This window comes from Nelumbo lutea, chromosome 7 (genome assembly GCF_056320005.1).
Source record: "Nelumbo lutea isolate HS-2025 chromosome 7, American lotus-T2T, whole genome shotgun sequence".
In the NCBI taxonomy this organism is placed as follows: Eukaryota; Viridiplantae; Streptophyta; class Magnoliopsida; order Proteales; family Nelumbonaceae; genus Nelumbo; species Nelumbo lutea.
Genome location: NC_142690.1, coordinates 16,562,905 through 16,707,083, shown reverse-complemented (window position 1 = coordinate 16,707,083; position 144,179 = coordinate 16,562,905). Strand labels below are relative to the sequence as shown.

Here is a 144,179-nt window from a genome sequence, read left to right as displayed (position 1 = left end):
AAGTCGCTCTGATGCTTAAGTTAGTATGCTTGAAAGCTTGAGAGCTTGAGAGCTTGAATGCTAGAGATTAGAGTAATCACGCGTAACTTTGCCTTGAGGTTCCCATCTTTATATACTGGAGTGGTCGTGGGTCTCACAAAAGAGCTCTGGATTTTTGGGGTGTGGAGATAGGGTTCGTTCCGCTTCCAGAGCAGTATGTAGATAAGGCTTATCGTTTCACTTCCGACTCTAGCAAAGCTGGGATGAGTTCTCATCGTGATTTTGAGAGATTTGGGATCTGTTGAAGAGACCTCTGGAGTCGGTTATGTGGCGATTCGGGTTGTTAGGCCCAAGCTGATACTTCGATTCTTTAGTTCTGAACTTGATTGGATGTCGAGGTGTCTCGACGCCAAGGTGAGTTTTGGGCTGAGGTGGCTGAATACCCAAGCTCAAATGTTGCAAACTAGGCTTGCCGAACTGAGTTGTCATCCCTTAATTAGGTCGTGTCCACGTGTCTCATTTTTGCTAGGTTGGGCCAAATCACCCTTCATTAGTATTAGAGCAGGTCCATTTAACCTAGGTTTGATCCTTGTCATTCAAATGGAGATTGAAGGACATTAAATCGACTACTATGTACTTCTTTGCAAGTATTTTTGAAGTTATATTGATCAGTACGAAGCTTCACCTTTTCTCTTTGAAAGTTGTAGGTCGAAATTGTTTTTTCTCTCTCTCTCATTTGGACGGTTGGATATGGCTAGAAATCTGGATTTTATGTCGCCCTAGCCTTCTCCTTTAGACTATCATATCTAGTTTTTCTTTCAGTCAAATCTTGTAGGGTTTTGATCCCTCTCTTCCTATTAATAGTGCAAAAAGTTGCCTTTTTTTTTACTATTACTTATTGTTTCTCAATTGCTCTGAGATTTATTTAGTATAAGACTTTTTGTTTGGTGAAAAAGCTACTTCAATTGTCAATTTTGACTTTATCTGATTCTAGTTGGGTGAATTTCATTAGTTTCCTTCCCTTTAGCCTTGATTTAAGTGTTGTGATATTTTTTTGGACTGTGGTTGTAATCTAGAATGGCCGAGAAGGCTAATATTATTCCTATAAACTTTGACGAAACTTACTATAGCATGTGGAAGTTCCACTTTGATTACTTCATTGAGAGAAAAAGGCCTAGAGGGACATTTGAATGAATAGGTCACTATGCTGGATGAGACATATGCGAAAGCCTATTCATAGTGGAAGTTTGATAATGGGAAAATTGTTTCTTGGATACTTAGTTCAATAGTGTCTCACATTGCAGTACCCATGAGGAGAATGCATACTGCCTATGAGATGTATGCATATTTGGAGAAGGTATTTTATCAATCTAATATGTCAAGGCAATATCAGATTGAGGCTGAAATTTTTGCATATTGTCGGGGAGATAGGAAGATTTAAGAATCTTATACTAGTTATATTGATTTGTGGGCTGAATACGAACTTGTCCACATAGAACCCATAGACTTGGCAGAAAATGTCAAGTATCTTCAAAAACATTTTGAGAAGAGGAAGGTGAACCATTTCTTATGAGATTGAGATATGAATATGAAATAATTAGGTCTAACATATTGAGTAGAGGAACTCTTTCAAATTTTGATTCAATGAAGGTGAACTGTTAAGCGAAAAGACTAGACTTCTTACTTCTGCAAGTATTGATGGGAAATCAATGAACTCTGGAGTTGACACTACTTTTGTTGTTCAAAGGAGCAAGAAATCTATTGTAAAATACTTATTGAAGACTCAATGTTATGAATGTAAGGGATTTGGACACATTGCCTCTCACTACAAAAAGAGGAAGGTGTGTACCTATTGTAAACAACATGGACACATAATTCCAAATTGTCAAGTTAGCCCAGATAAGGGTACTTAGAAAAAGAATCAACAATGTGCATATCAAATATCCGAGGGACAAACCATTGAATCTCTTCTACCAAGGGTGATTCTACTGCTAAAAGTGAACTATCTACTTCCATGGATGAGGAAAAAAGTTGATAATAGGTATCTTTTGATATTTCCTCTACCTTTTTTGCTATTTGCCTATCTGGTGAGTTTTCCGGTTATTGTTCTTCTTAGTTCCATGGATCATTGATTGAAGAGCAACTAATCATATGATCGGTGTTTACCCCGAACCCCAAAATAATACTTCTGAGACTAACCCTAAACATATCATTGCGGTCAATGGTGAAAAATTGAATATCTTTTTATAATGACCTATTTATCGGCTAGACATGAAGGATTCCTTTCTTCATCATGAAGTAAAGGAGATAGTGTACAAGAAACCTCCACCTGGATACAACTGTGATCATTCCCTTGTTTGCCGGTTGAAGAAGTCCCTATATGGACTCAAACAGTCTCCTTAGGTATGGCTTGAGAAATTTTCAGGATGTTGTTATTAGTTTAAGATATAAATAGAGTTCTTCAGACCACTCTCTCTTTGTCTACCAAAGGCCTCAAGGAATCACAATTCTTTTGTTATATGTCAATCATAAGTTATTGACTTGAAATGATGAGGATGGAATTCAGGAACTCAAATATCTTTTTCATAATTCCTTTCATATGAAAGACCTGGGTTCCCTTACTTATTTCTTGGGATTGGAGGTGCGACATTGTGATCAAGGTTAGTTTGTTTGTCAACAGAAATATGCTTCTGATCTTGTTAAACTTGCTAGTATTACGAACTCCAAACAAGTTGATGCTCTTCTAGCATTCAATGTTAAGTTGTCTAAGACGAAAGATAACTTGCTTCCTAATGCTACTTAATTTCGACAACTTGTTGGTTCTCTCATTTATCTCACCATGACCCGTCCAGACATCTCTCATGCGGTTCATGTTGTAAGCCAATTTGTCTAAGCTCCTCATCAACCCCACATGACTATTGTACATTTGATTATTCGTTATATTTGTGATACTTTATCTCAAGGACATTTATTTTCTTCCTCTTCACCTATTTGGTTGAGGGCCTATGCTGACATATATTGGGCAGGTTGCCCTAACTCCAAGCGATCAACTTCGGGGTGGTGTGTTTTTATGGAAGACTCCCACATTTCTTGGAAATGCAAGAAATAACAGACAATTTCAAAGCCATCTATAGAGGCTGAATATATGGCTATGTATTATGTCTGCATGAGATAGTTTGGCTCAGCCTCTCTTTACTGATCTTGGTGTTCATCTTTCCACTCATATTCCTCTCTAGATTGATAACACTAGTTCCATTAAGATTGTGTCCAATTCAGTGTTCCATGAGAGGACTAAACATATTGAAGTGGACTGTCATTTCATTAGAGACTACGTAGCTTCAGACTTGCAAATCGTGGATCTATTTACAAAGCCCATGACAAAATCTAGACATGTGTTTCTGATGGGCAAGTTGATGCTTATGTTCCATCATCATTTTGAGGGGGAGTGTGAAGAAACTTGATGTATTGTATTGCTATAGTCCCTACTATACTTGGTCTTGTTCTTTTTATATTCTTTGTTTTTTTCTTTTCAGCCCCTTCAAGGGCTCTTTTGTATTTTCTTTTTTTATCTTTTAGTCCTTCAAGGACTGCTCTATAATTACTAATATTATTTAATATATATGGCTCTTTGGGGATGGGGGTCAGGTAAGTGTTGACACACCCCTAAACCTCTCCCTCTTCTCTTTGAACAGGTTTGTGACAATAGTGACCAATGAAATTCTAATCAATGTTCAAAATATCGATATAGTCTGATACGTTTTGGTAGGGGTGTATCGGGTTGTACCAGCCCTCGCTACTCTTATTTTTTTTCTTTGTGAACTAGGTTCGGAGGGGTTGGTCTAAGTCCCTTCTATCCCTTGAACTAGATTTAACCCTAAAACACCCCTTATAGGGGCATTTCGGAAGGCTTGCAATATGATACATATTGGCCGATATGATCTGACATATATCAAAATTTTGAACCTTGATTCTAATGTCTATGGATGTGGGCCCTCCAAAATTGAACATGCCTATAGCTTGGGCCATGAATGGATAGAAGAATGAACAATCCCAAAGAGTCTAATTACATATTCTGTATGTTACATCTATCTACAACAATCTATTATAAATGGAGAATATATGGTTCCTCTCCCCCCCCCCCCTTTTTCTCTCCTTTCATTCATCATCTTTTTTCGTCTTATCTCATCTCACTTGCCTTCTTCTTCTTGCACAAAATGGTAAAATATGAATTTTTTTTTCAATCTTAATGACTTTACATCTGCCTTTTCATTGGTGTTGGACATGTTTTGTCCTCTCTCTCTCTCTCTCTCGTTCGATCGAGTGGGTAAACAATGTTTGAAGAGGAAGCTTTTGCTTGAAAGTGGGAGTAACCATTTTTGAGACATTTTTTCTTGCAAAAAATAAGATGACACTTGTTTGTAAGGGTGTTCAAAGCCCAAAAGAAAAACTTAAAAAACAAATTGAATGGATAAAATCAAATAAAAGAATCCGATTAACCAAGACTGATGGTTAACTGAACCGACCAATATATATTCATATATTCTAAATTCTATATATTTATAATTTATAATATATTATTTTATAATATAATATGCTACATATATTTCTAGTATTTATACTATATAATCATGTATTCATCTTTAAAAAATCTAAGAAACAAATTAGTCAAAAATCGGACCAATCAATTGAATAATTGATTATTTTTTGTTCAATTTCAATTTTGAGTTTTTCAAAAACAGAACAATCGATTTGATTGGGAAAAAAAGGCCCACTGTTTGATACTAAATTGTAAACATCCACACTTGTATGAGGGAGAAGTTTCTCTTGTATTAAGGCTTCCCCACGCTAAGGTTGTGTTTGGTACCATTTCAGTTTCTTAAGGAAATGTTTTGGGTTGATCAAGAAATTGATGAGAAAGATAGTTTCACTTACATAAGAGAGTCACTTTCAAATGAAAAAAAAAAAAAACTGGAAAAGTACGGACAGGCCCAATGTAGATTTCTGAACTCCATTGTAGATCTATAAACATTAAAAATGTCAAATACTTCCACTCTATACATCAATGCCCACCTATGAATTGGCATCAATTCCGAGCTAGCACCTATCCCAACTGTATTTTGGGCCTAAAGATTCTGACCCTAGGCTGAACCTTCATTTTCCCATAAATATGCATATGGAAACTTATCATTGATGTTTCAAGTAACAACCACAAATTATGTATGTGTTTGGTAGAGCTTTGTTTATTAACTAAGCGTTTGTACTGATTTATCTTCAAAACTGAGAAAAGTAATAATGTTAATCTTTTATGACAATAAGGCTCCACTAGGTGCCATTAGACTCCACATCAGCAGAATAATGAATAAACAGTTAAGTATTGGGGAAGCTTTAAAATGAAGCTTCCCCCAACAATAGACATGTATATAAATCAATGCCAACTTTCATAAGTATTTATGTGTATGGATCATCATGATGAACTAAGAATTTACTTATTGATCACATGACAATATTTTGATAAACACCCATCATGAAATGCCCATGAAAAAAAACACACTAAAACATTTCTCATATTTTAACACTAATTTATATTGATACCAAATACCACACACCAAATTACCGACAAAAAGAAAGAAATGATGCATTTGGATAACTGTGTGAAAATGGAATCCAGTGACTACTGACAAAGAAGGAATTGATTTCAAAATTCTCAAAATATTACATTTGACCATGACTACTGACCCGTCAACCAATCTGGGTTCAGTTCACTCCCACCCAAAGTTGAAAGTGTCCACCAATTTGACCTGTAAAAACGAGTCAAACCAAAACTCACTCCACTTGGGCACTTACCAAATAGATTTGGTGATGCTCTGCTTCCCAAGAGCATATATGGTCGGTTCGGTTGAGATAAAGATGGATTTGATATCTTAAAGCATTTGTTTGGCAACTAGGTATACATTCATCGTTCATAGTCACAGCAAGGTTTGAAAACCCATCAAACGGAATCCGTGGCATTTTTAAATTTAAAAATAATTAATTAAAAATAACTCATAAAATCAAAATTCCGGTCGAAAGGTCTAATGGATCAACTGTTCTTATTAACAGTCAACCGTTTGTATTCAAAACCGTATGTGTCACCGGTTTCTGGGTTGAATGGTTTTACCGCCATGTCAACGACGGTTTTAAAACCATAAGTTTCGAATGTGCCGAAACCGTTAAAAAGGCCCATTTTCGTCTGAACTCAGATTGCGATCTAATTAGCGGGACCAATACCAATATTTAGGATGTCAATGGATCGAGTTAAATGGTAAATTTCGCTTGACCAGAGTTAGGTTAGAATTTAGGTATATTAGACTTTAGGGATGGGATAGGGTTTTGATTTATTGATTCAAGTTGGTTTTGAATTTTGACTGGCTTTTCTCGCTGAATCATGATATCCCACATATGTATAAAGCAGGGTTTTTAAAAACAAACCGGAAACAGAATCGGTCAGGGGACCGGTTTTTGGTTAAGCGGTTCAACCATTTGGGTTGAATGGTATAACCTGTGATGTCATAAATAAATTAAAAATAAAAATTATTTATTAATGATAAAAAATGGCATAAAATTAAATAAAAAACAGAAAATAACAGAAAATAAAACTATCTAAATAAAAAATAATATAGTACAAAATATATAGAAATTATAAAAATAAAATACAAAAAAAAATCTAAGATTATAGAAAAAACACAAAGAAAATTAAAAATATATATATACAGAAAAATGAAACAGAAAATTGCAAAAAATACATAAAAAAAAAACTCTAGAATGTTAAATCCTAAAATGCAAAAATCCTTAACCTAAAATCAAGATTCATAGAGATAGATTCCCCTGGCACCAAAATAAAAGGGGAGAAATAGGAGCATTCACTCTAGAGTGTTAGATTGCTATGCAACCAAGATTGATCTATAAAAGACTTCAATATACATTAATCTTACCTAATTGATCAAAAAAATTACATTAATTTGTACCTAAGCACCATTCCAAATGCTGCTCCCTAAGCATCAACCAAGCAAAAACTTCAATATACATTAGTCTTTCAAATGCTGCTCCCAAAGTCACCTGTCGCAAAGCCTGGAAGTGCTACAAATTGCAAAAAACGCTAGCCACCGCTGTAAACTCACCATTGCTGATCGTTGTTAATTGCGATCGGTCTGTGTGTCACCGTCGAACACCAAAGGTGCTGGCCACCGCAGGTGGTCGGTTGGGTGTGAGGGATGGCCGCCACTACAAACTTACCTACCGTAAAGCCTAGAAGTACTGCAAATTGCAAAAAACGTTGGTCACTGCTACAAACCCGTCGTCGCCGATTGCCGTTAATCGCCGTCGAACACTGGAGGTGCTGGCCACCATAAGTGGTCGATTGGGTGTGTGGGTTGAGAGGAGGGAAGAACGAAAATGGGGTTCTAACCCTACATTCGATTAATCGATTTGGGTTGGGGATATTAAAGTAATTTTATTTTTTGTTTTTTTATTTATTTAAAACAGTGAAAATAAAAAAGAGAACCTGCAAACTGCTGCTCGAGTTGAACGGTTTAGCAATTCGACCGCCCAGGTCAGCGATTTAGCAGTTTGATCGCTCGGGTCAACGATCTTTTGACTTTTTCAATATTTTTTAGAGATTTCCAGTTTTTAGTATAACCAGACCCGGGGGCCTGACCAGTTGCAAGTTTCTCTGATCTGTCCGTCCACCGATTTTGAAAACCATGATATAAAGTATTCTTACAATTTTTTCAAGTTTTAATTGTATATTTTAAAGTTTATGATTTATCTACATATTGATTTTGTTTCTTTTATTTTTTTCTAAATGAAAAAAAAAAAGTGATATGTTAGAATCTATAAGACAGTTTTTGGATTGTAGGTTTTCAAAAAATGTGTTAATTTGAAATGATATAGTTTGAATCGAATCAGACCCTATAAGGTTAGGTTGGGTTTGGAAAACATATGTTTTTAAGCGAGTCGGATCAAGTTGGGAGAGTGGAGGGTCAAATTAAGGTTGAGGCAAACATGTGTCAAACTCGATCCATTGACATCCCCACCAACATGGTGTTATGCAAGCACGTAAAAACCAATATTTTCAATACATTGCTGACCTTAGCCAATTGAATTCTTCAAACCATTACCCAACTTCGATTCTATATTTGGTTTTGTTAAAATATGGTAAATGTTGATTTGGTCATGAGTCGAGCTTTTTTCGACCAAGCTTCGAGTCGAACTCGAGCCTAATAAAGCTCAGTTCGAATAACTACATATAATAATAATAATAATAATAATAATAATAATAATAATAATAATAATAATAATAAAAACTATTGGGCTCGCGTGGGCAATACACCCCTATACTCTAGGTAATTGTACTGTTAATCTATTCATCCCGATCACTGGATCAAGGGTTGCATACTAAATATACATGCAAATTTCCATAGGCCATAATTTATACTCTGATAATTGATTGGAATGATATTTTTATTTTGGGTAATTTTTTAAAATTTATGCGTCCCTATTATTTTTGTAAAAAAAACCCTTTTTATCTCGAGTTATAAATTTTAATATTTTTTATAAATAAAAATTCAAAATTAAATTCTAATTATATATTATATACACACGGCGGCATGGCCACCGTCGGCAGCTCTCCACTAATTTTCCACAGTCCATTAGTTCAGCCCGGCCCATTAAGATCCATGATATGATGATAAATCGATAACATGAAACGCAAACATAATCTTATCGGAATAAAAGCATATTCGAGCACAAGATCTCAGCCCGTGGATGGATGGGTCCACAGTCCACAGACAATCAGATTCACCCTGATCGATTTCCGTTTGATTTTTTTAAAATAATTTAAAAACATATCGCGAGAATATTACGAGTTTCGAGTTATCACGAGTAATCTAGAAAAGGGAGGAGAAGGAGAAGAATAACAAGAAGCTTAGAAAAGATAAACAAAAATAAAAAATAAAAGGCGGACAAGGGAATTTGGAGGCGTGCCGAATTCCTGCAAACCATCTTCTAAGCATTTATGTGAAAGCGACGTGCGATGGAAACAATATTTCTTGATTTCTTTTTTTACAGGCCCAAGGCCCAAGGCCCAAGGCCCAAGAGAGATTTAATTAAGAAAGAAATCCTGGCAGGCTTCAGTTTCCGTGGCGCCGGACAAAATATTCTCAGACGTCACTTTGATGCAATGCGAATATGGACGCGATCGAAACCAAACGCCCCTACTTTTTCCCAAAAATTTACGGGTGCCACTCCCGAGCACCTTCACTGCCCAAATTACCCCTGTTTTGTTTTGTACGGGAGCGATATGTGTAAGGGCATTTATGTAATTGGGTTACAGGGACAAGTTTGTCATTTAAAATGCACTGTCTGTTGTTTTCTTATTAGTGGTAAAACTAGTAATGAAGGACGATGTCACGGTGACCGTTTTTGATGAAAAAGTAAAAGCAATTTTGTTCTGCGGTGCCGAATGATGTGTTTCTGATTTTGCTTTTTTCGATTTTGACAAGAGAAAGCCGATTCCGTTTTAGCTTTTTTAAGGGATCGCACAGCACATCGGCCCTTTTGGAAGCGGCGCCGCCTGAAACGGATAGTACAAAAGAAAATTACTTAATAAATTAATTAAAAAGTAGAAACAAATAGTTCTATTTTTATACTGTTTTATAAAGAGTAATGGATTGGAAAATAGAAACAGGGGGAAAAAGTGAGAAATTTAGGGCATGCGTGAGAAACATGGATTCCTGGACAAATGCCTCGTACTGGGGGGGGGGTGTTCCAGTTTCCTTTCCCGGTTTTAGGGTTTATGAGGTTTTGACATATAAATCAACCATGAGATTGGGGACAAAATTGATTTTTTCGTGATTTTTGAGGATTATTTATTGAGTATTAATCGATTAATTGGGTAAGGGCTATCCAAACGGGTTCCCTCGAAATCTACTAGGGCTATCCAAACAATCTGCTAGAGGAGGAGGTGAGGTAGGTGGCCGACGGCCATAGCCCTTTAGGGATAGTGGACCCTTGGATTGAGTGTTCCTTGGCCGTCCAAGTTTTCAACTTTCGAGGGTCACCGGAGGCTGCACTTGTGAATCACTTCCCACTAACACAGCATTTTGATATGGGATGTTTGGTGGTCAACTGGTCATTATGTGAAAAATTAATGCACTCTAGAGTTCCAAAATCGAGATGGAGAATTAGAGTTGCCACGTGTCTGATGCTTTAGTGAATTTATCTCACACTTTGGTTAAAATTGCACTGCATGAAAGGAGTTCACATCTCCGTGAGGCCGCCCCACAGCACATCCCCACGGTGTATTAGAAACTTCTAGTGCTGATAGGATCACTTCCAATGATGTCATTATTCGGAGATATTCCCAATATATGGCGGGGATGTGCTGTGGGGTCGTCCTGGTGATCTCGCAGGAAACTGTAAATATAAAAAAAGGAAAATCTAATTTAATTTTTTTGTTTTTGGTTTTACTGAATGGGGTCTTATTTTATTTTATTTGTATTATAACCAAACAAAATAAGATAAAATTTGAAACTAAAATAAATCAAAATTTGCACCTAGATCATTTTTACTATCATAAGTTATGGTGCTTGGTTGCAATGCAAATAAATTTGTAGTGATGCAAAATTATGATGGTGCAGATGATTTTAGTGTAAATTCTTACTTATTTTTGTGTTCCATTTTAACATATTTTATTTGATTATAATATAAATGAAGTAAATTAAGACATAAAGCAGAATAAAATAGAACCCAAAACAAAACAAAATGAAATGAGAATTTGTATTTTTTTCATTTGCACTTCCATGCATTTATATTAATGCAAATAAGATGGTGCTGCGAAAGATAGCTTACAAAAAAAATGAAAGTTTGAACTTAATTAATTAATTAAGATAGAAAATATGGGCCGTTTGGTTTGTGGAAAATGTAGCCATAAAAAACTGGAGTGCTTAAAAGATGTGAGAAGCCCATTTTGGATTGATTTCGAAAAGTTTCAAATGAAGATTTTTGGTCTTTCGCATTATATTCTTGTGCGAAAAGACACAGACGTGAAAAGACATGTGTCTCCCAAACTAGTTTTCCGACAGTAGATTTTCATACAAAAACTCCATACATCTTTTGCCTTCAAACTATCAAAACATCCAAAAAGACTTGTCAAACGAACCCTAATTTGTTATTAACTAAAACTTTTAGTTTTTCGGATATCGACTGGCGAGCATAATTATTCGTGACACGTTAACCCCTTCTTACGCTGTGCGGTTTGCAGGATTCTTCTGATTAAAAACCTGTCAACAAGTACCTGAATAATCAGTATTTTATAACAGAAACAAACGCATGCCAAAGGAAACTAAAATGACAAAAAACTCCCTATACCTCTCACTGAGATCCATATTTGAATCAAACCGTATTGGGCGTTGGATGGGTATCAATATCATCCTTTGCGGGGCCGATACGTGGGCCGTGGGGGCCCAAGAAGTATGACAGTGGACTCTGTCAGGAGAGGACAAAGTAAGGGTATTATATTAATAGGAGAAGCAGCCAAGAAACAAACAGAGACAGCGGAGGAAAAGCTCAGAATGCTGGAATGATTGCGGCATCGAAGGGAATCAGAAACACTCATGCGTATGTCCGATACGTGTCATGCGTTATACTAATCATTTCCCTAACAGGGGAAGCTGGAAAAGAGGAATTCGTTTTCAACCCAACATCATAACATAGTGGGATGTAAATATAATAATAATAATTTAATTAGTTAATAATCAATAAAATAAAAGTAGGGGAAAATACTAACTTCTAAGATTGCACTATGACCCATGGGCTTGGTCCAAAACAGGCCAGAGATGGACTTAATTTATAACCAAAATGACGACAGAGTTAAGGGTCCGTTTTGTTCACATTCGGAATCGGATTGGAATCGGAATAGGAATGGTCTATTCTTATATTCTGTTTTGTTTAGATACAAATCAGAATGAGAATTGAAATTAGTCGGAATGGAATTTCTTTTCCAAGAGAGGAGATGGAATGGTCATCTATACTACCTTAAAAAGCACTAATAGCCTCAAGAATATTTCTGTAATTTTATGAGAATAAAATTTATCCCTTCATATTTAATTTTATTGATAAAAAATGAGGATAAATAGGGTAATTGGTTATTGATATTAAATGAGTTGAAAAGAGATAATTTTAAAAAATATAGTTTAAATATTTAAAAATATTATTTTGTTTATAAAAACATTAAAATTTTAAAAATTAAGTAAATTAATTAATATTTTATTGAAAAAAATATTAAAGTGTGAAATAGACAATAGGGTTTCAGCTATGGGTGAATTCGAGCCAAGCTGAGCCAAATAGTATGAGGCTCGAGCTCGGTTCGAGCAAGAACCTAGAGCTCAAGTTCTATTTTGAGAAAAAAATATGTTTTATAAAAATAAAAAATTATATATAAAAATATTTTTTAGTTGATTTTAAAAAATTAATCATTATAATATTTTTATTATATACATATATTATATTCTATAATTTTATTATATATAGAGAGAGAGATAAAGAGAGAGAGAGAGAGAGAGAGCCAGCTCATGAGCCTCACGAGCCGAACTCTAGTAAGCTCAAGCTTGGTTCGTTTCATAATCGAGCAACTCATGAAAAGCTCGGCTCGTTGCCTCCCCTAGTTTCAACCTTTTCAGAGAGAGTGTGAAATAGGGGATCAAAAATAGAGTGTGGACAAGCAATAACCACGAGTTTTTGTCATGGATTTGAACATAGTGCTAAACACCGCCTAAATCCAACATTTAAGGTATTAACTTGAATTCATCTTCATTGAATCATATATTTAAGACATTTTTGTTTCTTCTCATCATCAAATTCTTTTAATTAAATACATGCATAATAAATTAATAATTCCAATAATATAAAAAAAAACTTTTAAAATATACCTAGAAAAAATAGTGTTTTCATCTAGGTGGTGGTAAGAAATTAAACCATTTGGGTCAATCCATGTTGCCACAATTAAATAATAAAATTCAAAAATAGATCAAATACAAAAAAAATATAGAAATTAAAAAAGTGAGCATTTGTTACATCATATATTCTACATATAAAACAATGATAAGTATGATAAATACGAAATGTTTTTATTAATGATGGAAAATGAATGTAAAATTTAAATCCTATATTTAAGATATATATTTTATCATTAAATTCTACTAATTGAATCCACAACATTAATTTTAATATTATAAAAATAAATAATTTGAAAAGTTATTTGAAAACAAAACCATTTTATCCCTCCTAGTGGTAAGTAAGCAATTCAACCATTTGGGGTCAAATGGGTCAATAAATAATGCCATAATTAAATAATAAAAAAATAAATTTAATAAAACATATAATACAAAAAATAAAAATAATTGGGCAGATCTCCAATACTTTATGTTCATTATACTAAACAAAAAAAATTATGAAATGTAATAAGTATTTTTATTAATGATGGAAAATGATTGTAAAATTTGAATCCTATATTTAAGATATACTTTTTATCCTTAAATTCTACTAATTAAATCCACAACATTAATTTTAATAGTACAAAAATAAATATTTTAAAAAGTAATTAGAAAACAAAACCATCTTCTCCCTCTTGGTGGTAAGTAAGAAATTCAACCATTTTGAGTCAAATGGGTTAATAAATAATGTCATAATTAAATAATAAAAAGTTAATTTAATAAAATATATAGTACAAAAAATAAAAATAATTAGGAATATCTCTAATATTTTATATTAATTATAGTAAAAATGGAATTCCAGATTTAAAATCTACCTAGAAATGAAATGATGTAATAGTCAAATATTAAAGTTTTTAAAAATATAAAATACAAACAATGACAAAAAAAAAATGGAGAAAATTTTGGGCACTTATCTAACGTTGTATATATATAAAAAATAAAATATTGGGTACATCGCATATATTATGCATTCATTATATTGAACAAAAAAAAGTATTATACATAATAAATAACTTTATAAATGATGGAAATGTAATACAGATTTTAATGTCAACCTAAAAATCAAACTATTTTTCTATTCTGGTGGTGGGTTAGTGGTTTGAGTCAAATGGATTAATCGATTATACGATAATTAAATAATAAATTTAAAAAAAATACAAGTAATCAAAGGAATATATAAAATTATATATTAATTATGTCAAACAAAATTAAGTGTGATAAGTAAAAATTACTTATACTATATAGATGAAATAAATAATTTAATTGATTTGAAAGCTAAGCTATTTTCTTATATAGATGGTGGGTCAATGATCCAACTTTTCAAAGAGACCCATGATGTCCTTATTGAATAATAAATACTTAAAAGGGATAGAACACAAAATATGAAAAAGTTTAGGATTTTGTTGAAAACATTTAGGAACATTTTTAATGTTCTAAATTGATTATATTAAATAAAAATTATTGTCAAAATAAAAATTCATGTTGTCACAATTTAATAATAAAATTCAAAAATAGATAAAATGCAAAAGAAATATAAAAATTAAAAAAAAAATTGGGAACATTTTTAACTTCATACATTCGACATATTAAACAATAATAAGTATGATAAATAAAAAATATTTTATTAATGATGGAAATGGAATGTAAAATTTAAAACCAATTGAAAATAAAACTATTTTCCTATTCTCTCTTATTAAATTTTATATTTAAGATATATTTTTTTCATCATTAAATTCACAATATTAATTTTAATAATATAAAAATAGATATTTTAAATGTAATTTGAAATCAAAATCATTTTCTTTCCTCCTAGTGGTGGGTAAGCAATTCAACCATTTGGAGTCAAATGGTTTATAATAAAAAAAATTAAAATAAGTAAAATATATAATACAAACTAAATAAAAAATAGGGGCATATCTCTAATATTGTATATCCATTAAACTAAACAAAAATAAGTATCAAATGTAAGAAGTATTCTTAAAAATGATGAAAATGAAATGCCAAATTTAAAATCTACCTATAAATGAAATGATGTTATAGTCAAATAATAATAGTAATTGTTATTGTAATTTAAAATTTTCACGTGCAAAGCATGTACACGTTTATTACAAGCATTTAAGTTTATTTTTAATCATATTGTTACTTTTATTAATTTTTAAATTTTATTTAACTATGATATGTCTAAAATTCAAGTAATTAATATAAAGAAAAAAATTATCATGTGCGTAATTCCAATTTTAGATCCTATTCCTAAAATATAATTTTTTGATAAGTCAGGTTTGTCGTAGTGTTATTGGTCTTGCAGGAACTATAGATACTGGCATACTGCAACCCTGCTTTCATAGTGTTATTGGTCTTGCAGCTCCATTCCCATGAAATCTTGAATTATAATTTTGTGATAATATGGGACATTGTAGTACAACTTTATTAATGGCTACATATTGTGATATTGGGAGATAAGGAAGAGAGATTAATAAAAAATCTAATAATGAAAAAGGTTTAATGCATGGATGGGAAAGTTAAGTGGTTAGTTAACAATTACGGGTCAGTTTGGTTTACACTTTAAATGGGAAAGGGAGTGGAATTGAAATTCTTTTTGTTTTTTTGGTATGTTCCCCTTGACCCCTTTTTCCCCAAAGCGCTGGTTGTAGGATTTGATTCTGTGTCAACACTGGAATAAACCAGCTAATACACTAACAAATCAGCCATTGGTTCTGGAATTGGAATTGGAATCGCCTATTTTGCCCACCCGTTTGGTTCATATGGGAATAGATACATGGTTCTTATTGTTGTTGTTGAAATAGATACATAGTTTGTACATGCAATTCACATAAAAAATCAATAAACCAAGAAAAAAATGGAAAAAAAGGCATATAATAAGATAAATGACATAAAATCCATTTCTACTACCATTGGTGATGATTCACGGTGACCATGGGTTTTGAACTACTGTTGACCCAGATGATTAGATTGTTCAGCTCGGGGATTCATGACTGGTCAGGGTTGCAATTCTGTTTTGACTCCACACTGCTATTTTCCCCAAAATCGCTGAATTTATCACTGATCCTTGACCTGGGCGATCAAACCATTGACTTGTTCGACTCTGACAATGATTTTGGGATATATTTATATAGTCGAAGTGGTTCTAATTTCGGGTCAGCTTTTATAATAATGGCGATGAAATAGGGTTAAAGACAAATATGATTTGGAGATAAACTTTCCCTCTCTTAAGTCAGCTGAAAAGGGATTCTCATTCTGAGAGGGATGGCCATTTCCTCACATGGGAGAATGCCTTTTTGCTGGAAAATCCCAGTCCAACATTTGGTGATGGCCTTTTTATTACTAACAAAATAAAAAAATGTCAATAAAGATTTGGATATATGGACATTATAACAAAACAAAGAGATCACAACATTCAATTCTCTTGCTTATTCGGTTACATTGTCTCATATTTAAACCCTACAGGGCCTTTATTTTTTTTTCTTTTTCTTTTTTATTTGTAAAGAGCCTAAAATCTCCAGAAAATTGGGCGGGGCAGACCATACTACTGGCTGGCCTAGAAAGACTGCATGCATTCTTAGCAATAATATGACAGTGGGAATGGCAATGAGGTGGGGCAGGGCCAGGTTTTGCCTGCCCTGGCCCCTATCCCTACCCCGAACGCAAATACCCTATTCTATTCATTCCCTGAATCCTAATAGAGCTAAAAATCCTAACCCTATCTCGTCATTCTTGAATTTGCCCTGCCTTACCCTGATCATTATTAAGAGTGAAACCTTTTCAGATTAGAATTGGGATTTTGTCAAAAATTCAATTGACCCAACCTGAAACCCAAACCCAAAACAGTATAAACTATTAACTTGGGCCAATCCGACTTGCACCCCTAATGATTATATTAATAACTTCACCCCAACAGTATTTCAACCACCATTTGAGGAAAAACACGGGGAAGGCATTAGAAGCTTTGACTCGTAACTATGCTATAGAGTCCAACTATGCTATATTAATGAATATATGCGACATATTTAATCAAGACTTCAATTAATAACATTAAGGGTCTGTTTGATTTGCAGTGGGAATTGTAATGGTCTATTCTCATAATCTGTTTGTTTTAGATAGGAATTAGAATAAAAAATTGAATAGGTTGGAATGAGATTTTATTCCCAAGGTGAATTGGAATCCCATCAAGGTGTATTCACCATCAAGACTTCAACAAATGTTAAAAGATTCCATGTCAAATATGACATGCCACCTTCTCACTTGTTCAGTTCCTGCTTTTACATCTTAATAAGCATTATCAATAGAGTAAGAGTCCAGATCTGCTCCTCACATAGCACTCCCCACATCGATTTCACTGGCACACCCAATCAATATCATGTACCAGGATCATTTTTCATACTCTTATGTTATTATTCGTAGGAGATGTTCCCAATGCACGATAGGATGTGTATATGAAATCAGTGTGAGATGCGATTTGTGAAAGGCAACAGAGCATATCCCAATTCATATAATATAGTTATCTTACTTTCATCTTGAGATAATTCCAACAGTCAACTAAGCTTGACCAAATAGCAGTATAGCTGTTAAACTTAACAATTAATCCTCCAAAAAGAAATGTCCGAATGAAGATATTTGATTGTTAAAAGAAAGTAAAATACTAAAATGTTGTTATCTTGTATATGATTAACTGACTTAACTCCAGATTCTCACAATACCATAGGCATTGAATTTCTTCCTTAAAGTAGATCCTTCAATTTGATACGTTAAATACCAATGCTTTGTTTTCAGAGCCAAGTTTAAGCAACTTTGTTTTTTTTATTATAATTATATAGCTAATTCCTCATGTCTTATTCAAAATATTTGGACCAAAACCCTAAAAAATGCATTTAAGAAGGGGTAGTGTTTGCAGAAATCAAAATTAGGCACACTGTTTAATAGTAATCTGGAAGTGTTTTTATCGAAAACTACATAGAACCCTGAATGAATCAGTAATAGTTAAATTGAAAACGTCACTAAATTAGCTGATATCTACACCCATGTTACATAGTAATTCATATCTTTGTTTATAGAAATAGAGATGTTGAAATCAAACTGCCCCACTATAGAGTTTTGAATTTCTTCCTGTCAAAACCTTATATTTTAATATAAAAAAAAAAGAGAAAGAAAAAACTGATTTCATTATGAGGCCTCATCTTAGGTGGCAACCTTGCAGTTTCATTTGCAGCAGTATAAAAAATAGGCTGACTGTCAATTCTGCATTACTTTTGCTTCATGTTTTTTATGCAAAATAATAAATGTGGATAAAAGCAAAGGTCCCACCGAGATTTGAACTCAGGTTACTGGATTCAGAGTCCAATGTCCTGACCACTAGACCATGGGACCTGTTTGTCTTTTTCTTCAGATTTAATTGTCTGTGATAAGTAAAATAGAAAGTAAAATAATACATGTCTTCAGCTTATATGACAGAGAATGGGGATAGGAGTAAGGGTTTCAATGGACTGGTTTTGGATTGGATGGATCAACAAGATATATTGGATTGGACCAATCTGGTCAAAATATTTATTAGATTGGATTGGACTTGGTCGTAACATATTTATATTGGATTGGGTTGGATTAAGCGAATATCTGGGCCACTGATACAAGATAAAAATATATGTGTAAATGGATCAAGTTTGAGTTGAAACCAATCTAAATTAAAATGATTTTAAACAGATTGGACCGTCCAGACATCGAATTGGACCAGTCCAAATTGGTTCAAAACATTTATTGGATTGGATTGAACTGATCCATTTATAATGGATTCACATTGGACTGGATGAGATTGTACCAAATCCAGTCCAATTGGCACCGCTAGACAGGAGGAGGATTATTTGTTACAGAATGTGGGGTAACTCACCGGGAATTGATGTAGGAGGGAGGTGCAAATTTTTAACCTGTTATTGGAAATCAAAATTTGCATTGCCAATAAATACAAATAAGATAAAAAGTATTATGGTTTTTTATTATTTTAAAATACAAATCATAATTACAAACAAACTGATATTTTTTTTGAAAAAACAAACCAACAGATATAAAACTAAAACAAGTGCAAAATTTATATTCAATTCATATTTATTTGCTCTGCATTCAAACAGAGTCTCACTAATTTACTTTGAATTCTTAAAAATAAGTGCTTATTTTGGGCCTGTACCACACCAATAAACACTTATTTGCGTTTGAGAAATAAACCCGAATTTTAAACTTATTTTTAAGTATTCGTGTTTTTTTTTGGTATATCTTGGCCCACCATATTATTTTTAAAATACTCATATTACGGCTGTTTAAAAATAAATGCTTTTTTACCATAAGTGTTTATTAAAATAAATAACATTTTTAAGCATTTATTAAATAATCAATTATTTTTCAAATAAACACTCTCAAAATAAACATAGTTGCTCAAAAAAACAAAACAAATGGAGAATTCTTGGTGGCCTCCCTGTAACGGGGATAAGTCGTTTAACCCTATTCTCCCCTTCATGTGAGAGAAGCTCCCTCACTGAATCATTACCCTTTGGCTTTATAGCCAATTAGCCATGGCTTTGAGCTCCATTATTACGAGCTTAGGGCCAATTTGTCTCCAATAATTAAGGCCTTAAGGACCGTTTGTTCTAAAATATGAACAGAAGTTGCAAGCTTACAACGACGCTGCATGGTTTTTTGGGATTCGTCCATGTATGAGTCCAAGAACCCATCCAGTGCTGTGCTAGCTGTGGACCCAAATCCTGAAGGACTACTACGTACTGCAACGCCAAGAGGATGTAAACACGAGTCAGCTCCCTCCATTAATCCACTAAACAATAGCAATAGAAAACAATTTTTGTATAATAATAATATCAGAAATTTGAGAATCTTGGAACTCTGTTTTCCTTTCTTCTTTTTCTCTGTGTTGGGTCTTTTCTTCTGAGAGAGTTGCTTTTTATTGTTCTTGAGATCTCTCCGTCCCGCAGTGAAGTGTGAAGGGTTTTTATTTTTTCTCCGTCTAGAAAAAGCATTTCAAAAGACCTCAACTTTTACTTCTTGTCTGCCATTATAGAGCCATAAATATAACACTTCCCCCACCCCCCACCCCTTGTTCCTAGCTCACCCACCTCTCTCTGGGTTTTTACTAAGCTAGCCGGAAAGTCAGTCTTCCGGCTGTTTTTCCGGCGCTTGGGTGTCCTTTTATTACTCCTGTCTTTTTGAGCATTTAAAGCTCATATCTCTGTCTCCCTATTTGAACTCTGAAAAGAATGGGTTGATATGTGATTTTCTCTACTGGTTTCTGGCTTTGAAACTCCTGTTCTCTCTTGGGTTCTCGTAAGATACTGTGTTTCTTTGCAGCAGTGTCTGAGAAAGCTCGTTATTTGGAACTTAGTTTGTTCTGTTATAGTGTCATTACTTTCTGGCTTTGCTGAAACCATTTACTGGTTCTTTAACTCGATTCCGGTCCTTGTCATAGCAGAGCAGAGATTACAATATTTTCACTCTCTCTCTTTCTCTCTCTAAATTTCCAAGTTTTTATCTGGGTTCTTCGTTTAGCTGATTTTCCCTCTGGATTTTCTTTTTATTGTTTTTTTTTGGTGGAATCCTCTCTCTCTCTCTCTAAATCCAGTTGATTTACTCCGAAAGAAAAGAAAAAGAAAATGATCACCGGAACCGATCTGTATCACGTTCTCACGGCCGTTGTGCCTCTATATGTTGCTATGATCCTTGCTTACGGTTCAGTGAAATGGTGGAAGATTTTCAGTCCCGATCAATGTTCGGGTATAAATCGCTTTGTTGCTCTATTCGCTGTTCCTCTGCTTTCCTTTCACTTCATCTCAACCAACAACCCGTACACCATGAACCTAAGATTCATTGCTGCTGATACACTTCAGAAGATCATGGTATTAACTGTCCTGGCAATCTGGTCCAGAGTCAGCTCGAGAGGTTCTCTCGAGTGGTCAATAACACTCTTCTCCCTTTCTACTCTGCCCAACACTCTTGTTATGGGTATTCCCCTTCTGAAGGGTATGTATGGAGATTTCTCAGGGAGTTTAATGGTTCAGATCGTTGTTCTCCAATGCATAATATGGTACACTTTGATGCTCTTCTTGTTCGAGTACAGAGGAGCTAGGCTTCTCATTGTAGAACAGTTCCCCGACACGGCTGGTTCGATCATTTCCTTCAGAGTGGACTCCGATATTATTTCCTTAGATGGAAAAGAACCTCTCCAGACTGAAGCCGAGGTCGGTGAGGATGGGAAGCTTCATGTTACAGTGAGGAAATCCACCAGTTCCCGTTCAGAGATTTTCTCTCGACGGTCACATGGGCCTAACTCCGGTGTTTCGTTGACTCCCAGACCGTCGAACTTGACGAATGCAGAGATTTACTCGCTGCAGTCATCCAGAAATCCAACACCGAGGGGCTCGAGCTTCAACCACACTGATTTTTATTCCATGGTGAATGGAAGGAATGCCAACAGCATAAGTCCCAGACAGTCGAATTTCGGGAACCTGGGTTTTGATGAGGAGAACGGGATGGGTGGATTCACGAATCCTCCCAGAGCAAATGGGATCTTTTCACAGGGGAATCCGGTGCAGGGTGCAGGGTATCCTGCCCCGCCAAGTGCGGGAATATTTTCGCCAGCTGCCGGACCTGGGGCGAAGAAGAAGGCAAATGGGACCGATGGGGGGAAAGATCTCCACATGTTTGTTTGGAGCTCCAGTGCTTCCCCTGTCTCTGAAGGGGGAATTCATGTCTTCAGAGGAGGAGATTTTGGGAATGAACATGGTATAGGTCATCCTGCAGAAAATCATACTAAAGGTTGGAGCATTTCCTCTTTTTTCTGTAATGGTATGTTTAATAATATCTAAAGTTCTTGGAGTTTTGTGCTGATGATGCAACCTTCTTTGTCTTGTTGGGTCTGGTTCTAGGAAATAGGCTTCCTTTTTTCTTGATTCTTCTCTGTATTTTTTTGTTGGTTTAGTGGGTTTTGGTGGATGCATTCTGTTTCTTTTTGATCATTTAGGGTAACAGATATCGCTGTGATTTTGGTGGGACTTGTTATTGATTGATGACAGTTTTGTTTGTTTATGTCTCTCATCAGATTACGAAGAGTTTGGCCGGGATGAGTTCAGCTTCGGGAACAGGCCGGGCTCCCAAGGGGCTGAGCGAGATGGACCGACCTTGTCAAAGCTGGGTTCAAGCTCCACGACCGAGCTCCACCCTAAGGCTGCGATGCAAGGCGACGCCAAGTCCTCATCCATGCCGCCTGCCAGTGTTATGACCCGGCTCATCCTGATCATGGTTTGGCGTAAACTCATTAGGAATCCCAACACTTACTCCAGCCTCATTGGCCTCACCTGGTCCCTGGTTTCTTTTAGGTATTTATCTTTCTGCCTTATTAAATGATCTCAGCTTTGTTGATTCTTTCTACCAGTCGGTCCCTTACGGTGGTCTTGCTTCTGTAGGTGGGGGATTGAGATGCCAGCCATTATAGATGGTTCGATTAAAATCCTTTCTAACGCCGGTCTTGGAATGGCCATGTTCAGTCTTGGTATGTTCTGATTTCTGAGGTTGTTTCAGATTTTGTTTCCTTCATTTTCTCTGTTAACCGAGGGATGATCGGTTTTAAAATCAAAACTATGGCAATCCAGGGTTGTTTATGGCATTACAGCCAAGAATCATTGCTTGTGGGAACTCAGTTGCTTCCTTCGCTATGGCTGTCCGGTTCCTCACGGGTCCTGCAGTCATGGCTGCAGCCTCCATTGCCGTTGGTCTGCGAGGAGTTCTCTTACATGTCGCCATCGTACAGGTAAAAGGGGTCAGAGCTCTGAAGATGCTTTCTCAATTGTGTCTGATAGTCTCTCCTTCAACCTGCTTTCCTAGCTTTCATTTTGCTCTCGAGTGTTGGTAGTAAGTAGTAAATGCTCATTTTTCTGTTTGTCTTTGAATTTTCAGGCAGCTCTTCCCCAGGGAATTGTACCCTTTGTGTTTGCCAAGGAATATAATGTGCATCCGGACATACTGAGCACTGGGTTTGTATTCAACAATGTATCTATGCATGCATGCATGAATGCATATATGTATGTTAAAGGGTCATCTTCTGGCCTATCTACTTATCTCTGTACATGCAATGTTATGTGGGATTGGGAATGCATTCATGCATGCATGCATGACATAGACAATGACATGTTATATTGTTAATATTTCTGATCTTTTTTGAATTGTGTCATCTTTCAGGGTTATCTTTGGAATGTTGATAGCTCTGCCCATAACCCTAGTCTACTACATCTTACTGGGCCTTTGAGAGAGGGGGGGGGGGTATGGGAGAGGGATGCTGTGACCTGTGACTGGGAGGAGTCTCTTCATACTGTAAAGATAACCCTTTGTTGGGTTTTTCGTTTTTTTGCTTGTCTAAGTGTCTAACAAAACAGCTGAGGAGGAGAGGGAGAGAGAAAAGAGGTGTAACGAAGAACCATTTGGCTGAAGAATGAAAAAAAAAAAAGCTGAGAGGGAGGGAACAAGGGCATGTCCGTTGGACTAGATTTTTGAATATTTTCTCTGTTCTTTTCTAATCTTTTTTCCTTGTTCTTTTGGAATTGGAAAAAGCTAAGCATGTCTGTAGTTGAGATGCCTTCTACTTTAAATGTGAAAATGGTTATCTGGAAGCTGTGACAGAGGCCTTCTTTTGACGATTACTGAGCACCTGTCGCTTGTCATTCACTGCCCAGGTCACAAATATGTGGTTCTTGGGGTTTTCTTTTTACTTTGCTTCCTCCCTGTATTTTAGTATGCAAAAGTTGCAAGCTCAACTGACCTACTCCACTGAAGTGTTTCCAGATTTGTAGGCAAAAGCTTATTTTTTTACTTATTTGAGCCACTTCTGATTCACCGGGTCATGTCATTTTGTGGTGGAATTGGTTCTCTATTTAAAAGCAACAGACATTGCTTCACACATTTCAACCGGGAAAGCTGAGTTGAACGGTTGAGCCGGTTGCTGGTGTTATGATCCGTTCATGAACATCCAAACCCTAGGACCAAGTCGATTGTTCTGGTTCGACCATCCGGGTCGACCCACTAAAGATATGTCTAATTACAAGGGATGTCAATATGGGACCCAAACAAACATTATTCGTTTGGGACTTTGTTGGACAGGACGTTTCCATAGAAATAACGAATCGGAAGTGCACTGAAACGGTCCTCTGTCTCCCATGGCTTGAGGCACTGAGCAGAATCAATCCTGTCACCTGGAGATGTTGGCCCAGAGAGGGGACCGAGTGTGGGGACCAAATCAAAGATTGAAAGGCCCATTGGTAGTGGGGTCTGACAAATTATGCGGCTTACTTTCAGGCCTAGATTGGATCCCAACCCAGGTTGAAAATCCATTAGAAAATATTGCATTATTGGGAGCATTAAGTTGGAAGAAATTTGGGTTCAGCTCTGGACCAGAGATACTCCTACGTGGAACCCACTAACCCATGGTTCCTATTTTCTTAAATATTCTCAAGTCATATGTAGGCATGAGAAGGGGACATCCTCTCTCTGGATGTGGGCCCAAGATTGGTTTAGTGTGTACCTCAGTTCTCTCTTAGTTCGATTCTACCCAATGAACCGGACCGACTGAAGAATTGATTAACTTGGGTCTGGTTCGATGGTTTGTGTCCTGTTTAATAATTGGGTTGGGACTGTTTGAGAAGAGTGTAAATGCAAATATGCATTTGTACTCTTCTCAAACTGAGCCCAACTGATTATATAGTTCATGATTTAAGGTACCTGTTTTTTTGGTAACCTTTTGTCATATTTTGTCTAACCGGGTAAATTTCATAACAGTAGATAAGATAATTTTGGTTGGAAAGACTTGTATTAAAAACATAAAACATTTTACTATTTACTGTCATTTTTATTAAGACTATATTATCAAAAATAAAATTTCAAAGTTGTTAATTGTTAATATCATAGATAATTATAGATGCCAAGTATAATTAGGTCTAATCAAGTCAGACTCATTTATACTTGTTAACATTTTTTGATAATTTTTACTATATTTTATGTTTAGAAGGGTAAATTTCAGACAGTATAGAAAACATAGTTTTAAAAAATGACCCGAAAATAGAGCTGTTTCGGCCATCGGATTCTAGGCCAATGGTTCAACTGTCTAGTTTGAATGGACGGCCCGTTCTAGTAATAAAAATTTTAAAAATAAAAATAATTAAAAATAAAAAACAACAAAAAACTGTTGAATGGGTCAACGGTTTGACCTCCCGGATGAATCGGTCGTTGACCAATTCAATGGTTTTTTGACTAGGAACCGGATTTAGGTAAAACAGAACAAGTTGTTTGAATGATTTCCCGGGCTGAACGGTCTGACTGTCCAGTCAACTGCGGTTTGAAAACCATGATACAAAATGATTTCGGTTAGAAACACTTGCTTTATCAATAATTGGTTCCGTTCTGCGTCCATTTTATGGATTCAGATTTAGGAACTACTTCGTCTTGTCCCAAACGAGACCAGAGACCCATTGATAGCTAAGGGTGGATTTGAGCCGAGCCAAGCCGAATAGTACTAGGCTTGAGCTCGGTTCGAGCCAGAACCTTGAGTTTGAGTTTGACTCAACTCGAGCTCGATTTTGAGAAAAATATTTTATAAAAAATAAAAAAATTATATATAAAAATATATTTTATTTGATATTTAAAAAATTAAGAATTATAGTGACAGCTCAACTCGTTGCCACCCCTATAATGACAGCTCTATCCTCTCTACTATTCCATGTACGATTTACTATGTACCGAAGTTAAGAATGCCAAAGTAAAAATTACAAGGCAAGTTCCTATTGCAAAGTTGATTATTTCCCCTTGAATGTAAGATTTTCAATTCCAAATGGGTTTTCATTCAGTTCCCTTTGAAGTCATTGGATCCTTTACCGATTTGGAGTTATCCCCTTCTAACAATTCCAATAATGACCAATCTAATAATAATATATAGTTTTTCTAACAAGGAATGAAAGCCAAACTAGCATTATTAGTTCTTTTATCTTTTTCGAGGTAGAGACTACTGAAACGTTTTATCACTTTAGTATTTCAATGTTGGTAAGTCTTGAATGTCATCGTTTTTATCCTTTGAACCAGTAAAATCTTGGCATTTTACCTTCAAAGCATTCATGAAAAGTAGTTGTACATGAAAAACTGAAAAATCTAGTTAACCGAATTGATAACCGATTCTTTTAGTTTGATTTTTGGTTTAATTTTTTTTTAAACCCATTGGTTTGGTTTCAAAAATATGCTCATAGCTAGGTCACCTTTTTTTTCTTTTCTTTTATATATATATATATATATATATATATATATATTTTTTTTTTTAATTTTAAGTTTTGAAGGCTCTAGGCCAGGAACCCTGAATGACATGACTATGCAGATGGTTGAGATGATGAAACAATCCTTTGAACCGAAAACAGTTGTTTAAAGTCATGAATGTGTAAATGAAATAGTCACTAAGTGACAATGAGTGCATATTAAGTGTTTTTGGGTGTTTAATCAGCTTCAACTGGTTCTACCTCTATGTTTTGCGTCTTTGAAAGCTCATTATTATAGTACATATATGAACTAGAAAAATGAATGAGTGAGCTTCCACTCATCCTAGTGACTGAAATGATGAAACACTTCTTTTCTATCATCATTCTTTGTGTGCATTCCATGTGCCAGTCTTGCTTTTGATTTCCCAAAGTTCTTTTCTTTAAACAAAGCAAGAATATTTAGGTTGTTATCCATGCTTCAAACTTATTCCCCTTTTTGTTTTATATTCTTTGTTAATGGTTGGAAAGTCTCAAATGAAGGGTAGTTTGTCCTCCATATGCAGTGTTTTGTTAGGAGCTAGACATAACATTAGTCAATAGACAACGTTACAGCTAAGACTTCTTTATGTAAGTCAGGGCAACCCTAGAAAGTGTGTTGGAAAAGCAATTATTAAATAACCCAAAAGTAAGGGTGTCAATGGATCGGTTTTGGATCGGACTCCGTTTAATCCAAAATCAAATTGAACGGATTAGACGGACCCACAAGATATATTGAATTGGATCAATCCGATACAAAATATTTATTAGATTGGATTGGACCTGGTCCATCCATAATAAATTGGATTGGGTTGGATTGAGCTAATATCTATTCCATTGATATAAGATAAGAATATAGGTGTCAATGGACAAGGTTTGGGGTTGAAACCAATCTAAATCAAAACGAAATTGAACAGATTGGACAGTCCAAAATATTCTTTGATTGAATTGGACCTGGTCCATTTATAAAGGACTCACTGGACTGGATTGGATTGGACAAAATACAGTCCAATTGACACCCCTGCCCAAAAGTAGCAAAACCCCTTAAAATCCAGAATTGATTTCCTTACAAAAATTGTTTGTTCACAATGACTAGATGACTAACTTATTTGAGGAAAACCTTTTTCTGGCTCAAATCTAAACACACTAAGTCTTTCTCTCATACACACAAACACACATACACCTACCTCACAAAATTAGTCTAGAGTTGCTTCTATGGAAAGTCATTTGCAATCTCATGGTATCAAACAAGTGATGTTATTTAACTCTTAGCATGGAAGAAAATTACCATCATCTGATAATATCACTGATGGTGCATGCTTTTATCTTGGTTTAATAGAGGAATTAGTACCACTTTCAATGGCATCAGAACTTTGTACGCAAATTTCACCAACTATAACAAACTTTAACTGCTTTATTCTTTTTCTCAATTGTTCAGGTTTTTAGTCTTTCCAGGTAAAATATATTGTTACTTAAATGTACCTAAATACTTGCTTTGTGAAACATAATTCATACAGAGAAAGCTTTTTTCCGTATGGTTGCATTTATTTATTTGAAAAATGGGTGGAAGATTTTCTAGACAAAATTATTTTAACTACTATTTCTGACACAGTCTATTTTATGTTGAAATAAAGTGAATCTATATGCAAATTATGAGTATTCTCACTTGTCAGTTTATTATGTTTGCATGGCATGAATAGCATCTATCAAAAAAAATGCAGAAAAAAAGTTTGGGCTTGGTATTCTGGATGGAGTCCGGATCTCCTGCCCACAAGAATTTTGCCCACGTCTATTCACATAATATCGCAGTCACACATGAAGAATATATCACCCCCTACACAGTATTATACACGGAGAGATGTTCCCAATGCCTGGGGGTAGTGTATTGTGGGTAGACGCGGGCAGAATTCTTGTGGGCAGGAGATCCGGAGTCTCCTGGATGGACCACATATGGGCCTAAAGAATTTATAATTCCTAAAAGTCCCTAACATGAAGATGGGATTTTGATGGTTGGATTGGTTTGTTGAAAAACAAGAAGGGCTATATTTTGAGTAAGTCCCAACTTGATGAAATATAAGTGCCTCCTTATAAAGGTTCTCTCATTGATTCAATCAAAGTCCATTATTTTCCTAGAGGAGGATTGGAATTTTCCAGTACCCTTGGTTTGATTTATATTTTAAGGCAAGACACTGTGTATCTGTACTAGCAATGCATGTGAATTGTGGCATGCATGGGTATATATATATATTGCCTGAGTCACTGAGACACCTAATTTATGCTTTTCATGTTGATGTGGTCTTCCTTCATGTTTTGTCAATTGTTCTTTAGTTTCCATCTTTCAATGTCTGTTTGCTGTGTTATCTTTGGAATTTAACAGAAAATGCTGTCAAAAGCTGAGATGTTCTTCAGTGAAGAGAAAGCAAGAAGTAAAAGTTGAGATGGAGAGGGAGAGATGGGGACATAACTGTTGGAGTACAGATTTTGGAACATTTGTCCCCCACTTTTCCCTCCTTTAAGTTGTTTTTGTTGTCTTGGTAAAAGTTAACTTGTTTTTAGTTGAACAGTCGAGATGCTGTTGTAGTGAAGATGTAAATGGATTAACTCAAAGCTAATAGTGACCCTTCTTCATTTAATTGTTACTGTTGAGCATCTGTGACTTATACTATACGTCTACACCAAGCTGAGGAGATTTTTGATTTTTGATTTTTTTTTTGTTACTAAGGCTCAGTTTGGAAAGAGTATAAATACAAATTTATAGAGTGCAAAACCTTGTATTTTGTATTATTTTATATGTATTTGTACTCTTCCCAAACTGAACCTAAGTGCTCCAATAAACTGATTTGGTTCACTGGATCCCCCACTTAAACTGAATCAAACTTCTTGTTAATGCGAGCTGTGAATGATTAATTAAGGTGGAGCTTGCCTATGTTGGGTGGAATTGCTAAGAGGTGATAAGGGGAAAAACTTAGGGTCCATTTGCTTTACGCTCAGAATTGGAACCCAAAATGATCTATTACTTTTGCTTATTTGATTTATATGGGAATCAGAATTGGATTTCATAAGATTTGCACAGTTTCAGGGAGGGCTGGCATTGGGCAAAAGAGTCCAAGTGACTTATTATTTTGGTCTGGCTGGAATGAGATTTTCCTTCTCAAAGGGGAGGTTGCAATGGCCCTTTCCTCAAATGGGAGAATGTCATTTCGTCCAAACAAACGATTAGAATTAAAATGGACCATTTCAATTCTGATTCCATACCCCTATTCCCGTAAATCAAACATACCATCAATATTTTTGACCCCAAAACCCAAGCTGTATTTGGGCAAGATTTACTCAAAAGTGCAAGAGGGAGAGGATGAGCTGTGTATGATAGTGGAGAAACCCTTTTCAAAAGTTCAAATGTTATTGTAAATGTGCCCTTCTTCATATGAAAAACATTTTACTATATGGTTGCCCTTGGATTCGTGAATCTCTGTGTGCTTTCCTTTGCAGCATGGAATTTGAAGAAATGCAGAAAAGAAGCCCATGAATTCTGCATTTTTCGGAATTTGAACATTGAGAGGAGTAGTCATTTCATTTCCATGGAATCGAGGCAGCAAACTGCCCCCTGACCCCAAAAGGCCCAGCCCATCCCAGCGCATCAAAGAAGGTGCACCTTGAGAAAGGATCCAATTCCAAACCATTACAATTACACCTGACAACCCACCCAAAAAGTGTTTGTCCAAAAGTAAAAATAGACCCAAACAGAATGATTTGCATAGGCAGCAGCTTCCTTGGGCATAAAACAAGGCCAAAAAAGGCGCGCTCTAACGGCCCCCCATATATCTTGAAAAGGGAAAGTACTTTCTGTCACCTTTGTCTAAGGTTACCTGCCATTTTGGGCTAAGACATCATGCCCTCATTGTGGGGCCCAAAGCAAGATTCTCAGGCCCATCCAATCATACACAGGGGGACCATCCATGGCTGTGGGTGAGAAAACATAGTGGGGTCTGACAAATGATGCAGCTCACAGTCAGCCCCAATTTTGGGCCTAGCTCAACTAGGATAGCTGGAGCTTGTAGGTCCATTTGTTCTTCTTTTCATTAGAAGGAGCTTTAGAAAGTTGCTTTTGGGCCCATGTTCGGTAACTTGTCAACCCCTAGGCTCTTCCCCTTGGACACAGTTTGTCTGTCCTTCAACACAAAAGGCACATTATGAACCTACACGAGAAGTTGGCCCATGGACCATGCCTAGGCACGAGAAGGAACTTAGGGTCCATTTGGTTTGTGGTTAGAATAGGAATTGGAATTGACTATCCTCTCCCCTCTTGTTTGGTTCATATGGGAATTAGAATCGGATTCTATAAGATATGCACAATTCCTAAGGATAGTTTGTACCGGATAAAGAGAAATAGGATTTGGGATACTTGTTTTTTATTTCTGGCCAGCTAGAATGAGATTCTCATTTCCAAGGGAGAAGACCGAAATTGCTATTCCCTCGAATGGGGAGTGCCACTCCACTAGGGATAGGAATCAAAATCTATTCTACCCAACCAAATGACTGAAACCAGAAATGGGCATTCCGATTTCAATTCTAGACCCCTATTCGTACGAACCAAATGAACCCTTAGTGGAGTGGGCCTGATATTGCTACAATTATATTTTTTCAAGTTAACATACTTCCTAGAGCAAACTTGATGGGTAAACAGAATGATTGCTCCTTTAATTATGTGAGATTCCCAGTTATCTTTTCCATTCAGCACTTTTGAATTCATTGGATTCTTTGCCCGGTTTCAAATATACCTCAGTGTAATAATTGAAAAAATTATCAGAAATGAAGTAATCCATTTCATGTAAAGAGTAATGGAGTAGAGAGTAATGAAGAATTTCATCATTTATAGTATTTGAACGTAGGAAAAGTATAGTCTTTTGATCAATATTCGTTCATGTAGATGATTGAAATGATGAAACAACCCTATTAAGTGGAATCATTTTGTGAAGACATGAATGAAGCATCTGAAAACACAGAACGCATGCAAATAATTGCTTTTTGGTGCTTGATCAATTTGAACTGATTCTACATTTTTCATCTTTGAAATCTCATTATTGCATTGCACATAATTTCAACTATCAAAGTGACTGAACTCTCATTCATATTTGTGATTGAAATGACGAAACAGACATTTTCAGTGATCTTTCTTTGCGTGCAACCCATGTGCCAGTCTTGCATTTAATTTCTTAGGTTCTGTTTGTTTGTAGTGAAAGTGCAATTTCTGATTTACCTTTTTATACTTTGGCTTTTATCTATTTCTGTTTCATTTTTTTTTTGCACTTCATTGGTAATGCAAACAAATAAGAGAGGCAAGAGCTGAAACAGAAATGAGCCAGAGTTTGCACTCAAATCATTTGTATTCCCATATTTTTGCATCAGTGCAAATGAAATTGCACTGAAAACAAACTAAGCCTTAGGTTCTTGAGAAGAAAAAAAGTATTTTTAACTCATGACAACCAAAAGGGAAGATCAAACAGAATAGCCATCAAAATTCCAAACTCTGACTGAATTTTCATTTAGTATTTCTTTCTTAAAAACGATTAAATGACCGTTGCATGATGATTAATCAACTTTGATCTGTTTGCTTTATGTTGGAGAAGTTTTGGCCTAATATTTTGCATTTTCATGATGAATGAAAAAAAAAAAGTGCATGACCCAAAAATTTATTCTTAGAAAGAGATAAAGCCCATATCCATCCCAATCACAAGAACACTAAAATGGACCTGAAATGAAGCCCATTTTGTCTGCTCGTCACACTAAGGAGGGCATTTGTTGGTAAAAACCATGTGTATAGTTTACTTTTTTGTTGGTTTACTATTACATAGGTTTGTTTTGTTTTTTTTTTTTTTTTTGTTTTTGTTTTTACCACTCTAGCATAACAGCCTTAGATTTCCTGTGGAAAGGGAAAATGTCCTATCTAAGAGGGAGAAGAGATAGGGACATGAAACTTGGGCAGGTTTTGGAATATTTTCTTTTTTCATTCTTCTTTTTCTTTGTCTACTTGTTATTTGGGAAATGGTTAAGGCTTGTCTGTGGTAGACATGTTATTACTTCGAATTTTGGACAAATTTGGAAGGATTATCTGAAAGTCATTGTGAACTTTTTCTTTTCTAATTGTGACTTTTGAACATCGTTCACTTGTTTGTTTAGAAAAGAGGGAGTGATTCGGGCACCTACCTTTTTGATAAGTGGCCACATTCCTACTTCTAATAAAAATGTGCAATGCCTTTAGAGGCAATTAAGCAATGTTTTTTAACAGTGATTGATTTGGATGGTCGGACCGTTCGGCCTAGGAACCATCCAGTCAACTGGTTCCGTTTTACCCCAAATTCAGAATCTGGTAAAAACCGTTGACCCGGGTGGTTGAACCGTTGACCCATCGATCCATTCAATGGTTTTGACTGTTTTTTATTTTTATTTTTAATATTTTTAATTTTATTGTCAGAACGGGCATTCAAACCGGATGATCGGACCATCAACCCAAAAACCGATGACCAAAACGGTTTCATTTGTAAGTCATTTTTTAAAACGTTGCAATTAAGTAAACCTCATGTATTAACTTTGTGATAATAAACAAACAGTTTTTTTTTTTTTTTTCTCTTCTGGTTTTTAATCGGGATGTATTGGGTTGATAAAAAGTGGGATGTGCCCTAATCACCCAAACACCAATCGCTTTTTCATCTTATGCTCTGTTCGATTTTCACTAAATGAGAGGGGTTGGTTAATGAGAAAATTGTTTTATATATATAAATGCAATTAAACCCACTTAAATAAATGTTTCTTAAAAAACACTTATTCGAAATAAATTACCAAAAACGAGGCTCAATTTTATTAGAACTTAGAACTGGATCCGAAATAAAATTGAAAAGCTGATTGGGTCACAGTTTAGAAGTTAGAACTGGATCGGAAATAAAATTGAAAAGCTGATTGGGTCACAGTTTTACCCATTTACTGGCGGTTCAATCGTCCACACTGAAACGAGCTTAACAAGAAGACTGATGATGAAAGCAGACAGAGACAGTCCACTGAAATGACTCCAAAAACAAAGACCCAATCTCAGTATTTTGTGCGGACTTACATCTCCAGGATAATTAAACAAAAAAGCACTGCAACGGCATGCGGAAAGCAGTATCTTGAAAAGCACTTTGTGTCCCAGTTCAACCGGACCATCACCTGACAATGTGGGCTGAAACATCTTGGTCAAGGTGGGGCCCAACAAAAGATTTGCAACCCATTTCACTCTAGACTAGAGTCCGGGACCATCAAGGGCTTTGGGGTAAAAATATTGTAACGGGGTCTGACAAAGTGAAGCAGCTAACAAGGTCCACATAAGGGACCGGCCGACTGTTGTGTGGCCCAATCAAGATAGTTTGAAAACCCATTTGAAAAGAGCTTTCAGCTCACTGAGGGAAGGTTAGAAAGTTATTTTGACACCATACATTAAGTAATCCTTGATATGAATTTTGAATATTGTGTTTTTATTAAATTGTTATAGGTCCAAGTTTTATACAATTAATTTTCAATTCGTTTTGTTCATGAGATAGGATATCAAAAGTCATTTTTAGTTCATTTTGTTAATAATAAATAATATTTTTATCATTGTTGGTTTAGTTTACTTAGGCTATTCAATATCTGCTTATAATCCGAATGTGATGGACAAGATCCGATTCAAATTCAAATATATAAATATCAAATTTGAATCTAATTATATCCGATTCAAGTCAATCCACTTGCAGGACCATGAAAAGGCACAAAAGGAGCACTTTCTATGGCCAAGTTGTTCTAATTGTACTTCTTTACCACAAGTGATGTATATTGTATCTCTCCTTCTTTGTCATGTCCTAAAAAATAATATTTAGAAAGGAGTTGCCATTTGAGAAACTTATATAGAAAAATCTTCAGATAAACAGGATTGTTATCCCTTCAATTATCTTTTTAGGCTCTGTTTGTTCATTTGCACTGGTGTAAATGCATGGAGTACAAATGGATTGAGCGTAAAATTCTAGTTTACCTTAGCTTTAGATTTGACTTTGACCCCTTTTGGTGCATTTTTCACATGGGTTGTTGGGTTTTTAGAAGTCTAGAAGTCTGCACTTTTATTTTTTCTATCATTTGGTTGGGAAAAGGCATATCCACCAAAAGACAGTCCCGAAAAAATGCAAAAAGCTCGTTTTGGGTTATTTTTAGAAAGATCCAAATGGAGTTTTTACACTTATGTCTCGTCTTCGTACGAAAAGGCGTACGAAAAGATGCACCTCCAATCAAACAGACTGAGCTGCCAAGATCTTTATATAAAAGCTCATTGTGTTTTTTAGCTGTCAGATCTTCTAGAAGATCTTTCAAGAAAGACTTTCTAGATAACACCTTTGTTTAGTTTGTTTGTTATGAGTAAAAAGGATTTAGATTGATGTGGTTTCGACTTTATATGAAAGAGAAAGGAGGTAAGAAGAAAGTCGTTTGTTTGGAAGGAGTAAAACAACATGGTTCTCACTTCATGAGATGAGAGAGAATAAAAGGAAAAGGAGGATGATGAAAATTTTATATCAGATGTAAAATTTGCACTGCTAATGACTGCAAATGAATTTGCATCAAACAGGAGTGCAAATCATGTATTAAAAACAATTGTCTTCGGTTCAGATTTGATCTGCAAATATTAGATTTCCAAATGACTTTTAAGAAGTATTTTTAAAGTCATTGGTTCCTTTCATTGGTGTAAAATCTCTCTCCTCTGATAACTGAAATAATAACCAATTTAATCAGAAAGCTTAAAAAGAAAAGTTGAAACCAAATTAGGTCGGTCAATCCATTTTCTTTTAACCTTGCCAAGAAAAGAAAAGACTATCATAGCCCTAACATCATTCATGAAAAGACAATTTCACTTTGCAAAAAAATATATACAACTTTTTGATCAAACACTTTTACAGGGACTCCACATATGATTGAAATGATGAAAAAAAAAATCCTTTTAAGTCAAAGCATCTCTGTAACATCATGAACCCTACGTGAAAAAGATTATAATTACTAATGAATGATGATAAACAATCCTTTTGGGCGTTTAATCATCTTCAACTGGTTTTACTTTTTAACTTTTTAAATTTCTAAGAGCAAAATAGCACATTCCCTCAACAAGTAAATGGATGAGCTCCAAGTTCATCCTAGTGATTGGAATGATGAAGAAACCGTATCTGCATCCTATGTGTCAGTCAGGCATTAATGCTACAATCCTTTAAAGCTCTTACTGCTGGCATTAATGCTACAATCCTTTAAAGCTCTTACTGCTGCTTTCAATATCTCAACTCAAGTTCTTTGGTAAAGTCTTATTTTAGGTAAATCCTCAAACCTCCCTTGGGTTTTCTGAAAAAGGCCTTAAACCTCCTCTAACTTTGATTTGTCTTAAACTTTCCCCGACATAAAAGAAATTATACATCTCTTTAGTTGCTTTTAAGTGGATAGAGACTTTAAATGTCTATTATGCCTTAAATCTCTCCTCAACTTTGACATCTCCTGCAAGGTGTCAATTGGCTGGTTGGTAAGGTCTCCTGCCGGTTGTGGCGGAGACTTAGGATCCAATCCCACTTGCACAGTTTTGGGGATGGTCTACCCCAAGTTGTGTAGCCCCTTGCAGCAAAAAAAAAAAAAAAGTTTTAATATTTCATTTTTTTATGGCATAAACAAATGCATTTTTGGGTAAAAAGAGAGTTAAAGATATTTTATTTTATTTATTGGTTAAAGATTTAAGGATATTTTTTATTAAACGTTTAAGGGTATTTCAGTCATCAAACATTTGATAACTTTATATAAAGAAAAAGTTGACATTATAATATGTTTAAATCCAGGGCATCAGCAGTTTAAGGGATTTACCCTAAAAATCAGGGGAGGTGTAAGGCCCGGTTAAAGTTGATTAGTTGAGGGGAGGTTTAAGGGATTTACCCTAATTTTTTTTCTAGGAATCTAGAGGATTTTCTGCTTGTATTTTATACTTTTGTTAGTGGTTGGAAAATCTCAGTGAGGGTTAGTTTGTCATCCATTATACAGTAAACTTGTTTACTTGATAGGGAAGCTCTTAAACAAAGATTGCAATCCCAAAAACTGATTAATTCACAAAAATTGTTTCTTAACAATGATCATCAGATTGATCAGTTGAGAATGCATGACTGAGTTTTAATCTTCTTTGGAGAAAATTATCAATTCTTCTAGTTTTTTAGAAAGAAATCACTATTTTTATTTCGATAAAACCCAATGACAATCAGGAGTATGAAGAGATTGGTTCTAGTCTTCTAGACATCTTTTTTTTTGGGTTGGTGTTAATGCTAGAGTTCCACATTTGGCCCACCATTAAAATCTAAAGTTTATTGGATGCCCATTCCATGATGCCAGTTTGGGAGGGCTTTCATTCAGCTGTTTTCGGTTTTCCACGGTGGGCTTCTCAATAAAGCCTATAGGTTATGTTTGGTGAAAAGCCCCTAAAGCCATAATATGTTATCATTCAGACTATAAGCAATATTTGGTGAAAATCCCGAAAGCCCAAATATGCTATCATTCAGCCAAATTATTGGCTTTTCTAGTGAAGCTTATTTCAGCAGTTTCTTTAAAACAGCTCAGTGAAAGCAGTTCTCTTCACTACTCCCAAATGAGAGTAAAAGGAGAAAAGTAGTTTTACTTTCTTTTATATGATTTTCAGGAAAGAAAATATTTATGATAACGGAATCCGTAAAGCATTCCCCACTAGTTCAAGCCTCAAGGATCTATTTGGGCATGGCCAAGCCCAAAAGATTTATATAACCAAACTCCTGGGCCTCGACCAAATACAAGACATACTAGTTAAGAGGATATCCTCATATCCATCTTCTCCATTGAAATTGATTTTGATTGAGCCCTCTTAAGGGCTTTGCCATAATTGGGTGGGTTGAATTTGGTTGAATTTCAACCCAATTCATCTGACCCGCTAAACCATAAATGATCAATTTAAATAAAATTAAATGGATTAGATTCAATTCAAATTAGTCTAGATCGAACCATCCTGTACAATCCATTAGTCTTATAATAACTTGAGTTTTGTAAGAATTACTTAAAAGTCAAATGGCTCTAAGTGATTAATTGCTCTTAAGTTCTCTATGTAAAAATAATGTTTACATAATGTGATTTGAACCTTGAGTACTTGCGTGAAAGGCAACCACTTTTACTACTAAGCCATGTTAGGCATGTAAAATTATTAAAGGCTTTTTGGTAAGTTATTTACCTATTTAAGTATTTTTTAAGAAACACTTACCTGGTTAAGTACATTTATCCACATTCTTTCATTTTTCAAGTAAATAAGATAATGACTGTTTTTAACCATAACTATCCATTATTAAAAGGGAAAAATTTTATACCATCCAAGTGTTGGCGAATCAGAGCTGAACTGACCATATTTGGGTTGCTTTACGGCAACTGCAGTTGAACTGTTCGGATCTGAACTCATTTGACTTTGTTTGGGTCAGTTTGGGTCATGCACAATTAGGCCATCTAGACCTGCATCAGCTCAAACCGGATCAAGTTGGATGAATACTAGTTGATTTGGATCAGGTTGTTTGGGTCATGTGATCTCAAATTGTGTCAGGTTGACCCAAATTGGGTTGGCCGGGTTATGTTTGGGTTGATTCGGACCAACTAGTTGGGTTCGAGTTAATTTTGGCTAGGTATGGGTGAACTGCACTGACCCAAACTGGATTCTTTGTTGTAGGGCTTACTGGGAAAGAGTGGAACTAAAGTTCCTGTGGCCATAAACAAGGAGCCCAGTCACGAAGACTCATTAAGTGTCGAAGATGATAATGATGGCGATTTTGCAGAACATCAGAGAGCAAAAAACAATCTACTTATGCCCCTTGTGATGTAATATTTTTTGATGAGAAGATGTTGAGTAAGAATTTAGTCATTCGATAATACAAAGTCTTTGGGAATCGGTCATTTGACTGGTTCTATTTTACCCCAAAACCATTTTTTGCTAAAAAATTGTTGATTTGGTTAGTAAACTCTTGATTCGAATGGTCAAATCGTTGATTCTAACAATGGTTTTGACCTTTTTTGTTTCTTTTTTTTTTTTTTTCCTATCAGAGCAGGCCATTCATTTGGATTGGACGATCGGACTGTTGAACCTAGGAACAGGACCCCAGAAGGGTCAAAACGGTTCCCTGTCTAGTCCAGTTTTAAAAACCTTAGTGTCTTCTTCATCTCATTGGTAAAATCTTGTTCAAATCTAAACCTCATGGGCACTAATGACGCTTTCCAGATGATAGAGGCAGGGTGGGTGATTTTATATACCAACTTGTTGAGACCTGTTTGGATCCCCTGCCCATAAAAACTTTGCCCACATCTACCCATAATACACTATTCCCATGAATCGGTAACATCTGTAGGAGGATGAGATATTCTCCATGTATATGGTTTTGGAGGAAAATAAAACCGGTCAGATGACCGGTTCCCGATTTTTCTGGTCTGACCGTCCGATTTGATCCAGTTTTGAAAACAGTGCCTTAAATTATCTTAATATATGATTTCCAATTCCAAAGGGCTTCTCATTAAGTTCGCTTTGAAGTCTTTGGAGATAACTAATGTAATAATATATAGTTTTTCCAATAAAGAATGAAAGCCAAGCTAGCATTCTTAGTTCATTTTTCTTTTGAGCTTTTGGAGGCAAAGAATACTGAAAGTTTCACCATTTGAGTCTCAGTTTTGAAGGAGTATAAATACAAATATATACAGTGTAAATACATACAAAATATAAGGTTTTGCACTCTACATATTTATATTTATATTTTTACTCCTTCCAATGTTAGAAATTCTTGTGAATGGCATCATTTTTTTCCTTTTAGACCAGTAAACTCATGACATCTGGCCTTCAAAACATTCACAAGAGACAACCTCACAGCGTAAATGCCAAAATAAAAGTTTAGCTTTTAGACCAAACATTTTTGTGTATGGCTCTCCAAATGGTATGAGATGATGAAACAATCCTTTAACCGAAAACAGTTCTATCCAGTCATGTTATATATATCTATTAAAGGGATAGGGGTGGTCTCCCCTTTCGCCAAATGGCAGCCCTTTATATATATTTGCCATCGGTTTCGGGTTAATATTTCGACCATCCGGTTTGAATGAATGGCCCATTCTGACAACAAACATTATAAGTAAAAACTTATAGAACCATTATAGCCACTGGTTTTCAGATTAATGGTTCAATCGTCTGGTTCGAACGGATGGCCCGTTCTGATAACAAAAATTACTGGGAAAAAATCGAGTGTGTGAGGTTCATTAACCAGTATTATACATGTCATATCATTTGAGTGCATGACTCATACGACCAAAAAACGGAACCATTATGGCCATCAATTTTTGGGTCTATGGTTCGAATGGACGGCCCCGTTCTGACAACAAAAATAATAAAAAAAAAAAAACAGCCAAAAACCATTGAACGAGTCAATGGGTTGATGGTTCGATTGCTCGAGTCAATGGGTCATTGACCGATTCAACGGTTTTTGGTCAGAGACTGGGATTGGGGTAAAACAGAACCGGTTGCCTAGATGGTTCCCAATTAAAAAAAAAATGGTAGTTCGATCTTCTAGTTCGAACAAACAACCCGTTTTGATAGCAAAAATTATAGGTAAAAAATTGAGTGTGTGAGGTCCATTAAGCAATATCATACGTGTTATGTCATTCGAGCGTGTGACTCATACAACTTAAAAAAAGAATCGTTCTGGCCACCAGTTTTTGGGTCGACGGTTCGACCATCTGGTTCGAACGGATGGCCCATTCTGACAACAAAAATTAAAAAAAATGGAAAAAAACCATTCAATGGATTAGCGGTTCGACTGCCTAGGTCAATGGGTCGTTGACCACTTCAATGGTTTTTGGCTAGGGATTGAGATTGGGATAAAATGGAACCAGTCATTTGGATGGCTCCCAATTAAATAATAAAAAATGGTAAAAAACCATTGAATGGGTCAATGGGTCAACAGTTTGACCGCCCGGGTTAATGGGTCGTTGATTGATTCAACGGTTTTTGACTAGGGACGGGGATTGGGGTAAAACAGAACTAGTTGCTTGGGTGGTTCCCAGGCCGAAATGTCCATCCATTCGGGTTAATAATGGTTCGAAAAGACGAAAACCATGGCTTTTTATGCTTTTGGATTTTCACAATTCAAAGGTTCTTCTAGTGCTGGCTTTATTCGAGCATGTGTGGTATGCTCATTTTTTTTTCAGTTTTTTTCTTTTGTATTTGGTCTTCCTCTTCAAGATCCTCCAAAAGATTCTAGGGTTTACCATCATTTTATTTCTTTCCTTTTGTTTTTTCTTTGGGTTTTCTTGTGCAATGTTTTTTTTTTTAATTTTCTTACAAGACGATATGCTTTGTCTCTTTCTTTGATTGCTTGTATGTTTATCTCCGTCTAAAAGCAGAACTTTGGATTCGATTATCTTATTTTTTTCCTTGGTTTTTCTAGTTTGGTGGATTTACCACCATTTTTCTTTTGTGTGTTTATGGTCACTTTGGATCTATTTTTCAAGGTTTTGGAATCCCTTGCAATGTCCACCCTTCCCATGACTATGACTACAAAGTTATTTCATTTAATTATTGACATCTAAAAAAATGACATGAAAACAGAACCATTCTAGCCACCGGTTTCTAGGTCGAATGTTCGATCATCCGGTTTGAACGGATGGCTTGTTCTGACGAAAAATAAAAAAAAAGAATTAAAAAAAAAGGCCAAAAACCGTTGAACGGGTTGACGGTTCGACCACCCAGGTCAACAGATCATTGACTGATTCAACGATTTTTGGCTAGGGACCGGGTTTGGGATAAAACGGAACCGGTTGCCTGAATGGTTCTCAAGCCGAAGAGTCCTACTGTTCGAATCAACTGGTAGTTCTCAATGTGAAACAAAAGACAACTGTGAAGTAGAACTTAGAACTATCATTGTATGATTGTATTCTTTTATATGAGATGCTTTGCTGAAACAATATTTAAAAAATGAGCACATAGTGATCTCTTTTAAGTCTTTATATAAGTTTCAAGACTTGAGTACTTGTAATTACAAGTTTATTATTAAGAAACCATTGCCTTTTTTAATCTAGCAAATAACAATATTACAATTCCATTCCAACCCTTGCGAAGCAGGGCCCCTCCCCTAGTGAATGTGTAAATGAAAAATCCACTAATTGGCAATAAATGCATATAAGCATTTTTTAGTGTTTAATCAACTTCAACTCGTTCTACACTTTTCCGTTTTTGAAGGCTCATTATGTAGTACATATATATGAAATTAAAACTAGCAATATGAATGAGTGAGCTTCCAGTCATCTTAATGACTGAAATGAGGAAACACTTTTTTTTTTTTATTATTTATGATTATACTCTGTGTGAGTCTTGCTTTTGATTTCCCAAATTCTTTAAATAAATTAGTAAGAATGCTTAGGGTGTTCCATGCTCCAGAGTCATGGGAACGATAGAGGGTTTGTACTTTCTCAAAATCCAACGACCATCTGAAAAATTGTAATAGAAATTCCTTCGTCCTGATCATCCACTCCCTCAGGAATTCCTGTTTTGATTCAAATATTATGCACCGGGTCGAAAGATCTGATCAGGAACTCTTTGATCTCAGGCACTTACCTACTAATGCTAAATGGAGGTAAACAGATCCAATTCAAACCTAATCAGGCAATATCTGAATTTGAATTTGATTAAATATTTGAACATTCGATCAATTAATTATTTTAGATAATTAATAAATATATAAAATAAATATTTTATTTATATAAAGCATATAAATATATAAGTTATTTATATAATTTAATTATTATATATATAAATTATATAAAATATTTAAATATTTTATATATTAGATATATGAATTAAATAATTGATTGAATTTGGATAATTATCAAATCGAATCACGTCATATTCAAATTCGAATCGAATTACCTAATCAGTATGAATAGGATATTCAAATATGACCGATTAGATATTCAAATTAGTTGAATTTGATTATGTTAAATCTCGAATTCAAAATTGGATTTTTGAATACCGTTGATACCCCTACTTTCAATGACAACATTTTTTTTTTATAATTTAAATACACTCTAAACAAATGGATTGAATTGGGATTTACTGCTCACAGAATGCACTACACACAGCTCCATCCCACTATATATCGGAAACATCTCCCCATAAATAATAACATAAAACACGGGAGACTAGAACGCATTGTGAAGTTGGTGTTAGGAGCAGATCCGGACTCTAATGGGTTTCAACACCGATGATGATAGTAGAAGATTAACAAAGGATCTATAAGGATCCCAAGGGGGATCCGTCGTAGCAACCGAGGCTCCCCCATCCCTCACATACCTCTAGACCTTGTATACAAAAATTAAGACAAATTAACTCCAAGAAAAGACAAAATTATAATTCTAGTGTTTAAGTTTGAAATAAACAGTTCATTTTATGTTGCAACATAGGGAGAATATATGTAAATTATGAGAATGATCACTTCTCACTTTCTTAGGCCCTGTTTGATTTGCAGGAATAGGGGTTTAGAATTGGAATGGGCTATTTTGATTCTGACTGTTTGGTTAGGTAATTGGAATACCATTCTCATTCCTGCTGGAATGGTATTCCCTCATTTGAGGGAATGGCCATTCTCTGCCTCTCCTTTGGGAATGAAATCCTATTCCTGCTTATTCTAATTCGTATTCCTATTCCTATTAATGTTTGAATCAAACAGATTATGGGAATGTGCCATTCTAATTCCGATTCCGATTCTGACTGTGAACCAAACGGACCCTCAGTTTATTATGTTTGTATGGCATGAGTAATTAATGCTAATGCAGCGAAATAAAGACTCCGGATCTCCTATCCATGATAATTCTGCCCACGTCTACCCAAAACACACTATCCCGTGAATTGGAAACATCTCTCCCTACATAATACTATCTAGGAGGATGAGATTTTCTCCATGTGTGACTGCAATGTTACGTGGGTAAATGTGGGCAGAGTTTGTATGGACAGAAGATCCGGACTCCGAAATAAAAATATGCCATAGCCCTAACCATGCCACATATGGAGGAATTTGAGACGGTTCTTTACGAGCTTTTCCTCAACTTTCTGTTTCTCACTTATTTCTATCAAAGCCCCAGGGAATTTGAGACGATTCTTTAAGAGCTTTTCCTCAACTTTCTATTTTTCTCTTATTTCTACCAAATTAAACACAGCCTAAAGATATCTAACATGAAGGGGAGATAAATGGGGTTTTGGCGGTTGGATTGGTTAGATAAGATTTATTCTAAGTAAGAATTCAATGAAATTGAAGTGCCTTCTCCTTTTTAGGGTTCCCTTAGGCCGTATTTGATTTGAAGGAAAAAGTAGAAAAACCTTTATAAATCTTGTATAGGTTTTTCTATGTTCTCCTTCCTTTCCCTATCTTTTCCTTCAAACCAAACATATCGTTATTGAATTGATTAATCAATGCCCATTTTTTCTGGAGAAGGGTTGGTATTATCTAGTTCCCTTGGTTTATCCATTAGATCTTTAAGGTGGTTCTCATTTGTAGCAACGCATGTGATGATGTGAACTGTGGCATGCATGGGTATATGTGTATTGCCTGATTCACTGAGACAGCTAGTTTATGCTTTTCTTGTTGATGTGGTCTTCCTTCATGTCGTGTCAATTGTTCTTTAATTTTGTTTTTTCAATGTCTGTTTGTTTGCAGTGTTATCTGGAATTTAACAGCAAATGCTGTGAAAAGCCAAGATGTTCTTCAGTGGAGAAAAAGTAAGAATTAAAAGCTGAGATGGAGAGGGAGAGATAGGGACATGACTGTTGGAGTACACATTTTGGACCCCCCCTTCCCCACCATTTCTGCTTCTTGAAGTTGTTCTTTTCTTTGTTGTTGTCCGGGTAAAAGCTAAAATTGTTTTTAGTTGAATAATTGAGATTCTGTTATAGTGAAGAAGCAAAAGCATTAACTGGAAGCTAATAGTAGTGACCTTTCTTCTTTTAATTGTTAATGTTGAGCATCTATCTCATGCTGCACCAAGCTGAAGAGATTCTTGGTACTAAATACCCCCCAACAAACTGATTTGGTTCACTAGATTCCCTACTTAATTGCTAAGACGAAAGGAATAAGGGGAGAAACTGAATGATTAACTAAGATGGTTGCTAAGAGGAGAGGAATAAGGGGAGAAGCTGAATGTTTTGTCCCTAAAGCCCAAGCTGCATTTGGGAAGCCTTATTTGATAGAGAAACCTTCTACCCCACCTTAGAGAAGGCTAAATTTTGCTGTATAACTATATGCAGAGGAAGCCATGTCAAGAGGGAGATTGAGCAGTGTATGAGAAGAGAAACCTTCTTCATGTTATTGAACATTTGCCGTTCTTCAGATACAACTTTATTGGTTTAAGTTTGAAAACCCATTTAAAAAGACTGATTCAGAAAACCCTTTAACTATTAAGGCTGCATTTGGCATTCCTTATTTTAAGGACTTATCTCCTTTTATAACTGCAAAAATGAGAGAAGTCCTTAAAATAAGGAATGCCAAATGCAGCCTAAGAGAATTTCAGAAAGTTACTTTGACACCACGTTAGTAATCTTTTTAGCCATTACTCTATCCTTGAGGGGAAAAAAGGAATATGTAGAGTGCAAATTGAGCCTTACATTTAGGCTCAGCATGAAAGGAGTACAAATGCAAACATGTAGAGTGCAAAGTCTTGTATTTTGTAAGTATTTGTACTGTACATATTTGTATTTCTACTCCTTCCAAACTGAGCCTTACATTCAATAGTTTATTAAGGCTCAGTTTGGAAATAGTACAAATACAACCATGAAGAGTGCCTAACCTTGTATTTTGTATTACGGTAAATTGCTGAAACATTCCCTGAATTTTCTGACTATTGCTGAAACCTCTCCTAAAGTTTAGTAATTTCAATCACCTCTCTGAACTTTCTGACACAATTGCAAGAAGATTGTTAAAATCCCCTAATAAGAGGCATAAAATGTCCAAAATACCCATGCAATTACTATTGAGGACGATTTCTACAGAAAAACAATACAAACTTTATGAACAATAAAAGAAGAGAGTTGAAAGTTGCAATTTGATCCTTGAGCATTTGATATGAAGGGAGGGCAAATGTGAAAAATAAATCAATTACGAAAAAGAAATTGGATGGGCTTGTGGGGCAGTGATATTTTGATCAAAAGAAGAGAAAATTTAGAAAAATAAATATTTTGATAAAAAATAACTGTATGGACACTTTAGACATTTTCATGCCTCTTAGTAGAGGATTCTTAGGGAGGGGATCTACTTGCAACTATATCAGAAAATTCAGGAGAGGTGATTGCAATTACTAAACTTCAGGAAAGATTTCAGCAACCGTAAAAAGCTTCAGTGGAGGTTTCAGCATTTTACCCTTTGTATTATTTTGTATTCATTTTCTTATATTCCTCATAGTTGGACCATGAGAACCAAGGTTCAAAACATCTCAATGCATTGGCACATTTTGACTGATAGGTATCAGTTTTTAAGGGTCACTGATAAGCTGGAAATTGATAAGCCTTTACCAAAGAAAAAGCCATTCACATGAGGTACTAATGTGGGTCCAATTGTTGCTCTAATTAATATTGTATTTCTTTACTATAACTGATATGTTGATATATTTATCCTTTTCCATGTCCTAATTAAAAAAGTTAAAAATATACAAGTATAGATAAAAAATTAAAGGAAATTGCATTTTGAGAAACTTCAATTATCTCTTTAGGCATTACACCAAAAACAATACCTTTAGGTTCTATTTGTACATTTGCACCGGTGTAAATTCATGCGAGAACAAATGAATTGAGTGTAAATTCTGGTTGATCTTTGCTTCATCTTTGACTTTGTTTAGGTCGTATGAGGAGTAAGATGATGTGATTTGCAATTTTTGTCAACTAGAAAAAAGAGAAAAGAAATAGAAAGAAGGTTGCTTGTTTGGGAGGAGTGAAGAAAAGAGAAAGTAAGTACAAAGAAGTTTGCTTGTTTGGGGGGAGTGAAATGAGAAGTAAACTAACATGATCTCTACTTCATATGAAGAGAATTAAAGTAAGATGAAGGTGGTGCAAAGTGGTGCAAAATTTTGCACCACTTAAAATTTGCATCACTTAAAAACAAATGGATGCAAATCTGAACCGGCTGCAGAATTTATCTTCGATTCAGATTTGCACTACAAACAAATAAAATTCCCTTTGACCAGCACTCTTCTAGTGACTCCAAATATGATTGAAGTTTGAAATAACGAAACAATCGTTTTAAGTCAAGAATTTATGTAAGGTCATGAAGCATCTCTAGGTGCAAGAGATAATAATTACTACTTACTAATGAATGAAGACAAGTCCTTTTCGGTGTTAAATCAACTTCCCACTGGTTCATGAATACAAATTGTTTAATTTTGTACTGCTAACTTTTGTATTTCAATCGAACGGCTTTTGATTGTAATGGATACAAATTACTCTCTTGATCACTTTGAGAGTGTAGATATTTGGTACCCATAGTGAATACACAGATATCTAGATCGTATCTGTGACCAAGGGCAAGGTGGTGTCTTATTGCCCCATGTCAATCGCCACTTCTTGTACTTAAGAGTGCAAGTAGATCGAATCTGATCTTATTTGGTCGAATTCGGATCACCCCAGTTTGGATATTTGGATCAGATCAAATCAGATAATAAGATTTGATCGGAAATCGGCAAGGTTCAAAGTATTAATACGTATCAATCCATATCAGCCGATACATATCGTGTCGATAGCTTCCCGATACACCCTTTCAGGGGTTGTATTGGGTTAGACACTGGTTCAAAGGGTAGCCGGGCCTTAAACCAACCCTTCTGAACCAGTTTCGAAAAAAATAAATAAAACCTAAATAGAAAAGTACCAACATAGGCCGATACGCCCGATACTTTGAAACTTGGAAATCGGATCGGATTTGGAACACACCTACCAGATCCAAGAAGATTCGATCCGATATATACACTATATATTTATTTATATAAATTTATATAATATATATATATATATATATATATATATATATATATATATATATATATATATATATATATATATATATATATATATGTGTGTGTGTGTGTGTGTGTGTGTGTGTTATTTATTTATTTATAAATATATTATTTATATTGTATTTTTATAAATTTGTTATATTATTTATTTTTGTATAAAAACATGTATATATATGATGAAAATAATTAAAAAAATACTTGCATTTTTTATTTTTCTTTATTTAAATTGGTATGTTTTATTTTTTTAATAATTTATTATTTTTTGAAGAAAACAAATCGGATCAGATTAGATCCGAATATCCAACTTCCCGATTGCGATTGGATTTGAATTCAGATCCATGTCTATTGGATCCAATCAGATCGAATATGCAATTAACATTGTTGCATCCCTACGTGAGAGAGAGAGAGAGAGAGAGAGAGAATTGATGCTCTGTCTATTATAAGGTGAAAGGGAAATGCTTGTATGTTGAATATGTATCAATGATGCTTAAAATGATGGGTATTTCTTGAAAACGTATTTTTCTTGCTGTGAGTTCTATAAACAAATTAATCAAAATCATATCATTTGAAAATAAACAAACTCATTCTTAATTCCTATTAATCAAACAGTCCTTACTACGGTTAATTGGGTTGGTTTTGGTTTTAGCTTGTTCTAAACCATTTTTGACCCGAGCTGGTTAATTTATTAATAACGTGTAGTTTTTTTTTTGTAATTTTTGTTATATTTTACATGTAAATGTGTAAATTTGATAAATAACATATAGGATAATTTTGATTTAAAACACTTGATTTATTAATATATAAATGATTTATTATTTTATTGTCATTTTTATCATGACTATCGGATCAGATTCAAATCCGATCACTGTTCATGTCGGATCCAATCCGATCGAATCTTATAGGACTCGATTTGAATTAGAATCCTACCGGTAAGTCGGATCTTCAGTTTTGATTCGATCTGACTAGTATTCGTTAAAAATTAATAAATTATTAAAAGAAAAATAAAATATACTGATTTAAATAAAGTAAAAACAAAAGATACAAGTATTTTTGTTAATTATTTTCATCATATATGTCATGTTTTTTATAAAAAAATAAATATATAACATATTTATAAAAATATTATACAAAAAATACATTTATAAATAAATAAATAACATATATATGTATTATATATATTTATATTTATAAATATATAATATATATAGGATCGGATAGAGGCAATCCGAATTTGATCCAATTTTTAATCAAATCCTATTATCCGATCCAAAGATCCAATAAGAGGTGACTTGAATTCGACCAAATAGGATCGAATCAGATCATGATCCATTTTCACCCCTAAGTTTTAGTCTACTTTTATTTAATTAATTATAGGTGTTAGTATAATTTGGTCAAACATGATTATCACTATTAGTAATAAAGGCTAGGGGTGGATTTGAGTCGAGCCAAAATGAATACTTGGCTATTCGAGCTTGGCTCGCAGGAATAGTATCTCGAGCTCGAGCTCGAGCTTGGCTCAGTTCATAGCTCGCAAGTTTGTGCTCAGCTCGGCTTGAACTTGACTATAAGCCAAGTTTTTTTCGAAAAGAAAAATTATATGGATAATATTATTTTTTAGACAAAAAGTTGAGAATTATAAAAATTATTTACTATTATATATATAAAATAAAAATATTATTATATATAATAAAATTATTATATATATATGTATGTATGCATATATAACAAAAATTACTTATTTAATACTAGGCTCACAAGTTTCATGAGCTAAGTTTCACTAGGGTCAAACTCCACTTGATTAGCAAATAAGCCTATATATCATACTCAAATTCAATTTGGAGCTCAATTTAAACAAGCCGAACCGAGTTCGAATAGCTCGTAGCCACCCCCAATCAGGACGGTCCTTTGTCTTTGTTTTTTACCAATTAATAAATTGGGATGAAATCTTAACCTAATCCAAACACTTGACAGTCCTACTCAGAGGGGTGTATTTGGCTATATGCAGTAAACTTTATGTTGCAATCAATGCATTATAGATTTTGCCTCAATTAATATGAACTAGAAAAGTTTTGGGTTGTAGTAAAACCTGACCCGGGTGGTGAACCATTCTACCCATCTGGGAGCCAATCGCTAAATTATTTGACCTAAACAATGGTTTCTAGGTCTTATTTTTTAATTATTTTTTATTGTTAAATATATAATAGTGTTATAAGTTGATCCATTTGGACCAGATGGTCTGACTATTGACATAGAAACCGGAGGCAAAACTGGTTTCATGTTCGAGTCAATTTTTAAAATATTGATTTTATTAAGGATTAATCTACATTGAGCGTACACAAACAGGGGAAAACACACTCAATGAAGGCAATGGGATTTCCTACCAACAAAATCCATTCCAACACCCTTCTAACACCCCATATTAGGACTTCATCATGTATATGTGCGGTGTCAGATCATGTTAGAAGGAATTGGTATTTGTTCCTCACAAAATGTACCTGACACCGACCTCACAGCACATCCCACAAGCATGTATTAGAAGCATCACTCAATGAATAATAATATACAAGTAATGGAGATGTTCATGATGTGCAGTGGGACATGTTATGAGATTGGTGTGAGGAGTATTGTGTGAAGAGTAGATCAGGGATCATTAAGAGGGTGTTATAAGTATTTTATTGGCTGGAGATCTGGGAGATCAGCTTCAATCAGTGCAAAACCCGTTCAAACAACCTTTATAGCCTTGCATTAAGAATATCTCCGTACTTATATGCTTTATTTCATGGGGAGATATTCCCAATACAAGGCTATAAAGGTTGTTATTGGAATGGGGCCTTACACTGACTGAATCCAGTTTCGAGATTCGAACTCCCATTCAAGTATAATTGTACAAAAACATCGGCTTGCATTTTGTTAAATAGAAAAAAAAAAGACTTTTGGACTGCAATACCCCTCCAAAATCTGATTTGCACTCCCCTCCTAGTCTACTAGTAGACCTCCCCCTAAACCGCATCCTGCCCAATAAAAAAGGGAGAATGATGGCTCAGCCTAGGGTCAGAATTTATAGGCTCAAAGTAACTTTGGGGTAGGTGCCAGTTCAAAATTGATGCCAATTCACGGGCGGGTATGGGTGCATAGAGTGTGGGTTTTTGACATTTTGAATGCTTATAACTCTATAGTGGAAATCAGAAATCTGCATTGGGCTTGTCCGTACTTCTCCGAATAAAAAATGAGTTGTTGTAATGTCTTGAATTTAGTGTAGTTGCTAAGGTTTTGGTGTTTTATTTGAGTGTGGATGGGTTCCCTACATGGGCGTGCTCTTTGGGGAGCCCATCCGAATTCCATTTAATGAGAGGTTGGAAGGGAGTGCTGTCTCCATGAAATGTCATAAGTGTTAAATTGAACATGAGTAAATGCTCATAGTAGGGGTGAGCATGGGTTGGTTCGGTTCTACGGCAGAACCTAGAACCTACCCCCAGGTTCTAGGCATTTGGAATTGGAACCTACCTTGTGAAGGTCAATTCTAGTGTTGGTTATAGCCTTGATGGTTCCAAGGTCTGTTCTAGGGTCTATTTATGGAACCTATTCTTTGTTTACTCTCCCCCTTGAAAAAAAAAACATGTTCTTTAAAAACTTGATTTTTAATAAATATGATATATATAGTTTAAAACTTAGGATCCGTTTGGTTTGTAGGAATAGGGGTCTGGAATCGGAATCGGAATAGCCCATTCCGATTCCAACTGTTTGGTTGGACGTAATCGGAATCCAAATCCCATTCCTGCTAGAATGGCATTCCCCCATTTGAGGGAATGGTAATTCCCTGCCCCTTCCTTGGGAATGAAATCACATTCTTACTGATTTTAATTTTCATTCCCATTCATGTCTGAACGAAACAGACTATGGGAATGGACCATTCCGATTCCAGAGGATTTCGATTCTAATTCCAATTCCGATTCTAACTAAGAACCAAATGGACCCTTATATTATCTTTACTCATTAAATTGAGTAAGTTAATATGTAGACTATCATTATATGGTTCAAAACTTATAATTTAAATTTAAATTTTGTAAATGTTACCTTTTACATTACTTATTATGCACATCATTAAAGTAGCTCAATGGTCAAGTGAGACCATGGCTTTTGTAACTATGAGTGCTTGGATTTAAATCTTCACAACTTCAAAAGTATTCTAGGGTTTATTTCAAGACAAATTTGGTTCCAAGGCAAATTCCACCAATGCTAGTTCATTGGGTCAGTTTAGGTAGGGTAAACCACTAGATCCTAGAACCAGCCTTGGTAGGGTTTAGTTCCAAGAATTTGGAACCAAACTCTATCTTGTAAAAGATCGATTCAGATCAAGGCCAATTCAAGGTAGATTCCATTCAGTTTCAGGTAGAACCTACACATTTTCTCACCCCTATCTCATAGTCAAATAACCTTTTATAAAATAAATGAAAGTGTAGTGAGAGATGTTTTATTATACTTCTTCCATTGTCTAGAGTTAAACTTTTTCCCTACACTTTAAATTGGCCCATCATTGGATGACAAGTGTTCAATTATATACATGCAAATTCTCACACATATGAGAGTTTAGATCTACTCCCAACAAATGCTCCCAAAATCTGTCCTAACAAGTCATTACAGTAGCATATTGGGAGGACAATGGAGATTATGTTATAATGTGCGTCTATAGACCTCCAGTGGCTTGTTAGAAAGTGTTGAGAGTGTTTTGTTGGTAGCAGATCCCAACCTTAAATAAGTATGCACATAATTAGGGGTGTAAACGGTATCCGATTATCTGATTCCGAACTCGATATCCGACATAATCGAATCAAATTCAAATGGTTTGATAAATTTAATGGTCGAATTTGAATTTGTATATCTTATCGATTAGTTTATCGAATTCAAATTTAAATTCATATTGATCTGATTCGATTAAAATTCAAATTCGATTATTATATAAATTTAATATATTAATAATAAATATAATAAATTATATATCAATTTAAACTTAAGTCTTCTCGATAATCCTCCCCCCTTTCTCTTTCTCTAGTCCTTTCCCCTCCCTCTCTTTTAATTTCATTATTCTTGCTTTTTCCTCCTCCTCTCTTCCTCTCTCCCTCCGTCTTCTCTATTTTCAAGCTACGAGCACTGAGAAACCACCAGTCATGATCAATATCCTCTACAGATTTTTTCCTCCTTCCCTCTTCCTCTCTCCCTTCGTCTTTTCTATTTGCAAGCTACGAGCATTGAGCAACCGCCATTCATGATCAATATCCTCTACAGATTTTTCAAGAATAACAAGTGATGTGTGCATGCTTTGAAGAACAGCAAATGATCCACCTTAGCGCCTTTGTTCACTCTGTTTTAGGTTTTTTTAGTTTACTTTGTTTTCTTCTTTTTCTTTTTGTTCAATGTCTTGCCATTAGCGTTTCTCTTGTTCAATGTTTCATTGCAGATGCCGCATATCACTCGTTAGTTTTATTTTTAAAATATGGTCTCTTCTTCCTCTTTTGTCAATGCATCTAACTTTGTTAGGGTTTACTAGGAGAGTGAAAATGCATCTAGCTTTGTTAGGATTTACAAGGAACATGAAAGTAATTGGTCGAATTTGAATCCAATTGAATATTTGATATTTTAATTGATTTCGAATTTGGTTATTGGTTTTATATATACTATGGATATTTAATCGAATTCGAATCATCTTGTTTGTAATCGAATTCGAATTCGAATATAACTAATTCAATTCGAATTCGCCCCATTTACAAGCTTACACATAATAGGTTACTTGTTACAGAACAAATGTAAGTGCAGTTACAAGTGTTTTAGTATATTGCAGAATTTTCAAGAGTCTAGACTTCCAATTTCTTTTCTACACTTTTAAACCAATTTGTAAGTAGATGACAAGTATTCCATTATAAATATGTAAATGCTTGTACATCTCCAAATAATCAAATTTTACACAAGTCATGGACACTTCAGGGTCTGCACTTTCAATCCTACAAATAAAGGACACTACAGTTGGATCTGCTACCCATAAAGACCATACAGCTGTCCAAAGGACACTACAGCTGCACATTTCCAATGTCTTGGTATGAATTATAAGGTGTGGGTAGCATATCAAAAAGTGTAACCTACAAGGTTGCCCCCAACACTTACGATAGGGATGGGAATGAGAAGCTTTTTGTAAATTTTAGATCTTCCTTGTATCACCAAACCTCCCAACCTGTAGCTCCCCAAAAGATTGGATTTTCAGAATTTAAAATTCCCTAAACACCAAAATGCAAAACCCACCCCAACCTGACTCTATCCTCCCTTCATTTGAGGGTGGGATGGTTCAGGTATAGAACCCACATTTAATTCTTTGTTTATTTCCTATTATATAAAATAAATAAATAAATAAATTAGTATGAACAAACATCTAAATTATTAATTAATTGATTAAAACATGTAGAAAACATATAGTCTATCAGTTATTATCAATATAAGATTCAAAAGATTATTAAATTTATCACATAATGCATAAGTTCATATGACTTTAATGAGAGGTAATTTGGTCCTCCAAATAACACCATGACATGTGGCATCCAGATGAAACCTCGCCATTGAATAAGCAGATCACTCCAGCAAGGCGGTTAGTAGCACCTCGCCTAAGGTCGACTTAAAGTACCTCGGTCTGGCCGACCTAAAGGACCTCCGTATAAGAAGCGACCTCCTTCGGGGATCGGCCGAGCTAAGCAGGGTACAAGTGGCGACCTACAAGGCATGCTTGTCGATCTATTACATAGACCCGTTATCAAGATTGGGTTCTTTGAAGTAATAACGTTCGACTGTTAAGCCGACCTACCCGCATCACATGCATCAGAGTTGATCGGATGGACCTTAGTCCCCTACACAGATTACATAACCAATGGAGATATTCTCTCCCAACTTAGCGGAAGCATATCCTCGAGAATCTTGGACCCGTTACAAAGGGTCTCTAATCCCTTACACATGTATAAAGGCATCATTCTCCTGAGAGAAGGTACACGCGATTCAGCTCTTGTATTCTCTAAGCTTTTAGTATTCCAATACTCTCTAAAACTCCCAAATCGCTGACTTAAGCATCGGAGTGCCCTCCCGAGTAAAACAACCTAGGCATTCTAATATTGCTATTTTGCAGGACAATTTAACTTGTCGCTACCTAGCTCGGCACCGATCTACCTCCAGCTTGGCCATACTTAGCCCGACTTCCGACAAGGAAATCTCTAGCTCGACATCTGAGTTATCCGCCAAGTAAGAGCTACCAGATTGTGCATCATCAATTGGCGATGTTTGTAGGAACCACTACTTAAAAGTCAGGTTCTCAATTCTCATTTTAAATTCACACTCAACTGTAATTAGCCCGGATGGGCTTCATCAGCCTTGTTCATGAGGTCGCATCTATAGATCGAGCCCTTCGCGGCTCCTACGGGAGTTGGTAGCCAATAGATTGTGCAGTCGCCCATGCGGGTTGAGCCTTCCAAGGCTCCCATGCGAGTTGGTGACCTACAGTTGGTAGAGCTGCCCCCGTAGGTTCAACTCCCTATGGCTTATCGTAGGAGTAGATGACCAGCGTCTTCGAGGGTTGACACAGTGTACCTGTGGCATCAACCCACCGTTTAACGCCAACAATAATGCACATATCAATGATGCTATCACAAGGGGGCAGAATCAGAATGATCATCCTTTGCTGACTTGGCAACCTACCTCCATCGACCTACTAGAGACTTGGCGACCTACCTCCGGAAATGTGGCGACCTAATAGAGACCCAACTGGCAACCTCATACACAACTCGACAAAGCGGCTAGTAGCACCTTGTCCAGGGTTGACTTGTAGTACCTCGTCGTTACCTGTCCAAGGGACTTCGATGTGAGGAGCGACCTCCTTGAGAACTTGTTGACCTAACTGAGGTCCAGGTGGCGACCTGCGAGACATGCTCGCTGACCTCTTCCTTAAACAAGTTAATGTTTCTGATTTCTCCAGGCACTCTGACACTATATCTCTGTTGGTCGCCCTAGTAGACTATATAGCTCGTCATTATTCAGCTCGGCACTTGAGTCACCTTCTAGCTCGACATTATTCAAATAGCCATCCAAGTCACCTTCCAGATAGGAATTGTCCAGCTCGACATTCGAGTCACCTGCTAGCAGGGAGTTGCCAAATCGCACATTATCAGACTTCAACAACAAAGCCAACATCCCCTAGTATATTGCTAATTAAATTAGAAGTACAAGGGGTATATTAATAAAATCAATATATGGGTTGAGATGGGTCGGGTTTAGAATGACATTGTATTCTACTTATACACATAAAATCACAAAACCCATTCTTACCCCAAAAACCAGTTTTTTCAAATAAAAAAAAAAAACCCCACCCTTCCGAGGCAAGTAAAGTAAGGTACCCACCATGTATGATGGAAATTGCCACTCTTACCTACCCACAAGATACTACAGCTGTGTAGACAACCAGAACATCTTACTCCTATCCCTCCGACAAAAGGCATCTTATTTTATAAAGAAAAAAACATCTCAAAAGTTGCTATTCTCACTCTCTAACAAAAGTTTCATTTCTTATACATATGTCTACCCACTCAAATGATAGTTACCTTTACTCTCAAAAAAGTTAGTTCTAATTAACTCTAGTAAAAAGGAAAAGAAAAACAAAATTCATTTCAAATATGTGAGATTCATAAAGTGAATTATTATTTAGAAATAAAACTTATTTAATCTCTTAAATTAGATAACAAATCAATACATTATAAATCAAATTAAATAGCAACCTAAACTTACAACCTAAACAAAATTTATTAGAATACATAAATAAAAAAAATCAGAATACTAGCCCCATTTTTCATATGTGGGGTCACTCTAGTATATGAATTAATATTGAGAAATCTTCCCAATGTATAGCTGTAGTGTATAGCGTTCTTTGGGCAGCATATCACTCATATCAGTGCCTTTTATCACAAATTAATGGCTCCACATTTTACCGACTAGGCAAATCCTCACCGTTTTGGTCCTTTCCAGGGCTATACTTGGCTGAGGAAATACGTCCAACCACATGCATTTTCAGCGTTTATTTTAGGGTTTGGAGTTTTACTTTCAGCATTAATATTTTAAGGTTTAGAGTTTTTCTGCATTTGGCATTCCTTTTTTTCTTAGTTTACCATCCATTTATAGGAAGCATTTTAACTGTAAAAAGGAAATAAGTTCTTAAAATAAGGAATGATAAATATATTCTAAATAGAAAATTTATGAGGATTTAGACTGCATTTGGAAACAGTCCTTTTTTTATTTTTTTGGCTAAAACTTTGGATTTTGAGATGGGGGAAATTTGGCAAATAGGATTTTGATTCCTATTGATCAAGAAACCCATGTTATTTGTTTTAAGATTTATGTAAGGATTAGAGAAAATTAAATTTTATGGTATCACTTTCCATCTCCGAGGTGGGTAAATAAAGTCCAGATGATCTGCTCCTTACCCAATGCACCTCACACCGACCTCACAGGCACATCTCACCATGTATTGGGAACATCTCCCATAATTATGTGCTATTATTCGTGGAAAATGTTTCCGATACACAGTGAGGTGTGCCTGTGAGGTCAGTATGAGGTGCATTGTATGAGGAACAGATCTCAATTCAGATGAATAACCTTCCTACCTTGAGAAAAATTGTCAATGAATTTTAATAATAAATTTTTATGACTAAAACCGTCATTTTCTTAACAAAAAGGAGAAACCAGTCATAAATACGGACATTTTCTCCTAATTTAATTTCTTTCGCAAGAGTAGACTTCAGTAGTTGTGATCATTAATTGTTCTTCAACAAATTAGATGCTTTCCCTGTAAGTAGTTCATTGCAGTCTCAATCCCATATACCCGTCGTTCCACCATTTATATGTTTCATCCAATTATTTCTCGTTACCTCATCACATCATACTTTATTTCAGAACAGGAGAGATTTAACGCAGTTAACAATTTCCATTTCAAACCTTTTCGAAAACCCTTCCCGCTTGAGCCGGAACTTTTACCACTGAACAGATCTAGTGCTCACCATGCCACTTCCATCAGCACATTGTCTCCATTATTAGCTTATTACTTATTACAGTTCTACTTTGAATTGATGGCCGCAAAAATTACTAGTTTGGTCTGGTGCGGATCATAGGGGTGGAGACAGAGTGGACATAGAACTTGGTTTGAGTTGGTGGGGTGGCCGGAGCTGGAGTTGTGGAGTGATTCATGATTATAGTTGAGAGAGAGAATCAATCACTAGGGCTCCGCTTGTTTGCGGTATAAATGCCAAATCCGGGTATTTATGTATTTGCATTTTCTGATACTTTAGTACTCTGAAAAGAGAGCACTATTGTACCTATTTTTTGGATACAATTTTGTGCTTCCTTGATAATTAATTTTTTAACCAAAGTTAAGGCATTAAAGCATATGATATTTGAAGCATTTAATGATGGACCCACACTTTTTGTATCAATTCCAAACAAACAAGATGAATGCAAAAACAATTTAAAATGTGAACCACGTTTACATTCATGAACTGAAAAATGGGTAAATATGTAGTGTACATATTTGCATTTGCATTGCAACCAAATGTAGCCCAAAGGGAATAGTGCCCCAAATTCAATCAACCGCATGCTTAGATCGAACTTTTAAATTCAACTATCGGACCATCGTTCCGAACAACCGTTTTTACTTTTTTTTTTGTCAAAGAGGTCGTCTGTTCCAACCAGATGGTCGGACCATTTGACCCAAGAACTAGTCCCCATAATGGTTCCCTATCCGATCCGGTTTTAAAAACCTTGCATATATTATCATTTTCTTCCTATAGTTTCTCACACATGTTCGTTCCTTCAGTTCTTTGATTCTTTTTATTCCACAACATCTTGGTGTCAATGACTTGCTCGGAGAATAAAGGTAGCTCTTTTATATAGGTATGGGTAGTTGTGGTTCTCACTTAACACGTTCGAGATCTCTGAAAGGACGTGGCTTATCGGCCCATCACCCTTGGAGGTGGTTTCCACAGATAACAATAAGGTTTATTCGATTATCTTCGAAGTGGGTTGCGTGTAAATAAGTTCTATCAGTTAAGCAACAAGATCCCAGAGGACTCGGAGACGATGAGTCACACATAGCGGGAATTGGTCGCCACCTCAACCTCGATCAGACCAATAAGCCCTCAAAAGGAGGTCACCCCTTGTACCGATGTCCTTGGTATGATCCTGTTGATGTCATCGGTCTGCTCTGTCGAGGTGTGTACGTCACATAAGACTATGCCTTCCTTGGTCCCTAGCCAAAGTGCCGAGGTGATACTGGGCGTCCGAAGTGATTTGGAGATGAATCCAATTAACTTGGTAAATACACGTTGCTACCTATATAGCGCTGAAGTATTATGCAACGGTTCCAAGGTGCCACGTGGGGTAATGTCATTGGAGGGTCAAATTATCTTTCATCAAAAAGGCTTGTTGGATCAAATTTGAACTCTTTTTCCTCTTGCATTTCTAGTGATTGTAAATATTGTTAACTCAACGCCTGTTGTAGGGGCTTCTGGAACGTAACAGTGAATAATAGGACTAAACAACAACAGGAAGGTCATAGACCAAGAATGCAAGTAGGGAAAGCATGAGTTTCAGAAGCTTTAAGGGGCACTCGTTTTCTTGACTCCATTTTTGGTTTTTGGTGGAGATTTATTGAACATGTTCTTTTTCTTCTAGCTGTTTGATCCTTTGGTGTCTATTTACTCAAGTGTTGTAATTGAAAGTTTAAAACTTCAAGGTACCTCTCTGTCACTACCTCCAAAGTACCTGGTATCTATCTATAATTTACCCTAATTTTGTTTTATCTTTGAAGAATAGACTACAGTACTTGTGATCATTAATGGTTCTTACAAGCTTGCACAAGTAGTTAAATGCTTTCCCTGTAAACATTCTATTGTGGTCTAGGCTGCATTTGGCATTCCTTAGGACTTATCTCCTTTGTGAGAAAAGATGGGTGTCCATAGAGGCATTTTAACTGCAAAAAGGAAATAAGTTGGCACTCTAAAGCCTCATAAATTTTCCAGTTCGGATGGTTGGACATGCTATTATTAACTGGCCTGCTGGGAACAATGTAGAGCCATTGATTTGTGACAAAAAGGAGTATTTAATTTGCAGTTCCATTGCAGTGCTGTATGTTGTTGGAAGGCCATGGACTTGATTCACAAGGTTATGAACTGGGTGATGCCTCCTTTAACTCTCATCCTATTATGTCTCATTCTACCACCCTTGTTCATCTTCAGGTTCATTCGTGCCATAGTTGCATCTTTCACAATGGAGAATATGGCCGGAAAAGTCGTTCTCATCACCGGCGCTTCATCGGCAATCGGGGAGGTTTATGCAAATACAGATTACTTTGGACTCTGTCATTCATAGTTTATTCTATTCTTTCCATTGTTGCTGCTTAGTCTGACCTGAGCTTTCTCATGACAGCACATAGCTTACGAGTATGCAAAGAGAGGAGCTTACTTGGTTCTTGTTGCAACAAGAGAAGATTGCCTTGGAAAAGTTGCTGGAAGGGCTCGTCAACTTGGGTCCCCTGATGTTGTGCTCATTTGTGCAGATGTCTCCCAAATTAAGGAATGCAAACGTTTTGTTGAAGAAGCAGTGAGCCACCACTTCGGCAGACGTGAGTCCAAATTAACTGGGCATCAATTCCATCAGTGGAGCTGTTTAGGACATAACTAGCTTAAGAAGCAAAGAATGATGGGCTTTTAACTATCATTGAAGAACAACAGAAGACAAACAATTCTGTAGATGGAAGTAGATCAGTCAAGAAGTTAGGATGGCTTCTGGTTGCCTTTTGGTTCAAGACTCTAGTTTCTGACTGCTATGGGATTGGCGCTTATCCATAACAGTTCAGGGTTCGTTTGGATAAGCTTTTTGCCTTTAAGCTTTGGGCTGTGGGAAACATAATTGAGTTAGAAACTAGAAAGCTTTTTCAGGGTTTGGTAATACCCTTTTTGAAAGCATTACAATCAAAAGCCAAAACTTTATAAGTCCCAAAGCCTAATTGGTGCTTTCTGCCTTTTGGCTTTAAAAGCACAATATACCAAAGCTTAATTATCGAAATGCTTGCAATATTACAGTCTTATTACTTATAATTAATGTTTCAAGTTTCTGATTTTGCATCCAGTGGATCATCTGGTGTGCAATACGGGAACCGAGAGCTTTGGCCTATTCGAAGACGCAGCTGATGTTGCAAAATTTGCACCAGTCATGGTAATGCCTAATCCATTAACAAGAACAGTGGGCTCAAATGCTGCTTTCAATTTGCAGTTGCTTAAACTTAATTTACATAATCAAGTAGCTAGAGGGTTTTTATATAGTGCTCTCGATTTGCACAGGATGTTAACTTTTGGGGATCAGTTGCTCCTGCTTGTTTTGCAATTCCCCACCTCAGAAAGAGCAGAGGCAGGATCGTGGTGAATGCTTCGGTGCTTGGGTGGACTGTCTCACCCTGGGCAAGTGTGTACGGAGTAAGGAAGAAATCTCATAAAATGGGTCTCAAATCTCAAATCCAATTAGTGTTAGTTTTGTCTTTGTTTCCCTCTTTCGATTTGCTCATCACCTGTACTACTCTTGGAGAATTTCAGGCAACTAAAGCTGCTTTAGTGAACTTCTACGAGACATTCAGAATCGACTTGAAACAGGAGGTGAAAATAACCACAGTAGCTCCTGCGTTTATAGAAGCAGAGATGCTCCAAGAAAAGCACTCATCTAACACGGGTGATGTCGTTGCAGATGAAAAAATGAGAAAGGTACTAAGATCTGCATGATTAGGATGGTTTATCTTCCACTAATATCACTTAAGAAATAAGTTAATATTGCCCCTCCATCTAAGAAATTGCAGGACAGTACTATCAGTAAGATGGGCCTGCAGGTTGCCCCTTCAAAGTATAAACTTGTCAGACCCAATTTGGCTTTCTATATGCCATGCCTTCAGCATGTCTAGAATCTGGTCAGACTGTGTATGGATCTAACTAAGTTCAAGTTTAGGCTTTTTGGATTTATGGATTTAGGGTTTCACAGAAAAAAAAAAAAAATCATTAGCCAATATTTTCACACTTGTCAGTCAGAGTTTTTACCATTAGGCCAGATAATGGCCATTTTGTACCTACGGGTGTAACTTGGGTTGGGTTAGGAATTTATTAAATTTTAGTGAGTACAAAACTTAACCCAAGTGAGTTTCTTCAAAGAAAAATTTATGCTCTACTTTCTCTCATAAATTTTTATTGGTATCATCTCAAACTCCACCTATGTTACATCACCCCCTTTGAATTGTGATGGATTCCCCCACATGCCAATGATGCCATACTGTTTGTAAACTGTACAAATTCATAAAAGAATTATGAATTGGGCTTAACAATAATGGTCTCTTCTTCGAATCAGGCAACCTGACTACTGTCCTACCATTTAGGGCTTCAGAGAATCATGGGTTTTATTGATTGATACTGAAAAATAAAAATGTTTGTTGGACAGATTATGGTAACCCTATTCGCAGTTAGGAGTTCAGAGGAGTGCGCAAAATCCATTGTAAATGGAGCATGCCGAGGAGATAGATACGTGATAGAGCCACCATGGTATAAGGTGTTCATCCTGTTCCAGTTTGTGTGCCCTGGGCTGGTTCAGTGGTGCGCCCACTGGTTGTTTACAACAAGTGATCAGGTACCTCCTAGGGGATGCTGTAAGAAAAGAATGTTTTGAATAAGGGAATCTGGTAAAGATGCAAGGGGATTCTTTATGAATGCCTACTGTTTGAATATATGTTCTTCAAGCTATATATTGGATCGTATTGCTACTTGTCTGGTTATTTGTGTGGATCCATTTTGATAATCCCAAATGAATTTTGAACTCACACCTGTTGGTAAATGAGATGGGCAATTTGATCGAACCATATATGTTTAAGGAGATCACCAAGGAACATTTTCAGAAAGGTAAAAGTAAATTGAGAAGTATGATGCCGGAAATAGACATGATATCTGAAAAAAATTTACAACCAATTAACCGAAATCATATAAAAATAGTAATCAATCAGGTCGGTTTTCATCAAAATGTAGAGAGGTTGTGATTGGTCAAAACCATTCCGACATCATTGTCTTTCCGGCATCATAGATTTTCCATGGAAATGCACTCTCTATTCATTTTTCTTCCATATGTTGATTACCAAGAAAATAATATTCTCACGAGCCATTCAATCTATCATGTAACATAAGGTTGAAGAAGAACATCACCTCTCTCTATCTCTCTCTGTCAAGCACAAAATACAGAAATTTAGGATAAATTATAGATTACAACCCTCTACTTTAGGGGCAATGGCAATTGCTCCCCTAAACATTCATTTGTGATAAACTCCTTTGAATTTTCAGATTCTGACAAAGACCACTTTCATTAGCATTCTCTCAGTTAACTTTGAAAAAAATTCATGCGACTGTTTAAATTTTTTAAATCCCTAAAGTACCTTTTTTTCAACATTTTTTGGTGTTTATTTTAACTTCCTTTTGTTATTTGTTTGGTTTTGATTAGTTGCATTGCATGTTGTGTTTGTTGCAATTTCAAATTTTTGTGGAAGTTGTTTTGTTATTTTTGTTGCAATTTCCATTTTATATAAGTTTCTTGAGTGTGTATTTTGGTAAATTAACTTCTTCCAACACTCAACTTAATGGAGTGATGGTCTTTGTGGGAATCTAAAAGTTTAGGGGGTCTTTTGTCACAAATGAACATTTAAGTGGGTACATACATAATCATCAATCTCATAAGCAATTTCATTAATTGTTTTGTTTAGTGCCAGGAAACATGTAAAGGTTAATTAAAACTATGGTTTTCGAACCATCGTTGACTCGAACGATTGGACCGTTCGGCCTGTGAACTGTCCAGACAACCAATTTCGTTTTACCCCAAACTTGGTACCTGGCCAAAAACCGTTAAAAAATTCAACAACCCATTGATCCGGGTGGTCAAACCGTTGACCCGTTCAACGGTTTTTGGCTGTTTTTTTTCAATTATTATTTTTAAATTTTTTTGTCAAAACGGGCTGTCTGTTTGAACTAGACAGTCAGACCACAACCCAGAAACCGATGGACAGAACTGTTCCATTTCTGGGTCATTTTTTAAAACCATGATTAAAACAATCATAAAACTATGAAGGTTTTTGGTGCCTCTAATAGAGATTTTGATTTCAGTTATGGGTGTCTATGAGTTCTTTCTTCAGAAATGCTGCTTTGTAGATATACCTTTTTTTCATGCTCAGAGTTAGGCAAATTGGAGAACTAGGCAAAGCTAACATGGAAAACTCAAGGGAAATCCAATGCCAAAAAAACTCAATGGGAACAAAATCTTGTTCATTTTCTCCTTCGAAATAGAAGCCATAGGTGTGTTGCACTCCGAAAAACAACATTCAATGGACAGGCATTCTCTCTGCATCACTAGGAACCCTCTATTTGTCGTCCATGGTGCTTGGCCACTTTTATGTTGTCTTTGGTTTGAAAGAAAAAGGTAGGGATTAGGAGATGCTTTGGATGCTTTGGGTGGTTACATTGCAGTCTATGAGGCTAATTTATCTTGGAAAAAGTTGGATTTAGTGCGGATGCTGGTATGGGACAATGCATTAGCCAACTTCCCCAGTCAGGGCTAACAGGTTTGTCTACTTGAGAGAGACCTAGTGCTTGAGCTAGTGCAGAGGAGTCCCATTGCCTCAGTGGAGACAATATTCAAAAGTTTGTTGGGGTGTTTACGACAAGGAACCTGTGATAGTGGCATTGGAATAGAGGACGGAGAGCTCATGATGGATGCCCCTCTAAAATTGATTAAAACAAAGATGAATAGATAGGGGTTCAACTTGGGCAGGACCAACATGAGCCTAGATTGACCCAATTCAAAATTTTACATGAGTTAGACTTGGATTTTCGGTCCTCAGGTGGGCTCGGGCCCAAGACTTTGGGTTGGGCTTAGGCCTAGCCCTTAGGTAACCCAAAACCCATCTTGAGCTTATACAAACTTAAGCCTGGCCCAACTATACACATTCAAGCATACATATATAGATATATTTCTATATACATACATATTTTGAATAAAGTCATACATACATATGTAATTTTAAAGTAGGTTAATTGATCAATTTTAACCTGGCCCATGCCTGAGCCTAACCCGAGTGCTGGTTGGCCTTGGGTTGGGAAGGTCAGCTAGTGCTTGACCTCGGGCTCGGGCATTAGGCCTAAATTTTTAGAGCTGAGCCTAGATTGACCATAAACCTAACCTAGTCCACCCAACTTGCACCCTAAAGGTGAGGTGGCTAGTGACTAGTTGCCTGTGACCACCGTTGTAGGCACCGAAGTGGTTTCTCAAGCGAATCAATGAAAGAGGATGGTAATGGCAAGTAAGTTGATGCCAATTCAATGATCAAATGGAATTTTAAATTTTGAATCTTATTATGACATTCCTAGCCTCTTTTGGCTTTTCGAACAAGGGAGGACGTATTGGGGGTTATCTTTGTGGGTCAACCCCTTCTTTTTCATCAATCATGTTTAGGGCCTATATCAAAAGTTTCTCACCATTTGTTGGTGTAGAGGGGTGGATATGGCACTAAGAAAGTCTGCCTAAAAGATGATAGATGAGAAGAAAGGGTGACTAGAAATTTCAAAGAGGAGGAGAAGAGATCTAAGAAGGGTTAGGTGGGAAGAATCTCTAAGAGCAGGAAGTAATCGTCTCAAAGACTCATGCACAATGTGTGTGTGTGGAATAAGCTTTCTTTTCTAGAAAGTTCGTTTTTGGATGTATTTCTAAAGTATCACCCAATCCATGCCACTCTTTCCTTTAATAGTAGTGTCATTATTTCACTATGTTAGGGTTGTCAACCACCACCCAGATTGTCCAATTTGTTGTCTCTCGTTCCTCTCACCTCACACCTTGACCCTCTAACATATGTGCCCTCTCCCTCTAAAAGTGAAAACCTAAAGTCCCAAAATGCAAAAGTTATCCTAAAAAGTTAAAAAAATAAATAAATAGCGATAAACCAACCCTCTGAAGTCTTAATCAACTGATCAAGTGAGTCAAAGTATTTTGATTTTCTATCATTAAAAAATTGGAAAAGTGATCGAATGACCCTTTGAAGTTTCAATCAGTCAATAGTTTTCTATTATAAATTTGAAAGTAGGACCCATATTATTAATTGTTGTATCGGTTCATTTTTTTTATTTTAACATTTAAACAGTTTCATCGAAGAGTCTAGTCTTTAATCCGGTTAACTAGTTAAAGTGACGGAAGTGTAAAAAAATTCAAATCGGTTTCTGTTCTTTTTGATTGATTTCGGGGGTATTTTATAGTGTGGATGAGGTATACACCACACCTAGTGGTAGGAATCAATCCATACCACACTACTGTTCTAAGTTGTGGACAGACTGTATAGATTGGACCAGTCCACACCCATAGTGGCATTCTGTAGGCCTAGTGTGGATTAGTCTACACCGCATTTTTTGATTTTATGTATTGCATATACAATTTATGAAGTAATCTACATAGTTGATTATAAATGTCTAATTTTTATAATTTTTATGATAAATAAATTGAAAAAAGGCTTTAACAATTGAATATTAATTTCAACAAAAATGATAATAAAATAATTTGAAAAAAATAAAAATTATTACTTTTATCTTTTATTTACCCTTGGACAAAGACACTTGCCTTGACTACTATTTGGTGTTAGTTTTTAAGTATTTTTAAGTATTTAATTTGCATAGGTTAACACATTTTTAAGTTTTAGAAAGCATTCCATTTTCCCTATTGTTTCTCCTCCATTTCAAAATTTCTGGTGAAACTTCTCATTTTGAAGAATTAAAATTTCTCCTCAAATGGAAATTCCTCACCTTGTCTACCACAACTCATGTTGGATCTCAGCTAAGTGGTGTAAGTGGCAGAAGTCCTATTCCTCCATTCAGTACAATCTAGGGACATATCTTCTATTAAATAATGGAAACAAAACACAAGATCTATCAAATCTTTTTCTCACTTCTAAAATCCAGGTTTTCTTAGCCTTCCCTCACCTCATTCATAATGTCCATCACCTTTTTTTTTTTCTCTTTTCAAGGAAAAATTACATCTATCCATAGATCGTGTGGACAGCATGAAGAAAATTGCAGTTGTTCTTTGATTATTCTTTCATAACATGAAGTTTCTCTGCTAATGTGATGGATCATGCCTAGTGATCCATATCACAAATCTTTATATTGTAGTTCCGCTGGAGGGGGTCCAGAACCGGTGATTCATAGAGGATTGTCCTTCAAATAAGAGTTCTCTTCAAAGGATTCAACTCAAACTTCTGGAATTGGAAAGGTGTTATTGATTGTGCCTCTTGATGAAAAGGTTTCAGAACTTGGAGACTTGAAGTTGTATTTCAGTGGGGGTGTTCAGGAGAAGAACCACAAGAGAAGATGAAGAATTGGAAAGAAAAAGAAATGGTAGTGGAATAAGAGGGAGTAACACCACCGAAATCAATATCAACAACAGAAACGAAGAAAAAAGAAATGACAGAGAAAGCCTAGAGGAGCGCTTCGGTGGAAGAGACCTCCCTTTGTGGCAGAGCACAATGGCATAGCGCTTTGTTGGTGGTAGACCTGTTCATGGGCCGGGTGGCACGACGGCCCGGCCTGGCCCGGCCCGACCCCCCTACGGGTTTGAACAGGCTTTTTGGCCCACGATTGGTCCCTTGCCCCCATCTCTGGGAAAGAGAAAATGTCCCTTGCCGATGGGTCCCTTGCCCCCATCTCTGGTAAAGGTGATATAAAGACCTTTGACACCATGTTCTTATCTTCTGTTCTTCATGTCCCTAAGCTTAACACAAACCTCTTATCTGTTAGTAGCTTAACAAAGTCCATGAATTGCAGCATACCCTTCTTTCCCACTCATTGTATTTTTCAGGACCTGCAATCTCAGAGGATGATTGGGAGTGGCCCTGAGGCGAAAAGAATATACTTGCTGGACACACCAGATCAAGCTTTGGGACCACATCGTGGAGTTGCCTTAGAGTCAGTCGTGTTAGAGTCTGTTAACAAATTTTTATTATGTCATTTTCGGTTTGGTCACTTGTCTTTTTTCTGCTTTGAGTCATTTGTTCCCAGATATGTTTAAAGGAATGTCTTTATCGAGTCTTCATTGTGAATCATGTGAGCTGGCAAACATTGTAGACATTCCTATTCAATTAGTAATAAAAGATCACTTTCTCCTTTCTATATTGTTCACTTTGATGTGTGAGGGCCATATCACATGCCAATCATGGGGGATTACAGGTATTTTATCCTATTTTATTGATGATTATTCATGTTACACTTGGATTTATCTCATGAAATCCAGGGATGAAGTACCAACTATTGTGAAAAATTTTCATGAACTCATCCTCACCAAATTTAATACTCATATCAAAATATTCCGCTTTGACAATGCTAAGGAGTATTTTGAGAGAACCCTCTCCACCTATCTTGAAACTTTTGGGGTTATTCATAAAAGTTCTTGTTCCTACACTCCACAACAAAACATGGTGGTAGAAAGAAAGAACATGCATGTGGTTGAAGTTGCCATGTCCCTCTTGTTTGCATCCCATGTTCTTGTAAAGTTTTGGGGAGATGTTGTTATTACTGCTACCTTTTTGATCAACCGTATGCCCTCTTGGGTCATTGGCTTTAAAACTCCTTTTACTCTTCTCTTCCTGGATGATGATATCTTTTCTCTTCCTCTCCGTGTGTTTGGGTGTACTTGCTATGTGCATATTCATAGTCACCAAAGGTATAAGTTTGAACATAAGGCTCATAAGTGTGTGTTTCTGGGATATGCCTCAACATAGAAGGGTTATTGCTGTTTTGATCTAGTTTGTGGCACCCGCTTTATATCTCGGGATGTCACCTTTTTCGAGTTGACTCCCTTCTTTAGTATTCCTCCTGAGGGGGAGAAATCTGATGAGCCCTTTGCTGTGTCTCTACCTGTTCCTCTTCCCATCCCTTGTGAGTCCGATCATGGGGTGTCCACCTCTTCCATTGGACCTACCTCTAATATCCCAGCTCCTCCTCCTTCTGCTCCTGCTCTCCAAAGGTGGTACCAAAGGTAGAGATTCAGACATGTGTAGGTTGTTCCCACTCCTTTAGAAGAGCGTCTTGCCACTCCCATCATTCATGAGGAAACAGATCAGCCCTCTACTGACCCATCTCTGACTGTCCCAGACCTTGACCTTCCTATTGCTCTTCACAAGGGCAAGCGGAAGTGTACAGCCCATTGTATCTCCAAACACTTATCTTACAGCCTTCTCTACCATTCCTACTACTCATTTCTTGCTTTTGTGTCTTCCCATGTGATATCTAGGTCTGTACCGAAAGAATTATCACATGGGAACCAATAGGTTGAACTTGATGCATTGCATCAGAACCATACTTGGGATATTGTGGACTTGCTAGAAGGGAAGGAACCAATAAGTTGTAAATGGGTGTTTACCATTAAGTATCACTCTAATGGCTCTGTTGAGAGATTTAAGGCTCGGTTGGTTGCTAAGGGTTACACCCAAATGTATGGCATTGACTATCTTGAGACATTTGCTCCTGTTGTGAAGATGACTTCAGTCAAGGTTTTACTTTCTCTAGCAGCTACTTTTGACTATCCCCTACACCAGTTTGATGTTAAAAATGCTTTCCTGAATGGAGACCTGCATGAATAGGTCTATATGTCTCTACCTCTAGGAGTGCATGGGAAAGAAATGAAAGGCAAAGTGTGTAAACTACACAAATCTATTAATGGTCTCAAACAATCTCCTCAGGCTTGGTTTGAGAGATTTTGGGTTGCTCTTGTCTCATTTGGCTACATTCAAATACAATTTGATCATACACTATTCTTGAAGAAAAATGACTCTCTAGTGACCTTCTTGATTGTTTATGTTGATGACATTGTGGTCACGGGTAATGACATTGAAGAGGCCAGCAAACTAAAATGATTTCTCAACTCTGAATTTAAAATCAAAGACCTGGGAGATCTTCGGTATTTCTTGGGCATTGAAGTTGCTCGATCTAAGGATGGTATCTTCATATCTCAGCGCAAATATGTCATTGATCTTCTTGCTGAAACTGGTAAACTTGGCGCTAAACCCATCTCCACTCCCATTGATCCTAATCATAAGCTTTTTGCCACAGATGGTGAACCTTTGTTGATAAAGGAGTGTTTCAGAGATTGCTTAGGAAGTTGTTATACCTTTGCACGACTCAGCCAGATATTTCCAATGTAATGTGTTATTAGTCAGTTTATGCATTCTCCTAGAGATTCTCATCTAGCTGTTGCAGAAAGGGTTCTGTGCTACTTGAAAGGTACTCCAGGGAAAGGTATTATGTTTGCTAAGCATGGTCACATGAAGCTGGAAGCCTTTACTGATGCAGATTGGGCAGGATGTATTGATGACAGAAGGTCCACCTCTGGTTATTGTGCTCTGGTTGCTGGAAATATTGTGTCTTGGAGGAGTAAGAAACAATCAGTAGTTGCTAGATCCTCAACTGAAGCAGAATACAGGGCAATGGCTCATGGTGTGTCAGAATTACTATGGCTAGTAGACCAATGATGCTCTACTATGACAACCAAGCTGCTATCAACATTGCACATAATCCTGTTCAACATGACAGAATTAAGCACATTGAGGTTGATAGGCATTTCATAAGAGAAAGAGTCTCTTCAGGAGAAATTTGTTTACCATTCATCACAACAGAAGAACAACTGGCTGATATCTTGACCAAGGGAGTTCCAAGGGGGAAATTAAGACACTATATAAGCAAGCTGGGTATGATTGACATCTATGCTCAGCTTGAGGGGGAGTGTAAAGAGACTGTGCCAAATGGGCCCTAACAACCTCTCTTGTAGTATCTTTTATTTTATGTTGATGGGCCACACTTAATGGGCCTGTTATTTATTCTTGTTTATTTCCTTTATGTAACAGCCAAGCTAGCCGTCCACTTAAGGGCATACTTGTCATCATTAATTTTTTAGATCTTAATAAAATTGGGTTAGAGGAGAATGGAGAATTAATTCGACTCCTTCTTCTCTTCGCCATCTTCTTCTCTTATACAATTATTCAGATCTGTTTTATTTTGCTAATCACTGAATTTAAACTTGATATTAGAGGACTGATTTACATCTGTATGGATTAGTAATTTACCCAAATCTGAGGAGATTATTACTTCCCTAGGTAAATAAGCTACTCAGAAATTGTTTTTTTTTTCACAGAAAAATGAATCGTTCAAGAATGTATATTTTACCACGGGACCTATTAATATCGGAAAAGGAACGTGGGTTTATTTGTTTTCTGTGTGGAACCTACCAACTTACCCAGTGTTTTCAAACCACTATCAATTCAAACGGTTGGATTGTTTGGCCAGGAGCTATCCAAGCAACTGGTTCCGTTTTACCCTAAACCTGGTCCTTGGCAAAAAGTCGTTGATTTGGTTAGTGATTCATTGATTCGGGCGGTCGAATCGTTGACTTGTTTGACCCGTTCAATGGTTTTGGCCGTTTTTTATTTTAATTGTATTTTTTAATTTTTCAATTCTAAGTTGGAACGAGCCATTTGTTTGAACTAGACGGTTGAACTATCAACTTGGAAATTGGTGGCCAGAACGGTTCCGATTCCAGTTCGATTTTTAAATCCTTTAATTTACCCACCCCTACTTCTAATAAAATGAGTAAGGCCCATACTACGATTTCTTCTTAGCGCTTTGGGAAGAATTAAGAAGCGTTATAGACATTAAGGCTGCATTCAGAAGTTATTGTTGAATTTGAGAAGCTTTAAACATTAAGGCATCATCGATGAGATTTTACACCGAATCGTAAAAAAGTTATTGTTGAATTTCAAAAAACATAGAGTTTATCGATGTAAAACTTTACTTTTGATGTGGTTTTACATCGATTTATGACATAAAACTCCACTCCATCCAAATATTGACAAATCTAAAGCAGAGTAGAGTTTTACACCGATCTTGATTTACACTCCATCTGTACGCCTAGAAAACCGAACCGGTGTAAACTTTTACATCGATGACATTTTAGAAAGTCCGCATTTTGTGCACCCATGTATTGGACGAGTGCACCAACCAACCAGAACCGGTCACGTTGATGGAGTGGGGAAGAGGTAGGTTAACAGGATTTTGCCCATCAACTAAAGGTGTTCGGTTCAACTGGACACTAAAAGAAAAAATTGTTTCCTCTCTCTCTTCTTCCTCCTCCTCCTCCTCCTCCTCCTCTTCTTCTTCTTATTTTTCTTCTTCTTAGTGAGTGGCAGTTAGGGGTGACAATTTTTCTCATCCCTGACGGGTACCCGGGCTCCCCGACCCGATGGGGTCAGGTTCGGGACGGGGATGGGGAATGCAATTCCCACCTCACCCTGGCCCCGATTAATATAATATAATATTATTATATTATTTATATAATCTTTATATTATATATTATTCATTTTTTAAAAGATTAAAACTTAAAAACAAAAACTAATACTATTCACTAAAATACTCTCAAGTCAAGACTCAACTCTACCACTCGACAATCAACACACAGAGAACCCTAGTTCTTCACTTCTTCTTCCTTTGTCTTCATTGCCAACCGCCGTCGTTGTCGCCACTCGCCTGTCGGACATAGGACGTCGAACGTCTATCGTTGCCGACTACCACTCAACAGAGGACAGAGAGACTCAAAGAAGAAAGAACTAAAAACTAAAACCCAGTTCTTCAATCTTCCTTCGTCTATCGTTGCCAACTATCGTTGCCTGTCAGACTCTCTCTCGTCGCTGATCTCAACTTGCAAAGATCCTCTCTCTCTCTCATCTTAGACTCTCAGTCTCTCTTTCTCTCAACTTTGACTGATTTCGATTAGAAAGCAACCACATCAGGCTCCTTTGGACAAACAACCACATCAGGTTATATCAGCATATGGTAGAGAGGCTCCAATGGGTGTCCATTCTTCATCTAATGTGCCGCAACAAGCACCAGTCATTACACAGGTAATCTTTTCTTGCCTTTTTATTTGTATGATTAAACCTATAAAAAGAAAAGAAATGGGAAGATAATTATCATTGGGTGTTCTATTAGTTCTATCTCTAGAAACCATCCAAAGCAGGCCCATAATTTTCTCCATGAAAAATTTGAACTGCAACGCAAAATCCAACTTCCTGTTTGTGAGATTAATTGCCACATCCGGATTCGAGTCTACGATGGGGAATTCACCCATCGGGGTTGGGGATGGAGGAGAATTCCTTTCCCTCGAGGGGGATGGGGTGTGATTTGGGGGTCGGGGTCGGGGATGGGGAATATAATTCCCCACCCATTACCATTCCTAGTGGCAGTACAACTAATTTTAGCATAAAGGAAAAGCGTGGAAAGTTATGAATAAAAGCTAAATAAATTAGTTAGGAAAGTTCACCGAAATATGGGGAAAACAAGCATTTCCTCTTCATATTAACAGACAAATGGAGCTTTTACAGTCACCCTTTAGCTATCTCCCGGCCGGTCACCACACATAGAGTCTTCATCACCTTAAGATTCATGAAAGGTCGAGAGAGAGAGAGAGAGAGAGAGAGGCAAGATGGCATTCGTCTGGACCTGCACCTTCACCCCACAAGGGGCCGCTTTTAGTATTATCATTGAGAGATGTTCCTAATACATGGCAGGAATGTGTTGCGGGGCATTGTGGAGGGGTCCCTTGTGGGTTGGAGATGTGAACTCCTTTGGTTGAGTTTAGGAGTATAAATATAAATATGTAGAGTGCAAAACCTTATATTTTGTACTATTTTGTATTTGTACTCTTTCCAAACCGAGCCAAGGTGCTTGTGCTTCTCTTTATTTTGTCTCTTTCCACATTTATCGCAGTCACACATGGAGAACATCTCATCCTCTGCATAGTATTATGCAGGGGGAGATGTTCCCAATTCACGGGTAGACCTGTTCATGGGTCGGGTAGCCCGATGGCCCGGCCCGGTCCGATCTGCACCTTGATCGGGCTTGGTCATGTAATTAGGCCCGCAGGCCTAACCTCGGGCCTAACACGGTAAGCCCGACTGTGTTTCGGGTCGGGCTCAGGATTTATCAAAAAAGCCCGACCCGAGCTCGGCCCGGTCCGACTCAATATTATATATTTTATAAAATACATAATATGTATTTTATATATTATATAAACTATAAATAATATAATATTTATTAAAAAATATATATATTTATAATTTAATATATACATTATTTATTTTTTTCTTTATAATTTATCTCTCTCTCTCTATCTCTATTCGACTGCTTCAGCAATAATAACAGCATGGGCTAAATTTCGGGCTCGGGCCCAGGCCCAGGCTTCGTGCTTTTTATGAGAGTTGGGCTCGGGCTCGGGCCTTAGAAAAATTTGTTAATACAGAGTGAAAGCCCGACCCGAGCCCGGCCCATGAATAGGTCTATTCACGGGGGGTAGTGTGTTGTGGGTAGACGTGGGCAGTAGATCCGGACTCCACAGAATCGACCTGCCCGATTCTGGTTCGTAGGTGCACTCATTCAGTGCACAGAACGCGGACTCCGTTTTAGATGCTTCCAAACGCAGCCTAAGTACCAACGGTAGAAATGCAATTGAAAAGGAAAGAGTTAATTGGTCAACAGTCAACACCGTCTACAGCAAACTCAGCATTCGTTCCAATCCCATCCAGTTCATTCCTCCATGGGCGTGCATCCATCATGAATCATTTGTCATTTTTGTATTAATTTAGAAACTTCTCCAGGGATGTTGGCAAATCCATATGGAAAATATTGTTTTTTATCGTTCTTTTTTCTTCTTGAATCCATGACTAAGATGCTAAGCGGAGATAAGAGGGGATGGAGAATACCCTCATTGTCAGATACCGAAAGCTCCTTATGCAAGCCGAATTTAATGTTTTGTTGAAGCACATCGCTACTGATCCAGGTTTCATAATTCATTTGTCCATCACGTCAAGGTCTCCTGTATAGATATGTTAAATGCAGAAGCCATTGACAGATTGACCGACACAATCCATGTGCGAGATTTCTAGTATTTGTTTCTTTACCAACATTCTTTAGATGCATGTCTCCTGGTCTGTGCTCTGCAGAGTGTACTGGTATACGAACAAATACCTTCGCAAGAGAAAAACTTCCAGAGTCCAGACGCCTATACTACTAAATTTGCAGGTAATAGTAGAAGGGATGATAAATATCACCATCACTCCATGTCTTTCTCAACGTACTAATTCATAAGTTGAACCTAAGAAGCATTCGGTATCTCTTTCGTCTTTCCTTCGTGGTTCCTTTTGAAAATTTGATGGATAATGAAGGGTAAAAGCGTCTTTTGACGGACACACGGTATATTTAAGTTCGGTCACAAGCCTCAGGTTGTGTGAATTGTCAAAACACCTTCAAACCCACTGCTCGACATTTTAAAATCTTGTTAGGAGCGAGCGTAGAAAAAATGGCGGGGATGGGAGATGGGTATGTGGGCACCGCCCAAGATGCAGTGAGAATAAGGAGGTTGGAGAAACAAAGAGAAGTGGAGAGGAGGAAGATCCAAGAACTCAAGAACAAGTCTGCTTCTGCAGGTGGCCAGACCGGTCTCCTCCAATTTGGCTCCGGTACTTCCGAGGTATGTAACCCTCTCTTCCTTTCCCTTCTACAAGAAAAAAAAAAAAAAAGACAAAATAGAAAAGAAAAGATAAAAAATCCCACTTTTTAGGATTCTAGGGTTCGTTTCTTTGGCAAATCTGACAAATTTGATTTTGGGTTTATTTTTATTTTAAACTTTTCGTTTGATTTTGGTATACCAGCATAAATGGATGTTTTATTTTGGGTATCATCATGTGGATTTTTTTGAAATATGGCGTTTTTGTATGGTTTGTTTCAGATACTTGAGACTGCATTTAAAAAGGAGACTGTTGGGCTTGTTACAAGAGAGCAATATGTTGAGAAGGTAAATGGGCTTTATGTTGTAACTTTGTTATAACAAGATTGCTTAATTTTTTGTTTTGGTTTTTCCTTGTTACTACTATTTGAAGAGGCATATGGTATGCCTAACTGGCTATGTTGGTATGTTTGTTTAAATTTTCACAGAGGGTTAATATTCGTAACAAGTTTGAGGAAGAAGAGAAGGAGAAACTTCAGAAGTTGCAGCAAGAGTGAGTGGAATCTTAGTCATTCTCTATCATGGTTCTTTGAAGTTGTTCTGATAAAAAAGGTTGTTTGAAGTTGGATTCTTGGTTAAGAGTTTTACTTTTTGATTTCATACTTGTAGAGAGGAAGAGCTTCAATTGCAGAAGCGTCAGAAGAGGAAGATAAGAGGGAATCCACGCCTATCTTTTGCTGATGATATTGAGAATGGAAGTGATGAGGAAAATGGGGAGAATAGTGAGCATGATTTCTATCTTATTTTTTAATTACCTGACGTTATTAAATAAGTTCATCATGATATGCATATCGTTTTCTACATGCTAGCTAATTTTAATCTTTTCTTCATGCAAATCTGGGTCGTGTCTCTCTTATATTTCTCTTTTATGTGGTCTTTTCCATTTTTAATCTAATGTGTGGGGTGGCATCTTTCATAGTGATGTACTGAAAGACCTCAAATACTGATAAGAAGCTCCAAAACATTTTGGCATAAACCAAAAGACCTCAAATACTGATAAGAAACCACTCCAAAATCCTCTACAGGGCATATGGACGAAGAAGATTGTTCTTTTTGATTCCTTATCGACTAAGGAAGGAATATAATCATTTCATAAGGAATTCGAAGGACTTAATATGGATGATGATGGAGATGTACTTAATTTAGGTGATTGCACTTTATGGAACATGGATCCTTTTAGAACTGGAGGTTCCTTTCAAAATCAAAAGTGTTTTATTTCATTGATAATTGTTTGGTTGGGCTAATCTTGTGATTCTAGTGGAGTTGAAGCTCTTAATCTTTTCCATGGGCCTCAGAAATGCTAAGGATCTTAAGATTAGAGAAGGTGGTTGTTGATGCCATAAATAAGGAAACAGTACAAAGAGGTCTGATGAAGGTTGTCTCATTTTTCTTGGCCTAAAGCTTCCAATTTCACAGATTCACATTTTTGTATCTGGTATACTTTTCAAGTTTCGCGAATGCTCATATACTGTACAAATCACTGTAAGGGGAGTTTCTTCCATTTACCTTCTCTCTCTCACTAAAAAAAAAAAACGATTTTGAGATCCCCCCCTTTCAACTAATGTTATGCATCTTTATTCTTCTGAATATAAAAGATTTTTATTAAAAATAAAGAAAAAATGAGATCCCCCCTTCCTCTTCATCCTCCTCCTAATCCCCCTCTTAAGGAGGCTTATGCCTCCTTGTGTTCGGGAGGCTTACGCCTCTTGTGTTCTGAACTACGCCTCACGCCTCTAGGTAGTGGAATACCTTGCGTCACGCCTCCGCATTTTAAAACATTGCTTTGAACAAGGCTTAACCAACACAGCAAAGAGTGAAATTGAACTTCGATGGGAGTTCAAGAGGTAACCCGGGCCCTTCAGGTATAGGAGGAGTATTCAGAGATGAAAATGGCAGAATTGTGGCTTTGTTTTCAGGACCAATAGGAGTGGGGGACTCATTGAGAGTGGAGGTGATGGCTTTGCTTCAAGGTGTAAGATATTCCAAACAATTGGGGTTACACCAAATTGAGATAGAGGGAGACTCTAAATTGTTGATTGAGTGGCTGCAACCTAGTAAATTGGGAGCTTGGATTTATAGACAGTCCATAAGGGAAATCCTCAACATAACAAGGGGGATCAGTGCATGCTTCAAATGGACAAGGAGATCAGCTAATGGTTTAGCTGACACGTTGGCTAAACAAGGGACTGTGAGGGAGAGAATGTTCTGGGCAGTTTTTTAAGAAAGATTGCTGGGGGCTCAACACCTACTTAGGGGTTGACAACTGTACTTAAATCTGGAAAGTTATTCTTAAGTTATATTAATGAAGTACTGTTTCCAATAAAAAAAACAAGGCTTAACAGCTCAGTCAGTGGGCCTATTTTCCAATCATTGAGGTTCCTTTGACATGCAGGACCCCAAATAACCTCCCCCATTCATAAAGCAGTCTTCAACCACAACATCCTTATCTTGTGCAACATCAAAAAGAGAAGAAAACCTTTCTTGTAGGACCAGGTGCCCACACCACTGGTCATGCCGGAATTTGAGGTTATTACCTTTACCAACCTTACACTTGATGCCCTTCAAGAAATTAGGGAGAATAGAATTGATAAAAAAAAAAGAAATTAGGGAGAATAGAGGCTATATTGCTCCACAGAGTGCACTCCTTTGGGGATAGACCAGGGCTTGAGTCCTAATCAAGGTTTGTGAGCCCGTATTTATCTTCAATGATCCTTCTCCATAGGCTTTCTCTCTCTCTCTCTGCTAAATCTCCAACACCATTTACCAAGAAGAGCCTTATTAATCACTTTAATATTTTTGATGCCTAGGCCACCAGTTTTTCTTGGTTGGAACACAAGATTTCCAGTTCACCAGGTAAAATTTAAAACTGTTGCTCAATCCAGCCCATAAAAGGTCCTCATTTTCTTCTCTAAGATCCTTGCAACACTTATAGGAATTTGGAATAAGGACAGGTAATAAATAAGGATTGAGGACAAGACACTTTGGATCAAGGTAAGTTTACCTCCTTTTGACAGGTATTTAGATTTTCAAAAGGACAATTTCTTATCAAATCTTTCAATAACAGGATCCTAGATCCTCTTAGACCTGCACCTAGCAGCCCAGGGCCAAGCCAAGATAAGTGGAGGGCAGCTTCCCAGAATGTTAACCAATTGGGGGTCAGAAGTTCCTTCTTCAGTCTTCATTAGCTCACTCTTGGAGAGGTTGATCTTGAGGCCTGAAATAGCTTCAAACCATCTTAGAATAAAGGCTAGAGAAATCAACCGACAGCTGAAGAACCAAAAAAAAGATGGTATCGTCAATAAACTAAAGCAAGGGGATCTGATCTCTTCCCACCCCAGCTTTAAACCCTTGAATAAGGCCACCAGCTGCTGCCCGACAAGTGAGCTTACTCAGGGCTTCCATAATTATATTGAAGAGGAAAGGGGATAGAGGGTCCCCTTGCCTTAGTCCTCTTGAATTTTTGAACTTTCCACAAGACACTATTGAAAAGGATGGAAAAGGTGGGAGTAGTAACACATACCTTGATCCAGCTCCTCCATTTTGAACTGAAGTTCATTTCTTCAGCATATAGTCTAAGAAATTCCATCTGACATGAACGAAAGCATTTTCCAAATCCACCTTGAGGATTAACCCATCTCTACCTCCCCTTTTCTGTGAGTCAATCAATTCATTGGAAATGAGGACACCATCAAGAATTTGTCTCCTCTCAACAAAAGCTCCTTGAGAGTGGGAGATAATCTGACCCATCATTCTTTTTAGTCTTGAAGCTAAGACTTCTGCAGGGATTTTATAGACACTTCCCAGAAGTCTGATATGTCTGAAGTCCTTCAACTCCAAAGCCCCTTCTTCTTAAGAATCAATGTGATGAAAATAGAGTTGAGACTCCTTTCCGAAGCAGCCTTTGAGTGGAATTCCTCAAAAACCTTCAAAAGATCTTCTTTGATAAAAGACTAACTCAGCTTGCAGAACTTCATTTTGAAACCATCTGGGCCTGGTGCCTTGTCCCCTTCCAAATGAAAAATAGCCTCCTTGATTTCGTCCTAAGAGAATGGCTTCTCCAGGTCCAAAGTAGCCTCATTAAAAATTCTATTAAAATCCAACCCATCAAGCCTTGGCCATCTATTCCAGCTTTCTTTGTAAAGATTAGAAAAGAAGTCTACAATGTCATTTTTAATCTGGCTTTCATCCTCCAGTCTTTTAAGCAAAATTTTGAGAGTTTTAGCTTGATTTCAAAAATATGTTTTGCTGTTCCCTGTTCCTTTGACTTTGAAAGAACATCAGCAAGCATTAAGTGGCTCTAAGCAGTGTTGCATGGACACAAATATGATAATCAGATTCTGAAGTGTGTCTGGGAGTCTGATTGGGCAAGTATGAATTTTAACCAAAACAGAATGGAAAAACGGGATTCATCTAGTTGACCCAATATATTTGGATTTGGATATGGATTAGATGATGTTGATATTTTGTTGAATTTTAATATTATAATCCTATGGAAAGGTTTTTAAAAGCTTACTTTGTTACTTAATAGCATTTATTGGAAAAATGGCATTCAATGTGTACATTAACTTTTCATTTCAGAAAAAAGTTCATTTCTATGGAACAAACAATGAGAGAAAGAGAAATATAATGTAGAAGTGCCCCTCAAGAATATCCTTGGAGGACTTCCAATGGGATGACAAATGTGCTTGCAAAACAAAAAGTTGAGAGGCCTTTTCTATTTTGGGCAAAATTGTAATATGATGTAATATGAGATGGGGAAATGATTTAATGACTGTGTTTGTCTTCCTCTTTGTAATTATCTTCTTGCTGAATTAATGAAGTTGTCAATGATAAGAAAAATGATTTAATGACTACTAAATTTTATGAATTATTAATGAAATCCTTTTACTGATAAAAAAAGGAATCCTTGGAGTGTCAGTATCAACGTGGACACTTCATTCATTTAGCAGAGTCCATGCATCAGTCTCCAAGAAGTTCACCTCCTGCAACATGTTATCCAACCTAAATGGCCCAGGGCAGCATGATAAATTGCCAATGTTGAGAACAATTGGGGTGTGTTTGGAAAGGTTGTAGCAGTATTTCTTACAAAGATCTAGGATATAGGTTTTCCTATTAGCAGATATAGAAAACAGTTGAGTTTCCTATGAAGTGTTAGGATAGGGGTTTTCCTATTAGCAGATATAGAAAAGTTGAGTTTCATATAAGTGTTAGGATAGAGGTTTTCCAATTGATACACCACCTTTTGTTCAAATGCTTATTGTCTGTTAGAGTACACAAAACAGGGGTATTTTGGTCATTTGGGTTTATCTATTTGAGAGTGAAAGGTCTGTTTTATTTAAGTTTAAGTTATGTGTCCCATCACTTATGAGGGGCAATATGGTCTTTCTTGTAACTATGCTATTGGAGATAAATACAAGTGGGTCGACTAGAGAGACGACTGATTTTTCCTCTACTGGCCAAACCCTTCTTCTTCTTCTTCTCTTTCTTCTCTACTGTAAGCTAGGACTAAATAAGGTTTTCACATGGTATCAGAGCGCATGTAACAAGTTCAGATCTGCTCGTCTTGCTCTTTTATTCTGGTTTACCCAGTTTTTTTTATCGCCCTCCTCTCTAGGGTTTTGCAGATTTCTCAAGAATCACTGGGAGATTAAGGGAAAGGTTGAAAAGGAGTGGTCGTTTTTCTCTGTAGGAGGCCTTCATTGCCTCCGGTTTGTGGTGCAGTGGCTGTTTGTGGTGATTGGTAGGAAGCTCTCTATTCGATGGTATGAAGAGAGCAGGTTCGGGTGAACAGTGTTCAACTGAGTACAAGTTGGTTCTGCAGAGTGCAGTGTAAGTGTTTGGTTTAATGGCTGAGTGATTTCAGCCCTTGTATTTGGTGTGTGAGTGGTTTTGCAGTGTACAGTACAGGTGTTTGATTTAATGACTGAGTGATTTCAGCTTTTGTATTTGATGTGTAATGTGTATTTGAAGAAGTTGGTGGTGCTGAAAGTGAGATGAGTTTTGTGGAAGTGCGTGAGGTTGTGCTGAATATTTGAAGGTGAATACTCTACATATAGTAGTGATTTCTTTGTGAGGTAAGGTGAATTAGTTAAGATGACATCGATTGGAGATGGGAATGACAATAAAATAGGTGTTATGATTTCTTCAAATTACCTAAATGTTCAAATGACATCTATTAAGTTGAATGGCGAGAATTATGTGCCGTGGGAAAAATCTGTGGAGGTGTTTTTAAAAGCTAAGAAAAAAGTAAAACATGTGAGAGAGGAGAAATCCTCCTCTGATTCTCTAGGGTTTAGTGACTGGGAAGAGGAAGATGCACAAATAATGGCATGGCTGTGGAATAGCATGGAACCAAAAATTAGCGTGAACTTTATGTTCGTAGATATAGCTAAAGAAATCTGGGATCATGCTAAGAAACTGTATTCCGGACAAGACAATACAACTAGGGTGGTATTGCTATAGTAGTCGATCTAGATTACAACCAATCTTGAATTAAAAAGAAAAAAGGATGAAAAATTGAAGAGAAGAAGAGAAGAGAGGAAGAAAAGAAGTACACGAAGAGAGTTTCAGAAAAGGGAGAGAGTAGGTCATAATTTTTGCCGACCCTCTCTTAGTATTTATAACTATTGACTAACTGTAAAAGGGCTGAATTGCCCTTATTGCTTACATGGCAAATAGAATAAGAAATAACTAATAATAAAGCTGAAATAACTAATTGAAATAACTACCAACTAACACCGTCATATCTAACAGAAATATTGCTGCCATACGAACACTGTGGGGACCACATCAGTGGGGTCCACATCAGTGTTCTTTACACTCCCCCTCAAATTGGGAATATATATTTGTCATTCCCAACTTGCATAGATCTGCCTCTATCTTCTTCCTTGGAACAACCTTGGTGAGAAAATTTGCAAGCTGCATGCTGGAGGTGATATACGGAAGACACACTTCTTGAGGTGAAACCCTTTCTCTGACAAAATGTCAGTTTACTTCAATTTGCTTAGTTCGGTCATGCTGTACCGGATTATGAGCTATATTAATAACAGCCTGATTATCACAATACAACATTAAGGGCTTTTCATAAGCAATACCCAACTCCTCAAATAGTGATTTCAACCATAGGATTTCAGCCACACCATTAGCCATGGACCTGTATTTAGCTTCTGCACTAGAACGAGAAACAACACTTTTCTTCTTACTCCTCTAGGAGACCGGGTTACCTCCTACAAAAGCACAATATTCAGAGGTAGACTTTTTATCATCAGTACTCCCAGCCCAATCAACATCTATATAAACCTCTATCTTCATGTGATTATTATTCTTGAATAGTATACCTCTACCTGAGCACCTCTTCAAATATGCTAATATCCTTTCAACTGCAAGTAAGTGAGTAGTCCTAGGAGAGTGCATATACTGACCAACAACGCTGACCGCATAACTGATGTCCGGTCGTGTGAGACAAAGATAGAGGAGTTTTCCAACTAATCGTTGGAACATAGCTTTATCTTCAAGTGGCTCTCCACCCTTTGCACTGATCTTGTGATTCTGTTCAATAGGTGTATCTGCAGGCTTAACCACCAACTTTCCAGTTTTTTCCAACAAATCTAGAACATACTTTCTTTGGGAAACGCAAATCCCATGTTTAGATCTAGATACCTCAATACCCAAGAAGTATCGTAGCTCTCCTAGATCTTTCACCTCAAATTCTTGATGAAGGAGTTGTTTGAGAGACTCAATCTCACCATTATCATTCACTGTCACTACAATATCATCCACGTGTACAGCAAGCAAGGTCAAGGAAGAATCCACTCTCTTAATGAACAATGTATGGTCTGATTGGGCTTGTACATAGCCAAACCTTTCAAGGGCTTGTCTGAATCTATCAAACCAAGCTCTGGGGGACTGTTTTAGTCCATAAAACGCTTTATTCAACTGGCAAACCCTCTTTCTTGTGTCTGCATCATAAAATCCAGGAGGCAACTGCATGTAGACTTCTTCCTGCTAGTCTCCATTGAGGAAGGCATTTTTGACATCCATTTGGAACAAGGGCCAAGAGTAACTGGCTACAAGGGACAACAAAACTCTAATAGTGGTCTTCTTTACTACTGGAGCAAAAGTCTCCAAGTAGTCTATACCATAAGTCTGAGTAAATGCCTTTGCAACTAACCGAGCCTTATACCTTTCAATGGAACCATCAACATTATGTTTCACAGTAAATACCCATCTACATCCAATCGGTTTCTTCCCTTTAGGTTGGTCAACTAGCTCCCAAGTATTATTCCTCAGAAAAGCATCCATTTCAACCTTCATTGCATCTTTCCACTCAGGAATTGACAAGGCCTCCTGCACTGTTATAGGGATAGGAATATCAACAATAGATGTGAGGAAGAACCTGTAAGATGGGGACAAGTGATCATAGGACAAGAATTGGGAAATGCAGTGGGTTGTGGATGTGGTGCAATGCCGTTTTCCTTTACAGATTGCAATGGGGAGGTCAAGGTCATCCAAAGGAGGTAAGGGATCAACAGTGGAAGGTATCTCAGTGGAACTCAGATCCGATAAAGGAACTGTAGTACCTGGATCTAGATCCGCAGAAGGAACTGGGGCTGGCCTGGACTGCTGATGACCGAAATCAACCTGCCTCCACCGCCTGTGATAGACTCTCAAATCCCAGCACCTCTGACACCCCTCCCCATTACATCCTTCATCACTTAATGGAACAGGTAAAGGAACTTCTGATGAGTTGACCCCACACTCACTACTCTCCCCCTGAGGAGAAACCCTAGGATAATAGGGTACATCCTTGAAGAAAGTAACATCCATAGAGACAAATGTTTTCCCAGAAGTGGGTTTATAGCAGCAATATCCCTTTTGAGTTTGTGCATAACCGAGAAAAATACATTTGGAGGCCTTAGGATCAAATTTGGAACGATGAGGTCCAAGAATCTGAACAAAGCAAATACAACCAAAGGTTTTAAGGGGAACAGTAAACAAGTCTTTATCAGGGTATAGGAGGGTAAATGGAGGCTTCATGTCAAGAACCCATGAAGGAACTCGATTAATAAGATACACTACTGTAAGAATAGAATCTCCCCAGAAACGAATAGGCACATTGGAGTTAAACATGATGCTTTTGGCCACCTCCAATATGTGCCTATTCTTCCTCTCAGCAACCCCATTCTATTGTGGTGTATGAGGACAAGTACTTTGGTGGATAATCCCATGGTCAAGCAAATAGGAGGCTAATTGGTTGGCAAAGTATTCTTTCGCATTATCGGATCTGAAGATTTTGATTTTGACCCCCAATTGGGTTTAAATCATCTGATGAAAGATCCAGGTCAAAGTAGGAACTTCATCTCGAGAACACATAAGGTAAACCCAAGAAAACCGGGTATAGTCATCAATAAACAACAAGAAATATCTGTACCCCCATAGCAGTGATGTGATAAGGACCCCAAACATCGGTATGCACAATATCAAAAGGATTATTACTTCTTTTATTACTCAATGAATAAGATGTTCTACAATGCTTTGCAAGCTCACAACTCTCACATCTCAAATTGGACATCTGAACATACTCAAATAAATCAGGAAACAAACTCTTCAAAGACTAAAAAGATAAATGACCCAACTGATTATGCCAAAGCATAACCTAACTAACAGACTGAGAAACAAAAGACTTCCTATCTTCACTATCTTCCCAATGTGAACTCTCTCCAAGCAGATAGATCCCATTCGTTTCACGGCCAGTCCCAATCACCTTCCTTGTCTCCAAGTCCTGAAAAACACATTGGTCAGGGAAAAAGGTTACTGAACAATTATGATGTTTTGTAATGCTATTGACTAAAGGCAAATTAGTATTAAGCTTAGGAACATGCAGAACTGAAGATAAGGATATGGCATTAGACAACTTGATGTCTCCCTTGCCAGAAATGGGAACAAGGGAACCATCAACAATGGACACCTTATCTTTGCCTGAAGATAAGTGATAGGTAGTGAATAGTGATGGCAAGCCGGTCATATGGTTAGATGCACCTGAGTCTATTACCCAACAATGTTCAGTGTTATCTGGAGCTGAAGCATGATAAGCTGAGGCTCGAGTACCTAAATGAACAAAAACTGATGTGGGAGCTGATGGTGGTTGAGATGATTGAGCTGAATTGCCAACTTCCTTTTCCAACTGAGTCAGGGCAGCCAGGACAGCAGCTAGGGTGTCTAGGGGTGTGCCTTTTGTGCCTGATGAGGAGGCACAATCAGTATTAACAGCCATATTAGCATTACCCCTTTTGTTCCTGAGTTTTGCTGGGACTAAATGAGGGTGCAGCTTCCAACAGGTGTCTTTAGTATGCTTGGGTTTCTTGCAATGTTCACATTACTAGATCCCGCTTGTCTTCCTTCTTTATATCCCTCTCCGTATCATCCTTGGACTTAGGTTTGACTGTTGCCAAGGCTGGTGGGAAGGGATGATGCTGCATCATAACCTTTCTCCTAGTCTCTTCACTGTGCACTAAGGAGTAGGCTTCCGATAGGGTCACACTGTCTCTTGTCAGTAGTTGCTGTCTCCCAATATCATACTCAGGATTTAGACCAACTAGGAACTCAAAAACCCTATTAGTCTCAACTTGTTTTCTATGAGTCTGTGCATCCTTCTGACTTTCCCACTCAAGTGTTTCTAGGTGGTCAATTTCATGCCACAAAGATTTCAGTGTAGAGAAGTAAACGGAGACTGGTTTCTCTCATTGCTTAAGGTTGTTAACCTCACATTTCAGTTCATAAGCCCTAGCAACACTAAGGGGTTGGGGAGTAGGTCTCTTTCATGACATTCTAGATTTCCTTAGCTGTTTTTGCCCACAAATAGTTCCGGATGATATGTGGCTGCATAGAGTTGCACAGCCACGTCATAACCAAATAGTTCTCCTTGGTTGGTTCTTTCACATCTTCCAACAAGTAGCTCAGTTTTCCCCTACCCCCAATGGCCATCATGGCCGATTGAGCCCATTCTAGGTAGTTTGATCCATCAAACTTAATTGTTGTAATCTGAAAGGTATTCTCAGACATGTTACCAAAATTGCTAGTCCCAAAAACACCTTCCCTTTGACTCTTGAACTCCATTCTTGATCAAGAATTAATAAAAAAAAAACTTTTTTAATTACTATAATAGGAGAAACAGCACCCAAACAACTTATAACAACCGGCCTAGTTCTTCCAAAGAACACAAAAACAGAATTCTGAATGAAACTAGTTCAAATTCTGATCCGAAACAAATAACAGTTCTGAATTTTAGGGTTTTCTCTCAAAACCCTAAAGAAAACACAAAAATTCTGAAGCCGCACCTCTCAGACTAAAACAAGATTATCTTTTCTGAACAGAATCACAAGAAAAAGCTTACTTTATGAAAAAATCTCTAGCCGCCACCTGTTGGTTGATGCAAAACCCTAATCTTGAGGATCCGAAGCTTCTTCTGATTCTTCCTGACTACTGGAACTCTCCTAGACTTTACAATCTCTTTAGTAGCAGCTGCACACTACCAGTAACCTCCAAGAATCAACCGATCCTCTTTCCTTGTTGAAAAACTTCCAAACCTAGGTGGTTCTCATGTAGTCGGCCTAATCAGACTAGCAGAGCTCCTAGGTCAGCTCTGATACCAAGTAGTCGATCTAGACTACAATAAGTCTTGAATTAAAAAGAAAAAAGGATGAAAAATTGAAGAGAGGAAGTGAAGAGAGGAAGAAAAGAAGTACACGAAGAGAGTTTCAGAAAAGAGAGAGAGTAGGTCATAATTTCTGCCGACCCTCTCTTAGTATTTATAACTATTGGCCAACTGTAAAAGGGCTGAATTGCCCTTATTGCTTACATGGCAAATAGAATAAGAAATAACTAATAATAAAGCTGAAATAACTACCAACTAACACTGTCATATCTAACAGAAATATTGCTGCCATACGAACACTGTGGGGACCACATCAGTGTTCTTTACAGCTATAATAGCAGAATGTTTGTTCTGCTTCAAGGTTTAGACTTCTGCACCTTCTAGGATGTCAAGAACTGTGAATAGAAGGTGATTGTTAGATTGTTATGCGTTAGATAAATTGAGAGGAAGAAGTCCCTTGTCAATTGTGATACCTAATTAGAAAAGCAAAGTTCTGGCTTCATCAGTGAATATCTCATTCTCCTGGACTAAAATAGCAGCCAAATGAGCTGGCTGATAATCTGGCCAAATCAGGAGTAATGTGGGGAAGTCTGTGTAGGGAAGACATATGCCTTAAGGGGTGGGTGAAGGGATGTGATGTTTTTCTCTATTTCGGGGATGTTTTCTGGGAAGACAGAGGTTTGATTTGAGAAGGGGCTTTATTTCTTTTGTATTTGATTTTCTGCTGCTCATTGTATGATTTCCACTGAAGGGATGTGATGTTTTTCTCTATTTTGGGGATGTTTTCTGGGAAGACAAAGGTTTGATTTGAGAAGGGACTTTTATTTCTTTTGTATTTGATTTGCTACTGTTCATTGTATGAGATATCCACTGATTATCAGCAAAAGGATTGATATTGATTTGAAGAAGTAAAAATGTACATATGTTTTATTTTCTATGGTTTTTGTTTCTATATAATATTTCCTATGCATTTCTCATTTTTAGTTGATTTTATTTGAAGATTAGTGTTGGGCCGGACACTTTTGTCCTGTTTCATGTAATGGATGCTCTGATTGCTTCATCTAGTTTTAACATTTTGGTAGCGTCTTTTATATGTTTAGTTGGTTTGCATCTAAAGGTCATAATGGTTTCTATTTATCAAAAGAAAAAAAGTCACAATGGTTTCTAAAATGTCACAACATGTCAACAATTCAATACATGTTCTTTCAACAAGTTTAACAGCATAGAGTCAGAGTTGTTACTTCTGCTCTTGTTTCCCTTCCTTGTTTCATTTATTCTTTTTTTTTTTTTTGCAGAAACTCAAGAGTTTAAGAAGTTTAGGTGTGGGCAACTCGGGAAAGATCCAACTGTCGAGACAAGCTTTTTGCCAGACAGGTATTGAACTTTTTTGTGTGCAGTTGGTATGGACCAAAAATTTGGTTTTTCTATCTCTTGGACCTGGGATTAATCTGAAAACCTAGGTGTGCTGAGGATAATCAGTGAGAGAGAAGCAGAGGAACAAGCAGAGCGAGAAAGGTTGCGGAAGCAATGGCTTCGTGAGCAGGAACAGATTCGAAGTAATTGTGCACTCTAATCCTGTTTAAATCTAATTAAAAATGAAAAATACATTTTTCTCTAAAATTTTTATTTTATTTTAGATGAACCCCTTGAAATTACTTACAGCTACTGGGATGGAGCAGGCCATCGGCGAGTAATCCAGGTTAATGAGAACTTTCTTTTCTTATCTGTGATTGATTTGCTGATTTGCCTTTTATCATCTGGTTTTCTTTATGGTAACTATTTCTGATCTTCAGGTACGAAAAGGTGACACTATCGGAGAGTTTCTCCGGGCTGTTCAGCAGCAACTTGCACCAGAGTTTCGAGAGGTCCGAACAACCTCGGTGGAGAACCTGCTTTATGTTAAGGAAGATTTGATCATCCCTCATGTGAGTCCATTTTAAAATCAATTTTTGTGGGCATTATGCTTTGAACAAGTGCTTAACTAATTTGAATCCACCTGTTTTCTTGTTGTCTTGGATGTTCAGCAACACAGTTTTTATGAACTTATCATCAACAAAGCAAGGGGCAAAAGTGGACCGGTAATGCTCAACTTGATTGGTAATTTTTATATGAAGTAGTCTTTCTCTTGTTTTTGCTTTACAGTCTTCTTTAGAAGCTTTCTGTATGATTTTGCACCTAAAAAAATTCAGTTTTTCTAATGCCTGTTTGGTAGATTTAGCAAATACAATGATACAATTCTCTCTTTGCCAAGAAAGTTAAATGCGTAGAGGATATTTGGTTGGGAGAGGGGCCACTGTATATTCTATATCCTTGACTGCTCCATCTTCTATTATGAAAGCAAACTCATTCCTGATTTGGTTTTCTTTTCTCCCATGGGTTGTGGGATCTTAGGGATTGTGAGATTGATGTGATGATTTATCAAAGATGATTTCCTCCACTATTCTGGGATGAATTTAGCTATAGATTGGGAACCCTTTGGGTTCTTTTGATGATCCTATTCTATGAAATCTTGAATAATTTTTCTGGGAAATGACCTAAAAATTAGTGTTCTAATAAAGAAAAAACTGTTTTCCTCTCACTTGTGTGCTGTAAGGTGAATGGTGATAATGCCACCACCTCATCCTCTCTTTTTCTTTAACGAGCCATGTGGATTACTTTCTCCCTTTCATTGGGTCCACATGTAGATATTTGATCTCTTTGGTGCTAACATTTCTCTCCACAAGAAATAAAAAAACCTGTCAACCTATGATTAGAGGGAACTCCTTACAAATGAAGTGGTATATTGTCATGTATGAGCTGAAAGAAACCCAAGAATATCCAATGATAAGATGAAAATGTCAACAATTTCATAGGCTTAGCAACCATAAGACAGGACTCAGGGTTTTCCATCGATGCTATTATTAGGATGTGGCTATCAATGTTAATGTATACCTCTCATAGAAGCCTGATTGTTGCTTTTGGTGACCTGGGTCTTCTGGGGTGGAAGGGTTAGAGGTGATGCACTGCATATTTTGTTTGTCTACTAGAGTCCATGGGTAAGGGGATTTTCCTAGAGAAGAAACCCTCTCTACTACAAGTTTATGGCTTGGTTCCTCTTTAGTGACCAAAAAGGTGCAGGTAGAGTGGCAAGAAATTTCTAGGAATTTAGTGGCGGGATTTCTCATTTGATTACCATGGACTTTATGATACTGATTGTGGGTGGAGCTTTGGCTGCTCATGTGAAAAGCTTGTTTAGGTTATTTTTTAATGATTATGACAGTTTAAGTTACCACTACATTATGAACCAATATGGACCAGATCCTTATTCCAAACTTTTCAGACCCACTAACATGTGAATCCTATACAATCAACTTATACCAGATATTACAGTCGGAACCTGGATTATCTAATGCAATAATAGAATAATGTGCAGTATGTTTTGAACAAGGATGATGTAAGAATAGCAAAATAGTTGTTGCATGCCTACAAAGATGTTGAAGCAGTAGATTTATGCTGCTTATTTCTGAGGATGATCACAATAACTGCCATATCATCATGATACTTTCTCTCTCAGCAGGAATACTCATCATCTCTAATGCTTCGCATTTTCATCCGCCCTCAAAACAAGTTACTCAACCAGATGCTTTTCAGGATCACGAAAAGGGGTTATCTTAGATAAACGGATGAACAAGTTGCACAGCTTCATCATGCTGAAAAAGTGAAACGGGCCATCATTCCCCAAAATAACAAACTGATCATTCTATGTCACTCTGTGACTCTTGGTTAATGGAGGAGTATATACATGAGGAGGAGCACATAAATTTTGAACTCAAAGGATACTGAACGGTTAAGAGACTAGGTAAGTTTATTGATAGACACAAGGGAATTTGGGTACATAAAAGATAAAATGTAATGTAATGTCAGAATTAAGAGACACATTACCAGTATTAGTGATGGACGAAGTAGTACTATTATCTAGGGTAACACTCAAAGAAACGGAAGGAGAAGATATAGACATATGTGGATCTGAAGATTCGATCATATGATCTGAAGCTTTGAAATCCAAGGTGTAGATTACTAGGTTTAGAACTGGAGACAAGCCAAGCTGTACCTGATTTAGCAAAGATGGTTATAGTGTTGGAAGAAGACAAGTGACAAAGCCTCTCATACTCACGTGTGATAGAGACTAGCTCCTTGTCCTTACCAACACCTGAAGTAGATGACTCAACACTAGATGCAGTATTACCAAGATCCTTCCATGGGACAAGACAAGCTGTACCTGATTTAGCAAAAGTGGCTATAGTGTTTGAAGAAGACAACTGACAAAGCCTCTCATACTCACGTGTGATAGAGACTAGCTCCTTGTCCTTACCAACACTTGAAGTAGACAGCTCAACACTAGATGCACTATTACCAAGATCCTTTTCCATGGTAGTGTGGTTAGCCCAATTAGATGGTGGGCCATATAAATCATATCAGAAGTTAAATGTTTGACCCTCACGACTAGTGATTTAAAAGGTGCACGTTAGGTGTGCCTAGGCACATTTTAGGGTATGTGCCTTGCCAAGGTCCCAAGTGCATTACTTTCAAAAGGCACATGCTTGGTGCACCTTGCGTTTTAGCCCAGGTTTGTGCCTTTTGAAAATTTGTGCATTTTTTCTGTTTTTTTATGCTTGGCAGTTGGGTTGGGGGCTCTACCCTTGGACCCCTAACCAAGCCCCTCGAGGCAAAGCCCAAACAAGTTCATTTCAGGGTCTTAAATTCTTAATCCCTATAAAAAGTCTTAATAACTTGTGTCCTTTAAAAATATCTTTTATTAGGATGAATGGATGAGCAACAATAGCAAATATGGGGTTTTTGGAGCTTCGGTGAGCAAGCGAAGCGAGTGAACAAGGAGTAGCTCCTTGTCCTTACCAACACTGGAATCAACATATTCCCCAATGAACACTACCAGCACTATGTGGCTTTAAAGAGATAGTTTCCGTGTCACATTTCCAGTGTCACTTCCATGGGTAGTGGCATGAAATTTTATTGGAATCAACATATTCCTCAATGAACACTAGCAACACTATGTGGAGTACAATATTGTAGATATGTGGAGTAACAGTGTTATTGCTGCCAAACTTACATGATTACCACTTTGAGCTAGCTCAGTATTCATTTCAAACATGAAGTTAAATATTAGTTTTTGTTTGTGTAATAGATCATTTGGTTGATATATTACAACCATTTACATTTTCTATGCGTTTAAAATTTGCTTTAACTCATTCTATCATGAAGCTCTGAATCTTAAGGTTTACATGACAACTTCAGAATGTATTCTTTTGTCTATAACCTTAGTTTCTTAGCTTTGTCTAATGATTTGGAACAAGATAATAATTTAAAAAAGGTGTGCCTATGCTTCTTTTATCATATATTTTGCATATTTTACAATGTTTCCACCATGTCTATAATTTTTACAATATTTTTGACATTTCTGACATGTTTCTTATATTTGGACGACTGACATTTCCATTCACACCGACATTTTAAACCGTGGTCTTGTCTAGAGTACAACTGTTTGGCATCCCCCAAATCTCCTTAGCTGTGTTCAGAAACATAAGGCTAACACTAATTTGATTTTCCATACTATTCCAAAGAGATATCATGATCTGTGCATTCTTCTGTACCATTCATTTTACCCATGAGACCCACTCTTTGGCTTGTCTTCCTTAATGTATTTCAGTTTGCCTCTTCCAATCAATGAAACTTGAACTGATTTAGCCCATGGTACATAATTTGTACCATTGAGCTTGACAGTTGTCAATTGGAAATTTATGAAGTCTGATTACAACATAACAACAGATTTGGAACCACTAGTTGATGTAGCCATAGGTTTGAAACTACTCTGCTTGCCTTCTCAGTAGTCAACTATTCATAAAAATGTTCTTTCACCAAGTAACCACTGGACCCAATTTTCAGCATAGAAAATATCAAAAAGCAAACATTTAGTAATTCAAACCACCAGCTGACTCACTGCTCACACAACTAAGCTTCTTCCACTCTACAATACACCATTTACTTGCCACAACTTGCCATACAACTGCTGCAACCAACCAAATATCAAAAAATTTCCCTTCTTTGAAAGCTAAACTACTGTAGCCGAAGTAGCAGAAAGGAGAAGAAGAAGAGATGCTGGAATGTCGAACTGACCTAGCCAGTCGACCATGTTATTATTTATATTTGAATGTAGTACAAGATACAAGTAATTACTGGAATGCCCCTGATTAGTGATGGGACACCTAGTAACTTAAAACATTAAACAGGCTTAGGCCCATTAACACAGGCCCAGTTACAGGATAGCTTGAACTTAAGTATGGGCTAATAAGAACTCTTATCAGCCGAACACTCATATAAAGAGACATCATTCAACATTCTAACATTCCCCCTTAAGCTAAGCATGGATATCAATCATGTTTAGCTTGCCAAGTATGTCCCTGAACTTTGTTGTTGCCAGCCCTTTAGTCAATACATCTGCAATTTGCATCTCTGATGGAGTATAAGACACACAGAGTTCTCCTGAAACAATTCTCTCTTTGACAAAGTGTCGATCAATTTCAATATGTTTTGTCCTGTCATGCTGCACGGGATTGTTGGCAATGTTGATAGCAGTTTTATTATCACAATACAACCTGAGAGGACCCTCAGCCTTAATACCAAGCTCATTAAGAAGAGTTCTGAGCCATAAGAGTTTAGCCAACCCGTGTGCCATAGCTCGGTATTCTACTTCTGCACTTGATCTAGCCACAACATTCTGCTTCTTACTGCGCCATGTGATCAGGTTCCCTCCCACAAATGTACAATATCTTGAAGTTGATTTTTTGTCTCCCACAGAACCAACCCAATCTGCATCAGCATAAGCTTCAATTTCAATTCTATTGTTTTTCCTGAAGAGAATTCCCTTTCCTGGGCAAGTCTTCAAGTACCTGAGAATCCTTTCAACTGCTTTCATATGAGGGATCTTTGGAGAGTGCATAAATTGACTGACAACATGCACAACATAAGCAATATCTGGCCGAGTGAGGGATAAGTATATCAGCTTCCCTACCAATTTTTTGTATCTCTCTCTATCACAGTAGTCCTCCCCTACTGATTCCTGCAGGCCATGATTCTATTCTATTGGAGTATCTACTGGCCTGCACCCCATCATGCCTGTTTCCTCTAGGAGGTCTAGAACATACTTCCGCTGACATATGTAGATTCCCTCTCTTGACCTGGCAATTTCAATCCCAAGAAAATATCTCAAATGACCCAAGTCTTTGATCTCAAATTCAGAAGCCAGAAACTCCTTCAGTTTTTTTATCTCTTCCAAGTCATTTCCGGTAATTACCATATCATCCACATAAACAATGAGTGCAGTAAGTTTGCTATCCTGTCTCCTTATGAACAAGGTATGGTCTGCACCACTCTGAGTGTACCCCACTTTCTTCATGGCCTCACAGAGCCTCTCAAACCATGCACGGGGAGATTGCTTCAACCCATATAATGCTTTCCTCAGTTTACACACCTTTTTACCAAAGTCATAGCCTGGTGGAGGTTCCATAAATACCTCTTCATGAAGGTCACCATTTAAGAAGGCATTCTTCACATCTAGTTGATGAAGTTCCCATGAAAAATTTGCTGCTAGTGACAATAGAACCCGAATTGTGTTGAGCTTTGCTACTGGGGCAAAGGTTTCTTTGTAGTCAATCCCCTCTTTCTGAGTAAACCCCTTTGCCACAAGTCTGGCCTTGTACCTTTCAATGGACCCGTCCTCCCTGTGCTTTACAGTAAACACCCAATTGCACCCAACAGTGGTCTTCCCCTCTGGCAGATCCACTAATTCCCAAGTTCTTGCTTTCATTAGGGCTTTCATCTCTTCATTCATAGCTTCTTTCCACCTTGGATCAGACACAACCTCTGCGTAACTAGAAGGAACACGTACAGAGGAAAGAGCAGACACAAAGGAGTGATAGGCAAGAGATAAATGTGAGTAAGAAACAAAATCAACAATGGGTTGCCGGGTGGTGCAAGAGCGGATAGGCTTACGGAGAGCAATAGGAAGATCCAAATCAGAAGTATGAGAGTTGGAATTACCTTGGATTATAGAGACAGATTGATCCGAGTCCAACTGGTTGCTGTCATGAGGTTGAGGGCCCCTTTTTCTCTTGTTGTATGTAAGTATCTCTTTTTGTTGCCTACTGGAGCCTTCAGGAACATCTACAGCATCAGGAGAGGTAACCGGCACTGTGGGAGCCTCACTGGGTTGGCCCGGAATGTCACAACAAGGAGTAGGAGGAGAGGATGGAAGACCCGAGGCAGATAGGGGAACAAAAAAGGAGGGAGAATGAGAATCCTCTTCCATCCCACTAGTCTCCCCCTGAAGAGGATTCTGAGAAGACTGAAAATTGGGTTGGGACTCAAAGAAGACCACATCTCTGGTGACATACTTTCTCTTGGAGACAGGGTCATAACACTTGTAACCCTTTTGTGTAGGAGAGTACCCCAAGAATATTCACTTTGTAGCCTTAGGATCCAGCTTAGTCTTCTTTGGATCCTTCACATGTATGAAACATATACAACCAAAGACCCGAGGAGGAAGGGGAAAGATGGGAAGAGTGGGGCACAAAACAGAGAAAGGGGTTTTCATACCCAACACCTTAGATGGCATCCAGTTTATCAGATATGATGCAGAAAGTACAGCTTGAGACCAATATTGCTTGGGGATTTTGTGCTGGAATAGTAAGGCTTGAGCTGTCTCCAATAGATGTCTATTCTTGTGCTCAGCAACCCCATTCTGCTGAGGAGTATTAGCACAGGATGACTGAAGTAGTATGCCAGCATCTTCCATGAATAAGTTCAAGGATTTTTCAAAGTTTTCAGCAGCTTTGTCTGACCTGAATTGCTTAATCTTCTTATTAAACTGCGTTTCAATCATCTTGCAAAATGCCATGGTTATCCGTGGTACTTCATCCCGTCCTTTTAACAGGTAGATCCATGTGCAACGAGAGTAGTGGTCAATAAAACTGATAAAGTACCGGAAGCCATCAAAGGAAACAATGGATGAAGGGCCCCAGACATCAGAATGAACCAAATCAAAAAGAGCACAAGTTTCATTACTAGAAATTGGATACACAGTTCTACATTGTTTTGACATTTGACATACTTCATAGGTTAGACTTTGACTTGGAATGCCCTTAAACAATTCGGGAAACAACATTTCTAATGAAGAGAGACACATGACCTAGCCTAGCATGCCAAAGATGCAGCTTAGCTATTGACTCCACACTCTCTGGACTACTGGTAGCAGATGCTTGTAAGGCTGAACCGATGTCTGCATCAAGATAGTAGAGGCCTCCATACTCATGACCGCACCCAATCGTTCTCCTTGTCAATCTGTCCTAGAAGACACAATGAGTAGGGAAAAAGGTTATACTACATTTCAAATTTTTGGTAAGTTTTGAAACAAACAAAAGATTTGAGGTAAGACTGGGAACATGTAAAACTGATTTAAGAGAGAGGTCCTTGCTTAGGTTAACCACTCCCTTTCCAGAAATAGTGGAGAAAGACCCGTCAGCAACTCTCATCTTATCCTGACCAGACAACAAATGATATGAAGAGAATAGGGAAGACATATGTGTCATGTGGTCAGTAGCACTGGAATCAATAACCCAAGAAGTAGAGTCAATAGAGCCAGTGGCACTGAAAGCAGAGGCTGTACCTGATCTGGCAAGAGATGTAGAAGCAAAAGAATTATTCCTTAGACAGGCTAATGCCCTGCTAAGGACCTCTACCTCACTAGCAGTGAAGCCCAAAGTACCAGTTCCAGAGGAATCAACAACCTGTCCCATAGGAGAAGAAGACACTGTTGGTGTATTTTGTGAGTTGTCATCATTGTTACTGGTGACAAGATTCCCACTTGCCGCAGGCCTGTTATGTCTAGAAGAAACTTCTCTGGGTATTGAAGACATCTTGACTGCAGCCACTGTGTAGGTGACACTGATTAAGACTAGCCAAAGCAGTTCTGAAGGTTCTGAACCAGTTCTGGAGCAGATTCTGATTAGCCGAAATGATCACAGCAGGTTCTGACAGCACTCGACACAGTTTCAGACTTGCCGAGACTGCCACGGTTCTGAAACAGTTCAGTTACAGCAGCAAGCAAGGAGTTCTGGGCTGGTAACCGACCTGAAGCAAAGGATTCTCAACTATTGTGCTATGCAGACTCCACTTGAACTTTGAGTACTGCAACTGTAAAGAGAGTGCCCCTCCTTGCGGCCAATACTAGGACTGCGGACATCAGTTCTCAACTAGGGTTCACAGTGCTGAACAATCTGGAGCTGGCAGCTCCCTAGGTAATCTCACAGCAGTGGTGAGGGTTTTCAGACTGATGACCAACCTGAACTTGGAGGTGTTTACCACTTTGCTATGCTGGTAGAAGTGTTCACAGTGCTGGTAGAACACTATATAGACTTCACTTGGGCTGAACCGAAACTGCAACAGTTCGGGTACAGAAGCAAGTGAACAGTTCGAGGCTGCAACAGTAGCAAATAAACAGTGGGCTCTGTAGAAGAAGCTAAGTCTGTGCAAGTCTTGCTGGAGCACCGAAGTTGCAACTGTAGAGGAAGCTCTCCCCCTTTCGGCTAGTGCTAGGACTGTTGAAATCAGTCCTCAACTAGGTCTGTCCTATACAGACCTCTCTTAGTAGCCAAATAGCTACTATTTGCTGGAAATAACCTAGTAGGACATCTACTTCTGGGTCTTACTTCCCTTGAGTCCTACAACCAAGAGAAACCCTAGGTTCGAACTTGCTTTACTCTCTTACACCCCTAGGTCTTCACTGCAGCAACCCAGAAAAGGAAGAGAGAAGATGAAAAGACAGCAAGAGAAGAGAGTGTGCGCCGGCTGAAACCAGGAAGAAGCTAATGCTCTGATTACCATGAAAGCTAAACTACTGTAGCCGAAGTAGCAGAAAGGAGAAGAAGAAGAAGAGATGCTGGAATGTCGAACTGACCTAGCCAGTTGACCATGTTATTATTTATATTTGAATGTAGTACAAGATACAAGTAATTACTGGAATGCCCCTGATTAGTGATGGGACACCCAGTAACTTAAAACATTAAACAGGCTTAGGCCCATTAACACATGCCCAGTTACAGGATAGCTTGAACTTAAGTATGGGCTAATAAGAACTCTTATCAGCCGAACACTCATATAAAGAGACATCATTCAACATTCTAACAGTATGGAAACCTCCTTTCTTAGAGGACGATCAATCCTATTCAGTCCTTTTCTCCTCCTTGATGAGTGGAGAGAGAAAACTATAGGTGAAACTTAGTTTGGTGTCAAAGCAGGATCAGTTCAATCCTTGTGATACCATGTGATTTATTAGGTTAAAACAGAATAAACAAGAAAAAGAAAAGGGAAAATATTTCTGCCATGAAGAAGAAAAGAAGAAGAGAAGAAGTAGAAGGAAAGGGAAGAAGAGAATGGCACTTCTGAACCCTTGAATATGAAATAAGTTCTCTCAATGTATATAAGAAGACCAAGAAGAAGAAAACACAAGATAATTAAGTTGATAATTTAGAGGGAGAGGGAGGGAGGGACTTTCTGAATCCTTGAACTTCAAATAAGTTCTCTCCTAAGTATATAAGAAGATCAAGAAGATGAAAACAAAAGATAGAAGGAGAGGGGGGGGGACTTATTCTGAACCTTTGAACATCAAATAAGTTCTCTCCAAAGTATCTAAGAAGATCAAGAAGAAGATAACACAAGATAACTTAGTTCGGGGGGGGGAGGGGGTGGAGGGGGGAGGGACTTATTCTGGACTTCAAGTATGGGGAATTAGTTTTATTTAATTATTTCTTTGGAATGATACGAGTTGTAGTGGGTTGGTTTTGGTCTGTTAATGGTCCATACAAGACTTTTGGATGTAGCCTGCAGGAGTATACTGGTTTCCTTCATTTTGACCTTCCTCGAGCCCCTCGAGTGTTCTTTCTTTTTCCTTCCACTGCATTAACAAAAATTTTTGAATGATGCTGCTGATAAGAAATATTTTCGTTCTGTTTATTAAGGAAATTCTTTGTCTGTTTTGTTACTGACACCCCCCCAAAAAAAAAAGAAAAAAGAAAAGGAAAAAAATCCTCTTTGATACATGTTTCTTTTCCCTTCTGTTTCACACAGCTTTTCCATTTTGATGTACACGAGGATGTGCGTACAATTGCTGATGCAACAATAGAGAAGGATGAGGTATTTTTCTTTTCCTTTCTCCTTTTAAGATTCTTTTTGTGGTTTTGTTTTTGGTAGAACTTGGGTTAACGTGGACCCACAAAACATTACAAGAAAACAATGAAACCAGTTGTTTTATTAGTTCACAGTTCTTGTAACTTAGCTACATTTGTTGTGCTTTCTATGAAATTTAATTGGAGCATCATATCAACTTCTAAGTTTTGTTTTTTCTTGGCAAGTTTTGAGTCTTACCTGTGTTTTTGTTTACCCTTTCAATGGCCTTTCACATTCTAATCTCTGGCTACTTAAAACACTTCACATGGGCCGAGATCTTGTAGAGAAGTGTTGGGTTTATTTTCTTTGGCAGATGCAAATATGTGGTCAATCGATTTGATTTGGAAAGACCACAAACCTAGGCAATGTCCCATGAGGACCTGACAATATTTAAGGATCAACTCTTCAGTTTGGTCCTACCTGCAAAACAGAGGACTTAGTGATGATAGAATTGAATGGCACCTGTCACTATCTATGATATTGGAGTTACATCATGGGGAGCATAGTTGTCAAGGCATTGCCTAGGCGACTAGGCACCCTTGGCTGGAACCTGGTGATGTATAAGAAAGCAGTACAAGAATTATGTCAAAGCAATGGTTGGCATGATTGTGCATGAAGTACGTTCCTGAAAATAGTGCAAAAGCCATGTAAAATCATGTGAAAATCATGCCACTGCTGAAAGTTGGTTAACATACCTGAAGGATGGGAGAAGTAAATCACTTTGAGCTGTAGCATGATGGAGAGAAGAGGTTAGTCATTAGAGATAATGTAGTAGCAATGTAAATCAAATGTGAATATAATGAAGGTCTGTTGCTTGTATGAGGGATGTCATTGGTGCAGCCCCTGAGTATGGTTTCTGGACTGTTGTGATTGGCCCTCATCCTCTGGATTGTTGATCTTGATCTAAATATACTTAACTGTGAACTGCAGTACTATTTAGACAAAAAGGCGTAATGGCTATAGCTATGCTTACGCTGCTTCGAAGGTTATCTACTATTGTATCCAGCCGAAATATGCTTAAGATACTGTGCTGGATAGTTTATGAGAAAACTAAGAAGTGTGTTGACACATCAAGACTGGGGGTTCCGACTTTTAAATAGGAAGGTTACCTTTTGTGCGAGATTACTTGAACTGTATGCAGTTTGCAAGAGAATCTGGGTTGCATGCGCATGGTTCATAGAAAGAGTAACCATATATTGAATATTAAAACCAAATTGTGGTGAGCTACGATTCAACAACTAAGTAGGCGGTAAAATTGGTAAAGCAGGAAAACATGGCCATAGCCAAAGATGTGTTCAGAATTACTTGGAAATATTACAAATGAATCCTAATATACTTAAGGTTTGCTGAAAATGTCTCTTGGAAAGGATAAATCTACACTAGAAGATACAAGCTTGCTGTTGGGAAATTGTGCTAAGGTGCTATATGATCTATAGTAGGTGGAGCCGTAATATGATAGTGACTGATGTAAAAGATGAATTAAACCCAATGTGAAAGGGCAGCCTAGTGCACAAGGCTCCCGCCAATGTGGGCTCTGGGGAGGGACAGATTGATGCAGCCTTACCCATGCAGATACACAGAGAGGCTATTTCTAAGACAAAATAACGTGCAACTGTTTCTTTTCTTAATTAAGCTTTGAATTAAAAGTGGAGTTGTAAGTTTTATGAAAGTAAGAAAGTAACAATATGCACATATAGAAACTTTGTCATTCACATTGGCCTGTGTATCTGAAAAAGGGTATCTAAATATTCTAGATGATGCTCATGAAATGATGAGAAGGAAATGTTGAAAATTCAGGATGTAAGAAAAAGCTGCTGAAATGGTATATTCTGTAATTAAGTCAAGAAAAAAGTTATCTGAAACCTGAGTTCGTGGCCTTCACTATGGCACTCAAACCAGAAGAGCAGAAAGCTAGATTCAAAACTAAAAGTTAGAACAATTCGTCTAGCTAAGATGTTACGAAAGTTGGGGTAGAAACTCATAGTATTCTGTAATTAGTTCAGGTAGTTGTTGGCCAATCATTTATGGGTTGAAGTTCCATGATAAGAGTCTGTAGTATTCAAAACCCTTGAAGTCAGAATGCATGAACTACAATACTTAGTCATATGCGTAGCCTAATCATGCAAAAAGAAATCTTTAGTAAAGACTAGAATAGATGTGAGCCTTGGGAGTAAACTGTAATTACCCCTTAAATTGTGTTCAAAGTGACTGCTATTGGCCTTAGCATGATTGAAAATAAGTGTACGTAAGATGAATATGTAACTATGCTGAAAGTCTATTCAAAACAAGCTATGTATGAACTGAAACATATTTGAAGATGAAAAATATCCGAAGTAGGCTGTGAATATGCCCAAACTATATTCAAGATAAATGGCGATGAGCTAGAATATGTTATTAAAGGTGAATAAGGTAAATATGGTACCAGCAGTAAATATGGTAGCTGAGAGGGACAATATGAGGCTGAAGTACCAAATATGTGATTGGCAAGAAACTCACAGCTTCCGCATAAATAAAAGACACATTGAAAAGAGTATTTGAGTGGAAGCTGCATTTTTCCATATTCTGTCTCATCCATGTTGATTTTCCACATACCTTAAAAACAAGTCATTCAGAGGTAAATGATGAAAGTTATCTTAGCTCTCGAAAGTTGAAAACAAAGTGTCTTTGAAGGTCACTTTTGGACCAGCCTAAGGCAATTCTTATGACTTTTGAAAGAGTCTGTTTTGAAAGAAATGCTTATGACTTTTGAAAGAGTTTGTTTTAAATGCATTAGGAGGGAAACCCAAGGCAGAATGTTGTAACTCAAAGTTTTACTTTTGAAAGTAGGGGGGGGGGATTTAAGGGACTGTCCGAGTTGGTGCAGCTGCCTTTGACCTCTAGTTCCATAGTTCAGGGTCCATGAAGTTTAATTCGTTTCTGAAGGGGAGGAGATCTCATCATGGATGAAACGTCTATCAATGGGAAGATTAACTAGAGCATTTGTGAGGAATTTATACCTCATTTATGAAACCGTACACAATACTTGAAGAGTTTAGAATGGGTGTTGGCAAGTATTGTTTGTTGTGCTGATTCCTCATCAGGTCATGATAATTGACATAATCAGGTCTTTAGGTGCCAAGTGATGGTTGAAGGCACAATTGGGTGGTCGTTGGCTACAACAATAGCTCTTGTGATGAAATTCCAATCTGATTAGCAACAGTGATTTGAACCAAGTAAAGGTCACTGTTGGTCTTTGCTATTCCATTTTCCTCAATCAGAGTTAAGTCTGATGATATCAGTTCAATCTTCTCTTGGTATCTGGTGCTCGATCTGGAAGAGGACCCTCAAAAGTGGGCAAGGGGGCTGGATCCGGGACTGGAAATTATGGGAGATGATTTTTGATTGCATGAGAGGAAATCGAGTTGCTGTCGCCATTGTTTTAGGGAAATGATGGCAAGATCAAGTCTTGAAGGTCTGAATGTGGTGATGGTGGATCAAGAGGCAGATGTTACTGCAACATTTGCAAGTTGGAGGTCAGTGGTGAAAACCACTGAGAGAGGAACACCAACAAGCAAGAGGGTTTCAGTGGTGCCATTTTCCTCAAAGATTGGGGCCTGAGCCAGAGATTCTTGTTGTAGGAGCATGGTTGTGGCAGCCGTGGTCGACTCTGAAAGTCTAAGGAGAAATGGGTTGGGGCTGATGGAAGAGGCTAGATCCCTGATGGGGCTGTACTATGTACTCTCTGGAGAGGGATCACTGTGCTATAGTTCTTGCTGTAGGCCCTTCATATTGAAAGAGAAAATAGAGAAAGAAAAGGAGAGGAAGAAAAGAGTGAAAATAACTGGTGTGAATCAATCTTGGATCCCATACCAAATTATTAGTGTTAAAATTGATAGGGTCAAATGACCAATAAGCCCCTGATTACATTACACAATGGCAATGACATAGGTACCCTTGGTGCCAACTGTTGCAGAATGACATTGACCCAAAGATGAATGGACAATTTGTACCCTTGGTACCAATTGTTGGTACCAATAATGAATTAAAGACCAATTCCAATGATGATAGGCTTAATACATTAGCCAATTCATGTTCCTCAAATCTCTTATTTGCACAAGATAACGACAGAAGTTGGCCTGGGAGCAAGACATACAAGAAGAGCTAACCTTCATAGATGCACTTTTCATCTTTCCTGCTGTGATATAGTGGGAAATTTTTATCTTTATTTGATCTCTTACTGAAATATAATGCAATGGAGTTTCAGTTTGGGGCATCTCTTGAGCAGAAGTCTTAATTGTTCCCACTGCAGTCTTAAGTTTCCATTGCGTATTTTTAATATTAGCCCTACTTATCTTTAAAACCTTTTAACCATAACCTGAGAAAAAATGTAGAGCAGCTTAATTGTAACTCTGTATTTAACCAAAACTGTTGGTTAAATCTTATTTGCACTCTCACATGGCAGGTTTGAGTGAACATGTTCTATTGCCTCATTCTCTCCCTAATGGCTTGTTTAAACACGATTCCTGCCACTTGGCCAAAGGGTCGAGTTGAAGAATTTCAGATTGAACAGATTGGAAGAGAATGAGACAATTGAATGTTTTTCTGCCTGCTGCCATGTGTTGAAAAACAATTTAATGCAACACGTTGTGCATGTGTCACATTTTATGCTTGCAATTTTACACTTTTTTGTTTTCTTGCAGTCCCATGCTGGGAAAGTTGTCGAGAGGCATTGGTATGAGAAGAACAAGCACATCTTCCCTGCTTCAAGATGGGAGGTATGTTGTGTGTGTGTGTGTGCCCCCGCACGTGCGGGTGCTTGTTCGCATTCATGCACATCAATGTGGCCTCGCCCCCGCACGTGCGGGTGTGCTTGTTCACATTCATGCACATCAATGTGACTTCTTCATTCATGCAAAACAAGCCTGCACTCCTGTCTATCTGGTAGAAATATATGGTTCATATGCTAATCATATGCAAAGAACACTATTATTGCCAATCGAGGGCTGGCTCGTTGGCGTGTTAGCTGGGTTGTCCCAGCATTGACGCGGAATCAAGTCCCGCAACCAGCACTTTGGGGAAAAAAAGGTTTAAAGGGGAAAGTGATTGCTGACTAACCAAAAAAAAAACACTATTATTTGACTGGGCTGATCTGGGATTTTGACTGAAGATGGCAATCATTACTTGGACTCTTGAATTTGTATTTGTGCTATCATGTGTAAAGAACTTTTTTGCATGCTCGTGTTAGAACTTTGCTGAAATAACAGGATAAATTCCAGAGCCATGACCTTGTAAAGGGAAACTTAATTGGACACTTACACCCTTAGGTCTCATATAATGACAGTCCTGTTTATGCTTTTAATGTTGTACTTTGCAAGGTTGTGGACCTTGTGGTGATCATGACCTGGGGTTAGATTTTCCCCGCTTGATAAATGACATCATTTTCTTTTAAAAGGTTGGCATTCTAATCATACTTGTTTTCTCACAGATATATGACCCAACGAAGAAATGGGAACGCTATACCATCCATGGCGACTAGTTCAAGCTAGTTACCAGATCTCCATCTTCTGCATTTTTGTTTTTAAAATTTTTATATCCAGTCATGATCCAAGCAAATATTACATCAGTATACAAGCAAAGTATGTTAATGATAACCTTGTAGATTTGATGCTTTGAAAACTATATGGATAAAAGGGGGTTATGTGCGGATTTAGACAGCAAATCCGATGCCATTTTTCTGTGACATCTGGATATCTTATCTTGTGCAGTGTTTATTTTTGTTGGAACAACAAAGGTTGTGTCTATGACAGCTTATGGTTATTTGGAGCATAGAATTCAAATCTTGAACATAGTCGTTGTCCCTATGTGCAGTGTTTATTTTGTCTTTGACTTCCAGCAAATTTGCAAAAAAAAGAAAAAAGGGTAAGTTCATCTTTACAATTTTAGGTGTGTTGGGCAACATGATTTTGTTTTTGAAAACAAAAGCAACTGCCACATCAGCAGAAACAATATAATTTTGCTGATGTGGCAGTTTCTATTTGCAACACGAGCTTTCAGCACTTTGCCCACATTCCCAACAATTAATTGATGTAAGACCCTGTTTTATTTGCAGGAATAAGGTCTGGAGTCGGAATTGGTTGGGTTATTTTGATTTCAACTGTTTGGTTGAGCGGAGTTTGAATTCCATTCCCATTCTTAGTAGAATGTAGAATGGCCTTTCTTTCCCCCTTGGGAATGAAATCCCATTCATACTGATTCTATTTTTCATTCCATTCCTGTTTGAACCAAACAGACTATGGGAATAGATCATTGTGGTTCTGATTCCAATTGGAAATCAAATGGATCATAATAGTCTTCTCCAAATTGTGAAATGGGTAAATGGGCAATTTTGGCATTCTAATAGCGGCAAAAATAGAGATATCTTTAATGAACATATGGTATTTAAACCAAATTTATCAACAAATATGTTAATTTTATATAGATGTACATATCTATGTATGTATCTGCATATCTATATATCTGCATATTTATTATATATACTAAGATGGGAAGGGCCTTTGTTAAGACGACGTGGCCTCTCTCTGCAGGAGAAGGTATCCGCACATAAATTTTTTAGTATTGTTCGAATAGATAAGGAATGGAGGTCTGGGGTTGCTATTCCCATGCTTATACTTTGTTGTCTTCCATTCCATTTATTGCTTCAATCACGTATGAAGGCATGGGTTTATTTTTCGTCTCTCACCAAACTCCATTTATTCGTTCTTTGTGGAATTGCCTTACTTCTCCACACCAAGGTTTAAAGTATCAACACGTATCGGCCTGTATCGGCTGATACATATCGTTTTGGGACTCTTCCGATATGCCTTTATAGTGGGTGTATCGGGAGTCTGACCAGTTCAGGGGTGGAGGAGCCCTAAACCGGCTCCCCTGAATCGGTTTCAGAAAAAAAGAATAAAAAAAAGTAAAAGAAAATAGTATCGATTAATCTGATACGCCTATGAAGGCAATTTTTCACAGCCTCACTCTATCTCCCAGTTGATGGTGGAGAGCCAACGTTCAACTTGGAGCCTAAAAGATTGAGAATGGGTTCCCAACAAACCTTTACTGAAGATATCAATTGGTTGATCCGTAGTGCTGATAAACAAACTTTGAGTTATTTAGGCCCCCCTTGCTCCCTTACAACATGAAATTCAATTTGATTTGCTTGGTGTAAGCATCAAATACTGGGTACGTAGGTCGGAGCAAGACTATTGAGAATGGCAGGTGTAAGTGAAAGATGGGGGGTTTAGAAAAGAATTAAATCCCAGATCTTAAAACGGTGGATTTCTTCTCAATTAGACGTCTAAGAGACAAGGTTGGGACCTAGAAAGATATAAAAACACATTGAGATCGATCTTCTATCATCTGGGCGCGCATCTTATTCTTACCCAATCAGCAACAGAGAAGGCAGGTAGGTCAAGAGAAATAGAGGCAATGACATGATGTAAAGAGCCTTTCAAGTAGCATAGAGATCACTTTAAGGCAGCCACAATCATGATCTAAATAATGAGGGCTGATGAAGGAATTAGCATAATTTGTTGATATATAGCAAAAGGATATTTTAGGGTAAATAATAGTGACATATTAGAGGACACCAACAATCTAGCAATATTCTCAAGGGTTAAAGAGTGGTGTAAGAGAGAAGTACTGACAGCCATTGTAGTGGAGATTGGCTTGGCTAAGTCTATGTCAGTCTTGTAAAGAAGCTCGATTATATATTTGTGTTAAGAAAGGTGATCAGAAGCATTCTTGCAACGTAGTTGTAAGATGTTGGATCTATACAAGTATATTGACACAGTTGAACTGATGAACCCAAGTCGAACTGGATTGGTCTGGGTCAGATATGATGCAGATTTTCTTTGTTAGAGAATAAAACCTATTCAAGGACCTTACTTAACAGTTTAAGCTTTCAGGTTGAATGGTTTTTTAAGACTCTTTGCCATGTAAGAATTAGTAGGGATTCTCTTTGCCATGTGGAAAACCGTAATAGGCTAGTAGCAGTGTTAGATATGTAAGATGCAAATGGAAGAATCACTCATTGAAAACAACATGAGGAGAGAGAGAGAGAGAGCAGCATTTGCCTGTTGGAATATGGAATGCTTCAATTAAACCATGGCGCCTTGTGGATTCAGTACATTCGTAGCTCTTCTAGCTAGGTGTAGGCGATTAATCAAGAAAGCTGTAGTATGAAAATTTTCAAACCAAAATGAACTGGGTGTTGTTTTATACTGGGTGTTGTTTTGTAAAAATAAATAGAAAATAACCATTTGAATAACTAAAGAATTATTGGTTTTATTTTTGTAAATGATTTTTGTTAGAAAATACCCATCAGGGTATGACCCGGATTATGGCCCATCATAGTGGCCACGATCCAGATTGATTGTTGATTGGCCCAATTCTAAACACCCAAATTAGAGCTCATTATGTGGGTGGGTGTTAGGACTTGAACATCTTCCTAATACAGCTCGTTAATTAGGGGATTCGAAGATCCAATTCAAATTTGAAATGCCCCATTAATTTGGAAATAATGGGGGTTGTTAATCGGAGAAAATTAAGAGAATTAAAATCTCCTTAATTAGGAACAAGGTTATCGGGCGCTTTGCTACTTGTTTTTTTTTTTATTTTTTTTATTTTTTTTTCAAAACTGGTTCAAGGAGCCAGTCTAGGACCCCTTCATCCCCTGAACTGGTCAGACCCCCGATACACCCATTGTAGGGGCGTATCGGAAGGGTCTCGGAATGATACGTATCAACCGTTATGGGCTGATACGTAACAATATTTTGAACCTTGATTAGGAAAGCTCTTTGATAGGAAGGCTGCCTAGTAAGACAAAAAGAGAGGACCCCTCTTCCATGGGCGTATGGTATGAAATCTCTTACTACTGATCTTATTTTCAAGCTCCATTAGAGTGCTTCCTCTCAGCACTGATTGACTGAAATAGATAGAACATAGAGAGAGATTGTTTTTCTGGCTCAAGGGAATAGTTCCGTACTCGCAACACTGATCATCACATTGGTGAGAGACTACTGTTGAATATGGCTGCATTGGTCCGTACTCGCAACACTGATCATCACATTGGTGAGAGACTACTGTTGAATATGGCTGCATTGGTTTGAGTAAGAAGACAACGTGTAGGCAGTTGGACTTTGTTTGGAGGGTCAAAGACTGAAACGAATACACATCAAATTATGAGGACAACAACTACAGTGGTTATGGCGTCTGGAAGTATATACTAAACTGATTCTTTTTATTTAATTAAGTTGGTCAATCAAAGGTGATTACCAGAGTTGAATATATCGGTTCAGATCTGTATGTTTTAGATTACAGATTAATTCTGTCCATTATGTTTTATTCACCCATTATGGGGACTGACATTCAAATCGGAAACACCTTAACCGACTAACAGTGGTATCAGAGCTGGTTCTCCAGAACCATAACTCTGTAATGGTTGAACCCCTTGAGTTGAATTCCATGGCTGCCATTGTTTTATCTATTCATTTATTTGTATACCTATGTTAATGGGTTTTGGTAATACCGACTATCTCCAACATGGCTTGAATTTGGGTTGTATTTCTGCCCATTTTATTAGATCTATGAGGACTGTTTAATCCTTGTTTTATTTCTGTTAATTTCTTATTGTTTAATTCAGTCGTTTTCAATGCCAATTTGGATGGCACTATTGATGTAACAAGCCATGTTGCCAGTAGTGGTTAAACCTACCATTAACATAGAGGACTTCTGCAGTAGTTATAGATTATCTAGCTGTATGTGTGTGTGTTTTTTGGAGAGTGTTTGATGGCATGATAATGATAAAATTATGATTGTATTACAGTGTTGTTTGCTGACCAGTAATGGTCACAACCCGGTTGTAGGTTGTCACAGAACCATGTGTTTAAAAGTCACAACCTAACCAGTAAATGGGTGAATAACGAACAATAGATGAGCTATGGATAGGAAATGTTTTAATCCATAGTTGATTGCCTTGTGGGCTGATATATATATGAGAACATGTGATCAGAATTTTTTTTTAAGCTGCTGAAATGCTTAACAGTCTTTATCACTAGAGTCGCATATATATCACACCACATGCTCAGTTTTCCTTATTTAATTTGGAAAAGGAATAATTTATTGAACCCCATATATTGTTAATCAATGCTGTAACCAACAAAAATTTTAGGATTACCATGTCATTAAAATGGCAGACCTAGAGAGACCAAAGTTGTAATTTGTTGGGCTGATAATTGCGTTTTTTTTATGCTAAGCATAATGGGTTTCAGGCCCATTATCAATTTTTCTTGCGTAATAACAACCGCCAACTTGTTGATGAGGTCAATCACCTAAGCCGATTTAGGTCAAACCAAACCGGTTGAATGTAGCCTTATTAGTGCAAACTGCAGAGTGGTTCAGTTCTTAACAAAACCGAATGAATTATTCAAAGAATTCATTTAGGACCACTACAATTAATGTTTTGTAAATATTGGCCACGTCAACAAACTGGATTTGAATTAGTTGCGCCTTAGCAAATTTGTTTGTTAAATGGGCCTAACCAAAGCAACCCATTGGTAATTCTAGGGGGCTGGAATTTGTTTGTTGTGTTAAATCGGAATTGTTTAGGCCCAAAGGCGAGCAATTAAGATTTAACATCGTGAATGTGAATCATTTGAAGATACCTAAATCTCTAATGCCCAAAGGTGTGGGATAGCAATCTCAAATGATACACACTCACTTAAACCGGAAATTGGGTTGAATGCCCAGAGGTAAAACTCAATTGCTTATGTGGTGAAATCCTGATTCTATAAATTTGATTTAAATTTGCGGCGAATCTCGATACCTTTGACATTACTGCAATTCCTATGTTGGATGGAGATAATTATGGAGAATGGAGCGAAATGCTTCATATAATTCTAGGATGCAAAGACCTAGATTTAGCCATACGGGAAAAGACAAAACCCATACTTAGCACTTAGATAATTGGGAAAAATCCAACCGAATTTGCAAATCTCATCAAAGCCCACATAAACAAAAGGATAAGAGGTGCTATTCCTGAGAAAGATACTATGGCTGAATGTCTCGCAGCCATTGAAGAACATTTTGTTGCCTCAAAGAAAGTGGTTTCACAGACACTATTGAATAAACTAGCTAAAATGAGATTAGCTAATTTGAAATCTGTTAGAGACCACATTCTGGAAATGAAGGATATAAGCGACAAGCTCAATAGCCTTGGTGTGATTGTCACAGATCCCTTCTTGGTCACCTTCATCCTTACCTCCTTGCCAGCTGAGTATGGACCATTCAAGGTGTCATACAATACTCAGAAGGAACCCTGGAGCTTTAATAGGCTCCTGACTATGTGTGTACAAGAGGAGGAAAGGCTTAGACATGAGAGGTTGGAAACTGCTAATCTTGTCATGAAAGGTGAGAAGACGAGGAAAGGTCTTGCATAGAAGAACAAGGGGAATAAAAATACTAAAGGAAAACTAAAGGGCGAGTCTACTTGCTTCTTTTGTAAAAAGAAGGGCCATTTCAGAACTGATTGCACAAGGTTCAAAAGCTGGCTGGAAAAGAAGAAGGGTCTGAAGGGGAAAGAGTCAAATACTAATATTTCCTTGGTTTGTGAACCTAATTTTGTTAAGTCCTGTTTTGATTCATGGTGGATTGATTCGGGTGCAACAACCCATATTGTTAACTCCATGCAGGGACTACGAAGGACAAGAAAGCCAAAACCGAATGAACAGTTCATCTGAAGGGATGAGAGATCCATCATATGGACGCCCAAAGATTGCGGAATAAGGGGGGTGAACTTCAAAAATTTTTCTCTCCCTTTAACTAGGAATCGCATTCCCTATTTAGAAAATCATATTTTCAAGAATCATTCTTGAACCATAAACTGAACCAGATCTGAACCAAAAGGAGTAGTAAAGGATTATACCTGATACGGAGAAATAATATCCCCCAAAGAAGGTGTTCACGCCCAAGGAAGGATCCAAAGACTGCTCCCACTGAAGATGGCGCAGTGCAGGATGTTGCAGAATCAACAGTGTTCTTCTCCAAGAACTCTGTCATTTGCAAGAATCAGCAGAATGGCACGTGAGCATAGCTTCCTATCAATCCTTTCTGAAAGAACTGATGTCAAGATCAAATCTTGACCTCTCCCACAACTGGAGATCGAACTGGCAAACAGGGGCGGCAAGAACAGGGAGGCGACAAGAAAGAATTCTACAGGGATGCTTAATTCTTCCTTCTGTGATTTCATCACTAAAGAGGATCTGAATGTGTGTCTTCTCAAGGTTGCCGCCCCCTCCTTCTTTTGTTAACCTAAAAGATCAGCTCCTAATCCAATTAGGAGCTGCTTATCCAAATCATATTTGGATAAGACATTTCTTTAGGTGATAGGGATAAACCCTTATCTTATCTGCAAATTAGATTAGCTTTCTCCTAATATCATTAGGAGGTTTTTAGATCTGAATCACATTCAGATCTGGACTCTCTGAGTGGATAGGGTCAAGACCCTATCCTATCTGCTAATCCATCTCAGAATTCGCCCCATTATTAACTAATAAAATAGCCTAGTTCGAAATGGGCTTCAGGCCCATTAAGCTTATGTGCTCACTTAACCTTCCTAACTGCTGCCCAGTTGGGCTTCCTTGTATGGCGTGGGACCCAAGCATTGATCTACACATCAGCCATATGGGTTCAACCCAGCCTTTGTTACAAGATCTGGCCGAATACACTGTTATGGACAGTGCACCCCTGAAACCCATCAAATGGGCTCTATGGGCCCAACACTTACCCTAAGTGGTCCTTGGGCCAAGCCACCTTATAACACCCAGGGACTGTGGGCAGATGCAAGATTAGCCCATCAGGTATTATTATCAATGGTCTTACACTTAACCTCTCAACCCATAATGATCATACACTGCCCGACAAGAGAGGACCTCTCCCTCGGCTGTAAGGAACAGTGTTGCACTCTCTACTTATATGGATCCCGGGAATTAAAACCTTCTTGCAAACATTTTAGAAACCATAATGTATATACTTTTATATCTCATATAAAATATATTTTGCAAAACAAATCTCAACGATTGAAATCGGCTGCCAGCAGTTTTGGTTTCCATCAGTGAGAGTGCATCCTCGATCATTACCTTTGTCCGACAAAGGGGCTGATCCTGTCACTATGATCACCCACTCAGATGAATTCTCAGACTATCCCAACATACCCAGGTTTTGACCCCCGCTAAGGATTTCACTGAATGGTACATCAAAGACATCCTAATCCGACACCTAGTGCAGTATCATAATCGAGTCTAGGGGTCGGGTGTAACTTTCCAGTTTTGCCCATCAATCTCCAAGGTCCAGGGCAATATTGGAAATTTGGTCCAGTTCATGGATTCAATTAATCCTACACTGTATGTGCTTAGGGTCTCACCCTGGTAGCTGAGACAAGTCACCCCAACCGACTTGGTGGCACCACAGTGTCAGCCTTGTTAGGATAGGTTTCCCTAGACCGACCCACTGGCTGTAAACATTCTAAACTAACACGAGTCTCATTAAGTGTCCAGTTTAAGGTTATTACACAGAAACATACCAAGGGAACATGAATCAAATATGCACTTTTATTCATTTACAATAAACTCATAAAGTACATCATTCTGATTGAGGTTAAGGGCATACAAAACTGTCTAACATCATCTTCTTGTGAGACGAAAATAAAGTAGCTGTGGAGACCATAGGAGATTTTGAAATAATTTTGGGTATTAGTTACAACTTAGTTTTGAATAATATGGTTTGTGTCCTTGGATTCTCCAAGAATTTAATTTCCGTTTCTAAACTAGTACTTGATGGTTACAGACTTAATTTCTTTCATTCACAGTTAGAAATATTTTATTCATCTAAATTAGTTGGCTTTGGTAATATGGTCGATAATTTATACAAATTGGACTGCTCATCGGATTTGGATAGATTGATGTCCTATACAATTGGAACAAAAAGGAGTTCAATGGTAGGGAACTCCTTATTCCTATGGCATAGAAGGCTAGGTCACATTTTAGTTGATCGCCTTAAGAGGCTCATGAAAACGAAATTCTGCAACGCATAAGCCTTGAGAATTTCCCTACATGTGTTAATTGTATCAAAGGAAAACAAATCAGTAAGAGGGGAAACAAAGCCACAAGGAGTGAAACAAGATTAGCTTTGATTCACACAAATATATGTAGACCACTCCCAACTCCCTGCCTGAGTAGTCAAAGGTATTTAATAACATTTACTGATGACTAATCAAGGCATATGTATATTTATCTACTTCATGAGAAGTTTGAAGCTTTGCAGGCTTTCAAGATCTTAAAATTAGAACTAGAAAAACAGACCGGGGACATAATAAAAATAGCATGGTCTGATAGCATGGTCTGATAGAGTTGCATTGTTCTTAAGAAAACAAGGTAAAGTCGCACTGTACACTATACTTGGATCGTCGGATCAAAATGGTATAGCTGAAAGGAGAAACAAAACTCTTATGAACATGGTAATGAGTATGATGAGTGACTCCGTCTTGCCCATAAGCTTATGGGGAGAAGCTTTGAAAACTGTAGTGTACATATTGAACAGGGTATTGACCAAATTAGTACCAAAAACTCCATTCGAGTTATGAGTTGGAAAGAAGTCCAATTTAAATCACATACATGTTTGGGGTTGCAGAGCTGAAGTAAGGGTATACAACCCACAATTAGGAAAGCTGGATCCTAGGACCATCAACGGACATTTTGTTGGGTATGCTGAAAGATCCAAAGGTTTCGGGTTCTATTATCCAAATAATTCAACAAGAATTGTAAAGACCCAGTTTAAATCACTACAAAAAAAATGAAGTACTGCTAAAGGTCATCAAAACTGCCGCTATAGTCTTTATCGGTAGCCTGCAAACTGCCGCTAAAAGAACTATTGCTAGACGTTCTAGCGGCAGTTTTTGCGGCTGCCGGTATAAATATTAAGCTGCCGCTAAAAACTACTTTTAGCGCGACGCGGCAGTCGCGACTGCTGCTAATGCTCATCCAGCTAACGCTAAAGGTTGCTTTTAGCGGCAGCCACGGGCTTCTTTAGTGGCAGTCGCAATTGCCGCTAAAAGTATACTTTTTTTTCTTTCAATGACCTATTTATATTTAGTATTCTTCAAATTACCTGTTTTCTCTATATATTCATTTAAACTGAAATAAAATACAAAAGATGAAATAACATCAATTACAACAAAATTTAAAATGCCATTCTCCATTCAAACAATTTGAATCACAAATACATCTTATTTTCAATTTGATAATTTCTTGGTTTGTACAAAAATTCAGTAGGGTCTGAACCAAAGAGTTTGTGACTGCTACACATTCCACTCTTTTGCTTTTGGAAGCCTGGGTGTGATTTGCAAGTGAAACTTTTCTTCGCATTTTTTTCTCTTTTTATAAACTCAAGATCCATATATTCTTATGAGGGAAAGAAAGTCTAATGTACTCCTGCCTGCCTAATGCCATCTTCCTGAATTTCATGTCCTCATTGTACCACATTGTGTCATAATCTGAGCTCCCATATGACTTGATGTCACGGAAGAAGCCTGTCAATTGCTTCTATTGCTGCAACATTACTTTGATCAGGATGCAAGTATTTTTCATATGTTACTTTCAATGGTCCCCTTGCAGCAGCCTTCTGGAATTTCAAAATCATATATGCACATTCTCTGCATATGAAGCCCAAACAAATGCAATTCAATCTTTACAAGGAAAACTTGTAGATTCCAGTTCCAGGGAAATTGGCAAAAGAAACCCCTACTTCTTGAGCAGTTGAAAGCTGCAAAGCATCATTGCACGATAGAAACCTCATAGACATCACCCGGAAAATGGGAAAACCAAGATAGCTGCCAACTTCCTTACGAGAAGTAATTATAAGAATCTAAGTTCCTGTACAAAAATTAAGAATCAATTATTTATCTGCCAGCCTTCAGAATAAACGGTAAAAGCATTGAGTCTCCAAGAAATCTGGCTGGCTCAAACTCAAAGACCAGAATCTAGAAGAGAAAATAATGTTTTGAACTATATATGAATAATTAAATACATATCAAGGGAATCCAATAAGGCTAACAACCTTTTATCTAAGCTTTTCAATGATGTAAATGAATCTTTTTTGTTTACTTTGGGCTTCCCCGATGAGCCCTCCCAAAGATATTGCCTGACATTATAGGTATTCCCAGTGGTAGATCTATTTGACCCTTCTTCATGTGAATAAAGTTTTCAGCTTTGCCCCAAAAAAACAGAAGACTCAAGAATAGGGACCCAAGTTTGTAGCTCAGCGGATAAGTGTTATTTTATCAATATCCACATACCACAAATGTAAGGTCTTATATATGGAATTTATGAGGGATCTTTCCATCAGGATCGTTTGCATGATTTCCATCAGGAATTCTTGCAAGCATAAATCTGATGGTTCTTGGGCTATAGACACGTTGACGATGCGATGGCTTCTGAACCTTGGCACAGAAGGAGGCAATATCAGGCAACAACAAACAACCCCTTCTCGCCCTCCCTAGGCTGCAATCTGGATCAGCATTAGCTTGGTTATGCCAATAAATCAACTGCCCCAAACAATAATTTTCACCATATGTCTTGCAATACTCTTGGAAACCTGATCCCAACTTATCAGTATACTTGGGGCCCAAGTCTAGAAGACTAATGTATACAGGAGGAGAAGTTACAGTCCTGTATGCCTGCATGCGAAGAACTCTTTTTAGTCGAAGCAAAGAAAATCACCTCCATATTAATCAAATACAGGAGAACACTGCTACGAAATTTCAACTAACCCGAACTCTAAAAAAATATTTTGTATAAGCATAAAGGTGGATCAAATCAGCAGCTGCATCATGCCGACACTTGTATGTACATGGAAGGCTTCGAATTTCATCCCTCAACCCTGTAAAAGAAGGGGGGTGGGGGGTAATGAGTGACAATCATAAATCATTATAAACATCAGTGTAAGAGATAGTAAACCATACTGCTTACCATAATAAAGATTTCTGCAGTTCTCTCCGGAGATCTACAGATCCAGATGGGTCATGCTCTCGAATCTTCTCTTTTAAGTCATTCAGCAAGCCCTCTTCCACAAGTGATCCTTCCCCTTTCCATAGGACTGAAACTACTGCTTCAGGACTAAGCTTCTCCAGTGGGTGTGGAGCTTTATTTGGGTCACCAAATACACTTCTCATTACATACCTTACCTATTAACATGAATTACATTCAGAAGAAGGCCAAATTGATCCCAGAATTTAATAACTTAATCATATGAATAAAATTCAGATCACAATGAAAGACAAGCATTAGGGGGGGGGGGGGAGAGAGAGAGAGAGAGAGAGAGAGAGAGATAGAGAACCTCCCTCTTAAGTAAAAATAGAAAGGTAAGCACCTTATCAAGAGTAAGAGCCAAATTCTGAAGCCTCTGGTTATAGACCCCCTCAGCCTGTATCATGCAAGAAGAGATAAGACACAAGTTATTATACAATCATTCATCAACCCACAAGCATAACATTCATAAGCTTATGTCCACCCATGCATCACATAACAATGTCAGAGTCTGCAAACATGCAATGAATGATGTGATATAAACATATCATAACCAACAGTCACCTGAATCTCAGCTTCATTTTTCTCAACTTCTTCAGAAATATCTAGGAAAAATTTCCTCTTCTCTTCCAAGTTATGCCTTAGAATCTCCTCAGGAAGCTTTGTTCTTTCAAAATTTATAAACCTCACCTTCATTCAAATTCGTATAAAGTATATTCAGAAACAAACCAGAGAAGCATCAATTCTGTGACAAATTATAAGGTAACAACATACCAGACGGGCTGAATATGCAATAAGCCAATCAGGTAACCCAGCAAGCAAGCAGGTGCCTAGACCAGACCTTCCCAAGTCAATATAATCCTCCTCAAATACGGAAGTCAAATCACAAGCTTCTACCATCAACACTTCTCTTGGATAGTTTTTCTAGCACTGGAAAGGATTGCAGGAAACAAATTGAAGAATTCAACCAGGACAGTTATGGATGGAAGGCAATATAAGATTTTTAGTTAGTTCTTGCTAACTATTATGGACAATTCAACCAGGACGGTCAAAATCAAACTGCTGAAATGAGAATCCTCAATTGTTATTCTCATTAATTTTCTAACACGTCTCGGTAATTCTCTTTATTCCTTAAGTCTTTCCTAGATAATTGTTATTCTCCTAATTTATCTATTTCCTAGACAAAAATCAGATCTCACTATCCAAATAAAGAATGCAAATTACCAGTATCACCAGCTTGTAATTTCATAGACTGGATGCAAGGGGTTACACCCTCTAAGAAATACATCCTACTATTGTTATTAAGGCCAAAATCCAAATTGAAACACACAGTCTTTCCCTTTAGCATCCTGAATTTTTGACAGAAGGCCTTCTGGCTGAGAGATGGGGGGAAAATATGCCTGCATACAATTTAATGTTGAAAAATTTCTTCTCAACATAGAGGGTAATTTTGGGAATGGAGTTCATGGTAGAAAACCAGCAATAAGGACATTTTTGGATCTTACCTCAACACATGATTTTGGGAAAACTAAAGAACCAATTTTACCTGCATCACTGGCACTCAGAACCTTCTTGAACAATGGCATAATGGTGGAATTTGAACTTAAGATTACATGGTCAAGGGAATCATAGCGTAGATGCAAAGATGAATTATTTTAGAAAACAGAGTAAATTCAGGCAATAAACTGTATTTTGATCAAAATTCAGGCAATAAACTGTTAAAAATAAAAGGTAAGTTAACATGTTTACGGATACTCACCAGATATCTGCTGCAGTTCTTGACCTATTATTCTTGGCCAATAACGTGGAAGCAACTAGTTCTGCCTACTAGGGAAAGTGGGCATTTCCTAAGGCAGCTAGGTCGGGCTTCACATGGGCCCTTCCTAAGGAAAGAGCATCCTACCCACCTTTCCCAACAATCTCAAAATCTAACAAAATTGAAAATTAATTATACATCAGAAAGGGTGAAGGAGGAGGGCATAAAACTTGACTCTTAAATAGCCAAATCACAGCCTAGAAAATGGGGAAAAACTAGCCAACTTTCAGGCTACGAGTTCAATACATCGACAGTTATAGAAACGCCAAACAGAAAGTATGCCCTATACAGTGGTTTATTCAGCATCCAAAGACACAAAGGCATGGTTGGGGAAAAAACAAGAATATATTATAATGTAGTAACCTGTTGACCATAAGAAGTTAACTTCAAATCAGAAGCCCTCCTAGAATCCATGAAAAATTAAATCCATCTCTTTCAAAAACAAAAGTAGTAATAGAAAAGGAGCTTGTGAGAAGTAAGTTTGTGAGAAAAGAAGCTTCAAAATATACGGGCATGTTTGGCATGGATGGAAGGCAAGTCAAGAACTCGTGCAGATCAGTTTTTTTTAGCACTTCAGGCAGGTGATGTAGGGACTGGAGATCCACAACTTCTGGAACTTTCATTGTGTATATTGTCCGAGAAAGGAAAAGGAAGAAACCAATCAAGTGCCTGAAACAAACATGTCTAGGTTTTAGAGCAAGAACATTTCCAGACTGAGAAAGGATGAAAAATATAAACTTCTTTTACTATAACACATCCAAAGACCAATAAACTCATAAGTCATTAGAACCCACAATTAGAACCTTCATAACAAATCAGCATAGAAAAAAGAAGTTTCTAACTATTGGACAACACCATTATGTTCAGAAACTCGGACATTTTTGTTAATACAACAATGTGATTGCATTATTAGTTAGAGTCTAGAGAGAATTCTTTGCATGCATATATATTTTTCTCAATTTTCTAAACTTGGATTTTCCTTCTTTATCTGAAATGAATTTTTATTTAAAATAAAATGGGAATGATCTAGGCACATCCTATTTATGTCATATTAGGTGCAGCCCCAAATCACTCTCCAATGAAGATCTTTTGTTATAGTGAAAATGACATAAGGAGAACTACCCACAGTTGCAGCAGCAAGTGCTGGTGCATCATTGATACCATCACCTACCATTATCAAACCTCCTCCTGTGAAAAAGTTGCAGAACTTTGCTTGACCTGCAAGAGTGCATTCACATTAGGAGATAGCCATGCATTTTGTACCACACAGACTAGTTGAAAACAGAGAATAAATAAGCATGACAGGCTACCGCCTTCTTTGTTGCAAAGCATAAGTGGATCCTGTTGGATCATTTCTGTCTTGCTACTAGAGCTTTTGCTACCATTGCAGGTAGGTTATGGCACATTGCAGGGGTAAGGCTGCATACATCTTTTCTGAAACCCATTTAGGAACTCTAGTGTAATGTGGATAGAATGCAAACCATTCAGTAATGTTGCTTCACTTGATAACAAGCACCACAACCTTTGCCAAACTTAAATAGAGAAGGACCTCCAGCTGATACCATGGAGGAGAAGGGAGCTTGCTCCACAGAATTCCCATACCCACAGCTGATTCCATGTGGTTCCACCCAGTAACCAACTGGAATTACTGTTAGAGGCATTAAGAAGTTTGCGATTGGAGCAGGAGCAGAAGTCTAGGTGGGGCAAAAGAGAAACAAGAGAAAAGAGAAGGGAGAAGGGAGAAGGATGTAAAGAGACTGTTTGGGAAGTTGTTATACTTTTGCATGACTCGGCCAGATATTTCCTATGCAGTAAGTGTTATTAGTCAATTTATGCATTCTCCCAGAGATACTCATTTAGCTGCTGCAAAAAGGGTTCTGTGCTACTTGAATGGTACCCTAGGGAATGGTATTCTATTTTCTAAACATGGTCACATGAAACTGGAAGCTTTTACTGATGCCGATTGGGCAGGATGTATTGATGATAGAAGATCCACCTCTGGTTATTATGCTCTGGTTGCTGGGAATATTGTGTCATGGAGGAGTAAGAAACAATTTGTAGTTGCTAGATTCTCAGCTGAAGCAGAATACAGGGCAATGGCACATGGTGTGTCAGAATTACTGTGACTTCGTTCTCTTCTAGAAGAATTGGGGGTGGACTACGAGAAACCAATGATGCTCTATTGTGACGATTAAGCTGCTATCAACATTGCACATAATTCTGTTCAACATGACAGAACTAAGCACATTGAGGTTGATAGGCATTTTATAAGGGAAAGAATTTCCTCAAGAGAAATTTGTTTACCATTCATCACATCAGAAGAGCAACTGGCTGATATCTTGACCAAGGGAATTCCAATAGGGAAAATGACACACTATATAAGCAAGCTGGGCATGATTGACATCTATGTTCAGCTTGAGGGGGAGTGTAAAGAGACTGGGCCGAATGGGCCCTAACATCCTCTTTTGTAATATCTTTTATTTTATTGTTGATGGGCCTGCTATTTATTCTTGTTTTATTCTCTTTATGTAACTGCCAAGCTAGCCGCCCACTTAAGGGCATTCTTGTCATCATCTATTTTTTATTTTTTAATAAAATAGGGTTAGAGGAGAATGGAGATTAATTTCGACTCCTTCTCTTACCTCCACTTTTCGCCATCTTCTTCTCTTGTATAGTTGTTCATACCTTTTCTTTAGTTCTTCTAATCCCTAAATTTGTTCTTGATATTTGAAGACTGATTTACATGTTGGTATCAGAGCACCAAGATTTTTTTTTTTTTAAGGAGAAAGCTTGAGGAAGTATAAAAGCCATGACTACTCAATGAAGAAGATGAGGAAGAGGTAGAGGAGGAAGAAATTTCTACAGTCATGTTGGTGATTGATCAGGAACCTAACAATAATAGCAAACAAGAAATCATATCAGTAAACACACCTAGAATGCCAATCTTGGAATTGTACTTTGAGACACATATTACCTCTACACCTCTTGAAGGTAAATACCGATCATCATTTAGCATGTCTTGAAGATTTTGTGGAAGTACGGATATTACCCTTCCCACCCAGTGTTGTACATCACTACATGCTCTAGTCACCCTTTCAGGGTTATCTTCTATCTGCCTGAGTCGTTCATCTCTATCTTCATGCCCACAACCTCCTCTTGTTGATGTAGACTCAGATGCTCTATTTCTACAACTCATGCTCAGAAGGAGTAACGCCTAATCCATACGTTCACACGTACCCATGTCGTTCTGCTCCAAATATTTGATCAAAGTCATCGTCATTAGGGACTGAAGACCCACCAGAAGTTGTGGCCTGTTGTGATGCCAGGTTCTCTAATTGTTCCTACAAAAGACAATACAATTGTTGTGAGGCTAATATGGGATTTTTATACTAAAACATATAATTAACATTAAATACGTGTGTGTGTGTGTTCACTAGTTCAATAAACAACCATTGCCCTTCCTGATTCTGATCTACAGGCACCCCATATTTCCTTCTGTGTTTTGATCCACACAACTCCCTTGCTTGGTTGTGCCCCATCACCGGTTTTCTGCATCTATATCCATACTAAGCATTAGACATTATCATCATTTTCAAGTAGTAGTATAGTTAGCCGATTGCCTCTGGCTATAGCACTCCGTTTCTACAGTTTTATAAAAACTACAAGTGTAAGGCCATGTATATTGTGACACTCAAACAATATAGGTTAATCAATATAATTAAGAGATAATACCTTGCCCTCATCAGAGTTCCAAAAAGCGACAAGAATTTGCCATTGATCGCTAGGAACCTTATTTGGGCAATTCCGCATTCCCTCATCAGGGGTAACTGGATCATAGTACATGGCTTTCAAATCTGACTTGTAATCTTTCCATTTTTTTCCAATCAGGACAATACCCACTTTCTACCTTTACTGTCTATCTCAAATTTACCCTACAAAGAACACATTTAAGCCAATGTATTAGCAATTAATCTATGAATTCAAACAAATAAGCAGACCTAAATAAGAAAAAAATCATACCAGTACAAGGTTCCAAATGTCCTCTTTACATGGAGTTGGAAATGAAGTCCACTGCTTAAAACCCAAACCCAGAGGATAGAGATCGCCGTTCCTTGCAATTGTTCCCATAAACTTCACTAATTTCTTTGTATTTTCTCCAATTCCTTGGCCTAACTCATTTAACGTTATGGGTCTTTTTTCTCCTGCTAGCAAGTTCCAGATGTCAACAACTCTTGTGGGGCCCTTGCCCCTCCTTTGCACTGAGGCATCTATTTCATAGTACACAAGAAGTTAAAATATTCAAAGTGAACATGATAAAAATAAGGCCCAACATAAAAAAGTTATTCATAAAATAATACCAGCTGATCCAACAACATCTTTAGCCATAATTTCCTATGAGAAAGAAAACAAACATCTTCAATTAATTTCAAATCGCATATCTACCATAATAGAACAATACAAGCATAATAATTTAAATTGCACAAGCATATCTATGTGATCTCTCTTGAAAGTTACTTCATTACCAAAATGTAAGCACAGTTACAACACCACAAAGAGAGTCACAAGGTGTGATCTCTCTTGAAAGTACAAATAAGTGTAAGGAACCACATTTTAATTCATGCACACTAATCAACATCATATGTAGTCATTAAGGGTGTCATCCTCTGACTCTTCCTCATATGTAGGCTCATGTACATCATCATCGGAAATGGTTGCCTCAATAGTTGTTCCATCAACATCTTCACGAACCCAATCAATGTTATCAGCAGAAGTGTCTTCCATTACATGTGTTCTAGGTGGCTCGACTTCCAAATCATCATCTCCGTCAACCTCTCCGACCCACATATCAAATAAATCTCTTGAGATTGTCTTTATAACAATACTCCAATCATCTTCATTAGGGTCTTTCACATAAAAAACTTGTTGGGCTTGGGAGGATAAAATGAAGGGATAATCCTCTAAGTATGAACTACGCATCAAATGCGAGAGGTTAACTAGTGTATAGCCATACTCATCCCGTTTTATTCCTCTACCTTGTGTCACATCAACCCAATCACATTGAAATAATACAACCCTAAACTTATCATAGTAATTTAATTCAATGATGTCGGTTAATGTTCCATAATATGTGACATCCCCAGAAATTAGATTTCTATCTCTTGAACTGGCAAAACTTGATGTCTCTACCGTGACAACCACCCCACTATTTTGGGTCTTTCGTTGTCGTTCACGATCCTTGGTGTGAAATCTAAAACCATTTACAATAAACCCCTTGAACCTCCGCGCTTCACGCAATGGACCTTTAGCCAACCATCTAATCTCCTCTAAAATTTGAAGATTATTTTTTGATTCAAGGTTTGCAACCTAAAAAACACCACAAAAACAAATGTTTGAGATGGATTTGAAACAAGGTGTAAGAAGTTGCATAATGCAATAAGCTTCTTACATGTGACTTAAACCATTCATGAAATTTTGTATTTTGGATTTGTTTTATCTCCCTTTCTCTTAGATGGGTACGTCGATGTTGACGCTTGATAATTGTAGTATGTTGTCTGCATGAACCTATGGTTAGTATTCTTAAAATTTTTAAGATTAAAATTTACTTATCAATCTAAAATATCATATTAAACAAAAAACTTACTTAATATAGGAAATCCCTTTGTCACAATTAAATAACACATATCGATGTGATTGCGCCCATGAGATGTCATCTAATTGGATATAATCAACCTTTCCTAAATGACGACCCGACATCTGAAACATTGAGAATCCTTTCATTCCATTATTTGCCTCATCCATTATTTCTTATTGGTCTATTAAACTTGGTCTCTACACCATGTAGGTATTGTGAGCAAAAAGTTAGACACTCATCTGCCAAGTAATCTTCTGCTATAGAGCCTTCTAGATATGCTCTGTTGCAGACATAGGATTTCAGTTTTCCAAGGTACCTCTCAATTGGATACACCCAACAAAATTGTACTAGGCCACACATACTAGCCTCATGTGCTAGATGTATTGCTAAATGCACCATGATTGTGAAAAATGATAGAGGAAAGATCCTCTCTAAACAACAAAGTATTAGTGCAATCTCCCTCAACATTCTACATAACTCATTTGGGTTCAATACTTTCGAGCACAACTTCTTGAAAAAATTGCATAGCTCGGTCAAAGGGGAGCACACATTCTTAGGCAATGTTCTCTGCATGGCCAATGGAAGCAAATGTTGCATTAAAACGTGACAATCATGACTTTTGAGACCCCAAATTTTGCATTGCCTAACATCCACACGTCGACATATGTTTAATGCATATTCATCTGGAGCCTTAATTGATTTTAATACTCTACAAAAAACTTCTTTCTCAGTAGAAGATAAGGAATAACACGCTGGGGGCAAATATGCAACATTTGATCCACATTGTTGAGAATGAAGCTCGGGCCTTATTCGCATTACCCTTAGATCTAAGTGTGCCTTTACATTATCCTTTGTCTTACCATCAAGGTTCAAGAGAGTCCCCATTATGTTGTCACATATATTCTTTTCTACATGCATCACATCAAGATTATGATGACACAAATTGTGCTGCCAATAAGGTAATAAGAAAAATATACTCCTCTTCTTCTAGTTAAAGAAATGACTCTCCAACTCAGTGTTGCATTTCTTTTTTCCCCCAGTACTACCTTGGTCCTTTTTACCAAGTGTGAACTGCAATCCTTTTAACTGGTGCAATACAGCAGTGCCACTTGGTGGAGTAGGTTCAGCTCTAAACTCTTGATTTCCATCAAATGATTGTTTCTCATATTGAAATCTATGGTTGGCATCCAAGAATCGTCGATGATCCATGTAACAAAACTTCTAACCATGCTTCAACCATTGAGAGCAAGTTTCACTATTACATGATGGACATGCAAACCTCCCTTTGGTACTCCAACCCGAAAAATTGCCATATACAGGAAAGTCATTTATTGTCGTTAACAAAGCAACACACAATTGGAAGTTCTGATTAGTAGATGCATCATATGTTTCGACCCCATCCTCCCACAATTCCTTGAGTTCAGCAATAATGGGTTGTAAGTACACGTCGATATCATTTTCGGGAGCATTTGGACCAGGAATAATCAATGACAATAACAAATAGGGCTGTTTCATACACATCTATGGGGGCAAATTGTATAGGATCAATACCACTGACCATGTACTGTAGGTGACGCTGAGTGTTCTAAAGGGATTTATGCCATCACTTGCCAAACCAAGCCTAACATTGCGAGGTTCAGCTGCAAAGTTTGGATACTTAGTGTCAAATTCCTTCCAAGCAGGAGAGTTAGCAGGGTGTCTCATGAAGCCATCCTTGATATGTCCATTTTCATGCCAAGTCATAAGAGATGCCATTTTAGTTGACATGAAAAGACGTTGCAGCCTTGGCTTTAAAGGAAAATAGCGCAGGACCTTTGCAGGAATCTTTCTCTCCCTTGTACCAATTGCCCCATCATTGTTGTTCTCATGGTCGCCATTTGGCTTCCATCTTGAATCACCACACACAGAACAGATCTCATCATTAGTATGTTCTTGCCAAAACAACATGCAATCATTTGGACATGCATCAATCTTTTTATACTAAAGTTCAAGACTTCCTATCATCTTCTTAGTTTCATAGAAAGAACTTGGTACTTGATTACTTTTTGGGAGCACCTCCTTCAACAATTCAAGCAATTCGGTAAATGACTTGTTACTCCATCCATACAAACACTTCATATGAAATAGCCTAACAATGAATGAAAGTTTTGAGAATCTTGTACACTCTAGATATAATTCTGGTTCAGCATCTTGTAAGAGATTAAAAAATTCTGAGCATTAGGATTAGGCCCTCCACTAGGTTGTACTAGAATATCCATCCTTTCATCACATTGTTCCACTGTAGGAATACCACATGCATCATGAATCATCCCATGCACATCCTCACACTCAATTGGGTTATCAGAAGAACAAGCCTCATTATATGTCGTATGCACAGAAATTGACTCTCCATGAAATATCCACTCCGTATAACCTCGGAGAAACCCATTAATGATTAGATGATCATTCACATCAACTTGACCCATCAACAAAACATTTCCACATTTTGTACAAGGACATCAAAATTTTCCTTCGCGGTTTACCTTCTTAAAAACAAACCTAATGAACTGATCAACGCCATCTAGATACTCTTTAGAAGTTCTTGATCGATGAATCCAACTCTTGTCCATTTTACAACCTAATGAAAAAAATACAAGAGATCAATTGTGATTTGAATGAAAATAATGGATAAGGATTTCAAGAAGAATTTCAAAATTTACTTTCCTTTTGATTCCGATTCAGAATGATCCATTCCCATAGTCTGTTTGGTTCAGACAAGAATGAGAATGAGAATTAAAATCAGCAGGAATGAGAATTCATTCCCCAAGCTGTGCAAGGGCTGGTACCATCCATATCCCCAAATATTGGAAATCTAATGCCACCACAAAAGTCAGCATCCCCACTCCAACCCATCCAGGGGTTTGTACCATCTGCCCTACCAAGGGCTCATTAACGAAGAGCACCCTATTCTCATATATGATATAGTATGGACCAACAGACCTGAACTTGCAAACTTGCATGGGGACCATTAGGGTTATCAATGGTATGGACCAACAGACCTGAACTGATCCGAGTCTATTATATGGAGCTGGATCTGTATTTTAATCCCCAATTATTAATAGAATCAGTTCTTGTTATGTATTTTGAGTCCCCATTAGAATTTTCTATTTTGGTTAAGAAAGGGTGTAGACATCTTAACAAAGGATCATTCTGTTTTGGTTAAGAAAGGAGAGGATCTATACCCATGCAGTATATGCCAAAAAAAACAAGAAACGAACTTCCATATAACTAAGAAAAACCTAATTAGCTAGTGCACTCAGCAACAACCCCCAAAGTCCCTTTATCAACAACCTATCAAAAGATAGTATACTCCAATCAACTCAAATCAGCCTCAACCCCACCTATTTAGGGTCAGTCATATCAGTACATGACATCAAACCAAAGAAATTTTGAAAACTCTGTTTCCTCTTTGCAAGGAGCTTATAGTTTTTTTTTTTTGGTTTGGGGTTGGTTGTATTGGACATACTGGTTTTCCTCTGTATAGCTTCTCATTGTACAGGGGTTCTATCGTATCTTTGCTTTATGGTTTTTAATGAATTACTTTACCCTACAATTCAAAAAGGACAGATCCCCAAAGCATACAATGCTTTCAGACAACAGAATATCCCAGCCTCAGTTTCAGTCCGCTTCCTTCCTGAGATCCTCTACTCTCAGCCTCGGGGGGTACCAGTTCAGTCACCATTACCAACTCCACCTTCAGACCGCCATTACAAGGGGAAACTCAGTTCCCCAAACAAATACCCAGTCAGATCCAGCCCCATACACCAAGGAAACCATATAATATGTGTAGAGTTTATCTTGTTTGTTGGGCTAATTGGCTAAATGTCCTGAGATGGAGATAATGTTGGCATTGGAAAGCACTAAGTTGCAGCAGTGCAGAGTGATAATGGAGGATGACAGGGGACACTAAAGTTTCTTTGTATGTGCTATTGTGAGCCAATCAGGGAAGAGCAAAAGATGGGAGTGACCTACTGCACTAACTCCTCTTTATGTTTATGATAAGAGCATGACAACTCCTTTATATCAAATTCATGGATACCAAATAAAAGCCAATCATCCTTTTGTAAAGCATGTTGACGCAGCGTGGAGCAATAAGACCGGGCTGGCTATGCAAGCACCGGGCGAACACAAGCTTCTAGCGAAGGTAAACGAAAATCTCTAGAGGAGAGAGAAAAGGTGGCAAAAATTGAAATGTAAATCTGAAGTGTGTATTAGCTTGGAAAGAGCAACATTTATAGTACATCTGAAATTTGTAGAAGAACTAGGAAAGAACAACTAAGATAGATATCGAAACATCTAATCTGCTAGGATCGAATTCTTCTTGATCTTGGTCTTGATAGGATCGAACTCTTTGGCTTGATCTTCACCATCCGATCTTCTTGGATCTTATCCATGAATCTTGGAAATCTTGGATTATCTTAATCTCTGGAATTCTTGATGGATCTTGAATTCTTGGATTCTTGATGGATCTTGGATTCTTGAATTGTTGATGAATCTTGGCTTCTTGAATTCTTTCTTGAATTATCCTTGCCCTTATCCTTATCCTATGAGCTGCCGCCCATATGGTGAGGTGGTTCTTGGGATGGGCCTCCATCATTCTCCCCCATTTGGAAAAAACTCGACCCCGAGTCGTGACTAGGATATGCAAGTGTCATCTCTAGCAGGTAGCGATGAAGGTCAACCACATTGAACGTCTTAGAGATACCCATATGATCTGGTAGGTCCACGACATATGCATTGTCGTTGATTTTCTTCACGATCTTGTAAGGACCGTACTTTCGAGGCTGCAACTTGTATTTTCCCACAGGAATCCTTTCCTTCCTCAAGAATACCATAACTTCGTCACCGACGTCAAATACTTGGTGCCGACGATGCCTGTCTGCTGCCAACTTGTACTTGGCGTTGGTTTGTTCCAGCTTCTACTTCACGGCTTCTTGGACGGATTGGATCTGGTCCGCCATCTGTTCTACGGAGGTACTGACACCGGGTACTCTGGGTAGCTTCACTAAGTCCAGTGCATGATTTGGAACCTTCATGTAGACAATGGAGAATGGAGATCTACCTGTAGAGCTGTGTACTGCATTATTATAGGTGAACTCAGCCTGTGCAATGGCGGAATCCCATTGTTTCGGTTTCTCCCGACATATACTATGAATCAAATTACCAAGGGTCCGGTTTACCACCTCGGTTTGTCCGTCTGTCTGCGGATGGGCTGTGCTGCTGAAATTTAGTGATGAATCAAATAACCTCCATAGGGTCATCCAGAAATGACTTAGGAACATTGTGTCTTAATCCGATGTGATAGTCTTGGGTACCCCATGTAAACGAACAATCTCCCTGAAAAATAATTTGGCTGTCGCTGATGCATCTATTGTTTTCTTGCATGGGAGGAAGTGAGCCATCTTAGAGAACCTGTCAACCACTATGAAGACGGAGTTCATATTTCTTTGGGTTTTTGGCAAGCCTAGCACAAAATCCATGGACAAGTCTTCCCAGATAGTAGTAGGAACGGGGAGAGGTATATAGAGACCAGTATTTTGGGTTTGTCTCTTAGCTGTCTGACAAATATAACATCTACTCAGAATAGTGGACACATCTCTTCTTAATTTCGGCCAATAATAACGCCCCTTAACTGCTTCAATTGTCTTGTCCCTTCCCAGGTGTCCTGCTAATCCACCCCCATGCAGATCCCTGATGATCTTTTCACGGAGGGAGGTGCAAGGGATGCACAACTCTTCCCCTTTCATAAGGAACCCATCATGAATGTAGAAATCATCTGCTGGCTGTCGATTCACACATTTCTCTCACACCTGTTGGAAGTCCTCATCCTGGGTGTATAGGTCTTTTAGGCATTCAAAACCCACAATCGCAATACTGAGGGTCTTCATAAGGGCGACACGCCTACTAAGAGCATCGACCACTTTATTTTGTTGTCCGACCTTATATATAATTTTGTATGGGAATTTGTCAAGGAAAGCAGACCATCTTGCATGTAAATCACTTCTTGTGCCCATTGAGATACTTTAGGGCCTGGTGGTTAGTATAAAGAACAAATTCTTTTGCAATTAAATAGTGTTCCCATGTTTTCAAGGCTCTAACCACAACATAGAACTCTTTGTCATAAGTGGACCACTTTCTCCTAGATTCACATAACTTTTCACTGAAGAAAAAGCAACGGGTCTCTTTTCTTGGGACAATATAGCCCCTATGCCAACTCCACTGGCGTCACATTCAACTTCAAATAATTTATCAAAATCTGGTAAAGCAAGGATAGGAGCAGTACATAACTTTTCTTTTATGAGAGCAAAACTTTGCTCTTGTTCTTCTCCCCATTGAAAATTTCCCTTCTTCAAACATTCAGTGATGGGAGCTACAATACTGCTAAAATGTTTAATAAATCGCCTGTAGAAAGTTGCTAACCCATGGAAGCGTCTCACATCTGTGACATTTGATGGGGTCGGCCACTCCCTAATGGATTTTACTTTGTCTTCATCTACTTTAATTCCATCATTGCTCACAATGGATCCCAGGAATAATAAATTATCACTCATGAAAGTGCATTTCTTCAAATTAGCATATAATTTATTTTCCCTTAAGGCTTTTATGACCTCCCTAATATGTCCAATATGCTCAGTGATAGATTTTCTGTAAATTAAAATATCATCAAAATATACCACCACAAATTTACCAGTAAAGGGACGCAGTACCTAGTTCATCAGCCCCATGAATGTGCTAGGTGCGTTGGTTAGTCCAAAGGGCATGACTAACCATTCGAACAAGCCATCTCTAGTCTTGAAGGCTGTCTTCCATTCATCTCCAGGGCGGATTCTGATATGATGGTATCCACTCCTGAGATCGATTTTTGAGAAAACCACAGCTCCATTAAGCTGGTCTAGCATGTCGTCCAGCCTAGGAATGGGGAATTTGTATCCAATAGTAATTTTGTTAATAGCCCTGCTGTCGACACACATTCTCCAGTTGCCATCATTCCTAGGTGTTAGCAAAGCTGGTACTGCACAAGGACTCATACTGACTTGAATGTGTCCCTTTTTCAACAATTCTTCTACATTTTCCCATAAAATTTCATTCTCCTTAGGATTCATCCTGTAATGTGGGAGGTTAGGTAGACTAACACTTGGAACAAAGTCAATATGATGCTATATATCTCTCATGGGAGGGAGTTCATTTGGTAATTCATTTGGAACTACATCATGGAATTCATCAAGTAGTCCCTGCACTTCCACTGGAATTTTATTTTCCTCCAAGGTCTCATTCATATTTTCTCCCTTTACTACTAACAAATGTACCTCACGAGTATCCTTACATTCTTTTATAAATTCAGCATGATGATGGGTAATAGTAAGAAAATTTTTCTCATTTGCTTTTGGGGCCTTAGAAACACTCTTTTCAGCCATGGGTAACAAAGTGTAGCGTATACCCTCTTTTTCAAGTTGATTAGTATTCTTCCTACCCATGTGCCTTGCATCTGTATCAAATTGCCAAGGCCTACCCAACAAAATATGGCAAGCATCCATGTCTACAATATCACAATATACTTCATCATTATACTTACCAATAGAAAATGGTACCTTGCAGCATTCCTCCACCTGTACGTCACCTCCTTCCTTGATCCACCCAATTGTGTATGGGTTTGGATGTTTTTCAGGAAGCAGTTGTAACTTTTGTATTACATTCTTGCAAATAATATTTTCTTGACTGCCACTATCAATAATTAAATCAAATAATTTACACTTGACAGTACATCTAATACGGAACAATCTGTGCCTTTGAGAGGTATCTTGATTTTTCTGGGACAACATTAATTTTCTCACAACACAAGTATACTCTTCATGTTCGTATGGACCCTCTTCATCTTTCCCATCAGGTCCATAGTATACTTCCTCCTCCACATCTTCTTCCTCCTCCCTTTCTACCATATTAACTGCCTTCCTTCTTGGACAGTCACTGGATCTATGTCCAACCTCATTACATTTAAAGCATTTAAAAGGAACAGGTTTTGCATAGGGATTACCGAGTTTAGGAGGGTTGGAAGGGTTACCTCGAGTATGTCCTCCTGTGATGGCCTTACCGGCGTTAGCTATACTTGCCGGGTGAGAAGGTTGTACTACTAGGGCTGATTTGTTCCTGTCGACAGTTGTTGGTCTATTGTCGCTCCCGCTGTACCGGTGATAATTATCACTACATGCCTTTTCTTGGAATATCAATTCTGCTTTCAAGGCTAGGTTCCTTGCTTCCTGTACACTAAGACCCATCTGTACACCAATTTTATCTCTGATAGACGGTCTCAAACTGCTTAGATAATGGGCTGCCTACTGGTTATCACTTTCAGATAATTGATTTCTTTCAGCTAATCTTAAAAATTTAGATGTATATTCATTAACACTACAGGAACCCTCCGCACACCGTTGGTAAGATTCAAACATGTACTGTTCATAATTTGGGGGTAAAAATCTACCTCTGATTAACTGTTTCATGCGCCTCCAGGTTCGAACAGGACCTCTTCCTTCTCTGATCCGGGTCTCTCTCATGCGTTCCCACCAAACAGATGCACCTCCCTTTAACCGAAAAGCTACCAATTTTACCCTTCGTTCTTCTGGTATCTCCATGTACTTAAAGAAACGATCGACTTCAGTGATCCAATCTAGAAGTCCCTCTATGCCAAGATCCCCACTAAAAGTAGGAATATCTACCTTGAGTTTAAATTCATCATTATTCCTATGGGGATTGAAATTACCTTGATTGTGCCAATTTCTGTCATTTTTGTCGTTGCCGGGAAAAACTGGGGCACCACCGAATTCTAACTCATCATCACTATCATTGTTAAGAACTGGACGTTGGGATGCAGCGTTGACGGGTGGTCTGTCATGGTCGTCTCCTTCGATTGGATGTGGATTTTCCCAGTTCCGTGGAACAACCTCCCGTAACAGGGTTCGCAGTTGTTCAGCCATCTCTGCCAATTGCTGTTCGATGTTACGTGTGGTCGTGCGCTGCTCTTCGATTGCTCTCCAAACAGCTAGGAACCCCTAATCTCCGTCACGGGGTGGGTTGCAACTGCTACCGTCTTGGTTGGCCATCTGATTGGGCAAACTCCCTGCTCTGATACCACCTAACGCAGCGTGGAAGCAATAAGACCGGGTTGGCTATTCAAGCACCGGGCGAACACAAGCTTCTAGCGAAGCTAAACGAAAATCTCTAGAGGAAAGAGAAAAGGTGGCAAAAATTGAAGTGTAAATCTGAAGTGTGTATTAGCTTGGAAAGAGCAACATTTATAGTACATATGGAATTTGTAGAAGAACTGGGAAAGAACAACTAAGATAGATATCAAAACATCTAATCTGCTAGGATCGAATTCTTCTTGATCTTGGTCTTGATATGATCGAACTCTTTGGCTTGATCTTCACCGTCCGATCTTCTTGGATCTTATCGATGAATCTTGGAAATCTTGGATTATCTTAATCTCTAGAATTCTTGATGGATCTTGAATTCTTGGATTCTTGAATTATTGATGAATCTTGGCTTCTTGAATTCTTTCTTGAATTATCCTTGCCCTTATCCTTATCTTATGAGCTGCCACCCATACTAGTGCACGTGATTAACATGTGCCCTTTAGGGTAGTTATAATGGCCAACCCCTTTACACTACTTATTAAACACTTAACTTTTCTAAGAAACTAGTAGTTAATAATACATGTGAATGACATGTACCCTTTACTAGTGCATATGATTAACATTTGCCCTTTAGGGTAGTTATATATAGACATGTAAGCTGCTCATCCCAATGGCCAACCCCTTTACACTACTTATTAGACACTTAACTTTTCTAAGAAACTAGTAGTTAATAATACATGTGAATGACATGTACCCTTTACTAGTGCATATGATTAACATGTGCCCTTTAGGGTAGTTATATATAGACATGTAAGCTGCTCATCCCAATGGCCAACCCCTTTACACTACTTATTAGACACTTAACTTTTCTAAGAAACTAGTAGTTAATAATACATGTGAATGACATGTACCCTTTACTAGTGCATATGATTAACATGTGCCCTTTAGGGTAGTTATATATAGACATGTAAGCTGCTCATCCCAATGGCCAACCCCTTTACACTACTTATTAGACACTTAACTTTTCTAAGAAACTAGTAGTTAATAATACATGTGAATGACATGTACCCTTTACTAGTGCATATGATTAACATGTGCCCTTTAGGGTAGTTATATATAGACATGTAAGCTGCTCATCCCAATGGCCAACCCCTTTACACTACTTATTAGACACTTAACTTTTCTAAGAAACTAATAGTTAATAATACATGTGTATGACATGTACCCTTTACTAGTGCACGTGATTAACATGTGCCCTTTAGGGTAGTTAGATATAGACATGTAAGTTGCTCATCCCAATGGCCAACCCCTTTACACTACTTATTAGACACTTAACTTTTTTAAGAAACTAGTAGTTAATAATACATGTGAATGACATGTACCGTTTACTAGTACACGTGATTAACATGTGCCCTTTAGGGTAGTTATATATAGACATGTAAGCTGCTCATCCCAATGGCCAACCCCTTAGCCCTTTGCCTTCAAAGATTCCTTGTTGAAACACCATTCCCTTCATTTCAATGAATGAGAGAAAGAAAATGGACGAGCTTCAACAACAGAGACGATCTGCCAATTACAAGCCCAACATCTGGGATCACGATTTTGTGCAGTCCTTAAGTAGTGAATACTGGGTTAGCAGCTTTATATATGTTTGGTTGATCTATTACTGTTACTGTACAAATACATTGTTTTGAAAAAACATCTAAGCCCAAACACGACCAGAGACTGAATTTAATTCCAGTGATTTCCATATGAAAGTTTCTATTCCTCCCTGTTTTGCCCCTCAGGCTCCATTTGGGAAGAGTGCGAAACCTTGTATATATATGGTATTTCTAAATCATGCATGTATATTTGCATTGTACATATTCTCTGTAAGTGTGCTCTTCCCAAACTGAGCCTCAAGAAAATTAAATTTCTCTGAATTTTTAATATAATCAAGCCCTTCCTGATAATTTATCCTAGGATTTAATTTCCAATGGATTATGAACGATTCCTTCTGTTTTTTGATGGAATACACCTGGATTAAAACATTGAATTATACTCTATTATGAAGAAAGACACGTACAAAGAAGGAGTTCAAATGTTGAAGGAGAATTTGAGGGAGACTTTTGAGGATAAAGACTTGAAGCCATTGTCTCAGCTCGAACTGATATATGATCTGCAAAGGTTAGGTGTTGGATACCTATTTGACAAGGAGATCAAAAGATTCCTCGACACAGTATCGTCCATCCACATCTCTGAAGTAGGAACTTCCCTTTATGCTACAGCTTTACGCTTTAATCTCCTCAGACAGCATGGTTATTATGTCAATCAAGGTAGACATCAAACACCAATTTACTAATGGATTTTAATCTTACTAGAGATTAAATTCAATGGGGGTTTGATTGGTTAATTACATAACATATATTTTGGAAAATATTTTCTTATACTAAAACTAATTTTCAACTTGTCCCACATTGAAAATTAATTAAATATGTTTTGAATTTTTAAATAGAAGTTTATTTACATTTCTTAGAAATATAAGAGGAGAGAGTATGGAGGCTTGCTACCTTGTAATGCACCCATGCGTGTGTGGCACAACCATGTTTTGCTTGCACATGTGTAAGGTGGCTTTGACTTTTGGTGTGATGCTCAACAATCACGATTTGATTAGGTGTGATCAAGAGACACTATTCAAAATTAACAGTCATAACTATTCAAAATATAACCTTTTGAAGACAGCCTAGTTTTTGTGTTCCCAATTTCCATCAATTATTACTATGACATTTTCTATCCCAGAAAAAAGTGATTAACTATGTTGGATGAAAAACTTGCAAAGTGCATGATTGAATTGACTAAATGCAGATGTTTTCAAAAGCTTCATGGATGAGAATGGTAGTTTCATGGTTAGCATTTCCAAGGATACAAAGGGAATGCTTCACTTGTACGAGGCCTCTCACCTTGCTTTGGAGGGGGAAGCATTCCTAGACGAGGCCCAAACTTTCACAAGAAGAAATCTCATGAACCTCAGAACAAAGGTAGAGTTCGGAGATGACCTAGCTGAGCAAGTGGCTCGTGCATTGGAGACCCCTTTGCACCGGAGAGTGAAGTGGTCAGAAGCTAGGTGGTACATCAGCGAATGTGAGAGACGAGGTCAGATCAACAAAAATTTACTTCAACTAGCCAAATTGAACTTCAACATGGTGCAGGCTATACATCAAGAAGATCTCAAAGAGGTTTCAAGGTAAGTGCGTATGATTAATATGTTAAAATAATTAGCAATCAATATTATGATGGTGCAACCAATTAATTTATACATGGTTTACAACCCAACTTAATCCACACGCAAGACAATCAAGCAGGGAGCTGTGTTGAGCAAAATATAGAGATAGACCAGGATATCAGAGAGGTTGGTCTATCACTTCTTGTTTTTTCTTCGTTATTTAACAGCCACTCGCCTTGGTTGAAACAATGGTACCTCTTAGTCATGACTCATGATGGTGACATGTCAACTGCAACTGATGCAGTAACGTGCTTAGGTGAGATTGATCTATCATTTCTTCCCATCTGGACGGTCTGACTGGGAAAACTGGTGAGAACCATTTTAAATGACTTCACACATGCCCTTCCACAGATGGAGGGTATGCAAGTCTAACTGGGTCAAACAGGCCATATATTAAATGCACATGTTTTACCCAAATCAACAACCATTAACATAAGTCATGAGGAAACCTACATACATCTTTCTTACTTTTGCATCCTGACTTAGTTTGTTTAATTGCCACTGATGCGTACAGGTGGTGGACGAATCTTGGACTTGCACAGACATTAAAATTTGCAAGGGATCGATTGGTGGAGAGTTTCTTATGGACTGTTGGAGTGTCTTTCAGGCCTCAGCATGGATTTCTCAGAAAATCGCTTACCAAAGTTATTTGTTTAATTATGTTACTTGATGATGTGTACGACATTTATGGTTCACTAGACGAATTAGAGCAATTCAGTGATGCCGTCAATAGGTTAGTCGATCTAAAGACCCTTTTATGGGCTGAGTGCGAGATTAACCGATGTTGTTTGGCAAATCTTTTTTGAAAGATCTTTTTGTAAAAAAAAATTTAAATTTATTTTATATGAAAAACTTGGCAACCGACACACGCGAAAAGACATGTACTCGGCGGGACCTTTAATTTAATTTAATTTGGACTATAATTTAGTTACCTTCAGCCATGCTTGGCCCGATTGACCTGCTGATCGATATTTTCCGGATACCTTTAATGGTTCGATCTATTTTTATGATTTTACTAATTATTATTTCTTTTCACTGAAATTATTTTCAGGTGGGATGAAATGGAAATAAAACACCTTCCAGATTATATGAAGTCTTGTTTCCTAGCTTTATATAATACAACTAATGAAATTGCTTGTGAAATTGAGAAACAACAAAAGGTGAACATCATCGCCTATCTTAAGAAAGCGGTATGGATTAATTCTTATGTTGAAATTAAATTTGCTTGGTGGTTACGAATATTTTGGTCTCATTTGTTGATTGAAAGCTCTATTTGTCTTAGTGGGCAGATTTTTGTGCAGCATTATTATTGGAGGCAAGATGGTACAATATGAGATATTCACCATCCCTACAAGAATATCTAAACAATGCTTGGGTTTCATCATCAGGTGGTGTCTTACTGGTTCATTCACTTTTTGCTACAAGTGATGAGGTATCAGAAGAGGCAAAAGAATTCTTAAAGAAAAGTCCAAGTCTTCCTTACTGTTCATCTATGATTATTAGACTTTGCAATGATTTGGCAACTTCAAAGGTAATTATTCATGTGTCTTTAAAACCAATACTATTTGTTTAGGTGTTTGGCAATTCTTAAAGAAAATAAAGATAGGAAGCCAAAAAGATATATGCCCTAAAAAAGTTTATGAAAGCCTAAAATGGCTAAAAAATCCGGAAGCATGCTAACCAACTAGCTAGCTTAAGATGCATGCTAACCGGATAGTCTATATCTTTAAGGACAGGATTTCAAAAACTCACTAATCTTTTGACCATTTAGGCTGTCGGAAGATCTTTCTAAAAAGACTTGCCAAATAGTATCTTAGGTTGAATTTGGAAAGATTACAAATGCAAATCCTTATCTTTTGTACTATTTTGTATGTATTTATACTGTACATATTTGCATTTATACTCTTTCCAAACTGAGCCTTAATTTTTTTTTTTTTAAGTTTAAAGTAATAAACCTTTTTTATGTGGCATGCATTGATAGGAAGAATTAGAAAGAGGTGATGTTCCCTCTTCAATCCGATGTTATATGCTAGAAGCGAATGTTTCTGAAGCAGTGGCTTGTGAACACATAACAGGAATGGTAATCAAGACGTGGAAGCAAATGAATAGAGAATGCACCTCTCAAGTTCCTCATCAACACAAAACGTTCCTTGATATCACCTTGAACATAGCTCGAGTTGCACATCTCATTTACCAATATGGAGATGGGATTGGGATTCAAGACCGTGAAACCAGAAACCATGTGAAATCTTTGTTGATTGAACCCATTTAAATTAAGTATTGCAATATAGTGGTTGTTATTATATATATAATAAGAACAAGTTATACAGCAGTTGATGTAATTTTTCTTGTTTGTTTCTTTTGCATGTTTGTATATTTCTTTTACAGTCGGTAAGATTACATGTGATTGTGCCATTGAGCATTACAAATCAATATAAAAATTCATTTGTGCATGTCTTCTTATTATCATCGTAACTGAAGATATCAGAGACTATCAATTACCTGGAAAATATCCTCCTGTAAGCTTGCTTACATGCTGATAATTAACACTACTCTTTCCCTTTTGCCTCTCTCTTTACCCTGGTAACTTGTTTCACACATGAATTAATGCTGGAACCTCACTTACTCGGCAAGTATTTTACTTGGGAAATACTTTCCTGAATAAACATAATATTTATCCAGATAAATAAAATATATTAGAAAATATTTTAGTGAGATTTTTCCATATATATTGGAGAGATTGTATGGTGACCAAATTAATCGATTGATGGAGGACCGAGTTCTATCAAACATCCCACCTTAAGTAGAATTAGGAGTGAGAACATTCTACTTGCATCTAAGTTCAACAAAATGGTGGAGGAGGAACTCGGACCTTTAGTCATGACATCCGAAACTTGATCTTTGGATGAAATGAACTGAACACACAACTGCCCATTAGAGACATTATCCCATATAGTTAACAAGAAAATCAATTTCAATGTGTACAGTTTGGGCATGAAAAACTGGACTAATGCTAAGCTAAGTATGTCCAATATTGTCACACCATAACATAGGAACAAATGATAAAAGGAAAACCAAACTCTGAATTGGAGTGACTTTATCCAAATGATCTTAGCAATGGTATACTTGCAAGTTATTGCAACATTTCGACACTCAGTTCCCAGCTGGGTTTTGAGAGTCTGCACAAGAATACTTTGTGCTGGATCAATTCTTTGGTGCAACCACGATGAACCAGACCTCCTTTGAGAGTTGGATCTGTCAGCAAAGTTGCTCCCGTTGATCTGGTGTTGACGGGGACAGTCGGAGGAAGATAGAGGGAAGCGAGAGAGAGGTCGGAGGAAGGGGACGAGGGTAATATTGGGTTTTAAAAATTCATCTCTTTAAGCCTACACCCAAGCTCATTTCCCAAACTAGGAGGTGGAAAATTAGCCACCACTTCCCCAACAACATTTTGAAAATTAAAAATGAAAAGTAGTGTCTATATATGGGACTTGATGAGGCACAATCCGGCTACTCCCTGCTGGAGGTGATCTGGCTATCAGCAACGACGGGCTTAATGAATCTGCAAGAGATGAACCAGAGAACCCGGGGTGGTTTATCCGATGAGGTTGCTCCGATGCTTAAGTTAGCACTTGGTTGCGATGTGAAAATGATCTTAGATTGTAAGAGGGCTAGAGAGCAGAGATTACGCAACCCTCACCTCCAGGGGATGGAGCCTTTATATACTAGAGTCTCTGCGGGTTCCGTGGATTAGTTCTAGGATTATCACTGCGACAGGATCCGTTTCCGTGTTAATTTGGGGATAACGCTACCAACCGGTAAGGCTGACCATTTCTGCCTGAATCGGGGAGTGGGTAGATAATATTAGCCGTTACAAGGTACGATCCCGTAAGACGCGGAGTATGGTGACGAGATCCTCAGGGTTGCCATGCAGTGGTCGGTCAACATTGCCTGAGCTCGTGCTCTTTAGATCCGACCTGATATGAGTGCTGAAGTGCCTTGGGACCGAGGTGGTCCTGATGTGACTTTGCACCGGGGTAGACTTGTCCCAAGGTGGTCTGGTTATCCGAGCTCGATCCATTGCGGACTTGGCGTGTCAGACTGAGTTGTTGTCCCACTAGTTAGGTCGTGTCCACGTGTCCCCCTATTACCAGGTCGGGCCAAATCACCCTACATCAATTGCCCCCCACTCCCCGAGCCAGGGGTCCCGGCCCGGTGCGGAGAGTTCATGACGAGCCAAGTGGATTTGGTCTGAGGTTTAGGCAACTATTCAGACGAATCACTGGTCGGACTTGTTCGACCATGTGGTTCAACCAGAAAAAACCCAGATCGTGTATGTCTACGCATGGACGTCACGGGGTCTATAAACTCCGAGGACGTAAAAAAACATGCTAAACCGATTTCATCCTCGGGGGTCGCATAGCCGGTTTTTCTAGGAGCCGTTGGATCGATTTGATCTCGACAATTAGTTTTTGGACATAGCGGCTATAAATAGGGGGCCCGAGACTCATTTTTCTTGCCACAAACTCACAAGTCTCTGTTTTGAGGTCGCGTCGGAGTCCTTCAGCTCGCTGATTCCTTCTTCATTTTCCGAGGTCACACTCTTCTTGGTGAGTTTACGTTTTCTTGAGCTTGTTCTTCCTTTCTCTTCTAATCATGTCTAGCTCCAGTTTAGATAGTCTCTTAGGTACTTTTAGTGAGGTTGAAGGTGCCGAGGTACAAACCGCGGCCCCTGTTGGGGAGGCTGGCTCGTCGCTGGGCGACTCCCCCCTTCGGTCTTTGGAGGGGACTTCGGTGCCCGAGGTTGAGCCATCTCGGCTCGGGGAGACCGAGGTTCGGGAAGAGGGACCATCCTCTAGAATGGAGGCCCCATCTTCTTCCCGAGGTCAGGACCTAGACGACTTCGGTCCCTCTACTATGACCTCAGATAGACTGATGTGTTTAGTAGCTCACTATCGTCTTCCCGATAACTTAGTCTGTAGTATACCTCTAGGTCAATATCCTTGGGCTCACGATCACCATGAGCTCGTGGTCTTTGAGGAGTAGCTCGCTGTCGGGCTGTGCTTTCCGCTTCACCCCTTCATTGTGGAGGTAGTTAAATTCTTTAACATTACCATTGACCAAATTCACCCGAACTCTATTCGGAACATAGTTGGTACCATCTCCCTATTTCATGAGTACGACCGTCCTTTGTCCTTAGACACCTTCAGTTCAATCGGTTCGATTAAGAAGAACTCTACTTGTTTGCACGGGGACGTCAGACAAAGCTATTACGTCTCTCCTCGGCCTGGGTTCAAAATCCAGTTCGGCAGTCTGAACAAGGTTCCGGCCTGGAAGAGAAAGTACTTCATTGTCCGGATTCCTAAAGGGTGGTCCTTTCCAACTCACTGGAGGGTGGCTATCAAGGATCACGGGGTGAGATTAGATGCAGAAACTAGGGCAGTTATCAACTCGTGGAGGGACCTCGGCCTCAAGATGAAAGATTTCTTGGCCAAGGAGAAGCTTGTGCGAGCTGGTCTGAGCCCTCCTGGTAGGTTTCCACCTTGGTGTTTTACTTTAAGGTTCTTTTTAGTTCGTGGCTAACCTTTTACTCTTGCAGTTACCATGCCGAAGGTCGATGCTGAGAACCTTCTCAAGAGATCTCAGAGAGGGAAGAAGAGGAAGGCTTCAAAGAAGCTTTGCCGGGAGGCCGATCCTTCAGCCCCTACCCCATCCGAGGTCCTGGCTGTGGAGCCAATCTCTGTCGAGCTCCCTAAGGAGGAGGTTTGTCCTCAATCCCCCGTAGTGGACCTGGATGATGACCAGGAGGAGGATGCTCGGTCTCATGAACCGGGGAGCACTTCAGTACCCGAGCAGGAAAGCGTCCAACCTCACAAGCCAGAGAGCACTTTGGCACCGAGGCCCAAGTCCTCCAAGGAGAGCATAATGACTCTTCGGGTCGGAATGTGAAAGAGCAGGGATGCCATCTTTCCTGACGAGGTCGCGGAGTGGGCTGACATGTCTATAGCCATGCTCGAAAGCCGAGCTGTCGGTTACTGTATGGTGGTAAGTATCTTACTTTATATTTTATTTTCTTGTCAATTTTTCAAATGTACTTACCTCGGTTTTCTTTGCTAGGTGAACTCTGCCATCCATTCATTGATGTGCCAATCTGAGATCCGCTTGAAGCAGGCTCAGGATGCTGAGGAGAAAGTACGATAGCTTCACCGCGACCTGGACATAGATCGGGGTGAGGTACTTTGGGCCAAGAAGGGAGCTGAAAGCCAAAAGGAACTGATCTTGGTCTTGACCAAGGAGAAGGAAAAGCAGCAGGAACAAATCTCCGCGATGACCGAGGAGAAGTTGAAGCAACAGGAGCTGATCTCGACAATGACCGAGGAGAAGGCGAGGCTTCAATGAGAAGTTGAAAATCTTGAAGCGATGGTTCAAGAGCGAACTAAGATCTTTGGGACCACCATCCAAGAGGCGCGGGTTGAAGAAAGAAGCGATGCCATCAAACGCTTCAAGGAATCCTCGGAGTTCCACGATCTCCAGGTCGAATATGGATCGAGCTCTTATCGTTCCGGGTTCAAACTGTGTAGGTACTTAGTGCGGCAGAAGTTCCCCGACCTTGATCTCGGAGTCCTCACTATGTCGGGCCTTACCCCCGAGGTGGCGAAAGCGACGAACGAAGAGCACAACTCATCAGAGGAAGAGAGTGACGACGAGGTCCAAGAGGCGGGCTCCTCGGGTCAAGAGGACGCGGGAGATCATATGGAGACCGATCCGACTGGCAGTCCTCAAGCATGATTCTGGCTTTCTCTTTTTTTATGTTTTGGATATACACCCCAAGGCCATTGAGCTCGGGTTACAATGAAATCTTTGTACTTACACTTTTCATTAATGAAATATGAACTTCTTTGAGTAATCCTTGTGTAAAAATATTCTAAGTATAGATAACTCCCGATTTGGGCAACAAGTGTATAGGTTACCCAAATTGTCGAGCTACCGACCTGGACAACAAGTAAGGATAACCAAAGTAAAAAATTTTTCTAAGTGTTTGTTACCCTGAACTGTCTACTTAGTAGGGGTAATTTTACATAGTTTACGCCGAGGTGAGCGACACTACTGGGTATATACCCGACCTGTTTTGCGCACATGCTACTCATTTAAATGCCGTTTGTCCCTTACAGGTCCAACCTGTTGTTATGCGCCGAAGTGGGTTAGACATCGTAGGGTTCATACCCAAGCTGTCTACGCCTTAGGCTTTAGAGGTAATTTGCCTATGCCAAAGAGGTGACTAGGACTTATCTGCCTATGCCGAAGAGGCGACTAGGACTTGTCTGCCCATGTCGAAGAGGCGACTGGGACTTATCCGCCCATTCTGAAGAGGCGACTGGACTTATAGGATGCCAAGCTCTTCTATTATCTCAGCATTTTAGTCCTTAGACTTCTGGGAGTGACTCGCAATCCGCTCACCAATTCGACGATCACAGGTAGTATCGCCTTAAATTGCTAATGTTCCAAGCTCGAGGTACCTGTTTCCCTTCTAAGGTTTCGAGCTCGTACATACCTTCCTTGAGTACCCGCTTCACTCGATAGGGACCTTCCCAGTTTGGTTCGAGATTACCTACACCGGGCTCAGGTGCCATAACTTTCCGAAGGATTAGGTCTCCAACATAGAAGTGTCGCTTCTTGATCCGGGCGTTATAGTACCGAGCCACTCTCTGATGGTAGGCTGCGGTTCGGATATATGCAAGGTCCCGTACTTCCTCTACCAGGTCGAGGTTGGTACGGAGCTCGTCATCGTTTGCTTCTTCATCGTATGCCTCCAGGCGTAATGTAGGTATCTCGATCTCGGCTAGGATTACCGCTTCCGTGCCATAGGTGAGGTTGAAGGGGGCTTCACATGTGGCAGTCTTGACAGTGGTTCGGTAAACCCATAGTACGCTGGGCAGCTTGTCTACCCATAGTCCCTTAGCTCGGGCTAAAAGAGCTTTTAATCCACGGAGTATAGCTCTGTTTGTGACTTCCCCCAAGTGTTCGCCACACAGGCCTTCATGAGTGTCAGAGAGAATGAGCTCAGCCTCTGAGGGTCGCAAGCAGCGCAAGTAGGGGAGCGTGTAGGATCTCCG

At 37.9% G+C, this 144,179-nt stretch overlaps 5 protein-coding genes, 1 long non-coding RNA gene and 1 other non-coding gene across 25 annotated transcripts; 5 read left to right on the top strand and 2 right to left on the bottom strand.

Annotated features, from left to right (window-relative positions):
• Window positions 1-18,317: 18,317 nt before the first annotated feature.
• Window positions 18,318-18,389, bottom strand: TRNAQ-CUG (transfer RNA glutamine (anticodon CUG)). Its single transcript has one exon. It is a non-coding gene; the product is annotated as a tRNA-Gln (tRNA).
• Window positions 18,390-19,898: 1,509 nt separating this feature from the next.
• On the top strand, window positions 19,899-23,701 carry LOC148845355 (putative auxin efflux carrier component 1b). The gene is made up of 6 exons (XM_088956068.1): window positions 19,899-21,830; window positions 22,114-22,390; window positions 22,478-22,563; window positions 22,664-22,821; window positions 22,968-23,044; window positions 23,250-23,701. Exons 1-6 carry the CDS (start codon window positions 20,669-20,671, stop codon window positions 23,314-23,316), a joined length of 1,827 nt encoding a protein of 608 aa, XP_088812194.1. The 5' UTR covers window positions 19,899-20,668; the 3' UTR covers window positions 23,317-23,701.
• A 35,361-nt stretch (window positions 23,702-59,062) lies between these two features.
• LOC148845354 (11-beta-hydroxysteroid dehydrogenase 1A-like) lies at window positions 59,063-62,393 on the top strand. 3 transcript variants are annotated; one of them, XM_088953086.1, is made up of 7 exons: window positions 59,063-59,240; window positions 59,743-59,833; window positions 59,933-60,128; window positions 60,636-60,721; window positions 60,847-60,978; window positions 61,096-61,260; window positions 61,982-62,393. In XM_088953086.1, exons 2-7 carry the CDS (start codon window positions 59,774-59,776, stop codon window positions 62,204-62,206), a joined length of 864 nt encoding a protein of 287 aa, XP_088809212.1. In that variant the 5' UTR covers window positions 59,063-59,240; window positions 59,743-59,773; the 3' UTR covers window positions 62,207-62,393. The 3 variants fall into 3 exon arrangements, with proteins under 3 accessions (XP_088809212.1, XP_088809211.1, XP_088809213.1); XM_088953087.1 differs by lacking the exon at window positions 59,063-59,240 and adding an exon at window positions 59,635-59,668; XM_088953085.1 differs by lacking the exon at window positions 59,063-59,240 and having other exon boundaries at window positions 59,401-59,833.
• An 11,731-nt stretch (window positions 62,394-74,124) lies between these two features.
• XCT (XAP5 family protein) lies at window positions 74,125-104,929 on the top strand. The gene is made up of 12 exons (XM_088954199.1): window positions 74,125-75,124; window positions 75,383-75,448; window positions 75,589-75,653; window positions 75,770-75,882; window positions 88,109-88,187; window positions 88,293-88,369; window positions 88,451-88,512; window positions 88,607-88,738; window positions 88,838-88,891; window positions 98,991-99,056; window positions 103,769-103,843; window positions 104,554-104,929. The coding sequence occupies exons 1-12, from the start codon at window positions 74,954-74,956 to the stop codon at window positions 104,602-104,604; spliced, it is 1,011 nt and encodes a 336-aa protein (XP_088810325.1). The 5' UTR covers window positions 74,125-74,953; the 3' UTR covers window positions 104,605-104,929.
• A 9,403-nt stretch (window positions 104,930-114,332) lies between these two features.
• Window positions 114,333-132,755, bottom strand: LOC148845352 (histone-lysine N-methyltransferase ATXR3-like). Of its 16 annotated transcripts, none has more exons than XM_088953092.1 (13): window positions 122,025-122,190; window positions 121,737-121,936; window positions 121,455-121,559; window positions 120,979-121,345; window positions 119,176-119,222; window positions 117,413-118,673; window positions 116,963-117,118; window positions 116,753-116,878; window positions 116,532-116,585; window positions 116,132-116,346; window positions 115,933-116,042; window positions 115,221-115,839; window positions 114,333-115,036 (listed from the first exon to the last, which is right to left on the bottom strand). In XM_088953092.1, the coding sequence occupies exons 7-11, from the start codon at window positions 117,086-117,088 to the stop codon at window positions 116,030-116,032; spliced, it is 534 nt and encodes a 177-aa protein (XP_088809218.1). In that variant the 5' UTR covers window positions 117,089-117,118; window positions 117,413-118,673; window positions 119,176-119,222; window positions 120,979-121,345; window positions 121,455-121,559; window positions 121,737-121,936; window positions 122,025-122,190; the 3' UTR covers window positions 114,333-115,036; window positions 115,221-115,839; window positions 115,933-116,029. The 16 variants fall into 16 exon arrangements, with proteins under 16 accessions (XP_088809218.1, XP_088809223.1, XP_088809222.1 ...); XM_088953097.1 differs by having other exon boundaries at window positions 115,459-115,839; XM_088953096.1 differs by lacking the exon at window positions 121,455-121,559 and having other exon boundaries at window positions 117,948-118,116; window positions 118,514-118,673; window positions 119,131-119,222; window positions 122,025-122,170.
• A 1,486-nt stretch (window positions 132,756-134,241) lies between these two features.
• LOC148845351 (alpha-terpineol synthase, chloroplastic-like) lies at window positions 134,242-138,511 on the top strand. Of its 2 annotated transcripts, none has more exons than XM_088952896.1 (7): window positions 134,242-134,434; window positions 134,857-135,118; window positions 135,648-136,026; window positions 136,580-136,798; window positions 137,117-137,255; window positions 137,348-137,596; window positions 138,047-138,511. In XM_088952896.1, the coding sequence occupies exons 1-7, from the start codon at window positions 134,324-134,326 to the stop codon at window positions 138,335-138,337; spliced, it is 1,650 nt and encodes a 549-aa protein (XP_088809022.1). In that variant the 5' UTR covers window positions 134,242-134,323; the 3' UTR covers window positions 138,338-138,511. The 2 variants fall into 2 exon arrangements, with proteins under 2 accessions (XP_088809022.1, XP_088809023.1); XM_088952897.1 differs by having other exon boundaries at window positions 134,243-134,434; window positions 138,141-138,264.
• A 732-nt stretch (window positions 138,512-139,243) lies between these two features.
• LOC148845350 (uncharacterized) lies at window positions 139,244-142,972 on the top strand. Its single transcript, XR_016101723.1, has 3 exons — window positions 139,244-141,595; window positions 141,665-142,110; window positions 142,183-142,972. It is a non-coding gene; the product is annotated as an uncharacterized LOC148845350 (long non-coding RNA).
• The last annotated feature ends 1,207 nt before the right edge of the window (window positions 142,973-144,179 follow it).

Coding starts and splice junctions, on each gene's coding strand:
- LOC148845355 (XM_088956068.1), top strand. CDS start 20,669: ATGATCACCGGAACCGATCTGTATCACGTTCTCACGGCCGTTGTGCCT. Junction 21,831..22,113: donor TGCAGAAAATCATACTAAAG/GTTGGAGCATTT, acceptor GTCTCTCATCAG/ATTACGAAGAGTTTGGCCGG. Junction 22,564..22,663: donor AATGGCCATGTTCAGTCTTG/GTATGTTCTGAT, acceptor ATGGCAATCCAG/GGTTGTTTATGGCATTACAG.
- LOC148845354 (XM_088953085.1), top strand. CDS start 59,651: ATGGACTTGATTCACAAGGTTATGAACTGGGTGATGCCTCCTTTAACT. Junction 60,722..60,846: donor CAAAATTTGCACCAGTCATG/GTAATGCCTAAT, acceptor CGATTTGCACAG/GATGTTAACTTTTGGGGATC. Junction 61,261..61,981: donor CAGATGAAAAAATGAGAAAG/GTACTAAGATCT, acceptor TTTGTTGGACAG/ATTATGGTAACCCTATTCGC.
- XCT (XM_088954199.1), top strand. CDS start 74,954: ATGGCGGGGATGGGAGATGGGTATGTGGGCACCGCCCAAGATGCAGTG. Junction 75,125..75,382: donor TTGGCTCCGGTACTTCCGAG/GTATGTAACCCT, acceptor GGTTTGTTTCAG/ATACTTGAGACTGCATTTAA. Junction 75,654..75,769: donor CTTCAGAAGTTGCAGCAAGA/GTGAGTGGAATC, acceptor TCATACTTGTAG/AGAGGAAGAGCTTCAATTGC.
- LOC148845352 (XM_088953094.1), bottom strand. CDS start 117,088: ATGGTAGAAGCTTGTGATTTGACTTCCGTATTTGAGGAGGATTATATT. Junction 116,879..116,962: donor TTGCATATTCAGCCCGTCTG/GTATGTTGTTAC, acceptor ATTTGAATGAAG/GTGAGGTTTATAAATTTTGA. Junction 116,586..116,752: donor AAAATGAAGCTGAGATTCAG/GTGACTGTTGGT, acceptor TGCATGATACAG/GCTGAGGGGGTCTATAACCA.
- LOC148845351 (XM_088952896.1), top strand. CDS start 134,324: ATGAATGAGAGAAAGAAAATGGACGAGCTTCAACAACAGAGACGATCT. Junction 137,256..137,347: donor TCGCCTATCTTAAGAAAGCG/GTATGGATTAAT, acceptor TATTTGTCTTAG/TGGGCAGATTTTTGTGCAGC. Junction 137,597..138,046: donor ATGATTTGGCAACTTCAAAG/GTAATTATTCAT, acceptor ATGCATTGATAG/GAAGAATTAGAAAGAGGTGA.